Below are 144,179 nucleotides of genomic sequence, written 5' to 3'. Positions count from 1 at the left end.
TTTTGCCCCATCTTTCCGTTTATGTAAAATATAAGGCCGTCACCTAATCAGAATTCGAGATATAAAGTATGCGGTATTTTAGATTCTCTTCATTTTTTTGTTTTTGCTCAAAATTATGCCAATGCAAATTCTGCAATCGACAATTTTTAAAAGATGTTCAAATATTAAACAGCTATTAGTTTACAGATTTTTTAAAAGTATCTTTATATTTATGCAATTAATATTAAATTAATTTTTTTAATATCATCCAAGTCACTTTTCATCAATTTAAACTACAACAAAATTATATTTCAGAAAATCAAAAAACAGAGAAACGTGTAGTTTTGAATTACTTACTCAAAACTACAAATCGCATCATTTTATTGTCTTAAAGTTTTGAGGAAAAATTCATATAAGCTCTAAAATTTATGAAGCGCTTTTTCTCTTAATGCCACCCCTTTTTTTCTACCCTGTATCAAAGGTATTGTACTGTCTAATATTACTATATCATCAAGTTTGTGCAGTGAAAAAAAAAAGTATCGATAAAACACATATTAAAAATTCTATCTAGAAGCCAAGATGGCGATGATAGAGGCCCCTTAATTCACAGGTAACCCGACTATGAGTCCTCAAAAACGAATAGTCGGATCAGATCAACACCTTCGGATCAATTTATTAGTTCGACGTAACGAACATACTGCGCAGTGGAGGTTAAATAAGAAGGATGGCACTACGTTTGGGTTACTAAGCAGCGCAGTGAGGGAAAATACGAAAGATATCATTACGTTTGGACTACTGAGGGATCAAATTTCTTGTTTATGGTAACTCGTGCAGAGGCCTTCTCTCTTCTAGAAGGTATTAATCAGATTCGCCAATAGAAACCGCTGTTAATCTGCGGATTTTCGCAAGAGAATAAGACTAAACTCCTAGACTAAATCGTACCCATACAACTGGCGCTGGTGAATATAATGTAAATTATTTCTCCTGCTTACTGCAAGGACATAAAAAATACTGGCACTTTTCGGTTATCCGAAAGCGGAAAAATTTGACTAATTTTATTTAATTTTTTTTATTTTAATTAATTTTCAAGTATTTGAAAAATAAATAAAATAAATTAGAATAGTTGGCGAAGATTTTGGTGAGGTTTTGTTTTCGTCCGGCTAACCGAAAAGTATCTTTTCTTTAAATTAGAGGGTCACCATTTTGTAAACTTTTAATTAACAAATAAATAAAATTAAATATTAAAGTTAAATTTACTTGCGCATGTTTAACTGAAAAAAACCGATTGTTCAGATTAATTCTATAAAATATAAAGCTGTTATAGTTAAAATTGGGTTGAACTACCGTAGTACCTTTGGCGATAACTCGAAAAGTAACAAAATAAAAAATAAGAAAAAAATAGAAATCAATAATCTAATATTTACAATCTAAAAAAGTCAAAGATTATCTAAGAAAAATACGGTCAATAATCTAATAGGTTGAAATGAACCATTTTTATCATAATTACTTTTTTGATTTACCGCGAATTCGTTTCACCAAAAAGATTATGAAAGAGAATCAAAAATTGTAACTTTAAAAAAAATCCGTTGAATACTTCATGTATTCAAGAATAATATTTATTCTTTATGATATAATATTGATATATAGCACTATTATATATCAATATAATATTATTATGTATTATTATATGATATTATTATATAATATTACTGTACCAACAATATTTATACTTAAACGGTATTTACATATGTTTCACAAACCATTTTGGCCAAATCTGAAAAAAGTCACCAAAGCATCACATTGGTATCCATGTTATGGCGTATTGCAATACCAGCACAGTGCAAATCTATTCCACTCAGTCTATAAATCACTACGTGGAAATGAATTTGGAAGTCAACAAAATAAATTTAGCACGATGTTGGCGAAATTGGTAGATGGGATAATACGTGAATACTTATTAAAACTAATACGAATTAAGGCATCAGCTTAGCCTACTATTACGTACAAAGGAAACAGATTAGTTTTTTTCCTTCATTGTTATATTCAAGAAATCTGATTAGTTGAACACAGTAGGAATAGTTTCATTGCCTTTGAATAATGCAGTGGTGTATAAAACTTTCCTAAGACACTGAAAAACGAATGCATACATTCATAAATCTTTAATCGAGACGGACGACAAAACTCATCTTCCAAGAGTATTCGTTGTGCTCTGTTGTTGCATTAGAGAACGTTGCAATTGATTATTTTCTTTAAAAAAATAAAAAAAGTTTTAAAGGATTGCCTCGATGAAAGTGTAAATGCTTATCTTAACAGCAATTCTAAGGTAGTCTACACATATTATTACTTTAATTTATTAAACGAAGTACAGCAACTGTATAAAAAAATTCATTACGATGTGTTTTCATTCCTTTGCGTTGGCCAATGACTTTTGACTAAAGACGTTAGATTCTCGATGCGTTGTCCTAGCTCTTCCATCATACCATTTTGCTTGTCAAAACGAAATTTCAGATCTTGCATATCGGATGCCAAATTCTTCTTCAGGTAAAGATCAAGATTGTTCATACACATAACCAACTCGTCTACTTTAGAATTTTGATGATCAGGTGGCTGATATTTCTTCAGTTTCATGCGTTCTGAACAAGCGAATCTATTATCTTCTGCCTTGTGCTTTACGTTAACATTCGCCATCGTTTTCACAGACAATTCTCTAGTTTTTCTCCGTATAGAATTCAGGTATTCAGCTCTGTTTCTCAAAACCGCTTCTAATTTTTTATCGTATCTTTCTAGAATGTTCTTTTTGAAATTTTTCATGGTTCTCATTCGCTTTTTCCTTACTTCCTGTACATGATTTTGCCTCTCAAGCATTTTTCTCACCAATTTATATATTCTTGATTGGCGTCGTTTTTCGGCTGCATGCAGTCGGTTCTGAATGTCCGATAGGGACAAAACTTTTCTGGCAGGCGAGGAAAATCTTGGCGCTTTACTTGACAAATCAGACAGCACTAACTCAAATTTTATGCCTCCTTTTGATTGCTTATAGCTTTTTATAGAGACATCTAAAGAAGTGTCTTTCATTTTTTTTTTAATTTCAAACAGCAAATCTTTAAATTAACTGATTCATTAAAATTTAAATTTCGAAATATGACGGTAAAATTTCTCTCAGCTAATTATGAGAACGAGAGATTTTATAAAAATCTCCATCTCGAGGTATTGAAAAGTCTCGAGTCAAATATCATCCATTTAAATGGATGCGATCCCATCTGCATCCAGCTTACAACTTTACTTACAAGAACAAGGTGAACTCTGATTGGTCTAGTAAATTACGTCATCACAAAGGGAGGCAGCTTGGAATTGAAATTCCCGCACGGGTCCTTCAATTCTAAACAGCCTCCTTACCAACAGTGCAACTTATATTTTAGGTCCTGAGGAGGAATTTTTTCCTAAACAGGGACAGAAGATAAAATTTATTTGTGTTTTCTTTCTTTTTTTTATCTGGAAATTTTACAGGATTCACGGAAATTTCACAATGTGAAATATTTTAATTCGATGGTAAAAATAGTATTTAAATAAATGACTTCAGAAATGTTAGAATTTTGTGTATAATATATATTTATAATATTAATTATCCAATATTTATTTATCCAAATGCAGAAACATTTATTGATCCAAAAAGCAATTAGACATTCTTTTCTAAACTTTTATTAGAAAGAATGGATATCTAACAAATATAAAAAAATTCTACACGAAAACATTGATTTAAATATTTATTAAAATTAGTAAAAAAAAACATAAAAAATTTTATTTATCCAAATTGATATTTTTGCATTGTACAAATCCGATTAGTGAACTCTTAGTCAAACATAATTTTATAACGAACCAACAATTTTGTCTAATATCCCATTAAATAATTAGAATTACTCAATCAATGTTAATAATATCTATAAAAATTACATTATAAGCTTTGAATTATCCAGTGTAATATATTATTACCTTGCACAAATCCAGTTTTTAAGCCAATCCAAGAAAACGGACAAATCAATTGTGTTTCTTAACTTGAGTATGAAAGCACATTAATAACTATGTCCCACAATCCTCTAATCATTTCTCATATTAATAATCCAGCAACTTAATTACGAAAATAGTTTTAAATAATTCTGAGAGATATTTGTAATTTCAATAAAATTTCCCTTCTTTCTTTATATGTTCCTATTTGGCTTTTATTTTGCATATTTGTGATTTTTTTTACTTGATAAAATTCCGTTTACGAATCAGTATCTTTGCTTTTTCTTTCATGCTCTTCGCACTATTGAATTGATAATAATAATAATTGATAATAATAATAATTGAAAATAATAATATTTGATAATAATAATAATTGATAATAATAATTAATAATAATAATAATTGATAATAATAAGAATTGATAATAATAATAATTGAAGATAATAGGAATTGATAATTATAAGAATTGATAAAAAAATAATTGATCATAATAATAATTGATGATAATCTATAAATATTTTTGCATTCCTAATTTAAAGATAAACCTGTAATGTTATTAATTCGTTTTTGATTTTGTTTGTTTTCTAAATTAAGAGTTTAATAGGATTGTTGTGATTATTATTATTATTAGAATAACTTAATTCTACGTTGCATTTTAAGATATTATTTAAATCGGTGTCTGATCTTATTAACAGTTATACAATTGTTATTCTTTGGTTCAAATTAAGTTAATACACTATTATGAATTATGGTTTAAGAGATTCATTAAATGATTTAGAATTTACCTTTCAGCTTCATGCACAAAGTGATGAAAACAAAAAAAAAATTTAATATATGGGAGAGTCGGGTAGCCCTGCTCCCTCTTAAGGAGTATTGCTTATATTTCTGTATAATATTGAGTAATAATCAATATTTTTGTATGTTTCTATTGTTTTATCATCTAATTAAATAATGCAAAAGGAATAAACCATAGTTTAACTTAAAAAAATAGAAATTAAAAAAAAACATGTTTTTCAGCTCTTTTAAAAATGTGTCGGGTAGCCCCTCCTCGTTACAAAAATTAAGTGTCTTGACTGCTTTTTTTTTTTGCTGTAAATGAAAATGACCAATGTATTGACAATAGATAAACCTCATTTATTTTATTAATCCCCCTCCCAGTTACAAAAATTATGTTTTTTGACTGTTTTTTCAGCTGTAAATGAAAATGACCAATGTATTGACAATAGATAAACCTCATTTATCATTTTTAATAAAAAATTATTTTATTTATTTCATATTTATATACTTTTAGTAAATTCTATTATTTAATAACAATCATTTAATAACAACCATATTTGTTGTTAAAAATGCATATAGCATTCAAATTTGAAACAATAAAATAATAATCTTTGCAACCGTACATTTATCGACGAAATAAAATTGGGCGGTGATACCCGACATTCATGTGAGCGGGGCTACCCGAAATCCAATTTTTTTGTAAATTTTTAATTACTCGAACAATTGTTTACATATAAACTTCTTTCTTTGTGCAAATTAAACTTAAGACTACATACTTTAATGCTGCATGTATAGAAAAAATTATTTTTTTAGTATTAAAATGAAGTTTAATCGAAACATTCAATCAATTTTTCTTAATTTCATGACTACTGTATTCAGCATATTTTCAAAACTATTGTTTACCATGTTACCAGCTTCATAAATTCTTGAAACTTAGAAAATAAACTTTTTTTAATATAACAATTAATGTCCGATGGCCCATTGACTTGAAAAAATATTTTATACATATGAAATTGACAGTGGGCGTTGGTACCCGACACTCCCCTACATCCTTTAGTTTGGTAAGTAAAAATATTAAATTACAGTTGTATAGGCACCAAATTTGTTATAACAAAATACTTTTAATTTTAAATGTTAATTCAAATAATGATTGCTTAAAAAATGATTTATGTTCACTAATAGATCTTAATAGTATCATAAGGGAGGGAATTATTTGGATATGGGATGTCGCGGGACAAGTACTTTTTTAAGTAGGGGAGAGTGGGGTCTATTGTAACATTTTTTACTTAACTATTTTTAACTAGCAAAAATTCCAATATATTATTAGTATTAATTGACAGACGAGTAAAGTAGACTATCCTTTACTAGAAAAAAATACCTTATTTTAAATGTTATTATATTAGTTATTAACAATTTTTGACAGTCGTGCACTTGTTACAATCGTCCCCACTTACGGGGTCAATTGTAACAGTTCATAAATTCAACTAAAACATAGTTAATTATACATATTATCATAGTTGTGATATATTTTTTAATTGATCAAAATAGTAGTGATATTTTAGGAGTAAAAATAATAATGAGCAGAGACCTAAAGGGTTAAACTTTTAACTTTAAGGAATTAAAAATTTTAATTTATGCTGTGAAAGGTGACAAATAAAATAATGCACATGCAACATAATATAAAGGATGTAGGAAACTATTGGTGGTTCTTAAAGAGTTAAGTAATGGTTTGTAAACATAAGATTATTTATTTTCAGCTGTTACAATCGTCCCTTTACTTGTTGTCACAATCGTCCCCAAGACGCCATTTCAGCTTCATTTGTTAAAAACAATGCTAGTTAATTAACAAAACTAATCTTTTTATTTTGAAATGTTAATTAAGGTGTCCACTTACATATTCGATTAATAATTTTTATTTGTTTAAACAAAATTACTTTGTTACAATATAATATTCCAATACCAAATAAAGTACTTACGTAGCGTGAAAATATCTTTTGTGATGTAACTCATTCAAAAGTACATAAAAAAGGTCGCCAGCAGGGGTGTACATGTAGATTTATTAAATACACCTTCGCCACCTGGGAACCAAATCTAGAACCCGACACTCGAAAATTTTTGCTCTATTACAATTGACCCCACTCTCCCCTACATAAATTTTCAGTCGAATAATTTCAACTGTTTCATGCCAAGAAACACCAAATATGGTGAAACAATCAGAGGGGTTGGTGAGAGTCAGCGAACAGGAGACTAAGTCTCCTAGTATTTAAAAACGATTTAATTTTTTTAATATATTCAATAACTTTAAAAAAAAAACTTTTTAATGAATAATTAACGTAAAAAGCGTTGGTAAAAAATGGTATTGGTGTAATTATATGAAACAAAAACAGTTTATGAAAAAGTTGGTGGTAAAATATAAATGAAGTTTCATCTGAGAATTATTGCGTGTCTAAAAAGAAACAATTCATATCAGATACATATATTTTTTTTTATTTAGGTACAAGAAAACGAAAACAAAATGAATTTAAAAAAAAAGATAAAATGAACAATTCCTTTAATATTACGTAACTGGTGATGAATGACATTGCATGCTGGAGAAACGTAATTACAGCAATCCCTGCACCCTTTTTCTTTAAAAAAAAAATAATAAATAAATAATAACTGCAGAGCGGAATTTTCGATTTCAATGTTTAAGAGAATTCATGATAAATATCTTTATTTTAATTATAATGAGTTTTGCTTAAATTCAAACCGTTGGTCGTTGGGTTTTCTTTAAACATGTTTTGTATGTCTGCATGTAATAAAAGAACTTTCTAATATGAGTACTTATCACAATGCGTTGAATTACGTAATGCTTTGTGTCAGAATTCGTTGATCCTTTAACTGCTTCATTGTCTGCTTAAAACAGACATTTATTCAATCACTTCCAAGGGTGATGAAATTCTTGGAAATTCCCACACAACCTGATAATTTTCTTTTCCAGCTATTATTATTTTTCCCATTGTTAAAATTGATTAAGCAAATGGGGGTTGTATAAAAATGATAAAATTTACTCACATTATTATTTTTAATTTCATAAAATATTCATGATCGATATATCGAATAATTTATACAAAAATAATTGTCTTTACACTCATAACTTGCAAATTACAATTGTTATTTTTACTTTCAAATTAATATGTATAAAAAATTTTCTAAATAGAAAATTTTTTATACAGAAATTTAAATATTTAAAAACATGAATTTCAGCAGAAAAAAAAGTTGTAAGGAATAGCAAAATTTTTATTAATTCAGAGACAGCGAATGTCCTTGTAAGAATCACTTTTAAGGTTCTTAAAAAGGAAAATTACAAACGATTTATCGTTGCAGATCTAAAAGAGAAAATAAATTATCTTAAGAAATGTGTGTAAAAATCAGTTATGCGAGAATTTCGAAACTTATTGGAAAAAAATATATACTTTTTATTATAACTTTTAAGTTTAATTTTTTTTAATTTAAATCTTTTGAAACACAAATATTAAAGTCTTCCTTTTAAGGAGAAAAGAATCTTGAAGTAACTGTTAATCAAAAACATAACTAACTCTCAGTTTTGAGCTCCTATAAAAATTTCCGTGTTTTTTTTTCCTTAAAGTTAAGTATTTTTACGGTTATTCTCAGTCTAAAAAATGCTGTATCTGCTTATTAGACTTTTTATGCTTGAATTTTTTTTAATTTAAACTTTTTGAGACGCAAATATTGGTTTCCGATTCAGGAAGTTTATTAAACCCGACGTTTTGGGCTAGTATTTTTTATTTATTTTTTAAGCAAAATACTCATACAGTTATTTTCAGTCTCAAAATGATGTATCCGTTTAATAGACACTTTAAAAATTCTCATGTTTTTTTCATAATCAACACATATTTTATTTATTTTTTACTGAAATACATTTACGGCTACTTTCAGTCTAAAAAATACCATATCCGTTTAATAGACTTTTAGAATTTTTATGCTTTAATCTTTTAGTTAAAGCTTTTTGAAATGGAAATATTTGTTTTCGATTCAGGAAGCTTACTAAACTCGCAGTTTTGGGTTCGTATTTTTTCTTTAAGCTAAGTGTTTTTACAGTTATTTTCAGTCTAAAATAACCATCCGTTTAATCGACACTTAAAAATTGTCATGTTTTTTTCATATTCAACACGTAAAAAAGTTAATGCTCTTTTTTACTTAAATACTTTTACTGTTATTTTCAGTCTAAAAAAAATGCTATATATGTTCAATAGAATTTTTGAATTTTTATACTTCAATCTTCTAATTTAAACTTTTTGAAACGCAAACATTAGTTTCCGATTCAAAAGGCTTACAAAACTCGCAGCTTCGGGGTTTAATTTTTTTTTTGTTAAGTTAAATTGTTTTGCAGTTATTTTCAATCTAAAAAACTGCTATATATGCTTATTAGACTTTAAGAATTTTCATACTTCAATCTTTTAATTTAAGAATTTTGAAAAGCAAATATTAGTTTCCGTTTCAGGAATCTTTCAAAACTCTCTCAGTTTCAGGTTCGTTTTTAAAGCAAAATACTTGTGCAGTTATTTTTGATATAAAAATGATGTATCTGTTAATAGACTCATAAAAATATAATTTTTTCCCTTATTTTCTTTTTTAACATGTAGAAAAGTTCCTTTTTTTTAGTAGGTTTAAATACCGTTACAGCTGTTTTCCGTCAAAAGAAGGCGGCATCTGTTTATATATCTCATAAATACACAATTTTACAAAAGCATGTTCCAAATTTATGAAGTTGCAAATAAGAAATAATTTATTTAATTACCATCCGAATCGTCTATTATCATTTTCTAATACCTAATAAATATATATTTTTGCGTATTCGAATTAGTTAATTTCATTCTATCCAATAACTTCTATTCTCAGTATTTTCAAAGTTTTATTATCAACCTTACAAAACAATCATTATTTATTTACTTTTCTGAACATTAAGCAAAATTAATGAGAATCTAATAAAACCACCATATTTATAATTTTTTTTAACTCCAAACAAAAAACTAAAGCTCATATTTTCATTATTAATTCCATAAAACTTGGAAAGAAAGAACAATTCAATAAAATAATCGTTATCATTAAACTCGTTTTGTCAGTTTTTTTCTCTGACAACATAAGAGAATAATAACTTTTTTGGTTGCTATTGGATGTTCTTCACTAACTCTCAGTGTATCTGTCGCATTTAGATACTAATGTTTATGTTTATTGGAAAAGCACTTAGTTTTTTCCATTAATATCTCAAACAATGCACTGAACTATGCTTTGTTTGGTCATTGAAATTCATGACTTTAGTAATAATGATTATTTTTCTGTGACACGCCTAATTTTTTTTTTAGACGTTTTATTAAAACAAGCATAAATCACATAACGCAAAAGATGATGCTCTTAAAAATAGTTCGTATGGAATTAAATAAATATAAATTTAAATACTGTAAATTGAGGGTAGTTTGGCCTATTTTTTCGAATTTTTTTAAATGAAATTTAGGCTATTAAAGCAGGAGATATATGTGCTAGACTTTTAACATAGTTTTAAATGGTCTTTCCCAAAACAAAATATGTAAAAACAAACTCGAATGTCTTATGATTCTTAATGAGGTAACCCAGGTTCAAATCCCAGCGGTAGATGGTTGATACGAATTCTACTCCTGGCAGGCACTGTTCACAGTGATGACGTAAAATATCCTCGGTGGTAGACGGATCATGGATTAGAATTCCCTAGCCGTCGGGCTAACCGCGGGAGGTTATCGTGGTTTTTCTCTCCATGTAATGCAAATGCGAGTTACTTCCATCATAAAGTCCTTCATGAAGGTTACTGTCAGGATTCTGATTCCTCTCCCACGCATTTGATCGACCCCTGACCTGACGGTCAGAGGGAGAGGGTCATAAGAAGTGTCGTTCCCCTAGAGTGGGGGTGGACTAAGGAGAAGTGAAGGATAGTTTTTTGTAAGAAAAAGTATTTTTAAGAGAGATTGAATGCGGAGACCAGAGGGACTGAATGCAGTTAGGGAGTAGGGAGCAATAGAGCTCCGGAGTTGTTATATAGCTTATGTACTTGTTGATATGTGTAATTCTAAATAGTTAGATAATCCAGAATTTTAAATTAAATTAATATATATGGAAAAAAAGGTCTTGTCATCGTAAAGAGTGATTTAATAATTGAGCGAACCGAGGTAAAACATCTCACAAAGTAGAGAGTTGTCACAGTTAGTTTGTCCCAATGCTTGATGCAGGAGTTCCCTTTTCTTTTGTGTTTCTTTAGTAACTTTAAGCAAAATTTTTTGGAGAAAGGCGTGTTTCGTACCCGTAGGCTCAATAAATTTTTCAACCAGTCTGGTTTAAATTATCATATCTTTAAGCTTTCTATGAAAGGTTATTGTGGTTTGTTTTTTCATGTTTTGTCAAATACCCGTTAGTTTCACAGAAAAGGTTTTTCATTGAAACTAATTTTCCCCGTGTTTACTACTTGATATAGGAATTTCTTTATCTTTTGAAGGTAAAATCGTGTCATTAAACCACTATATTAATCTTTAGCACAATATTGATTATAAGATAAACTTTCTTCACCTGTCGCCTTAACCAAAACCACTATGTTAACTCTTTAAAGACCAAGTGGCCTGAAGAAGTCCGGACTACTTAACGACCGACTGGGGTCAGTGGGGAACTCTGAAGGGTGAATGGGTAGTAGTGATTGGGAGGGGATGAGCTGCTTGACAGTGATGTATAGGAACTCATCGAAAGTCAAAAGGAAGAGGTGTGCGAACTTCACGCTTTATTCAGAAACACTTCCCCCTGTGGTTTTAGGGAAACACAAAATCCTCTTAATTTGTAACAGATTTGTTTGTTGTTTGAACTGGACCATTTTATTCATTTATTAAAAATTCGGGAATGGCATTCTTTTGGGAATTTATTTTTGAAATATCAGAGTCCATTAAAACAAATATCTTTTTAATAAAATTGTAATGTGCTTACTGTTGACTACCAAACGTTAATTTTTTGTATAATTTCAAATACACTATCATAAATACCGAAATTACTGAAAAAAATTTGAATAAGGCCAACATTGTATAATGCTTTCTGTTAATCACTGATATTTTAATGATAATGTTATCATTAAAATAGTATCATTAAAATATCATTAAACCCGTTCATGGAAATTTTGATCCCTGAATAAAATAAAAAAAGGTTACTATTTTTATCATTTAATAAACTTTTTATAGGTATTTTTTTATCAAATATTTTATTTATTTCCATTTTGTTCTCCATTAACCTGTTTGGTATTTTTCAGTAATCAATTTTATTACAGTGTGCTTTTCATTAGTGAATGTTAGACGATAGATAAAATAATTTAAAATACATTAAATTAATAATATATCTTTTAAACTTGAGCTAGTGCAGATATTTTAGACTTTGTTTTACTTCAACAAAAAAATTTTTAAATCTTAAAATTCTTATTAAAATTTCTATTTAATGCTTTATTAAAGAAAACTAAATTCCATTATATCTAAATTTATGATTATACATAATTTTAAATACTATACAAATATTTAAAAAAAAATAATCCAGCTTTTTTTTTCTAAATTTTTTTACATTGTATTATATAATTTCGGTATAGTAATTTCGTTCTTTTTGGTATTAATTTCCTATCAATTAATATATAAATTATCTTTAAGGATAATAAGTTATATAAAATTATTGTTTAAAGGAAATTGCTTTCACACATAGAGGATTTTTATAAATGTCATCTCACTTATATGTAAGCAGTTTTGATAATGCAGTTTTTGTATATAAGTAATTCAATAGGTATAATCAAACAATGTCGCAGATCTTTCTGAATGAAATGGTTTTTCTGATTTCACCTGTAAGGTTTTTAGGTAATTGTTATGAAATAGCTTATTAAATTTGAATACATTTTCTTTACGCAGCAAGTTATATATTCTAATTGTAAACCAGAGCTTTTTAATCATTATTTACTTTTTCACTGCAATTACAATTTCCAAATCAGCTTAAAATTAAGTTTATTGTTTTGTTTATTGTTTTAATTTGGTCCTTTATAGCAAAACATGACTAATGCAAAGTTATTAAATGACATTGCTGATATGAATTTAATTTAATTGAATAATCCTATAGTAAGTCTTATAATAAATAAATAAATTTGTATTAAATAAATTTGTGTCCTGCATCAGATAGCAGCAAAAAACATCCCGATTAAAAATTTATCTTCAAGTCACGATACATAATAGTATCTGTTATCTGGATTTTTTTAATGGTGTAATTTTAATTGCTATTCACTCATTTAAATACTTAAGTCAGTTTGCTAGATACATTAGTTGACTTAAAAATTGAGCAAATTACATTAACTATTTTAATAATTATAATAATAATAATATATATATATACAGGGGAAAATGTCAAAATGAATAGATTTATAAGAGAAAAGTTTTATAGTGAACCTTTTAAATCATTTGTTGCTAAAAACGAGTTTAAATGCAACAAATTGAAGATTTTCAAAAAAAAAAAAAAATCATCAGTCAGTACAATTGCTGAAAGCGATTTTCCTTGATCACAGTACGGGGAAAGGATAGTAAATCCAGTTCTTTTCTGACAAAGCCGAAAAGGGGAGCTAATAGGTAGGCATTGACAATAGCAACTTATCTTCTTTGAAAAATACTTGGAATCTATTTCCATTCACTAAACGCCGCAACTATTTGCTGTACCATTTGGTAGTACTCTCATATGATTAGTAGGTAAAGTCTGTAAATGAGTGCAGGTGGTTAAATAGAATTGACAATACGCTCATTTGTAATGCTAAATCTAACCCCATCAATAGTTTATTCAAATAAATAAATTATTTAATTTAATAGTAATTTTAAAAGTTAATCTCTATTTAAAGAAAATAAAAATTAACCCACCAGCTAAAAAGAACCATACCTTATTTTAAACGTTAATTTTCGAGTTTGATTTGATACTCTTCTGAAAGCAGTATTATTATTGAATTCTAAGAACAGTATTATTATTGCTGAATTAATAGATATTTATTTGTTTATAAAAGGAATTTGTTTATAAAAGAAAATTTTATAAAGGAAGTTTTGTAGCTACATATGAATTTCATACTATAAGGAACTGTTTAAGTATTATTTTTTTTTCTTGTTTTAATATGTTTCAGACATTTTATGTTGAGCAAAATATAGCTTTGAAGGTGTAGCATATTTATTGATAAAACTAGACATCATTCAAAATAATTCAGACTGGTTCAGATTCATATATTTCATTTATCTGCATTTCAAGGAAAATATTTTATCCATACTATTAAATAATACCAAAGATACCATCGATTAATTTCTAAGAGAAATCTAGGCTTCTTAATTATTTAAAAATATATAGATTTTTACCCCTTTGATGAGTATGATATAAAGAGAAATAGCTAACATACTTCCATTTTCATTACGCGAAACGGATAAACTTCTAAATTAATATAAATGGAGGAACTCATTCTTTTTTAAATTAAATGCATATATTAAAATAATTGTGAAAAGAAATTTTTCTATTTAAGTAAATTTTTTTGTCTAACAATATTATTTGTTTCCGCTGCAGGCTTAATTTGCTTGATCAATGAATTAAAATATTTCATTTAAATAGTACTAACTCTGTATAGAATGACACAAAAATCTGTAATTAATAAAAAAAATTAATTTGAAAAGTAATCCATCTTTTTTAGTTAATTTCTTACTATTTCAAACAATCGATAAAAATTTAAATTACTACACAATATTTGGTTAACGTTACAATATTCCTCATTCAAAATTGCTGTCATAATCTCATTAGCTCTAATAATACGATGTAGAGTCGTTGTGGCCCAGGTTACAGATCATTCGCCTTCCAATGAGGTATACCAAGTTCGAATTCTATAGCGATGGCTAGTCGACGCGAATTTCGCATCCGGCTCGCATTGACCACAGTGCTGATAACCACAGTGGTAAACGGATCATGACTTAGAGTCCCCCGCAATCAGGCTAACCTTAGGATGTTTTCGCGGTTTCCCTTACCATGTGACGCACATAGGGATCAGTTCCCTTCAAATAGTTCTCCACAAAGGCAAACTTGATCCAGGAGTTCCCTTGTCTTCTGGATTGGATATAAAATTGTAAGGCTACGGAGCTGAGCATTACTTGCCGTCAGCCCAAAATTGGTCGGCTGTTCAACGACGGTAAGAAAATAACATGATGTGCAAGTTAAAATATTAAATTTAAAAAACTTATGGGGAAAGTACTGAATGCAAAGTCTTTGTGCTAATATTTGTTTTAAATTATTTGTAAATGAAATTTGTTATTTACCTTTATTAAATATTGAACTATGGAAGTAAATATTAAAGTTTCATTAAAAAATACTTAAAACTAGTGACTAACTTAACTTGTAAATTTTTTCTCGTTTATAGTTTTGCTTAGTTATTTTATACTATTTTCTTAATTTTGTTTACACTATGGTGCTAAAAGATAATTGCATTTAAATAATTGAATATTACACGTTGAAACGAGGAGATTTTGAGTTGAATTTAATGCAGGGTTTACTGACACAAGTTCAGAGAAAAGATATGCTGCGCCTAACAAACGGTTTTAAAACAAATCAAAAGGTAAAATGCGCGCTACAAATTTCTCTAACTAAAATGCATAGTAATTGATATAATAGTATAATACAAAATAGGTGCATCAAGAAGATTTCGAAAAATTTATTTACTATGAAATATCAAAATTTGTAAACAAAATCAATTTCACGGGAATTTATATAGTTCTTAAAAACTGGAAGAAAATTTAGTCAATAATTATTTTTGTAAGTCATTATATAACACATTTGCTAAATAATCAAGGATAGATTATCTTTGCATAGCACTCAATAATTAGGACTTAAGTTGGTGGGTTACTAAGGCTTCCTTTGTCCCTTTCAAAGAAACGCTTTCAGCTAAACAGGTGCAATGCATAGAAAGGATATTTTACTTTTCATTCTTCTTTTGAAAACACCAGAATTTTAAATTGTTTTGTACAGGGAGGTGTTAAAGAAATAGCTAACCTTTCCTTGTAGTGGGGAAAGAAAGCTTTTCTTATCTCAACTACAATAGTTCTGCTTCAGAAAAAGCTAAAAAAAAGAAGAAGAAAAAAAATATTTTCTTCGATAAATAGCCAATTTATCCTTTTAATTCTTTTTCCTTGATTATATGTTTATGTATAAATTCTTTTTCTTTGCATTTATATAAGGGTTTTCATAGGGATCGCTATTTCCCTGATTCTAGTACACAGTAAAAGGATTATGCATGATTTCTTAATTCAAACTTGCGTTAGCCTTTTGTTAAATAGTAAAATGGGTAATCATTGTGTAATCATGTTGCTTTTTTTCGGTATTTTGGGGTTTGCAGAAAAAAAAGGGGGGGGGGGATAACCAGCTGATAGTCGGCTGAAGAAAAAATATGCTAATTTTTATTAAGGATAAAAAGAAACCTAAGAATGTGATACCCTTTCAAATCATTAGGCAGGTGAAAAGGAGTCTGAATACAATAAATTGAAGATTTCAAAGGAGTATTCATTCAAAGATGAGCATAGATTATCTCCTGTTAAAAAGTGGGACTAATGCCCTTCCCTTTTGTGACTAAACTGAGAGGTTGAACTGAGATTGCCAATTGAATAATCGAACAAAACTATCTTGTTTGCGCAAAATTGTTTGTAATTCTTTTATTACTTAACTGCAAATCCAATGTTAACAAATTTAATTTGCACTCAGTTGCTAATATCCAATTTGGAAATGTAATTGTAATTTATTTCAACTGTTAAATTGTAATTCAAACTAAAAATAATTTTTTTCCCATGTCATTTTGATGCATTATTGCTCTTTTACTTATAGTTCAATGTGCAGAAATACCTTTTACGTGATATTTCTGCACATTGAACTAGGTATTATCCGAAATAAATATGAAAATAAAGTTTCACTGCAACAGAGAAACTTTTTGTTCATTAATAAATTTAGTTAAGCAAAGTTTCAATAAATAAAAATGTGCTTGTATGAATTTAAAAAGAAAGGATTTTTAAAGTGTTTAAAATTATGCTTGGAAGATGCATACTTTACTTTTACGATGGTTTATCTGCATCTTTCAATGTGAGAGAAAAAAAATTAAAAGAAAAAAAAATTAAAAAAAAAAATTAAAAATTAATGATAATAATAATAAAAATAAAAATTTTTTAAACTTATGACTTTGAAGATTTAAAAATATTTAATTATGCTTTCTTTTTATCCAACGAAATTAATTAATGAAATTATGTTATAATTAAAAAAAAAATATATCACTGCAATTGCAGCCTCTATTAATTTTAATAATAAAATAATTTCCTTTTAAAAAATTCATAGTTAAAAGGGAAAAAGATAATTTTCCACATTTTTTTTTGATAGAAAAGATTTTACAAATGAAATATTTTTTGTCCATCTGAACCAAACTGATCCCATTTTACTTACAGAGCTAAAGTGTGCCTACAAGACCACTAAAGTGTACGTTCAAATGAAAATAAATAAATACTGAATGAAGACAGGTACAGATAAATTGTAGAAACTTGATGTTGACAACCGACTTGATGTTGGAGAAAACAGATGAAGTTAAATAAATAAAATTAAAAAAAGATATCCGATAAGTCAGACATAAGATGTAATTTCCGTTGTTACTAAAGAAAACACATTTGTATATATGCTAAAAAATTTTCTTTACAATAAATTGAAAAGAAATGAATTAATTTTTTACCATATCCCATAAGCATTTGCTTTTTCCTTCAAAATTTACCTTAAAAAAATTCACTTTTTCCTAAAACTCAAATTCTTCAATTTGCAAGTTTTTAACAGTATTTTAAGAACCAGTTCCAGCTTCTCTTCTTGCAGTTACACCCAAATAACGTTTTGAAAGCAGCATTTGAAAGTTATCTGTTATTTTTCCAAGTATTCAATTAAATCAGAAAAATAGCTCAAGGAAATATTTCTCTAATAATTAATGCAAAAACATTTCCATGATCAAACTTCAATATTATTTGAACTTTATTTGACTCATAAAGTTAGAAAAAAAAAAAGCGTGAATTTAGTTAATATTAACTGAAACAAAAAATAACTAAAAAAATTGTTCTTGTTACTGAATTTTCGACACATTTTCAAGAGGATTTTTTTCTTCTATTTTTGCATGATATAGGCATTTGAAGATAATCTGTTTTAAGAAAAAATAACCCCAAATTAAAAAAATAAATAAAATAACAAAAAATTTATTTATTAAAAGGACGATATGGAAAAAAAAATCTCATTATTTACTTAATTCCTGCTTTTGAATATTTAACCAGAAAAACGCTCCAAGGGGAAAAAATAAGCAAGCCGATTGTCAGTTTGAATGCCATGAAGTTTCACTGACAAGTAGAGCACGCCTTTGATTTATTAGTGACGTGGGGGAGCAAATGACCTGCTGAGAAGCAAATGACTAAAGAGAACCCCCAACAAAGAGGGTGAGTTCATTTGTGAATTTTCTCTTCTGAAAAACTGAGGATGTTAACGGTGGTAAAATTTCCACTGCTTCGGTCTTTAAAGAGTTAATGGATAAAAACTAAAAGCATCAACCAAAACCACTATATTAATCGATAAAAACCGAAAGCCTTAACCAAAACCACTATGTTAACCGATAAAAACTAAAAGCCTTAAGCAAAACCACTATATTAATCGATAAAAACCGAAAGCCTTAACCAAAACCACTATGTTAATCTATAAAAACCAAAAGCATTAACGAAAACCACTATATTAATCTTTAATACAATATTGGTTATAAGAAAAAATTTCTCATAGATTAAAATTTAAGAGATTGTATTGAGACTCCACATAACGCTCTGCATAAATAGCGTTTATAGTTTAATGGATGATGACAAATTATATTCTGATAGTTAAAGCATTTTTTCAGTTTACCGCCATTTTAATAAAATATTTTTAAAGTATCCTAATACGTTTAACAAAAGCAATATTAATAAATGATTTTGATGTATATGGGTGAAGTTGAAATGATAACAGCATTAAATGATATGGTTTGAGTCACGGTGGCTCAAGGGATAGAGCACTGACCTCCCGATGAGCTGACCTGGCTCGTATCCTAGCGATGACTGGATTATACGAATTCCGCCCTCTGCTTGCACTGAACTATATATATATATATATATATATATATATATATATATATATATATATATATATATATATATATATATATATATATATATATATATATATATATATATATATATATATATATATATATATATATATATATATATTTTAAATGAAATAAGAAAACAAATAAGGAATATAAATATAGAAGAATATAGGAAGAAATAAAGAACATAAATATCGAGGAATATAAAGAAAATAAAGTGCTTCCTCAAAAATTTCATTCAGGCTACACCTATATTGGGCATCAACAGAAAGGTGTTTCAACGTTACAGTTACCGTTCGAATGTAAAGAAATCTTAGTGGTAAACGGGCCATAGATTCTAATTTCTTTGTCGTTGGGCTAACCATGGGAGATTTTAGAGGTTTCCATCTCCATGTCACTGAAAAGAGAGTTAGTTCCTCCAAAAAAGCCTCCAATTAGTACAGTTTGTCCCGATGTTTGATACAGGAATTCCCTTGTTTTTTGGCTTTAAAGTTAAAAGTTAGAAGGCTATGGAGTTGAACAATCATAGTCGTGAACCTAAAAATTAGGTTGACTGCTCGGCGCCAAATGTTAAGGTGTTAATATTAAAAATATTAAAAAAGTTAAGGTGTTAATATTATCCCAATAATATCGGGAACTAAATCTATGAAATCAAATGTGTATTGAAATAAATATTTTTAGGAACTATCAATCTAATATTTTTTTTAATTTTTGTGCAACACTATGTTTATCGTAAAAACAAGTTTTTGCGTAGCAATTATGAAGAGCTGGTGAGCAATGAGAACAGTGGCAGATTATCTTGTTTTTATTTATTTTTTAACTTGTCAATAATATTTTTTATATGTGCCATTTTACTAAAAATATTATATATATTATAAAAAAAATTTAAATTACTCGCTACTCTATTTGAATCCTGTCTTAATTTACGAAAAGTAATTTCATAAAATAATTAAAGACTTTTTTTTTTTGCTTTCATTGAAATTGATGAGTAAAACAAAAAAAATTAGGGTCACGTATAATTTTTCTACTCTCAACAGATAACATTTTCTCTTTTTTTCTCATTTTAATATCATTATCTCAAATTGTAAAGCACTTTAATTCATAAAAAATGAATCATCATCATTAAGCGCATTTATCATTTTTTGCATTTAATGAGTAAGTGAAAAAAAAAAGATTCTATTCAGAATTTTTTTGTGTTTTACTATGTTCTACTATCTGTGGATAAAAAGAGTAACTAAATCACTTTGACACTAATTTGAATGTTCATTAAAAAGAAATCGTGTTTGGTTATTAATAACTGCGACTGTTATAATATAATTGAATTTTTTGACGTAACTAACTTGAGTGCATTTTTTGAGTAGTTTACAAATATCTATTTAATCGATGACTTTCTCATTATTCTTAAGAATAGAATATTTACGAATAAATTATTATTTTATAAGTAAAATGGGATTTTTTAATTTAATACATAGAATAACAATAAAAAATTCCCTATGTTTTCATTAACTTATTCTAATCTCTTACAATCGAAATACGACAATGAAGTACTCATACTTTAACTGTAGGTCTGTGTAATAACTGCGACTGTTATAATATAATTGAATTTTTTGACGTAACTAACTTGTGAGTATTTTTTGAATAGTTTACCAAATATCTATTTAATTGATGACTTTCTCATTATTCTTAAGAATAAAATATTTACGAATAAATTATTATTTTATAAGTAAAATGTGATTTTTTAATTTAATACATAGAATAACAATAAAAAATTCCCTATTTTCATTAACTTATTCTAATCTCTTACAATCGAAATACGACAATGAAGTACTCATACTTTAACTGTAAGTCTGTGTAATAACTGCGACTGTTATAATATAATTAAATTTTTTGACGTAACTAACTTGTGAGTATTTTTTGAATAGTTTACCAAATATCTATTTAATTGATGACTTTCTCATTATTCTTAAGAATAGAATATTTACGAATAAATTATTATTTTATACGTAAAATGTGATTTTTTAATTTGATACATAGAATAACAATAAAAATTCCCTTTGTTTTCATTAACTCATTCTAATCATTTAACATCGAAATACGACAATGAAGTACTCATATTTTAACTGTGGGTCTGTGATGCATCATATGTTTTTTAACTTCAACTGACCAAAATAAATTTTTTCTACTTTTTCAATCTAATTGAAAAAAGTTATTTTCAAAATTTTATTACAATTAATTTAATTATTCCCTTTTATAATTATATGACATGTAAATCTATAACTGAAATAATTAATTAATTTATAGATCTATTAAACTACCTTTAAGTGAAGTTTTAAATTAAAAGAAAATAGCTAGGAATTAAGAATCAGAAATGTTCATTTATTTAACAAAGTACAAGACAGCTTAACCGTTACTATTTCTTAAGTTAAATTTAAAGTCAATACTATAACTTCGTTTATTTAAATTCTTAAAATAAATTTTCTTCCTACAATAGTTTATTGTAATGAAAGTGAACCTGGAACAATTTGTTCTATTACACAGTTCGAAATTGTTTTAAAAATGATGCTTAAGTATAAGTATAATCCGATTCAATTTTCAGACTGTAAAATAATGCATTTATAATTAGTATTATGTTTTATTCCGTGTTTAATTTCTCAGTTTTCATGCTCTTAAAAGTCTTATTTTATTTCTACTTTCAGACTTAAATGTCTGAATTTTCTAAGAATTCTAATTATTCAGCATGAATTATTATACAAACTATTCCGGTTTTAATTACTAAATAAACAAAAGTAACGTAGTTTTTATTATGAAAGCAGAAACAATTGCATGAAATTAGTAATAGTGAACTTAAATGCTAACTAGATTTTAAATTAAGAATTGCATTGTATTATGAAATAATTTATTTTATTATATAAATGGCGCTGAATAGTTGACAGATATTTATTTTTCTGTGACTAATGTTCGATTTTGAAACCTGTAATATTGAACACAACACGGAAGACATGGTAAGTCCTGGATCAAAAACAACTCTGCAAATTTACTTTAATTTGTGAATTTTTGAATAAAACTAACCACATTTTCGCTTCGTAGAAGGAAAAAAATCCCGAAAATCTTTCACGTATAAGACAGAATTATCGTTCGACTGAATATAAAATATGACGATAAAATTTTTTTTTTGTTAATCGTCACTTTTTTCGCCGAAAATGTACCCCGTGTTCTAAAACGCGTGCGGAGGGTAGCTTTAATCATCCCTGATGAATTTTACAACCGTCGTTGAACAGCCAACCCAATTTTATGGGTTTACGACAACTAATGTTCGATTCCATAGCCTTGTCTTTTTGAACCCCAATCCTAAAAGCAAGGGAACTCCTGCATCAAGTATTGGGAGAAACATTGCCTTGGTGGAAGAATTTTTGATGGAACAAATCCACATTTGCTTTACATGGTGAGAAAAACCATAAAAACCTCCCACGGTAAGCTCTTCGGCAAGGGGACTCTAACCCATGATCCGTATACCACTGAGAATATTTTACGTCAGCACTGTGGTCAGTGTCCCTGAAATATTTTTATATTTTATAACCGTAGTTGAACAGCTAACCTAATTTTATGGGTTTACCACTACTAATGTTCAACTCCGTAACCTTGTAATTTTGAACCCAATTCAGAAGAAAAGGGAACTCCTGGATCGAGTATAGGGAGAAATTTGCCTTCGTGGAGGACTTTTTGATGGAGCTAACCCGCATTTGCGTTACATGGAGAGGAAGAGCACGAAAACCTCCCACGATTAGCCTGACGGCAAGGGGACTCTAACCCATGATCTGTCTACCACTGAGGATATTTCACGTTAGCACTGTGGTCGGTGCAAGCCATGTGCGGAATTCGTATCGACTGGGATTCGAATCCAGTTCGCCTCATTGGAAGGCGAACGCTCTATCCCCTGAGCCATCGTTACTTTATGCTGATTTAAAATTTTATGGAGATGAATGCTGAATTTAGAGTATCTTCCAGCTCTCGCCAACAATTATTTTCGTCTGCAGATAATTTATGGAGTGGATGGTTGCGTATCTATTGAAAATCACACACCTGTGCAAGGAGGTCATTACTGACCAAATTTTTATGACACCAAGGACGATAAGAGACTCAAAATGGCAAACCAATTTACCGTATTCAAAGGTTTAATTCCAGATAAAATTCATTTTATATTGTTTTTTTTCAATTTATAATCGCTAAAATATTAAAGTAATTTAATTAATATTATTTCCTCATTAAGATTTCATTTATTCCAGATTAGTGTCGTGACTAATAAATTTTATATTTGTTTATAAGCATGAATTGTTGTTCAAAACTCGAATTCTAAATTTACAACTTAATTCAAACTAACTGGTTTGAAAACTTAAACCCTAAGTTTTAATTGCTAACAATTTCAGATACAAATCTTAAATTTTTATAAACCTACTTAGAGGGTTAAAGGAAATTTTCTTCTCTTTAGAAATAAACTCTGCAGTGTTTACCATATTTTAAGAAATGCTTTATCTTGATAATATAGAATAGTGGACCCCACCCCCTGCTCGCTGACGCTTTTCAACCCCCAAAGATTGCTAAGCTATATTTTGTAGCTTGCTTTGCTAGCCATGCTCACTCCACTTACTTCTAAGTTAAACCTATTTGAAATATCGTGCTCTAGCGTAAAATCTCAAGAATTTAAATCAATAATCAAAATCCTTAAAATTAAATTCTCCTTAAAACTTTAAAAGTTTTAGTCAACAATAAGCTATTAGAATAAAAAATTTTAAATTGTAACAAATGCAATGCAATAGAAAAACTTGCAGAAATAAAACTTTAATTATGCTTTTAAAAAGTATTTTATTATAAAAGATTAAGAATTTCCTTAAAAACAAAATTATATTAACACAAAAAAAAAACACAGAACAAACTGTATCAACTAATTAATCATGTATGATGGCACGTCTCATACGCATTCTTTCAATGTCACATCTCTTATAACTATCATCAATGCTTTCTTCTGCTCGTTTACATCCTTCTTTTATAATACTTAAGAGTAACAGAATAGGAAAAGATGGAAGGACGAAGTATTGACGACTTGGAAATAATGAAGATCCGTAGGTGAATGGAGAGGTCAAAACGGAATAAAATTGTGGAACAAGCCAGGGACCACAAGGGCTGTAGAGCTGTAGAGGAAAAATATACTGATTCGTTTAAGAATGTGTAAAAAATCCGCAAACTAATATCTTATTTTATTTTATAGACGTCGTTGAGCAGCCGACCCAATTTTTATGGGTTTACGACAACCAATGTTCAACTCCGTAGCCTTGTAATTTTGAACCTAATCCCGAAGACAAGAGAACTCCTGGATATTTAGAGAAATTTGCCTTCGTGCAGGACTTTTAGATGGAACTAACCCGCACCCGATCAGTAGGTCACTAGAGGTATTGATTTATTATGGGAACATGGACGACTTTGCGACTCGACAGATTTAACGTGCATCAGTCACCATTTACTACACGGGGAGTCTTCGGCAGGCGGGGATCGAACCCACGAACTCTTGGCACGCCTTCCAATGGGGTAAACCGAGGTTCGATCCCGGCGATGGCTGAGCGATACGAATTCCGCATCCGGCTTGCACCGACCACAGTGCTTACGTGAAATATCCTCATCAATAGACGGATCATGGGTTAGTGTCCCATTGCAGTCAGGCTAACCGTGGGAGGTCTTCGTGGTCTTCATCTCCATGTAACGCAAATGCGAATTAGTTCCATCAAAAAGTCCTCCACGAAGGCAAATTTCTCCCAATCCTTGATCCAGGAGTTCCCTTGTGTTCTGGATTGGGTTCAAAATTACAAGGCTACGGAGTTGAACATTGGAAGTCTTATACCCAAAAATTGGGTCGGCTGTTCAACGACGGTTATAAAATTAAAATAAATAAAATGATGATGAGGCTGGGATAGCCTGGTTAATAGGGAGCTGAACTCGTGTTCGTGAGAACTCTAATCGAGCCTGGCCAAATTGTCCCCGTGTATTAACTGTTGAGTGGTGCACGTCAAAATTGTCGGGGCCACAAAGCTCTCCGAGCTCTCATAACAAATCAATACCTCTGTGGGTACTGATCCAAGAGTTTCCTTGTCTTCTGGATTGGGTTCAAAATTTCAAGGCTACGGAAGGGAACATTGGTAGTCTTAAACTCAAATTTGAGTTTGCTGTTCAATGACGGTTTTAAAATAAATTTATAATTAATTAAACTTGGTAATTGGGACTAATTGAAATTTTAAAAAATATTAGTTATATACTAAAAAGCATAATTAATGGAGGTAATTTATTTATGATTTATCGTCATAATTACTAATGACACCCACGATGCTTAATTTTGGTAATATGCATTACTGGCATTATGGTAATTGCAGTTTCAATAGGTACCAAGGGCACAAAGTATTTTATGAGTCAATATAGTGCTCCATTAATGAGCATTTTTATAATAAATACTGCGGGAATAAGTTTTTACCGACCCTCGAAGATAAAGTACAAGAAAAGTTTGCTGATTGGGGTAAATTATAAATACCATGAGTTACCTCGAGCAACATTATTCCAGGTATTGCATTATTCCAGCTAATCATTATTTTGGAATAATGAAGAACGAAAACTTGTTTTGCTTAATATAATAACATAAAGCCACCAGAAAAGGCAACAAATAATAATGAATAAAAAAATGAAATTAGTTTAGCTCTATTAATTGAGGAGCTTAGTGGAAAAACCAGGTAAGTGACATTTTCAGCGAGGCTATAATCAGGGTAAAAAGAAAAAAAACGTGTTCTCCGATCTATTTTAAAACCGATTTATTAAAGGGCGGGACTTATAATTCTTTTCCTCATTTCATTTACCACTGCCAAATTTGCAAATAAAAATCATGCAAGCATATTAAAAACTATTGTGGATTAATTAGTTATGTTAAGTTTAAAGTTAAAGCAATTCTGCTACTTTAAACATACCTATATTGATACAACCATTTTATGTTATTTTCAATGATTCATAAATGCCCCTAAAAATGTCACTTACCTGGTTTTTCCACTAAGTTGTTCAATCATATATGGCTTTCAGTTTTGTGCACATTTCTTTCACATTTGTTCACTGCTGATTAATTGACTTTTATTCCTTCGCTCCATACGTATAACCGGTATTCAGTTTGTAAATTATAAAATAATTGAAAATTACCTAATATGTAGCTTTCATATTGAATATATTTATTCAGATCTAAAATAATAAAATAAATTTTCATTAATTCATGTGCCTTTGCTTTAGTCATCTACTTATAATTCAAGTTCTGAAAAGCTCTAACTTATTCTTGGAAATAAAAGCATAATTGTATAAATTAAGTTAATTAGATGCAGTTATTTGTTATAGTTAATTAAGTAAATTTGTCGACATCTTTTTTATTCTAATATATAAATAAATCTTGTTTTTCTTGCAATTTCTGATGAATAACTGAATATATTCCCAAAACAACCATTTTTGTTTGAATATTGCAATTTATCTTTACTATTCCTCGTTATATTCAATATACCCTTTTAACCCTACAAATTAGAATAATTTATGTTTTATCTACTGCTAAATGATATAAATTAATTGATGACTAAATAATTAGAATTAAAAAATTTAGTAATTCATTTACTTTAATGCACTGTTGATAATTAAAATAAATCAACTGATTTCTTTTGAATACTAATCTTTGTCCAAGTCTAGAAAAGGAATAATTAAATGTTTTGTAGACTAGTTAAGGCATTATGAATAAAAATATTAATAGTTTGTGCAATTAACGTGAAATTGTTCACGTTAGAGCCAAGTTTTTTTTTTAAATTAGTTATTTAAATTTATTCTTAATTTAGTTAATTAAATTTTTAAACGAAGCAATAAAATGGGAAATAAATAACAAGTCCTTCATTGTAAGTAGAAACTCAAAATACACTTCTTAAAATCCTATAATTACTAATGACTAAGTAAATAATATAAAAGAAAATTTATACTAGTTAAAACTAATCGAAACAAAGTGTATGTAATAAATTAATATTGATGAGCTGGTATTCTCTATTTGTAAGATTTATTACAAAATGTTTTTATTTTAAGTTCTAAACAACTCATACAAATTCCCTATTGACTCGTAATCTAATTTGCAAGATTTTCATCTAGATGAAAATATCTCGCTAAATCAATGAGTTTTTAAAAATAAATTATGCATTTTTTAAATATTTAAGGGAGAACAACATAGTAGAAGGCTTTAGAAAAGGGATTCTTTATTGAATTTTGCAATGATTGAGATTAACTTAATACATTTTTTTTATCATATTGCAAGCATAATTTTTTTATCATATTGCAAGCATCTTCACTTCCTTATTATAACAATAAATACTTAACAAATACAAAAATTTTAAAAAAATGAGCGTTTATATAAAACAGTGTTTATTGCTTAGTTTTTAAATTATCCATAACTTTCTGTACTCATAAGTTGAGAAACAATCATCCTAATTCGATTTCATTCTGATCTTTATAAACTACTTGATCGTTGGTAGAGTAGCGTAACTACCACTACGAAAATTAAACATCAATTTACTGGTATATAAGACATGCTAACTTGATTCAATCACGAGGTACCTTTTGACAGATGACGGTTGGCATGATCGTTAACTCCGCCCCCACATTGGTCACCTCCGGTCGTGATTTGTACACGCAGTAACGGGCACTTCGCAAAAAAACTTGACGGTAACGCCTACTTCGATGGATAGACCACATTGAACAGTTGACTTGCTACTTGTGACAGCGACATAATCCAATCCTCCTCACGCTGTTGCTACTCAGTCACGTCTCAATTAAACACAACGGTTGCCTGCATACACTCGACTGCTAATGGCAACACAGAAGCGACTACGACTGTGAAGTTAATACACCTCTCACATTCAGCACTCAACAAAGCTCTCCCGGTCTTTCACAAGTACAGCAACTAGTGTTTACAATTCATCGAATTCTATCCCTGATAAAATTCTAGTGGGGGAGTATTATAGCGTAGCAACCACTACGAAAATTAAACATCAATCCACTTGTATATAAGACATGCTAACTTGATTCAATCACGAGGTACCTTTTGATAGATGAAGGTTGGCATGATCGTTAACTCAGCCCCCACAGTAGCATTAATTTTGAAAAGAATTCAAAAAATGACATAAAATACGTTACATTTTCGGGGATTACTCAAAACCAGTCAAATCAATTAAAAAATCCATAAATGCAACGGAAACTAGGGATATTTCGCTAATTTATGTTAGCTTCCGTACGTGAGGAGCGCACTTCTAGTGCGTAATCGTCAGTTCTGGTGAAATGTGCATGTTCCCGTGAAAACGTGTGAAACTTACGTTACGGGAAAATAAGTGATTTTTCAAAAATCCGTAAGTTAAACTTGCTAATGTTGTGGAATATCATTTTAACTTTTACCACAAAATCAAAACGATCTTTTATAATGGACGTAGACGATCTCTACAAAGCTGGGGCATACGACTCAACATGCTTTTCTCTACGTAAAACTGCGGTTCTGTGAGCAGGAAAAAATGGTAGATTTTGATGAATTCAGCGATAAAGAATGCAATTTATTATTCAGATTTGTGGTCGAAGATTGAAGAAATTTAGTTTCTCCATGATGTCCGCAAATAACCATAACTTACAGAAGTTGGCTTTAAACTACACTAAGTTAGAAGTAATATTAGCACGATTCATTTCTAAATTCCATCAATACATTTCTTAAAATTCGCATTCCATGTTTATGCTTTTAGTTTGAGGGTCGGCTTAAACCGAAAACAACATTTACAGCTACAAACAGCGTGCTTGTAGCTTTGTCTTTGTAGCCTTAATTACGCCAACGGAACGTAAAGATACGTAGCATCAAAAATTTACGCGAGCATGCGCAATTGCTTCAAATCTTGCGTACGTAAGTTAACGTAAAATTGCGAAATCTTCCTAATGATTGTGAATACAGAGTTAAAATTTGAAGTTAATCTGTTGAAAATTATACTAGTTAGAGTTGCAGGAATTAAGGAAACATAGTTTTAAGTATATTACGTTTAAAATTTTGCGATCAATAATCCATCGATAAAATTTTGCAACTAGCTATTATGCATCAATTCCAGATTCATAAGATGCCTCCTCTCCATCATTTTTAGCAGTCTTAATGGCTAGTCTTGACTTTTTTTCTTCTTGATCTACTCTCGTGTAATGCCTGATATGTTTTTAGGGTATCAGCCGAAGTTCAGCAGCCATCTTCACTTTGAGTAAATTCATTGGCAGCTGGGGATCCACGTTTATTTCTAATGGTTCCAAAAGTGTTAATAATCCTTTGCAACCTTCATTAAAATTTATTACTGTTAAATAAGTTGCTATTTCAGCTATTTATAATAAAATCACCGTTAATTACTTTTTTTACATAATTTGAACAAATTATTTCAATAAAATATATAAAACTAGTGGGCTGCACTCCCTGCTAGCTAACGCTCGCCAACCCCCGAAAATAGCTACGCAATCTTATATGGTTTGCTTCGCAAACCCATTTATAAAATAAAAAAATTTATTTCATATTATAATACAATTCTTGCCGACCGGCCTGCGTAGGGGGCAGGGAACTGTCCTTGCATCAGAAAGGCCCTGGGTTCGAATCCCGGGCAAGGCATGGATGCTTCTTTCTCTGTGTGTGCGCTCCATGTCCTTTCTCCTTTGTGTTTGAATGTGACCCGCCCTATAAACGGGTTGTGTGAATGTCGTGGCAGAAGTCGAATTCCTGGCCATAGATAGCACCACTGAAAAACAGGAACAATCGCACCCCCACTGCCTAAACAGGCATACGACAGGCTCTGGGATCAAGCATTGAAGTAAACTAGCGTTCATGGAGAACATTTTGATGATCTAGCCGAACTTGCGTTACATGGAGAGGAAAAGCATGAAAACCTTTCGGATTATCCAGCGGCGAAGGGATTCTAACCAATTATCCGTCCACAACTTAAAGTATTTTATGTTAGCCGTGTGCGATGTTTAGTGGTGAGTGGGAGTCTGGAGCAAAATTCGTATCGATCTGCCAACTTTGGGATTCGAACTTGTTTCACCTCATTCGTAGATGAGAGCTTTATCCTCAGAGAAACCACTGCTTTACCCATAAAGCAGTAGTTTACCAAAATTTCTGCGATTCTTTTTTGCTCAATTCTACTTTTTATTCCATTTTTTAGACCACGTATATAAAAATATAGGCTTTAATTTTTATAAACATGGTTAATAAACGCATTTAAAAATATATACGTACATATTTTTATTGAAGTAGTAAGTTATTCTGTTATTTTTTCTTATATGACAGTATGGTCTTTGGTAATTCTCAGTTTTAATATTTTGTTAAACAATTTAGATAAATTTATAACAGAATAAATTCATGTCATATATTTCACTTATTTTCTGAAAGAAACAAAACGAGATTACTGTTAAACTAAACATCTGCAGTATTGCAGTACAACGTAAGGAAAAATAATTCGTGACAAAAGTTTTAAATATCATATCTGTTTTTAATAAGAATTCTGAAAACTATTTGCATAACTATTACAATCGAACTTTTCATAACATCAAGGTAATAGGAGACATTTGTGAGTGGAATTCTAATGGAATTCTATAAATGAAATTATGCAAAGCGTGTCTTTTTTTTTTCACGATTTTGGGCTTAAATATCACAACTTAAATATTAGGTTAAATTTAGGATATATAACTTAAAGATAGGATTAAATATTTACAACTTAATAAAACACTAAACTGACTAATGCATCTTTTTTTTATATAATTTTTATACCTGTGGTTGAACAACTAACCAAATGTTTCGGGTTTTCGACTACTAATGTTCAACTCCATACCCTTGTAATTTTGAACCCAATCCAGATGACAAGGGAACTCCTGGATATTTAGAGAAATTTGCCTTCATGCAGGACTTTTATATGGAACTAACCCACATTTGCGTTGCGTGGAGAGGAAGACCATGAGAACCTCCCATGGTTAGCTTGACGACAAGGGAACTCTAACCCATGATCTGTCTACCACTGAGGATATTTCACGTCAGCATTGTGGTCGGTACAGGCTGGATACGGAATTCGTATTGACCAGCCATCGCCGGGATTCGAACTGGGTTCACCTCATTGGAAGGCTAACGCTGTATTCCTTGAGCCATCTCTGCTCCATCTGAAATAATTGTTAAAAGTGGGCTCTATGCCATACTAGTTAACGTACGTACGCACACTTCTGGTGCGCATGCGTCAGTTCTGGTGAATTCCGCCCACGTAAAAATATCAATCTTACGTAAGGGAAAATAAGAGATTTTGCAAAATTCAGTAAGCTAACGCTAACATACTGGAATATCGTTTTAACTTTGTCCTCAAAATCAAAACAAACATTTACAATAGATGTAGACTTTTTCCATGTAGCTCTGGCATATGGTTCAAGATACTTTGCTCTAAGTTATACTGTGGATCTGTGAGCAGAAAATTTGTTAAATTACAGATTTTGATGAATTCAGCGATAAAGAATGCAGCTTATTATTATAATAATTAATAATATTTTTTCAAAAAATTATTGAACTTCTATTGATTATTTAACTTCTTTTAACTAAATTGTAAAGTTAAAATAAATATAAATTATCATTTAGAAATATCGAAAATATATCTAGTTTCGTATGGAACTAGAGAAACAGGAACTAATAAAATTATTTTTTTATTGAATAAACCAATGATCACACAATTATTTCTAAAATTTCGCCGATGCATTTCTTTACATTCGCATTCCATGTTCATGTTTTTAGTTCGAAGGTGGGCTTAACCAGAACATAACATTTAACAGCTATAAACAGCCTGCCTATAGCCTTGTCTTTGTAGCGTAAATAACGCCAACATAACGTAAAGATGCGTAGCAGAAGCGAGCATGCACAGTTGCTTCAATTTTACGTACAAGAATGTACGTAAGCTCACGTAAAAGTGCGAAATCTCCCTATTTTCTTGATGCTGTACTTCTAAAAATAAGTTTTTCTTAATGTGATAATGTAAATTCACTAGAAAAGGAAGCAAATAAAAAAAATTAATACTTTTTAACTATGTCAAGACATGTAGTTCAGTTTTGTGTATAATGGCGAATTAATTCATACCAATTAATTGATTAAGTGCAATTTTATTACCCTGTACGAAGCACTGGTATTCAGCTAGTAAATTCCTGAAACTAGTTTATAAAAAAGTTTTAAAATAATAATCTTTCAATTATGAACACATGAAAGTTACGCAAGACTTATAAGGAAACTACGCATCAAATTTCTTTATAAATTTATCGCTCTCTTCTTAACTAAAACGCATCGTATTTATTCATATATAAATAATTTTAAAGCGGAAGTGATTTCAATATATAATGCACTGAAGCTATAATATTTCTTTTTAATAACTAACTAGTAAAAGTTGGAAATATGCATATGCATTAGTGTATTTTTCTAATGAAAGGATTTATCGTAGCGTTTTCCTTTTGAAACATTCTTAAATCGAATGAATTGCCCTGTCATACTAACGTCTAAATTTAAACCAAGAGCTTTAGAAAAGTTTGAAAACAGAGTATTATTTAAAAATGTAAGTTGAATATTTAAAATGTATTTTCTTTGAACGTTTTAAGTTTAAGGAAAATTTGTTGAAGTGGAAATCCTTATTCATACTTCTGTATGTGAAACCTAAATTAAAAGGGAAATTATTTATTTTAATTTCTTCGCATAAACGGTTCCTATCCTACTTAAAGTAGCGTAAAACAGATCATCAAAGCGATTCGGATCACTTGTATATTTCGTATCAATTACTGATTCGAATCATTTGTTTTTCGAATCCTTTGCTTTTCGAATCATTTAGCTGATTCGGATCACTTATATATTCGTATCAATTACTGATATGAATCATTTGTTTTTCGAATCCTTTGCTTTTCGAAGCATTTAGTTGATTCGGATCACTTGTATATTCGAATCAATTACTGATTCGAATAATTTGTTTTTCGAACCATTCAGCTGATTCGGATCACTTGTATATTCGAATCAATTACTGATTCGAATAATTTGTTTTTTGAATCATTCAGCTGATTTGGATCACTTGTATATTCGAATCAATTACCGATTCGAATAATTTGTTTTTCGAATCCTTGCTTTTCGAATCATTTAGCTGATTCGGATCACTTGTATATTCGAATCAATTACTGATTCGAATCATTTGTTTTCAGAATGCTTTGTTTTACGAATCATTATTGATACGAATTGGTGAGTGATATGATAATAAAATTCATTAAAATTATGTAAATATCGATTTATCTCTGATAAAAGTGACTTTTAAATCCTTTTTTTTATTAAATTTTGGAATTATTTATAAGTTTAAATCTTTATTGTAATTTAAAAAAAAGCATAATTATAATCATTCCTCTCCTATTCCTCTCTGGTTAAGGGTTATATTCAAAATTATCTTTTTAATTTTGACATGAATAAGGAGCAAAAATATTAAGATTTGCTTGAGAATTACAAATATATTAATATTAGAGACAGCTCGTTGCGTTCACCAACCCCCGGAATTGCTTTTGTAGTTTCTTTCGAATCACTTCGCAGCTAGACTCGTAATTTATTAAAACGTTAAATTATTTCGACTAAATACACATACTTATTATGTCTTTCGTACATTTATATTATATCTGCTGCTAAATGCTTTGAATATACTTTTAATTGTGGCAATTTTTAAGAAACTGCAATTTAAATGCATTACTATTTATGTCTATTTTTTATTATTTTTTATTTATATTTTGTTTGTAAATTTATCGAATTATTCGAATAGAAAATCCTAATTCCTTAATAATTAATACGTAAGAAACTCTAAGGTTTTACGAGAAAATTGACATAGCATCACTGTGAAATAAAAGTAACTGAAATTTATGAAACAATAATTCATTATAATTTTAATCTGTTTTTATTTTTTCGAATCACTACTGTACTGTCTACTACTGAGAAAAACATTCTCAGTGGTAGGCAGACCATAGGTCAAAATCTCCATGCCATTAAACTATCCATAAGGATTTTTGTGGTTTTTCACTTCATGTAACACAAATACGGATTAGTTCCATGTGAAAGCCTAACCACGATGGATAGTTTATTTTAATGATTGATTCCAGAAATCTTTTATATTCTAATTAAAAATTTCAAGACTGCTGATTTGAATTCAGTTGCCGTAAACCGAAAAATAAGTCAGCTGTTTAATGTAGGTTTAAATATATAAAACAAAATAGCATTATAATGCATTCTTAACACGGGCCATGCACTTCGATTTTAATCAATCGATTTAAACCACGCATGAATTTTTGTTAACTTTATATTTAGCAGAAAAAAAAGACACTGCTCTCTTCAACACAAGGAAAGTGTACGATAGTCATGTCAACAGGAACAAAAAAAGTTTTGATCTTCATAAGATGATATTGGAGATCTATTTCATTTAGCATTTCCAGCAGAATGAGAAAAAAGCGTTTTACCAGGCCCACAGACTCCGAGAGTATACGTAATAAAGAGTACGTACGTACCAATACGACCGAGATCACGTCCATGTGATCTTGAACTGCTGGAGTCAGAAAGGAGCATTTTATATATGATAATAATAATCCAACAGATATACGTAATAACGAGTATGTATGCGTACTAATACAAAATTACCGAGATCACGTTCATGTGATCCTGGACTATTGGAGTCAGCTCGTTTTATAGATGATAATAATAATCCAGAAGATATACGTAATAACGAGTAATTATACGTAATAACGAGTACGTATACGTACTAGTACGAGATTACCGAGATCACGTCCATGTGATCTTGAACTGCTGGAGTCAGAAATTCGCATTTTATATATGATAATAATAATGCAGCAGATATACGTAATAACGAGTAATTATACGTAATAACGAGTGCGTATACGTACTGATACGAGATTACCTAGATCACGTCTGTGCGGGATCTTGGACTGCTGGAGTCAGAAAGGCTCATTTAATATAGTTCGTTCACCAGAAGTTGAGACTTGGCTCCACCGTCTGGGACGGAGAGTTCATTTCAGCGCGGGAGTTAGAAGAGAAACATCTCCGTTGTTGAAATTGAGACAACCCTTAATTTGCGCCAAACACAAAAAGTGAATTCTTTTTCAGTCACTTACTTTGCTTTATCATCTGTTATTATACCTTTTGTTACACTTGCTAATTAAATATAGTTTAAATTTAAAAACTGCTGTTCTCCCAGCGAAATGTCTCATAAAGGACAAACTATTCACTCAAAAGAAAGAAATATCATAAAAAAAGGGTGCAAAATATCATCAAATTTATTAAATATTTATTGTTAAAAAAATGCACATAAAGTTTGCGAAATAAATATTTTTGCCAAACGATCGCCAAATAAGCAACATTGTTCAGGATTGCTCACAACCTTCTCCCAAAAATAGCGAACTAGTATCGTCGCATACCACGTGATGAAGGCGGAGCCAAGTGCCAACTCCTGGTGAACGAGCTATATATGATAATAATAATACCGTAGAAAATGAAGGAAAAATCACGTGATCTCGGTCCCGAAAAGGTTAGGCAAGTTGCGACTTATAATTTTGTACTTGTAAAAAATATAGATGATTTCTTAAGCATTGAGATACAAATTGGTTTTTATGAAATATCCTAAATAAATTTTTCTAATGTCTCAAAATTCCGAAATGGGCATGCTACTAAACTTTCTATTTTTACCATACTGTCAAAAGATCCTTTAATTTACTATGAAGGCAAAAATAAACATGCAATAAGCATTTTCAAAAAGCACCTGGAAAATATTTTTCATTCTTTCCCGACCTAAGAACGCCTGGCATTTTCATTATTAATTTTTTTGCCTCTCTTTCTAAATTTTGAATAAACAAAGAATTCTTTTCAAGCAGTCAGACTAGATGAAAATAAGAATAGAAAATAGGAGCCTTTTTCTCCCATTTGTTTTGTAAAAAGAATGAGTGAAGTATTTGCTTTATATTGCAAAGTTTTTTCCCATTGTTGAAGAGGAAAATCCCTAAGCCTTCTTTTCAAATGAATTCCGATTTCTTCTAGAATCCAACTACACGATGTAGTTTCGTGGGATTTCATCAGTCGTTCTTAAATTACTTTTTTTTTAATGATTTTATCAAGAACATATTACTTTAACAATTTCAACTGAATAAATTTTTCTACTTTCTTTGAATTGTTTGCTTTTATTGAATTTAAATAATATTTTTATTAAGGATAAAAAACAGACGGAAAATAAGAAATTGGAAATATTTTAAGGAATTTGTTGAATGTATCTGTAAAACTGCAGAGAAATATTCTCCTGAAATTTAATGGTTGAAAATTCGATTTTTTTTTTCAAATTAAAACCATGTAGCTCAGAAGAAAAAATTTGTAAATGCAATAACTTTTTTTAAAAATAATAAACTAATTAAAATTAGTTAACAGTTTAGTTAACTTTTTTAATTATTGCATAAATAAATCTAAATTTTAATTTTAAGCATTTTTTTTTCTTTTTTTTTTTTTGCACAGTGTAGTAATTTTTGTACTGTATTTCTTCACAATTTTGTCATGAACAAAATCCACTAGAGTCATTTAATGAAATATTTATATACCATAAAATTTTCTAAAAGGTTACTTGAAACAAATTGTACATTTAAAATTCAATTTCTCACGCACTATTCGACCGAATTTCGTTCAAACTTTCCATTTTGCCTTGCAAAATTACATTCTATAAAATGACGTGAAACACTTACAACTCATAATTTTTCCGACTATTATGAAATAAAATAATAATAAAAAAAAATTATTACAAAATATTTTTTTGCATGAAATTATCTTTGGATAACGCAAAACTTTGTGCAAAAACTTTTTTATTCGCTTAAAAAATTCCCAAGATATACGAAAAAAAGAAAAGAAGAAAAAAAAAACTTTACATTAAAGTAATCTTAACTTTTGATCTTTGATTAAACTATTAGGAGTATATTTCTTAGATTGCTGCTGCCCCATATTTTTAGGATCAGAAATCCAAATCCGTCAAAAAATGTATATTTAGTTAGAGAAAGTACGTTTTTAAGTTTGATTTCGTAACGTAAGAAATCGATTGATCTAATCAAAGGTCATCCGTACCCCAACCACTAAGGCAAAATAAAATATACCTTAACTTTTGATCTAAGATTCAAGCCTTATTGATTTGAAGGTCTTACCTTAAAGATGCTAATAAACACTGCAGGCCCGTTGTGGCTAAGGGGATACAGCTCTGGCCTCCCAATGAGGTGACCCAGATTTGTATCCCAACGATGGCTGGTTGATACGAACGCCGCATCTGTCTCGCACTGACCACGACTGTAATATCCGCAGTGGTAGACGGATCATGGGTTCCCCTTTCCGGCAGGCTAACCATGAGAGGTTTAGTTTCATTGAGGTTATGCCCTCCGTGTAAAGCAAATGCGGGTTAGTTCCATCAAAAACTCCTCCACGAAGGCAAATTTTTTTCCACAGCTTGATTCAGAAGTTCATTTATCTTCTGGATTTGGTTTAAAATTACAAGGCTGTGAAGTTGAACATTGGTAGTCGTAATCTCAGTATTGGGTCTGCTGTTCAACGACGGTTATAAAATAAAATTAAATAGAACGGGAGATAGTTTGAATTAAAATTCATTTTCTCAGGATATGCGTACCATTCTCCCTCTGTGGATTTGGATTTGGGGGAGGGCGATCGAGATTTCGAAAAAATGGATCTCCTTAACATTAATCAATAAAAGTTATATTTCATTTTATCCTTTTTAAAAGATATATTGGTAAAATGAGTTTTTAATGTGCATCAAAATTGCGTAAAAAAAGAAAAAGGTTTGATTGAACATTTTTAAAACAACATTTGTTTGGTATTCTGCATTTTCTCAGAATATGCGTACCTTTCCATCCCCCCTGGTGGAATATGATTTGGGGGGGAAGATCGGGATTTCGAAAATATGGTTCCCCTTAGTAAATCACGAAAGTGGTGGAAAGTTTAAACTTCCAGCCCTTTTAAAGCTAACTTCCAATTTTGTGTATTTTGTCATATCTATTGAGTTTTTTTCAAATCGCAAATTTTTTCGTACAATTATGAACCATGATCCAGAAATGTACAATTATAAACCATGATTCCATGTAAAAAAGTATTTCATACGAATTATTTATTATTCTTTTATAATTTAATTTAATAATGATTTAAAAAAATTAAATCAAATCTATAAAATTTTTACTGCAATTTAATTTTCGTAATTTTAAATAACAAAATGAAAAATTTGGTGGAAATTGGTCAAATAGTTCTCGGAAAATAAAAAAATTTAAAAATTGCGAAATACGCAAAAAGTGAAAGTAGCACTAAGTTGTCAAAACTTATGCAACCGCCACTCCTAACCAAACTAGTGAGACCATTACTCTCATATTTCAAAGATCAGGAATCCAAATCCGAAACACGAATTATAAAAATTTTTATTCAAAGAAGAAAATTTTTTGTTCGTGATTTTTTTTTTCAAAATATCGTCTTCAAATAGGCATATTTAAGTTCAGGCTCTCGAACTATTAAAATCGATTACCTCTCAGTACTTGAAATTTTGAACACTGGAGCATAAGTTATTAAGGTATTCCATTTTTATTTTATGCACTGTACATCAAAGAACGTGAAATGATATTTAAACTATAAATAAATAAATAAATAAAAACTAGTGTCAAAATCCTACGAATCATTAACGAGAAAAGTATGATTAAGACAATCAAAATCTGTCTCAAAGTCGGATAAAACTTGAAAGTGTTTGTATTAAACATCTTTCATTTCGTTTAGTTGTCTTTGACAATAGTATTTCGAAATAGGTACTCAATAAGTTTCCCAAATTACTTCTAAATTAATGTACAGAGACATCTTATTGCCGAAAGGATGTCGTGGTGTTTGTTTCTAAAACCAGTTTTTTATTAAATGAAAAAAGGAGATCTACTGAATATTCTAAAAAGGCGGACCTTAAATGCGCATGGAAAAAAAAAAGACTATCGCAGAAAAATTGACAAAAATCATATTGGGCATTCGATTATTAATCAATAAAATTTATATTTAATTTCATTCTTTTTAAAAAGATACATTGGCTCAATGAATTTATAAAGTACATTAAAATTACTTTAAAAAAAAGTTAGGACATTTTTAAAACATCGTTTGATTGATTCTGCACGGAGCTTCGAATAAAGAAAAACATCAAAAATTATTCCAAATCTATTAATATCAGTTTTTTGAACTATGTTTTGGTTGAAAATTTTTATTGGATTTGTTTAAAAAAAGTGTAAGAGGTGAGATTTGTTCTAAGATAGCCACGGTGTATCTTAGAGCAATAGAATATGGTATCTTAAATACTTTATAAACAGTGAAATGTTAGAAAAAGATTTTTGTCTTTTTACGGTGAAATTTACAATTTTGATAAAAAGCAGTCAAAAAGAAAAGTTTGTCAAAGAAAATAATTAGTATTTAAAAAAAATATTTCTAACGAGGCTTAATAAATATTTTAGAGAATCATTAGAGTTTGAACTTTATTTAGAAGCAAAAATTGAAAGATTTGATTTTCAATCAAAAAATGTGAAATGATTCCCTTCATACAAATTTTATTAGAAACTTAAATCATTTGAGACTCAAATTCAAAATACAACAGTCCATGAAATACCTTTAAAATTATAATCATGTTAAAAACTGCATTAAGGTGTATTACTCCTGGTAGAGAAATTTTTACAATCAGATTCAAAATCGACTTATGAAAGCACAATTCGGGCAAAATTATTGATATTTTTTATTATTATTAATATTATTACTATTTTGGTACTTTTTAAACTTATTTTTTCTTGGTCATAAATATCTATGAAAATTACCAACCATCATCTATATATGAAAATTATCTACTACATAAGGAAATTATTATCAGTAAGGAGAATTACTATTAATTTAGTTGAATTACTTTTTATAGGAAAATTTTAACAATCTTAAGTAATAGTTTCCAGTTATACTTCAGGAATGATTGAAAATAACCAGGGAAAAACAATTTCAACAAAATTAATTTTCATTGTTTTTCTTTGTGGTGCTTTTCGAGTCATTAATCTACACTTTTCTTTCTTGGCGATAAAAAACAAGCAAATGTGAAACTGTTTCGACAAAAAGTACGCAATTACCCCTGTTTACATGACAGGTTGGCGAGAGCCAGAAGGCTATTTTTTATTCCACTGGGCACTTCGCTGACTAAGCATTTTTTTCTTCTCAAACTAGAAGCTTTTAGTAGAAGATTCTTTTCATTTTTTCATTCCCCCCAAAGCTATTTTTTCTCGCTTCACTTGAGTTTGCAAGCTTGCTGACGATCGCTGCTTAGTGCAGTCGTTCCTTCATCTTCCACAACACAAACGATAACGAAAACTGACAATATTGGATAAAGAAATCAGTGGAGTGAATTTGGATACCATTGCTTTCGAAAGAAGTTTTCTCTTTATCGTTTGTACTCAGATAAAAATGAAAAATGTTTCCACTTGAAACAATATTCTTAAAATTAAAAAGCAGTTCTTTCTGATATGATGATATCAATTAACAACAATTTTGTTTTTGATATGTTTTACAGCAGTAGGATTTTTTTTAACTTGTTACTTTCATTTAATTTAGAACATAGCTCTCAAAAGTTTTATTTTATCGTTTGCACGTTCGCAAAAATAAAAAAGTCCTCCACTTGTCACATTATTCTATAAATACTCTCAGTTCTCTCTCTCTCGTATTTTTTTATTATTTTTTTTTTTATCTTTTCATATAAGAAAATCGTAACGACTGCGATCACTGTTATGGGTGTTCAACTTAATTTTACTTTTTGTTTTGTTGCGCAAAAACGAAAAGACTTATCAACTGAAAATTGCGAAAGCTTGTAGAAAAACGTACAGTGTGTACAATGGGAAGAAAAACTTAACATAATTATTAGTTTGATAGGTTACTAGTTTGAGCATGATTAACTGTTAAACTTGTAAGAAAAATATCATATAAGAGCAGTGCTACAGACCGTAGGAATTCTACTACGCAGCTGAAATTCAGCTTACTGAAAGATCCATATTTGTTTGTGAACTTAACACTGAGTCCTTTTCGAATTTTTAATTTATTCGAAAGTTATTGCATTTTTAAGTGGTTTACCTGCCGCGAATTTTTTAGTACTTCTTTTGCCTGTAAGGCATTTTTTTTTTCTCTCAACAACTGTAAAACTTAGAAACATGGAATTATGAAGGTATGTGGGAAACTGCAGTGCGCAAAAATAAAAAGATAATGATAAATAAACGAAATACCCTGAGCAATTTCTGATTTAACAATCGAATTTTCGCGAAGGACCAGTGGCGGATCCAGCGGGGGGGGGGGGGGGGTCCTACTTGCGATTTAAAAACAAAATAAATATACACAGAAAGCTCATTTTTAAAAACAATAGTGAATAATACTGTTATTCACAATACCGACTATACCATATATACCGACCTAGTGAATAATATTGTTGAGTTGCAAACATTGCATGCAAAGAAAAATCTTGAAGCGTGAAATTGTTAAAACTAATGTCTCACACAAATTATAATTCTCATTTTATAAATTTAAGAAAATTCAACCATGTTGTCACAGATTTATTAGAATAAATTATATTAATGGATGTTTTTTTTTTCCAATGCCCGCCTGGGGAATGACTTACGTCATACAGGCATCTGAAGGGCAGATTTGTTGGCCACCATATTAGGTGGGCCGTGGGCCAACATTATCTCCTACAGTGAGGACAGATAGTACAGAGGAGGAAAGAACATCCATGCCTCGCCGGGATTCGAACCCAGAACCTTTCGGATGCAAGGTTAGTTCTCTGACCCTTACACAGGCCGATCGGCTATTAATGAATGTTAAACATTATTTATTTCCACTACTTATTGTTAATGTAGATATCAAAATGGTTATTTTCCAGATTTGTTGAAAGATTAAAAGTTTTATCCAAAACATTACTTTCTCTGATCATCTTGTGGCTCTTTATATACAGGGATTATTAGAAGAAAGGAAAGTGCACCAATGATCAAAATTACTCATATTAATCAGAGAATAAGGTACAAGGTATAAAAAACACTTTGGTTGCTTTGGCATGATTATAAAGCAAATTAAACAAATAGGAAAATTTTCTTGCCTCTGGATAACCACACACCATTCAGGAGATAATAAAAAACCTGAAATATCAGGCTGGTTTTATAAATTTCCTGGAATTTGCAAATGACGGCATAAACTTTATTGTTAATTCCACAGTTCTATCTTATCTATATACAGTGCACACAAAAAATTTTAAATTAAAAAAGGATTACTCTGAATAACTTTTAATTCAATGATCACATCTTCACATTCTAGAGCTCTAACTTAATAGTTTTGTGGGGGAAACTCAAATATGCTAATTAATTTGTGGAAACGATATTTTAAGTTACAAAATCAAACACAAAAACAGATAAACAAACCTTTTTTTTTCGATGGTTTCGGATTCCGAACATATAGGGGGTAACGACATTCTAGGAAATATGGTCCCACTAGTTTGGTCATGGATGACTTAGTATTAATTTTACTTCTTGCGTATTTCGACATATCTCGAGAACTTTTGAAGCGAATTGAAACATTTTTGCACACAATTATAAAGTTCGTTTATGCAAAGATAATTCTATACAAAAGATAACTTTCACTAAATATTTATTTAAATTTAATTATAGGCGAAAAAAATTTGAATAGAAAGGTGTACAATTTTTTTAAACAATGCAAAATTTGACAGAAATCATTCGAATAGTTTCCGAGAAATTGAGATTAAAATAGATAACACTAGAGATATAATGAATAATGCACTCATTTTACTTATGCTTTTTTCATTTGAGAAACACTTGTTAATAAGCGTTAAAGTGAAATGATGTTTTACAAAGGCTCTGCTGTAACTAAAGTTTTATTTTGGGAATAATACTATTTCTATAACTGCTGTAAGTTCACAAGCTATTCATAGCTGTTAGGCCAAGTTTAGGCAGCACCCTCTGTCAGGGCTAAAGAAAAGAAAGAAGGGTTTGTTCATTCCTCTCTTAGAGCTGACGTCACGCCGCACACAGATCTTGGAGATCGCAACCTAATATATTATAAAAACTTTGCATCATTCTCTCTGCAAAAATAAGTACGAACTTTTTTTTGATCTTAGCTTTCAAATTTTACACAGTTAACACATTATTTCTGTTCAAAAAATTTTTCTTGGCCACAATGTAAATAAAAATTACCATTTTAAACTAATAAAAATACTTTAGTAGTTGTCATAAATGACACTATAAATACTTTATTTTAAAATTTTCAGTTTTTGATTTCATTATTAAGAAAAATCAAAGAATATATCGACACTTTTTAGTTACATATTGCTTGCTAATAATAATTTGTAAAGTTGGCTTAAAGTTAGAATCATGATTTTAAAATATGCTGTTAATGACAATTTGTAGGAAACAACCTTAAAAGTCAATTACTGAAACAAAATAATAATTTAGGTTCATAATAATATTAGAAATTTTGCAATTACTTATTGATACTTAAATTTAAGAGGATATAATTTTAAAAAAATAAATCATAAATATTTAGAATAACTACATTAAAAAATATGGTATGAAATAAGGAAAATTTTAAATATTAATTCTTTATACTTTTCATTTCAGTTATTTCTTGAAGTAACAGGGCGGTTTCTATTTAGATAGAGAATTCTTAAAGGACAAGAAAGTATTGATGTTTTATTCACTGCGGGATATCGTCCCTTTAATTCATTTATAAGTTCTTTGATGACAATTTTTGATTTTCTGTAAGATGTCCCATGCTCACTTTGAAAAATATTCTCACATTCCTGACACACTTCCATCCATGCTGCTGACGGAAGAATTAATCCTCCCTTAGATAAGAGATTTATACTTTCCATATTGCTGAGAAGATGGTATTCCTAATTTTGAATCAATATTTTTAAGGCGAAATGCTTTATAACCAGCAAAACAATTGAGTCTTTCTTTTTCCTGTGAATTGATCATTTTATTTTCCAAATTAAGGCATTTATCTCAAGACATAGGAATGCAGTTATTTAAGTCATGCAAAAATTTACTCTCGGTATTGCAATAGGTTTTAAAATCATTCTAATCAGCAATCCAAGCAAATGATTTCTCATATCTTCTTTCAAGAAATACTTACTGCATATTTTATATTAACTCGGCCACTTCGTTTGCAACGTTGAATACATTTTTTACGTAGTTGTTCATTTACTTTAGGGAACACGTGGGAAATTATATATTTTCATTTTGTGTTTCTATCAGAATTTTTGCAAGTTGCAATCGCACAAACTGGGATTTTGTTAAAAATTTTAAACTTTGGTAAATCACTTAAAAAAACTGAGCAAAATCATTATAGAAAACAACGTATGTCTTGGAATATGTCACGAAAAGTAATACACCAATATTAGTTAGACCGACCGCTCCGTTCTTGAAGTAAAAGTTCAAGCTTTGGGCCGCCGTGATGTCACAGGAGAAAATCAGCTGTTTGGCGGGGGATAGTCTTTTCAAAGGAGTGGACTAGCCCTTCCATTCATTCTCTTCAGCCCTGACCTTCTAGACAAATTCGGAAAATGGTGCTTAACACCCATATGGAAAAAAAAGCCAGATTTGTGAGAAAGCAAACAGTTTGTGGTCAAAGTTAATATTTAAGAAGTTACTACAATGCTGCATTAAATGTTCATAAAAATTTTCAAATATTGAGATTCATTCATTTTGATATTTTTCATCTAGGGGGGAAAATCTTGCCAAATTGGTAAAAGATGTATAACATTTAAAATATTTATTTGTCAATTCTAAAGCCCAGTTTAACTTTTAAGACAAGACTGTTCATCCCTTTGATGCATGTGGGACACCGGTGTTCATATATATTTTTTTTCTCATGCTCTTATTAAAAGCAAAAATATATTTTGGTATTTATTAATTAGAAAAAAAACAGAAAGTTACTAAAAGAAATCTGTTAGATTTTTAGAATTATATTTGTACTAAAGAATAAAATCAAAAAAGAAAAAAAAATGAATTGTTTTTTTCCATTCATATTCAAGAATTTTTCAATAATTGATTTCGTAAATGAAAGAAATTTCAATGATGAATAATTGTTTCGCTTAAACCTAAATCTGACTTCGCATAGCATCCAGAGTCGTTCATCTCAAAACCGATTGGAATATGAAACAGAGGCAGACCTAGACAGGTGGGTTGACTAAAGGTGTAAAAGAGAGCAGAAAAGAAAAATATTCAGAAGAAGGCCTTGGCCCAGAAAAGATTGTCAAGATATTGAAGAAAACTATTTTGAAAAGCTGAAGAAAGAAAAAAATTCAATAACAAAAAAATAACTTCCAATTTTTTCTTTTTCTGAAAAAAAAAATACAAAATGAAAAACATTGGATTTGCCTTCCTCAAATTAATGCCTTTCTTTGATTTTCAAGTATTTTAATTAAAATCCCCAACTTTCTCTGTTCTGAGTGTAGAAAATCTAGCAGGTGAAACATTCATACAAAATACTCTCCATTTTTCCAGTGACAAAATCAAAAAAGGGCCCCAACCTTTAACACTCAATTTAAATGTAAATATCAAATGAAATTTGAACTCAAATTAAGTGTACAACAAAAATTTTAATGAAGGTTTAATGAGGATGATTTACACAAACATAACAGTAAGATCTTAAAAATAAATATATACAAACAAGGTAAATATATTTACATTCAAAACCCAAGCAACACACTTTACAAATCAATAACATTTTGAATTTTTTTTCTTTTCTTCACAGACTTTTCTGCCTTCTCGGCCATCTCTTCCTCAACAAGAGCCAAAGCAGCTTTCTCTATTGCACGTTTTCTTAATTTGCGAGCTGGACCCTGGTCAGCAAACAATCGATCCTCTTGTGAAATACCATTTTTATAGTCTTCAAACCTAGAGCAAAATGAATGAAAATATAACTCTAAACTAAATCAAGAACTGATATTTTATTTATATTTTTTTTAAAAATTAGTTAGTAACTATTAAACTTTTCATAAAAAAAAAACTATTGCTAAAAAATGCAAAATTAAATTTCTATTAGGGTACAAAAGGTCATTTTTTGTTAGGTTTCAAACTGCTGGTTTGGTTGCTGTAGTAAAGGACATGACTATAGTGAGGCGAGTTAATATTTTAAAAACAGTAAAGCAAAATTTATAAGAAAATTGCTTAACAAATCTATTAATTGAATCAAATCTAGCAAGAACTCTCCATCTTTTCATTCTGCTTTAGTTAAAAAAAAAAAAAAAAATGAAGAGAATATGTACAAACTTTTCTTTTCTCCATTCTTATCAGAACAGATTATTTGGAAATGTTTTTATCAAAAGGATAGGTATAAAAAATAAAATAAAAAATTGTGAAATTGTTTTGCACAAAAAGAAAACATTTCAATAATTTACAAACTTATTTGAAGTTTTTTTTTCTTTCTACTATGTGTGTACATTGACAGTTACAGAATGTGACTGTACTGTCATCCATACCGGTCAACATTCGAAAAATAAAATAACGAAGATTTTACAAGGGACATTTTTGGGCTATAGTAAAATTTTGATACATGCCTAATCATGTAAGTCAAAAAGAGAAATTCAAATTTGGAAATAATATAAGCATGTACATTTAGCGAAGTAAAATATATGTATATAAATTTTAATCTAAAGAAAAAAAATTTAAACCATTATTTATAATTACTTAAACTATAAACACTCAACATACTGTAGTACTGGCAATAGCATTGTCTTTTGAGGATTAAGAGAAGTATTTTTGCCATTAAGTGGATATTTTATCACCAAAAAAATTTTTTTTTTAATTTTTATTATTTTCTTTGACAACTATGGTGAAATTTAATAATATACAGGTAAAAAGGAGATAGTTGTAAAATATAGGAGTCTTTGTTAAAAAACAGGAGACTAGGCAGGTATATACACTGGTTATCATAAATTAAGGAAAAATCACAAAAATAGCGATAACTCTTTCAAAAGTAAGCCAAACCGTGCAAAATTTGCATATGTTGTCCACTAAGAGTAGCTGAGTAAAATTGCAATATGCAAATTAGTGGCGCTGCACTCGGCTTACGTCATCTGCCTGGAGCATAAAAGTCCAAGTTTGAGAGAAAGCACACAAATTTTACTGTGATTGCGACATTGAAAATCTGAGATAGCCAATTCGTAATAATGACCTCTAGGCATCATTTGCCTGAAGAACTACGATGGAGAGCCATCGGGAGACTAGAGGCAGGGCAGAGTCAATCAGAAGTGGCCAGATGGCTAAATGTGAGTCCATCTGTGGTTCATAGACTTTGGAGGCAATTTCAAACCACAGATTCGGCATCTAGGAGGTTCAGTCAAGGACGGCCAACTGTTACGACCAGTGCCGATGACCGATATTTGACATTAAGTGCACGCAGGAATAGAACCACTACTCCGACACATCTTAGATCCTCTCTTGCTGCAGCCACCGGAAGGTTGGTGTCAACGTCAACTGTGCGCAGAAGGCTCCACGAAGGTGGTCTGTATGCGAGACGACCAGCCATTTGCGTGCCGCTCACATCACGCCATAGGAGAGACCGTTTGCAGTGGGCCCGACAACATGTCCACTGGACGTCAGATCAATGGAGGCCTGTTCTCTTTACGGATGAGTCCAGGTTTAGTCTAGAAAGTGACAGTAGACGTTATTTGATATGGAGAGAACCTGGGACCCGTTATCATCCATCAAACATCCGTGAAAGAGATGCATACGGAAGAGGCAGTGTCTGTGTTTGGGGAGGCATATCCTTAGGAGGGCGCACATACCTCCATGTCTTTCCAAGGGGAACCGTGAATGCTCAGGTTTATCGAGACAACATCCTTGATGCTTATGTGCGCCCATATGCCGGGGCAATTGGTGATTGCTTCCTGTTACAGGACGATAATGCAAGACCACACAGAGCTCGCATTGTTGATGATTATCTTCAACAGGAAACAATTACTCGCATGGAGTGGCCAGCTCGATCCCCGGACTTGAATCCTATCGAGCACGTTTGGGATGCTCTAGGGAGGCGTGTATCTGCCATCAATCCGCCCCCTCAGACCCTTGCCACGCTTGCAACTGCTTTACAAGAGCAATGGCTCTCACTTCCTATTGAACTGATAGACCGCATAATTGAAAGCATCACACATCGCTGTTTGTGCTGTATTGCTTCTAGAGGCAATCATATTCCATATTAAAGGTACTTTTTCTATTGCAAACCGATACTTCCAATTTGTTTATTTTATACATGTGCTAATTTCTATACTACTATTAATGTCTGATAATTTCTTTTTATGTTGTTTAATACCTTACTATGTGTTGTATATTGTGGGTAAGTTTCATAAAATTCCATGTGTAATTTCTTGAGTTATCGCGATTTTTGTGAATTTTCCTTAATTTATGATAACCAGTGTATATCTAATTCATGTCAAAAGAGAAATAAATAAAGCAAAACAACAAAATAAGATAGAAATGTAAAAAACACATTTAACAGTCATAGCATTTTCTTTTCTAATTTTCTTTCTTCTTAAGTTTAGTGATTCAGATGAATCTGACTCTTGTAAGCGCAAACTAGGTGTGTGTCCCACAAACATTGATTGCTATGAGCCATGTAATATTTAGACAATGCTAATAAAAAACTGATTTGTAAAAAAAAATGGCACTATTCTAAGGATGTTTGAAGTTACACCAATTATTTTGTGTACGTTGTAACTTTTTGTCAATCGACATGAATTTCGATGATCAACAGTCGTTACTAGTCAAACACTGTTGGGATTTTTATTTACAGCTATCTGGGCGGACGCCACCATGAAGCAGATTTATCAAATGCTGAAGCATATCGCCTCTTTTTATGCCATGGCTCAAGATTTACAGACATATTTTTAAATCAGATGTAATTATAATAGTTTGCCTTCGGCAAGGTGTGTTTGCATGGACAGTGTGTAAATTATGTGCGAGTTTGAATAGAGTTATGAATAGTGTTTAAATAGAGCTATTCAAGTCTTTGGATAAAGCATATGAAAAGTCAAAAGCCTTATTAAAACAGATCTGTCGTAGTTATTACTAAAGTTAAAAGGCCATTGTAGGCATATTACTTAGTTAATCAGCAGATTAATAAAGGTAATCCATTAAAGTGTGAAAGAGTTTCATGCCTTTTAGTGCATATTAGCAGCTTCTTTATCAAAATTCAAAAGTCAGTTCCCCTCATTTATAAATAAATATTCAAAATATAAATAAATGCTTGATTTATTTCCTAAGTCAGGGGTGATTGTGAGCCCAAGTCAAAATTCCGGAAAATTTCTTGAGTTTAAAAAAAAAAAACAGTTTAAATTGAAAAATTAGAAAAAAATTTAAGCAAGTTTTTTTCCCCCTTTTTCTCAATATTTCTTGGTTTACTTAAAATATATTTAAAATTTTACACATACCTATACCATTTACATATACCTATGATGACCTGGAGAAGTAATTAAAATTTACAAATATGTCTTTCTTTCTTGAGTTTATGATTATAACAACTATTTACTGATAAAAAATGAATATTAATCATGAATATAAGCTTATAAAGTATCTGGCTCTCCCTTACAAACAAATAACTTGTGTTTTTAAGTTCCACCTTTGAAAATTTGATTTTCGGAAACTTCTGCGATCAATGATTTTTTGAAACGTCTGGACCTTCGATCTCCGGAAACTTCCGGATCACTGCTAGCGAAAAATCCGGATTTTTACCGGAGCACAATCAGCCCTGCTAAGTTGTAATAATTTTTTTGAAATGTTTCATACTATTGTATAATATATTGCTTACTGATTGATTCTATCAACTACAATTGAGATGATTGTATTAACTTATATTCTTTAGATATTGAAAAACAAATAAATAACGATATAAAAATTTAAGTGTAAAGAAATGTAAGGGAGCGTCGGGTAGCCTACTTAAGGAGTATTGCTTATATTTCTGTATAATATTGAGTATTAATCAATATTTTTGCATATTTCTATTGTTTTATCACCTAATTAAATAATGCAAAAAGAATAAACCAAAAAAGAATAGTTTAACTTAAAAAAATAGAAATTTAAAAAAACATGTTTTTCAGCTCTTTTTAAAATGTGTCAGGTAGCCCCGCCAAGTTACAAAAATTAGTTTTTTTTTACTGTTTTTTCAGGTGGAAAAGAAAATGACCAACGTATTGACAATAGATAAACCTCATTTATTCTGTATTCAACATGTATCCAACTGTGTTCAACATCAAACTTTGAAAATAATCTTTTTATAATATAACAATTAATGTCCGATGGTCCATTGACATGAAAAAATATTCTATACATATGAAATTGACAGTGGGCGGGGGTACCCGACACAACCCTAGTTGCTACCAGCAATAACCTTATTTATATTTCACTGAGTAATAAGCAATAAGCAGTAATTAATAAGCAGATTAATGATTGCCTAGGGGGAAATATTGAGCATATTATCAAGGATATTCACAGATTGCACACATAGGTAACACGAGAAATGATACTATTTTTTAGCACTTCAACATATTACCTTAATTATTCTTACATTATTTACATGATCTGCAGAATAACAGATTTCTGCACTTAGGAGCAACACATATATAAAAAATTTGCATCGTGTTTGCATCAAGAAAAAGTCTGTTGTATTTTAAAGTTGTATTTTTGTCTATAAAAATAATTCTGAAATCTTATTATTTTTTTTAACCATTTAAGCAGTTTTTACCATTTTAGAAGTTTCCCCACTTAATTAAAAAAAAAAAAAAAAACTCCTTGACTTTTCTAGATATATCAAGAAAATTTAAAAATGAAAATCCAAACCATATTTTATCTATACCATGCAATTTTTCATCAGACAACTTTGATTTTTTATTTGTAATGTCAAGTATTACATTTTGTGAACAAGAAATATCATTGAATGAGGATAGAAGCATGGAAGTTTCACTAAAATCAGGGTTGCAAAAAACCCACCTACCCAGTAAAACCCACACTAAAGTGGGTTTTACTGGGTTTCTCTAAAATTGATTTCTTTTTTATCATCTGTTATGTTAAAGAGCTATCATTCTATTGAAATATATATGTAGTCTAGCCTTAAAAAAAAAAAACCTATGGTGAAAAAACTGTGTTTTGTGTTGCTAACTAGATTTGACTGTATGGCCATTGATTAGACAGTGCCTTTGATTCACTTTCCATGCAAAAAAAATTATTTCCTCGGATATTTTTTAAGAATAAAATAGAAATAAAAAATAATTCTATGTTAAAAAAAATTTAAAATGTGTGATGTATGTGAGTACATATAACATTTTGTATCATGATGTCAGAAGAAACTTTTATGTACTTTACCAATTTATGTATTAATTACCTACATGTTAAGTCAATTCATAAAATTAAACTTAATTATTAATATAAGCTTTTTTAAAATAAGGTACTTATCCCTGCCCTCTCTTTTGAAAAAAAATGAAATAAAACATGAAAAACCCAATAGAACCCAGAAAAGCCCAATAAAACGTACCCGGGTCGGATTTTTCTGGAAAAACCCGGGTTTCTTGCAACCCTGACTAAAATGTTAGATGTTTATAACAAATAACTGTATAATAGATGTTAGAATTACTTAACTAAAATTTCAATAACTGATTACTGTTACTGACAATTCTGAGACTGGTTATTTCCTAGGAATAATGCAGGAATTTTTCAGGATTCATTTATTTATTTTTTTAAATTGCACATTTTCCTGACTATTTCCAGTTCCTTTAGAGACAAAATAAAATTTCCAGATAATTCCAGGGTCCTTCCTGTTTCTATACTTTATTTTCAACATCAGAAAAAATCAATAAAAAATCATTACATACTCTATGAAAATCTTTACTCACTCACTCTTCAGCAATGAGCTATTTAAATAAGTTTAGAAAAACATGGAACCATTTAAATTAATTAATTGTATTAAGCAAAATTAATTAATTAATTGCATTAATCAAAAATTTTTATACTTACTGCTTCACAACATCATAAATAACTTTCATGTTTTTTCTTTTCAGATCTGGTTTATTCGCATATTTCATCAATAAATTTTGAATCACATCCACATCAAACTACGAATAGCAAGAAATAGAATTTGAAATTAATTATATGTTAAAATGGATACATGTACGTTAAATAGCATGTTGATTATATAAAATGCTTTTCGTGAATTTAAATGCTTCATGATTCCTACTAAGAGTTATCTATATAGAACACAATATTATACTGAGATATTTTGCATTATATTTTTGATATGAAGGGAAATAAAAAAATAATGGGCTAGAATAACTGTTTACTCTAAATATTACCTCAAAAATAATATTAATAAACAAATAAAAATAATCAACAAACATCTCTGTAATTTCATATTAAAAAAATACATCAAAAAATCAAAATAAAATACTCAGTTTTAACAACTTTATATCTAATACATAAGCTAACTTTTGTTTGCATTTTCTTATCAAACAATTCTGTCAAAAAAGTCCATATAGATAGAATCTTATTCATACATACTGTTTAAAAAAAAGTTAAAAGAATTTTTTTTTTTTTGGCCAGGCTTATTCAGGGTGCGAAGCCAAATCTCTGAACAAAAAATAAGCACCTTTAAAGCACTATATGACAAAATGCAAAATAATTTTCAAAGACTTTACATAATCATGATAAAATAACTAGTTTCTGACAAAGAACTCTTTTCTTGATTATATTGGCCACCATAAGAAGACCGAGAGATTTTTCGGTTCGATTTCAGAGGGTGGAAAATGAAGCCTGACATTGAGAATATCTTGTGAAATGAAATAAAAATCTCATTTCGGAAATTGGAAAATTAAGCACTTTTTAAAGACGCCATGAAAAAAGCACATTTAAGGGCTTTTAAAAAACAAAAATCAAAAATAAGCACCTTTAAGCATTTTTTAAAAATGCTATGGACCATGTTATTTATTTAGAAGCATTTTCTTCTGAACTTTTTTCCGAAGCCAAGTTTTATACATACTTAAATCATTAAATATCAAGATTGTATTTACATATAAATCAATGACAAAAATCTAATTGAGAAAGTTTTGATTTTATTATATTCTTCTATTTAATTTTTTCACTGGTGCTTTCACTGGTCAAACGTTGGTGATAAATTTCTAACAGCAATTAGCAAGCACTGAGCTGCATATGAGATTTGAGCAAAGTCTGTTGAGAAAGGTAGTTAAAATTTCAGCTTTACTAAAATCTAATTGGATATAAAATGACGATAAATTTTAATTGTCACACTCTGTAAATTATTGAAGTTTTCACAGTCATCAGTCACTGATTTCATGAAAAATTTGAGAGTTCTATTTAGTTGGAAAGAAGTCAAAATTTGGAAAGCAAGATTTTGTAGCGAGTTAATATAAACATACGTAAAAATGCCATTAACTATTTAAGTGGTTAAAATATTAAATGTTGCAGTAAATGAAACTGGCAATATTAGTAATAAACACTGGCTTTCTAATTTAAAATATACTTGTTCAGCAACATAAACAAAACATTCGAGAGAAAAATAATTTTTAGTTTTAATCTGATAAATATAAATAAAGACAAAAAAAAAGGGACACTAAACTCTCTTAAAAATAATAAAAAGGCAGAGAAAAACACATTTAAGAAAGAATCAAGTGGTAAAACCTTTTCATCCATATAAATTGTGACTCATGTATTAAAAACTTATCAATTTATAATACATTCAAAATTACAAGTGCATTTATTAAGCATAAAACTCCAAAAAGACTACTAAGATATTGGTAGTAATCATCAGATTACTACGACTATATTCACAAATATGAGACAAAAATTGTTTTACTGCATAGGATTAATAAATAATCTATAAAAAAATAAAAGATAGAAAACATTATGACAGAGCTTAAGTTATCTAACAGTATAAATGCCAAACATTCCTATAATAAATAGATAATTATATAATAAGAATAATGTATTGAAGAATTTGTAAAATCATTGCAAAAATAATGACAGCATAAACTCTTAATTAAAATATTAATGGTACATTTGTAAATTAAACATGACTGAAACACTATATTTAAATAATTTTAATAAATTTATCACTAACTAAATACATATTATAATTGCAACAAATCAAATCAAATTTAATTTAATAATTATAACAAATCAAATTTACTGGTCATGTCTCTTTTAGATGATAGGAAGAAAATAGTTTATTCTGACTAGCTAGCAAATTGAAATGAATAATTGGAAAAATATAAAAGTATGAATCAAGCAATAAAAAATAATTAAAAATATACATAAAACATCTTTTGAACAGAAAATCATTGAAAAAATTTAATAACCAGTAAGTCCTCACATTGTAATTTGATATCGGTTTGTTAGTAAAATAGGTTTTTAATAATTATTACAATTTTTATTTCTGTTTGGAAACTACAGCATTGCAAATAAAATATGTATGTACTTTTGAAAAATTAAGTTTTCTAAGATTGGTTAACAAACACTTCCCAGTCATTTAATGAAATTTGGATAACCAGTAATTCATTACATTGGAAATTTTGGGTAAAAATAAATAAAATAGCTTATCACCCATGTTAAGTAACAGACAAGCAAAATTATAATAGTAGTTGAATAACACAGTCGCAAAAATTAAATAAAAAAATAGTAAAAATTACATTAGGGAAACTAAAATTTATATCTATTAAGTATGAAACATTCAGCATATTTACTGAATGGACAGTCACTAGATATACAATTTTGAGCCTTTAAAAAAAGAAAGAGAGAGAGAAAAAATGTTATGTGCTTTGATTTTAAAAATTAGGCTTTTATCTTTGAAAACAATTACAATGAAAGAACAATATATATTTCAATCACATTGTTAAACATTAATATCATATTTATCTTACTTTAAGAATGGGAAATTCTTCGAATTCATCTGTCTCAGCATCTTGATTAATAAAATAAATGAACACCTCCTTTGCAATTGTTTTAACTAAAGAAGGTCTATATGGAAAAAAAAAGTATGTCATAAATGTTAAAATCATGAATAATCAGCAAAACATAGTTAAGATATAAAGCAAATACCAGATTGTGGGCATACCATAAGTTCTAAAAATATAACATTCAATTTAAAGCTAAATAAGAACAATCGTTAACAAATGATGAAGCTCGATTTTTGATTTTTATTCAGAGATTTAAAAAAGGGAAGTTTCACATTGGTTTAACAGAAGTCATTGTTTTCAAGTAAACTATGAACTATTCAGTTTTTAAAATATTTTAACAATAACAACAATGATATTTTCTAGCTTACAGCTCTAATCAAAAAACATCTATTGTGCTTTCTGAAATACTTATTCATCAAGTCAGGTCATCTGAATGACCAGACCAACGTAGCATAGGCAAACTACAAGTTTAATTTGTTCATAATTATGATTTTCAAATGCAATATAAAATTATTCAAATCAACAGTAATTGAAATAAAAAGTTTTGTACAGAAAAGCAAAATTAGTGGAGAAATGGAACTAATTCTATGGAAAAAATGGAACTAATTTACAGGGGTGAACTCAACAGACCAAATCAAAAATCCTGAAAATTTCATGAGTAAAATAATTAATGACACATTCAAAAAATAAATGTATTTATAAATTTAAATCATTGATATTTTCAAAACATGAAATTCTAAATAAATTATATGCAGCAGAATTTAAATGGAATAATTGTGTATAAGTTTACTTTTATCTCAAATCAAATTTATAATTTTACCAGAAAAAATATTTACAAATGAAAGAGATGCCAAGTTTAAATTCTAGTTCTAATATTTTTAAATAAAATATACAAGAATTTTATACATAAATGTGATTGATGATTTCTTGAAACTTCAGGAACTTGGTTTTCCGGAAAGTACCGGACCGCACTTAGCGAAAAATCCGGATTGGATTTTTTTCAGGAGCACAATCATGTTTAAGATAAACATTTAAAAAAAAAAACAAAAACAATATTATTACTGATACCAATGATAATTATTATTGGTAATAGTTACTAATTGAAGTAAAATACTAAGTTATGGAATAAAAAGTAAAATTAATGAAGAAATATTATTACTAATTTAGGAGAACATAAAAATTGCCCAAATAAGATCTTCCTCAATGATGGTTAATTAATTTTGATAATAGTTACTCAGTGAAATAAAAAAATAAGCTATGAACTATAAAGCAAAATCAATGAAAAAAACGTATTTATTCTTTACAAAAAAACATTAAAGAATAGCTATACCATTATTGACATCAATGATGCTAAATTTTGGTAATAAGCACTATCGTAGTCAAAGTAATTGGTACAGTTTAAATAGGTAATATATTCTTAAACAGGTATAAAGTAGTTCATGAGTAAATTTTGAGCCAACTACAGCAGCACCAATACTGTACATTTTTATGACAGATTTTTTACTGCCTGTCGAAGATATAAGTACAGGAGAAAGTAGCTTGATAAGAGGTAAATTTAAAATATCACGAATATGAGTTGCCTCGAGCAACAGCCTTATGCCAGATGATACTGAAGACAACTTTTATTTTGATGGGATGATTTATTAAATTCGTTTCTTACTTTACCTGATAACGTAAATATACCAATAAAGGTAATAAATAAATAAAAAAACATTGGTATCATTTTAGTTTCATAAGTTCGGTATTCGTCGTGAAGTGTTTTGCAAGATTTTGTAGCGTTGTTCAACATTATGTGAATAAAAAATAAATTTGAACCATTTGAAGAAGCAATTATAAAATAAACGATGTATAAAAATTATATTCAGCTTAGCACACAACAAAAATTCGAAATACAGAAAAAATTTAACTTGGACATTTGTGCTTTAATTCTTGATGTAATATGAGTAAAAAAAAATAATAAAAGATATGCTTATATCATATTTAAATACATAACATTAAGGCATTAAATAACTTACTTTCCTTTCTGTTACAAATGTAAAAAATATTAGGGAGTTTTTAATTTCTATTAAATGCTTTTCTTAGAAAAAAAAAAACTTACAAAGTTTTAGTATTAATTCGTTTTACTTCACTATTCCACAATAACTTCTTATACATAATTAGAACAGGAAAAAAACAAGAATTTTTCTTGTAACTTTTAACAAAGATTTAAAATTTTTCAACAAAATAAAATAACATTTCCACCTTTTTATTATTTAAGAACATTAGGGAATTGAACATAACTTTAAGGCATTGAAAAAAAAAAAGGCAGTACACCCACTATCTGAATCAATTTCTCACCTTATAGTGTAACTAGTCATAGAAGTAAAATCAAATTGTGTTAGATAAAACTTAAAAGTTTCATTAAATTAAATTATATACATATAAGTATCTATAAAATTAAAAGATACTTACTCCTCTGAATTGCAGAGAATATTGCAAAAAGGAACAAGGAATGTTTTCACGGTTTCTGGTGACAGCTAAAATTAAATAAAAAAGACAATTGCAAGTAAAAAAATTATATAAATTTAAAAGTATCAGATAACAAAATTGATGGTGGAAATCTCAGTTTAATTGAAAAAACTTATAATTTAAAAAAATATTAGGGGTACCAAATTGTTACTTGTTCGTACCAAATACCACAACAGGGCACTTAAAAGGACACTATACTGAAGGGGAAACTTTTCATGGCTAATTCTGTTTCACTTCCATTGGTAATTCAAAGTTTTTTTTTTTTTTAAAAAGTTCAGACAACATAGCAGTTTTTCCTTTCTTTTTAAAATATAAAAATGCAAACAAATTATGACAGATTTACTCAGGAATGTACAGAAAGAAAGGAATACTGCAAAACTTTTGATACATTTCGGTAGTATTTGAAATTTTTTTTTTAGCATTTGAAACTTCATGGTTTATTCTAGGAAATTTAAAATTAAACTTATAGAAAGTGAGTTCAGACAAACGTAAAAGTTTTAAATGCCGAGATTTCTTTTTCCAAATATCAATGCAAACAAATTATGGCAGAATTACTCAGAACTCCACAGAATGAAAGTACTGCTGCAATAATTCAAAATTTTTTTTTCACATTTCGATATTTTAAAAACATTCTTTAGTATTTAAAACTTCATGGTTTCTTCTAGGTATTTTAAAATTAAACTTGTAGAAAGTGAGATATGTAAAGTGACAAATGTAAAAGTTTTGAAAGCTGAAATTTCTTTCTGTAAATATCAATGTAAACAAATTGTATTAGGATTACTGATGATTCCATAGAAATAAAGTAATGCCGTATCAATTTTAAGACCATGATATTTAGAAAACTTTTTCAGAATTCGAAACTTAGTGGGTTATTCCAGATATAACTGACAACAGATCTGAGTGAAAAGATTATCAAATTATATTTTTGTTAATCCTTAACAAAATAATAATAACAGCTAGTTGAACTATAATTTTTATTTTTTAATGATAGATAATGTTCCTACAATAACTAGGAAATATTATTAACTTGATTATTTAGATATCAAATAATGCATAACTGCTTTGTATAGAGAAACAAAAATTATTAACAGCATAAAACACGGTTTTTGATATTTATAAATAATCAATGAGTAATTATCAAAAAAAGACAAACCAGTCGCACTGGTCGAATTACTACTTTTTTGAATTACCAATATTATTTGAAAACTAAAAATAAGAACCTTAGTTATATAAATATTGAATAATGTATTACTGCATGTACGAAAAAACAAAAATTATTAATTGCATAAAACAAGGCTTTTTGTTATTCACAAAAAATTTTTAGAGTATTCATAAAATAAAATAAAAAAAAACACAATCAAGTTTTGCTAATTGAATTATTACTTTTTTGAATGACTGACAATTACTATTATTTTTTTTTTGAAAACTTAAACAAAGAGCCTTAATTTCTTAATTATATAAATATCAAATAATCTACCAATTGCAATACAATGAAACAAAATTTCTTACCAAATTATAAAAATTTCAGTGCAACTTGAGCATAACTTGTTTTGCAGTTTTACTTCAAAATAAATTAATTAAAATTGAAAAAATTATGCTTGCCCAACAAATTACTTGCAGTTACAACAATAATGGAATTTATTTGACGTACAAATTAAATGAAGGAATTATTATAACACAAAATTAATTACAAATGTAAACCTAAAGTTTTGTTTACCTCATCAGCACCAACTTTTGCTAATTCTTCAGTATAAATTTCGGCAACATGTATTTTTAATCCGAGTGGTGCACTTTCCGGAGCAGTATTAATAACAGTCTTCTTCATGACTTTCTTAAACTGCTTGATTAGTTCAACGTCCCATTTCTTATTTTTCAGAAATACAAATGATTCACTCAAAAACTTACGTACTAACTGCAAAAAAAAGCATACAATTATAATTGAATATCCAGAACCAGAGGACTGTTTAAAATTTTATGTAAACACCAAATGATTTACATATTACCATATTAAATGATTACCAAATGATTGAAATCATACTATGCTTTCGTAAAACATAGAAATCCCTTTATTTTCAGAATTATCTTAATAAGCCAAATAAAAAGTATAACAAAAAAATAAAACTGATTTTTTTTTTTTTTTTTTTTTTAATTTTTTCATTCAGGGAAAAGAAGAAAAAAATGGAAACAGATTTCTTTAAAAAGTTCAGAGGTGAACACTTTTAATCACAAAAGATTCCTTATGAATATTCTCTGAGGATTTTATAAAACGAATTAATACCTAAATTTTGTTTTATGTGAATTTATAGTTTTTTTTCTTCTTAAATTTTATCCGAAAATTTGATTAATACAGTAAAAGTCAAAAATAAAGACCAAGGAGGAAGAGGTTGCGACTTTTTGACGTAAGTAAAGGATTCGTGATCCGCTTATTTATGCAGACTGCCAAAAAGATGCTAATGTTATATTTGAATTAAGGCTGAGTGGCTGAAGTTAATCAGTTAAATACAAATTTTAATTCAATTGGTTGCTGCACTCTACCTGTCTTTGAAATAATAAATTAAAAATTAATTCTGAATATTCCTATAAATTCAGAAATGATAAAGCTGCTTCACTTAATCATTTACATTAACACAATCATTACACTATAAATTGGGAGTAAAATTTCATGAAAATTAAAAATCATAATGAATACTACTTAGTCTTATGAATAATAGTAGATGTTAAATTTGTTTATTTCGAAAATCATTAGCTTATTGCTACTGTTAATTTTAAAATTAGTTTTTTTTCTTCAGGTTTATTGAAAGATTTTTTTTTCAGGTTTTGGCAGAAATTGCTTGATTTCCTGGCTTATTTTTCCAAAAATTAAATTCTCAGACAATTCCAGGTCCATCAGACCCCATGGAAACCCAAAGTAATACTGGTTTAAAAAAATAATTACTATATTTAGGTGAAAGAGAAATTGAAAGAAAAATTCATACAAACCATCATGAATTTTTCAAGACGATAACGATCAATGGTGAACCATTCTCTTGCCATGGTTTGCAGAAATGTGTCAAGATACAAAAATGCACAATCTTCCGATTGAAACACATGGATATATTTTGACAATATATCAGCTCTCTCTTCCTGAAAGAATAATTCACTTGTGTATTATTTTCAAGTAAAATATAAAAGGATAAATATAAATGGTCAGATAAGGAAAGTAAAGCTAATATAAAGCTTTTATAAAGAAGGTTTCAAAATTAAACTATTTCCTTTTAAACTTTTGATGAACAATTAGATCCATATAGATTAAATATAAAACATAGTTATTCTAATTAATTTGTTCTCTAACAATAACCGTAGTAACACTTTACACCGTAGTTAGATATTTTTATAAACTGGGTGAGCAGCCAAATTATTCAACAAAAAATAAGCACCTTTTAAGCACTCAAATAATATTTTTAAGCACTTAAAAAAACACAATTAGGTAAGATTGGAAAATTTTTGACAACTGACGGTTTTATTTGGTTTTAACCGTCATGTCAAAAAATATTTTTAAAAACTTTCGGCATTGTTTTTGACTAATGGTCAAAATTTTTCATCATACAAATCGAATGGCGTTTTCATACCAGCACGATAAGCAGTAATAGATTAGGGTTGAAGAAATTGCTAAAACGTAAATAGAACAATGTGAACGGTGTCTTTCTGCATACTTTATAGCGAAAATCAACATGGTAAAGGAAAAATCTCACTTTGGAAAAGGGAAATTAAGCACTTTTTAAAAACACACAATGAAAAATGCACCTTTAACGGCTTTTAAAAAACGAAAATAAGCACCTTTAAACACTTTTTAAAAATGCTGCGCACCCTGACAAATATGTTATATTATAATTAAAAAACCACATTCTTAAAAATTTTTTTTTTTGATTAGTATATTTAAAAGCACAAATGCTCAAAAATAAATTCTTCTGATATCATTTAATTAAAGAGAAAATATACATTCATATGAAAATTAGATACACATAGCATATCTTTCTGATGTCTATACTATTTCCTTAATAATTGAAAGAAAAAGGTCTTTACTATTTAAAACAGACAAATATTTTTATTGAATTTTGTTATTTTTTTCCTGTAAAAAAACTGTTATCAGGAAAATCTATAATCCAACATTTTATAAAGGTATAGTTAAATATAAAGCCTTAATTGCACCATCATGATAGTAAAAAAACCTTTTTTTGCTTTTGTTGTGATTGAATCACTTTGCCATTTTTTATATTTTTCTCTTAAGAATATAAAATTTAAAAGTAAGAGTGTTTTAGCATTAAAATTTTAATATGTAGAATCATAAAAAAAGCTTTATATAATAAATTCATATTAAATAAATTCAGCTTTTTGTACTAAAATATAGAGCAACAGATAATTCAGACAAAGGTATTGTAAATATTATATATACCCCTATCACACAGCACTTAGCTAAGTCTAGCGGTACACCAAATTCACTCACCAACAGTTCATAAAAAATAAAATTTTAAAACTTATTGATAGTTTTCTATATAAACCTAAAACCCATTTTTTTTAATGTTTTTCAACAAGTTTAAACTAAAACGAATAGTTTTTGAAGGTTACAATAATATTAGAAGCAAGATCATTAACTTAAATTAACATATTGCATAGGTTGATTATAAACAGACAGTTTGTAAACATTTACATTGTGATAAGCTTCCAGGGATGTGATTGACAAAAACACAAAAAAGAGGAAGTTTATAACTGTACCATTAAACGTGCAAAAGAAAAAATGATATGAATTCAATAGCCAATCTGATAATGATTACATTATTATCTATTCAAATAAATATAAATAAATGGTAATTATGTTCTTAAATAAAATCGTGATTAAAATAATTTTTTTTTAAATAATTTAGATAACTTTGAGTAATTATGCACAAGCAGGATTTTATGTATCACATCATTTTAAAAAAAATTTCTTTATTGGTTAAAGGACCTTTATGGACTTTCTCATCAGTTCTTTGTTTTTTCGATGGTCTTTTATTAACATGACTGATCTGTAGACTGCGTTTTGCAGACTTTTGATCATCAGTGTTGATAGGACAAGAAAGTTCATTTGGATTTCAAAATCACGTGAATAAGAATCGCGATGCCGGATTTTAAAATCGCGTGAAAAAGAATCGCGATGCCGGATTTCAAAATCGCGTTAATAAGGCGATATCGGATTTTAAAATCGCGATGTTGGATTTTAAGAGTGCGTGAATAATAATCACGATGTTGGATTTTAGGAGTGCGTGAATAAGAATCGCGATGTTCGATTTTAAAATAGGGTGAATAAGAATCGCGATGTTGGATTTTAAGAGTGCGTGAATAAGAATCGCGATGTTCGATTTTAAAATAGGGTGAATAAGAATAGCGATGTTTGATTCTAAAATCGTGTGAAAAAGAATCGCGATGCCAGATTTTAAAATCGCGTGAATAAGGCGATATCGGATTTTAAAATCGCGATGTTTAATTTTAAGATTGTGTGAATAAGAATCGCGATGTTCGATTTTAAAATAGGGTGAATAAGAAATGCGATGTTGGATTTTAAAATCGCTTGAATAAGAATCACGATATTGAATTTTAAAAGCACGAAAATACAAATCGCGGTATTGAATTTTTAAATCGCGTAAATAAGATTCACGATGCATAATTTTTTAGAGTCCGTGAATACTTATCGCAACGAGTAATGTTTAAACCGCGTATAAATTCGAATATCGATGTTTGATATTACAACCGCATGATAATGATAACGAATCGCAATATTGAAATTTAAAAATATATATGAATACGAATCGCGACATTGGATTTTAAACTAGCGGGAATATGAATCGCGATATTGGGTTTTAAAAACGTTTAAATACAAATCGCAAAATTGGGTTTCAAAAACGCTTAAATACAAATCGCAATATTAAATTGCGTGAATGGGAATTGATTTTCAACAAAAGAAAAAAATTTTTCAACAAAATATCATTTACTGCATAAAAATTTTTTCCGCGCGGAAATTTATGAAAAAAAGAGCGGAAGATATGGAAAAATCTGAAAAAAGCGGAAATCAGCGGATCCACGGAAGAATCACATCCCTGAGCTTCTCAAATTAAAATATGGAAATGTTAGCCGGAATCTCAGTATATGTCTCTAAAAAAGAACAAAAACAAAATATCCTAATTTAAAAGGAGAAAGTAGGTGTTATTTGATTAACCCAATCTACTTTTCCTCACTTGATTTCAATCATTATGAGTAAAGTAAAATATATAGGAAGGTATCATGCCCTGAAAATTTAAGTCCAATTTATCCACAGCAATACTTATTAATGATACTTTTTATTTGATAAACATCTAAATTCAAATGGTAGAATAATGAAAGTAATTATTTTTGTTAAGGAATATATCATTCTGTATTTTCAGAGAAAAATACCAGATTATAAAATTTGAAGTGAGAATACTTTATTAAATGTTATAGAAACGGAATTAAAAGAACTCTTAAATAAAAATTAAAAGCGTAATATTTCATTATCCAGGTCCTTTTGCGATTTTATGCATTCATATATATTTCAATCTCATCATAAATATGTTCCGGTAAAGTCCATAATAATTATAATAAAAAAGACATGGGAAAAATATTATTTGTTTTGTTTTAAGTAAATACATAAGATAATTAAAAAATTTTACTTTCTGAATTTCAAACATCAGACAAAAATCAACAGTTTCATGCAATCAAACTCAGAAGTTAAAAAAAAAAAACTAGAATGTGAGCAATTTATAAATAAGTTCAAGACTTATTGCATGAGTCATAGAATCAAAATTATGAGTTAAAATAAAATTTTATTATCTTCAAATAATAATAAATACGCTAAGAGAAAATAAAACCTTTACATATTTGATCTGAAATCAATAAAACGCATAATACAAATCTATATACTTATAAATCACACATAAAAAATAAATAATACCTGAAATAGGGGTTTATCACAATTCCAAAAATAATAGAATATTCCTTTCCAAAGTTTCATCATGTTCTCTTCGGACATAGCTATAAAAAATAAAACTCATTAGATTCTAACTTACTTGAAAAAACACAAATTGTAGTATGCATTTACATGATAAAAATATTTCAACTTCCCCATGGTGATTACAGGGACCAAATTTTTGAGAGGGATAAAATTAAATTACAGAACAATAATTCTGTAGATTTCACCCATAACAAAAAAAAAAAAAAAAAATATTTAACGCGTAAAATACTTGAAAAATATTGATTATTTTTAACTTGAAGGAAATTAAATCAATAATAATTCATTAAATTTCTCTTCATCTGTCAGAAATATTGAGGCAGCCTTTAAGAGATTTCTAATTGCTGATGGGGATATTTGTGATCTTATATCAAAACTACAATGGTCCATCAATTTGATTTGCATAACCAAATAGCTAAAGTTGACGTATATTTACATTTGGTAATTACAAGACTAATGTTTAGATTTCTTATCTTTTTGCCCAGCTAATGCCTGAGGTGATGGGGCCCAAGTAAGACCTTTTGCAGTCATCTCCTTTCAACAGAAGCTGCCCCCCTTTTTTCCGGTTTTCTAGGCAGAACCAGACTGCCATCACCAGGCCTATCAATAGATATATGAGATCTGTCTTATTCCAAAGGAAAAAGGGTTTTCCCAACCGGTGTGACTGACCATTAGGCCTTATACTAGATTGCCTGGGGCTTTTCAGACAACATCTTTTTACAAAACCAATTCTAGTATAATCCTTTCTTAGAGTGACAAATTCCATAGACCTGATTTAGTGTTTCTAAACAACAGAGACATGCAACAATAACTTATCTTGGTTAATTTGTACTACAAATGTATAATGAGTGAGTGATTCACATAAAAATTTTGCTAAATTCAATTAATCGAATAATCAAATTTTAAGTATAATAAAATAAGGTAGAATTATTTGGAATATTTATAAAATAAATGCAATATGTGCAAAAAACAATTTAAAAAAATTCCAATGGGTTAAGTTTTACGAAAAATATTAAGTTGCATGAGGATAAAATTACCAAAAATTACTCAAATAAAAATTATGTTTTTCTTAATTTATAAAATCATTATTTCTTTTTTTATTTTATACATTCACTTAAATAACTACAGTGATTATACATTATGCCCTACAGCAAGTTGAATACACTAAAATAATAGAACCTTGATAAAAGAAGTAAATGGGTGTCAGCAGGGATGCCTAATTCTTACAATCGAGTTAAGTTATATTCATCACCTTTAGAAGAGACCAGTTATTAATAAAAAAATAATTTATAGGTTTAAATAATTGATTATAAAATGTTTTGATTATGAGCAATATAAAATCTATATGCCTATTAGTTGATAGTTACTTTTCTTATATTTTACAGCTATAAAAATATGGGATATAAAACTGAGAAAAATGCCTATCATATATACAAATAAAATAATGCAATTCAATAATTAATTTAAAATTTCATGTGAATTTTAATAGAATATAGTGAAACACTTCTTTATCCTAATAATTTAAATTATCTAAATGTATACTGATGTTAGCACCTTTAGACAAAAAAGTTCAATTCGAATGCTAACATTTTGAAAACTTAACGATTGTAATCAGACATTATAATGTTAAAAATAATGCTTAAAAGAATTATAACGTTATACTTTTCCCACTTAATAAAGTTAAAACTTTCTAGGTAAAATCAAAATAATACTGCACAGAAAGTTTGTTCACGTAAAAGAAATTAGAAAAATCAAGTATAACATGGTATTATATTAATCGGTATATTTTATCTTACAATCCTTAGATGTTGAAACTCGTTTAAAGTATTTTCCCAAACTTTTTACAGCTTTTTCTCGAACTTTTACTTGGTTTGAGCCAAGGCTCTGTGCAAATCTAATTTCATCAGATACAGCATTCATTGTAACTGTTTTATCAGAAAAAAATATTAATAAATTATTTATTATTAATATGCGTTTAAATTCAACAAAACTGTTGATCGAAATTTAGGTTTTTCATTGATTTTGATTCATATAACACATGCAGTACACGAATAATATTTGTTGTGCTCACGGTTATACTACTGTAATTTATCATTTCACTTCATGACAGATTGAAGTACATAATTATAAACCAATGGCACGTATTTAATTCGAATGAGAAATTCTTTTGGGTGTCTTTATTGGTTTTATAATTTAGTATTTTTTTGTGGCAGTATGCTTTGAATTAACTTGATAGCAATCAATCTATCAATATTTTAGCTTAGGTCTCTCAGTCAAACACCAATAAGTATGCAAAAAACTAGTTCGTAATGATGAAAAATAAAAGCATTTATTAAAACTATTTCAACTTTGGTGTATAACTTCAACTACTCTTGTATATACCAATCAGTTAATCAACTAGAAATCTAATTCCGTTTTTAGTGTTTTGATTTGAAACATCGAGCAAGTTATTAGAATAAATTTGTATCGTTAAATTATTTAAGGTTCTTCTACAAAATATCACTTAACCTTATTATTTGTGGATTTTCCCATCTAATTTTTCTGTCATGGTTACTGAAGCTGGTAAAGAATTACTTCGAAACAGCATAAATACGGCGAATTTCCACAACAAAGTAATTGTTCTTAGACAATAATTATTTTCACTTTTTACCTGCTTGTATTTAAAAGCGAGAAAACAGAAATTTTTCCAACAAATTTTTTTAATATTTTACATAAGTTTTCAATATTTAGGTGCCCATTTTACATCCGTGTTCGTATGTTTTATAGACAGTTCATGTTTTTTTTTCTTCTATTTTATCTATTTGCGTGGGAGTTATAAAATTTAATGAAAGTAGTTCTTAGCAGAATAGCATCTAAATTAATAAATTTATCAATTCTAAAGAATAATGCATAATAATATAATACATAGCAATTTTAGTGAACCTTAATATTCTTTTCAACCCGAATGTTAACTCTTTTGTTTTTTTTTTTATTATTATTATTACTATTTATTTTTAAAACTACGCTTACATTTTCCATATCTCATAGTATCGTAATGTAGCTTGAATAATTTTATGTTCTAATATGTTTCTTCATTTTATTTAAGAAAATGAAAATTTGCTATTTTTATATAGTGAAGTTCTTATGAAGTGAAGGTATTTTTTATTGCTTTAAAATAGTATTTTCTAAATTATTAACGTGTTAAATACCTAAATTCCGTGAGAAAAAGATAAGTTAAGAACAAAATTTGCAAGCTAATAAATTTTATTTAACAATATATTTTACCACTAAAATCTAAATTAGATTATTTGACCGATTTTAATTTATCAAAATGCTCGAAAGTAATCAAAGTAAACTAATATTTTAAGCACTACTAATTGCAATTTTTTTTGTATAAAGGTTAAAAGTACTATATTCTAATTTTTAATACTATGTGTCAAAAAAAGCTAAGATATTAAATGCAACTTTAACATGACACAGGGCATGACAATGCCCTGTTGTAGTGTGTTATAAAACGTTTTACTTCAACTTATTTGTTTTGATTTGTAATTAACTAAATCATATTTATTAATAAATGTAATTGTTTATATGTTATTTATTGTTACATTTATTCTTGTCTTACAAACTTAGTCTTGACCATACATTATCAGGGCTCCTACACGGTCAGGAAAACCCGCAGAAGTCAGGCTATTCTAAAATTAAGCTAAAAGGATTTTTCTTACATATTCATAAAGTTAGGAAAATAAGACTGACAGTCAAAAATAAAGTTTCAAGGAAAAATTCTGTAATTCAAAATATGTAATTTCCTCATAATAACATTCCTCTTTCCCTGGTAGAACCTGTCCTGTTAGCAATTTTCCTCCTGTTTATCCAATGATAAGGAATTTTTGATAGGGTTGCTAGGTTTATTGCTTTTTGTGTGAATAACTGGTTTACAAACAATAGTAGCTGAAACAACAGCAGAAAAGTCAAAAAAGGAATTTTTACTGTTTTGTGATGCTGCCAAAAAAAAAAAAAACAAAGAGCAAAAGAGTTTCTTGGAGTTTAATCCACAGCAAAAGAGATTAGATAATTTTTTTCGAAATATTTGCATGGAGAAAACAAAAATTTGAAAATTTGTGGGAGGTTATAAAAATTTTTCTTATCCTCTCTCATGGTAACGCAACAGTCGAAGGGGGGTTTTTCAATCAATAAAAGCTTATTGGTTGAATACCTCAATGGAGACTCTATTATTTCACAAAGGCGTGTGTATGAATATGTTTCATTTATAAATGTAATAAAAAACATAGACATTAATGAAAAAATGCTAGATGCTGTAAGAGGATCTAGAACAAGATGGAGACATGCATTAGAAGCCAAAATAAAAGAAAAACGAAGAGAATAAAAAAGCTGAAATTTCTAGAAAACGAATAAGAGAAAAGATAGATGATTTGAGGTTAAGAAAATCTAAATTGAGGAAAACTGCTGCAACAGAACTTGATGTTCTTGATTCAGAAATTGTCAAACAACAAAATATGTTGAGAAATATTATATAACATAAGAGCCCCTGAGTTTCTTCGGAAGCTTACAGTATTACAGAAATAAATTTAAAAGTACTGAAAAGAAAAGATATTTTTGATTTTATTTTTCTCACAAGTTACATAATTTTTCTATCTGAATTTTTATTTGTATATAATTAACTTTTATAATTTTCCCTTTATATTTCAATATTATCTTTTAAAAGAAAAGTCAGTTTTAAGTGAAATTGTGATTTTTAAAAATTAATATTTTAATGTAACAAATTTTCTAGTATGTTTTAAGAGTAAATATTGTTTGAGGATACTGATACATGTCTCGCAGATTTGATTTACCCTTTATATCCTGACGACACTCATGCATTTGGTTCCACTTAACATTAAATAAAATAATATTTTCATAATCCAACAGATTTTCTTGATCTTTTTATTTAAATAGTTTTCGTATCTAACTACAAAAACACACTAAAAGTTTAATCTAATCATGATAATTAAAAATATGTTTCACAAGTTTTCTGAAAAGATAATTTGGGATATAAAGTGCTATTACACAATTCCACTTTAATATATAAGTGTTTATCCTATTCAATCAATGATACTTATGACTAAGTAGCATATTATTACTAATTGAAACTGCAATGTTAAAAGTTTTGTTGGAGTGGGAAACGGTGGGTCAGGAATTTTATTGTGAAAGGTCAGGAAAAACCTGCAAAAGTCAGAATATTGTTTTCTCAAAATAGAGTAGAAACCCTGATTATGTTATATTGTGTATTTGCAATTTTAAGTGCCCTAATGATGCACTTCAGTGTTTTCACTACAGAACAAATCTCGCATATTTTTTTATTTTCTCGCATTAAAAAATTATTAGCGCAAGAAGTTTATGCACTCTCAATTTCAAAATGGCGAATCTCACAAATTTTGGAAAAAATTCCGTCTTCCGCCATTTTAAATAAAATCCATTTCACTTTTTTTCCTTGATCTTCTGTTATTTTCAACATTGATCCTTGTTATCTAGCTTCCCTCATCAGGCTGGCATATATATATATTGTCTTTAAAGTATTATTTTTAATAGGGACCTGCTTTTATTAAAAAACGGACCCAGAAATTCAAAAACCCTGACTGTGGTGATTCCTAGTTTTCAAAAACTAGCTGAATCACTGCGTAGAAGAGAGAAAAAATATTTAAATCAAGTTATTCGTCATTCAGGTATCAGTAGGACAGATTTGTTGGCCACTCTCTTAAGGGCACCATATTAAATGGGCTAACGTTGATCCCACAGTAAGGACAGGTGGTATAGAGAATTAAAGGACATCCGTTTCTTGTCCGTGATTCAAACCTAGAAGCTCAGCTCCCTAATCACAACGCAGTCTAGTCGGCAATGTTTTTTTTTGCATTATAAAACTAATATGTTGACATTATAAATCTATAATGTACTTCTTCATCATAGAATCTTCAGCTACAGGGCTTTGCGGCGAATATTTCTAGATGAAATTAAAATAGCTTTGGTGCCATCAGCTTGGGCTGGATCAAAAATATTTATAAATCAATGGAAACGTGTTTCATTCTTTGATATTTTTGATGAGTGCTATGTTCCTGAACTTGCATTATTTTTCTTTGTTGATTTATTAGATTATAGAACAAAATGAGATGTGGAAACAATGGGAAATCGAAAGAGGTCTCACTATGATGGTTTCAGATGATGATATTTTGAAAAAGATACGAAAGAATCATCGGTGCTCCAAGCATCAAAAAATGGCCGAATCACAAGAATGGTCTCGAAGCGGTATGAATATAGACACAGTAGCTGGAACCTCTTCAGCTGACAGGTAAGAAATAGGGTAATTTATAATACTTAAACCATGTGTCGGTGTCTGATTTTGCAAGTTGTCGCCAACACGAATAATGGTCTCTATAACTGTTAAGATCAAATTTTAGTAATGTGATGTATTGTTAAAAAAATCTATATCTAACAATATATCATAATACTTTTCCAAAATATAGGTTTATATTATTTTTACATTTATCAATATTTTTGTTACTCAAATAGAACGAGTGAGTGATTTGTGTAAACCAAAATTATGAGCTGTTCTTAGGTGTTGGTGAACATGTTCAAGGTTCTTATAACGAACAAGTACTTTATTATTTTGAAGTTTGCTTTCTCATTACTTGGTGGAATTGCTCATTGATAAGCCTTAAGTAGGACATTTTTATGCAGATTGATTTATCCTAATTTCATCATTTGGCGACTAACTGGACAAGCTCGCCAAATCATCATCTTACGATAAATCATCCATTCCTGACCCTATTTAATTGCAATTCACCATAATAATTTATCAAAAATATTAAAATAAGATATTTTAGTGATGTAAAAGTTCTAAGGCATAAGAACAAAATCTTCATAACATGGAAGCGCACCCAGCTATGTAGGATGACATTTCTGGTCTTGGGTTCCTGTGCAATTCTTAATCCTCCTGATATGCCCTACCTTCGTATAGAAGTTAGTCACAATGTGTGCGGGACATATTGTCAATATCAAGGCTACCAACTCTCTGGAATTTTTTTAACTTAAATTGTTTTAAAAATTACTGTAAGTACTAACATTACATTTTCATTTTTTTCAAATTTTGTCAATATTTTCACTTATTAAACTTAATTAATACATTTTCATTCAATTAAATTTTTGTAAGTATTTTCAAACGTGGAACGTAAATTTTTTATTGTGTCATACCTTAGTTTTATAAATACAAGGTATCCGTACACCTGGAAAGTTATGAAAAATCATGGAAAGTAATGAATTTCAGTATTGAACAAAATTTGTCATGAAAAGTCATGGATTTAGGTCGCCGAAAAATCTTATTTTTAAAATGGAATGTACCCCCTCCCCCCAATTTCATGGTGTTCTGAATATCTGAATTTGTAACAAAATCTGCACTCACAGTCACATTTGATTAAAATATAAAATGTTTTTATCGTGCTCTTTAAAAAAATGAAAGAAAAAACATTTCTAGAGCAAATTATCTTTTAAACTTCTGTGATTTCAGAATTTTTGTTTTTATTTTATCAGTTTAAAATTTTAGCTGAAGCAAGCCAGTCATTGGCGAATTTTTTTATTCTGAAATGAAAACAGAAAAATCAGGAGTATTTCATTCCTTTCCGATGAACAAGAAAAGTATCTTTAGAATGAAATTCTGCAGAAAAAAAAGAAAAAAGTATTATTTGCTGTTGTATTTTCATGAATTTGAAAATCTAAAATGTAGCAGATACCCTGTAAATACATTTTTTAAGCAACATAGCTAAAATGCTCAATTTACAATTCAGCCATTTTGGCTCTTGCAACTTACTAAAATGTTTAATTAGGATAAGTAAAATTGTGGTTTTCCTAGAGGTCTCTGTAAAGTAAATATATGTGTATATAATACAAATTTCATTGCAGTTAGAATTTAATATTATTCAAATTTAGTATACTATAATTTGTTATTTTTCTGGTTTAATTTTCAACTAAAAGGAAAATTTTCTTACTGCTTGATAATTTTTTAATTATGTTATAATTTAAAAATTTCTCTTTTTTTTCTTGTAATATTGGCAAGTTCTCGAATGCTGGTAGTTATAATGCTACAATAATATCAATTTTGAATAAATAGCAATTTTGCAAGCAATTTTGTCAGCAATTTTGTTCAAACATTAGAGTTTTCCCCAGGAATTAAAAAGGGCAGTGTGCTTCCTCATAGAAAAGGGCACTAACTTAACACTTAAAATTTATCAAAATGTGTTATGTCATGTAATAACTGAATTTGATCCTCAACAATTTTTAAGCTACCGTCCTATACTATTTTGTGTGTACATTTCAAAAAGTAATTTTCTCTCATTATCTAAATAAGAGAAACATTTGTAGTTTATGAATAATAATTAAAGGCGTGCTAGGAGATAATTTTTGTGCATATTTTTTTTTTTCAAATACAAGTAAATTTTAAGAAATTAATTAATTATCAGCTTGAAAGATTTCTATGATTTATACTGAAAATCATTAGAATTGTAAAGATGCCAGGGTTGGGTTTTTGACGTCAAAAAGTGGTTTTTGACATGACAAGGGTATAATACTGGTTTAAACCGTCAAAAATGTCAAAAACTAAAGTTTGCCAAAAAAATATATAAACTTCAAAACTACCAACAGTTGCCATGCATTATATTGAAATTTAATTATACTATAGGTAATCAGCAGGTTTTAAAATATTTTTTAATTAAAATTAAGGTAAAATAACAGATTTAAAATCTCAGAAATTTATATTCAAATGCATGTGCAGAAAAATTTTGCACAAAATTTTTTTAAATATTTATATTTTGAAGAAGAAGAAAAAATTTTTTTTTGATACTTAAGAAAATTAAAAGTTTATTACTATGCATTTTTGACATATAAGGAACATATAACTAATATTTATAAGGAACTTACAAGTTATGTTGTATAAATACAAACTTGATACAAGTGTATGAAAAATTTTTTTAATGTTATACCGAATATCTTTATTATCCAGTATGTCAATTTGAATTTAAAAGTAGTTATATTTGTGAATAATGATAAATATAATTCATATTGTTTATTATATTTATTTATAATTATTACACTTATCATTTTAAAACAATTTTTACCTCTTAATTTTTTCCCCCCACTTGTATTAAGAATACAAATAATGCATATCTTGAAAGCAAGAAGTAATTATTCAACAGCTTAATATTTAGACATTCAACAAAACTATGTATATAGTATTCAGCAAAATGAAATTCACAAGTATTTGGATAAACTAAATTTTCAGCATAGTAAATGAATAGGCTGAATATACTGTAAATCGACACTAACTACTCTGTGTATTGAACAGAAAGCACTTAAATTTGTATTGTCTTATGTTAAAAAGATTATTAAGACGATTTAAAAGAATATTAAAAAGATTTTTCTTTAAAAGATGTCTAATGTGCAAAACTGCTAATGTTTATCTTTAAAAATGTCTAATTTTTAGTATAATCTATACTATACACTAAATTTGGTTATAAATAAATTTCTTAATAATATCACTGCAGATTTTCAATAACACATGAAAATGAATACATAATATTACAAAAGATGTGAGCTTTCAAAAGTACAAGGTTTTGGTTACTATTCAAAATATAAGTGTTTCTTCAAAATTTTAAATTTATTTTTTCTAGAACATATTTAGAAACACTATCCTTTATAAAAAATATATAAATTTTATGTATTAATTAAATTTCACATATGAATATAGGTTTTTGACATTTTCGACATTTTTGACAGTGAGGTTTTTGACGTGACGGTTTAAACCATGGTTTAAACTGTCAAAAACTGTCACATGTCAAAAACCTGCCAACCCTGAAAGATGCAATTTTAAAAAAAAAAGCACATTAAGTTAAAGTATAATTTTAAAATTTAAAATCACTTGCAAAAAAGAAACTTATAAATATGTAACCAGTTGAGAATAATCTTAACAGAGCAAATATTTGTAAAAGTAATCAGAATGAAACCTATAAACACAGATAATTATTGTATGTAATTTATATTTTAACAGTTAATTAATTTTTCTTTGAAAAGGAATATAAATAAAAAAAGCAGTGTTTTTAGGGGGGGGGGGCTGCTTAGTTTTACAAAAAAAAGGCAAAGAGGGCTCATTTATGGGAATCAAAAGGCAAGCAGGGCAGGTTGCCCTTTTAAAAATGCTTAGAGAGAACACTGAAATATATTTCCTGAAATAAAAATTGTAAAATGTCCTTGTTTCTTCATACTGCAGGTGGGATCATAATGGATTTAAAGAGCTTTATCCAGATGAAACTGCTGAGAAAAGACCATTAAAATCAACAAAAGAACAATTCAAAAAGTGAGTAGTGAAAACATTTCACCTGCCATATATTTCCGTTTTAGTATGAACTTACCCCTAATTTTTAGTTTTTAAAATCAGAGATTTTGTTAACATTTATCTGAATACACTCTTGCTTTAGAAGACATTTAAACCAATTGTAAAATTATTTTTTCCAAAGCTTTAAATTAAATAAAAAGAATGATTTAATAAAAATTAAAACATCTCCCTGATTTTGCACTTAAAGACCTTTTATTATGAAATATAATTTTTTTATTGCACTTACATCAAAGTTCGTATATATATATATATATTGATAGATAGATATATAAATTTGCCTTCATTGAGGACTTTTTTGATGAAACTAACCCTTATTTGTGTTGCATGGAGAAGAAAACCTTGAAAATCTCCCACTGTTACCCTGAGGGCAAGGGAACTCTAACCCATGATCCATCTACCACTGAGGAAATTTGTGGCACTGTGGTCAGTGCAAGCTGGGTACGGGATTTGTATAGACCCGCGATAGCTGGTCGATACGAATTCCACTGATGGAGAAACCAAAGGTCTGCCTCTGCATTTAGTTCTTATAGGCTTGGCTAGAAATAATTCTTGACTGTTCTTACCTTTCTGCATTATTTTCACCAGATGTCCAGCCTATTTTATCCTTTGGATTTTCATGTGTTTCCCAACATAAAGCTTTCTAAAGATTTTATTCAATTCTAAGTGTGTTCACCTTCACCATAAGCCATCCACCTAAGTTCCACCACAAATACTTTGTAGGTTTCTCTCAATAATTGTCAACACCTCCTCATTTCTCAAAGTTAATGCCCATGTCTCAGATGCATATAATGAAACAGATCTTGTAAGAGTTTTATATTAAGGATGTTTACTTTTTAATATCAGAAAACTGGGCATTGTGTATTTTATGAAACTGAAAAACGCATTGTTTGCATTTGTGGTTCGTTTATGTATTTCTGAGGTTAGATCATTGTTGTTGTAAAATTTGGCTCCTAATTAAGTGAAATGAATTTTCATTTTTTTAATTATATTATTTTTCTTTAACTAATAATTTCCTAAATAAAAAAAATTTTTACTTTCTAAAATAAAATTTCATCAGCAGTTACTCCGCCTACGTGTTATAATGCATCAAATACACCAAAATGGTAGAGGGGGCATGAAAAATAAGTTATCACAGGATGTTCTGGAAAAAAGAATGACAGTAGATTTATGTAGGCAAAATTATAGAAGAAAAATATGTAACAAAACATTTTATATAAGTTTGTTTTCTTCTTACTTAATTATTGAAGTAGAAAGTTAGAATTATTCTAAGTGTCAAATTACACATGATTCAATGATTACTTTGATAGTTCATTAAATGATTGTCGTTATCATAGTTCATTTAATGAAATGATGAGTTGATGTGAAATTAAATTATTGCTTTGATAGTTCAATACAACTCTCCTTGTTTTTTAATTCTTTATTTTATCTATCTATAGATAGAATCTCTATGAATGTGAATATTAACAAATGGTTTAAGAGAGGGAAAATTCATTTTCTAAATAGGGACCCACGTTTAGTTTAATGGGACCCAGAAATTTGAAGTCCTCAGTATTAAGAACCCATCATTTTTTTAAAAATCAGATAGAAGCACTGACGTGATTGTGAAATAAATATATGCTTTAGGATAAGCTTCAATCAATAACAAAAATTGGATATTGGAGTGAACTAAAAATTTGTTTGTATGATTAGTTTAAAAAAATTTTACATTATTCTTCTAATTAAATTAATTAACATTTTATTTTGTTATTAGATGGGGTCATAGTGGATTCCACAAACTATATCCTGATGAATCACGGAAAGAAAGATCATCATCAGCATCATCAAGTTCTAAAAGTTTTTCCAAAAAGTATGCATATTTATTTTTTATTTGTTATATCATGCTTGTATAAAGTAACATATTTTACACAACTGTACTTTAAACTGGTTCCCAAAATCTTATTATTTAAAAAATAAAATTAGGATTGTTCAAATTCTCAAACAGAAAAAAATATGAAGTCACAGACACATATATATACATATTATATGTGTAGAGAATTACATCCTCTATTGATTCATTTTCTTCTGAAAAATGTTTGTTTTGAAAGAACAAAAAATGATTAATGTCTGATTTTTTAAGAATTTTTTTTAAAAAATGAAATAAAATTTCAGTCATTATAATGGAAGGTCCAATGTGGATCTTTAAATATGTGTTGAAATAATGTTGCATCTATAAAATAGCAAATGCAACTTTATGTATTTTTTTTATAATCAAAGGGGTATTGCAGTAATGGGAATCGTTCTAAAAAGGGTTGACTGTAATATTACTACTAGACAATAAAGTAATTGAATAAAATGATGCTCTTTTAATCTCGCTTATGCTAAAAAAAAAGAGCTTATACATATCTAGTGTTGTTATTGAAATATTTAATTGAGAACCAGAGCATTTTGGCAAATTTTTGTATCAAAATATTTGTTTTATAACTCATACAAACTTTTGGTTGTTGGTTGTCATTGGATGTAAGTGAACAAATTAGGTAAAAAATTGTGCCAAATTCATTATAAGTAAATGAAAAAACTTTTATGAATCTTTCTCTTTCTACATTGTAGGTGTGATAGAGACTTAAGTTCTGATGAAGATCAAGAAAGGCAACTAGCAGCTTCTAGTGGGAAAAAGTGCAAAAAAAAGTAACACTGATATTTCTTTAAATCAAACACCATATTAATTTTTTTTTTTCAAATAAAAAATTTACTTATTTCTGTATTATCTAGTTAAAGATATAAATTAAGTGTATCTCTTAACATGCATTGCCAGTTATCATTTGTACAGCTTCAAATTTTCATTCATTTATGTTGCTTTGAATTGAAGTTACATATGTATCTTAAATATGAAGAATACCTATTTGTATACTTTAAGAAATCATTTACTTTTCTATAGAATTATTTTCCTTTTTGAAACTAAAAGGAATTTTTTCATAGTTGTATAATCTTGTATGTTATATTCTTTTTATGCATTAATGAAGATGTTCAAAACTTGTATTTATGAGTTTTATTTTGCAAACAGAATAGCTCTAAGCATTTACTAACCCATTTATATTAATAAGATATTGTGTTTTTATTTTTTGATATTGTCATTAAAACTCATAAGAACTTAATAATTTAAATAGGATATTCTAAATAAGTGTATTTTCATTCACTGAGTTTATTTTTATTTGTTTTTATGTATGTTAGTCTGTAGGAATTCCAAATATCTGAAGTAATTCAGAACGGACTTACTATATAAGTGTAGTTTATAAATTTTTTAATATGTAAGTCAGTGGTAGATTTTTACCGAATAATCTTTTTTCGTAACTGTTTTTGTTCATTCTTGCTTGCTGTCAGTTTTTCTTTTACCATTTTCTTTGAATTATTTGAGTAGTCGGCAAAGTTGTTTTGTGTTTCCTGATCAGTACAAAATACATCCCCATATTGTCATTACGAGAAGTTAATCATCAATCAAAATATTGAGGAACTTCCAAATTTGAGTGCTCTAATTTCTACTGGAGATTAGTTTCTGATAATAATCCAAGTTTCAATCATTTTCTGACCACTACAAACAAAATTTACCATAATATTGTCCCTACACAATCTGACTTCTAAGTAAAGTGCTTTAATCACTACTGGAGTTTGGTATCTGATGACAATTTAAATTCTCATTGTTTCCTGACCACTGCAAATAAAATTTATTGTGCTAATATTTTTTCTGGAAATTAAACATTTATAAAAACTAATTACTTTCCTGCCATAATCTTATCTAAAACTCAGAGTCTAAACACAATAAAAGTTTTAATTTCCTGGTCATTAAAAATAGAATTTATTTTCGATCAAAATTTCATCAATCAACTTGCTAGTGTGTTCAAATCTGAACTTGAGATATGTCTGTGTGTACAATTACAAGTTTAAAGTGTTTTCAGTTGAGTCCTACAACCAAAATTTAATCCTAGTGTTTTCCTCAATCTGAATCCCAACCATTCTCTTATTAACTAGAATGCTCTATTCTCATCTGCTGCACTGTGTCTATAGAAAATACAAGTTTTAAACATTTCTTGGCCTCTTGTATTAAAATTTATTACCATATTGTTTTTGCAGGTATCATCAATCAAAGTGTTGACTACTTTTCACAAAATTAAGAGTGTTCTAATCTTCACATTAGTGTTATAACTTTAACATTTAAAAGATTGTAGTATTTATAGGAAATATACCATTATTTGAAACAATGACTACTTTCTGACAAGTAGAGTGCACTTATACCTACTGAAGCTCAGAGTCTTATAAAAATTAAAATTTGACATCTGCTACTAGCCGAATTTATCATTTATTAATTTTTAAAAGCTTTCTGACTAACTAGTATTTAAATCTAGATCAATGTGAAATAACTGTATAAGTTTCCTGATCGCTAGAAACAGAATTTTTATCGCCGAATAAAACTTTGAAATAAAACTGCAACTGTGTACCTGACGCCTATATCTAAATTGCAGTTGTTTTTTTTTTGTAGATGCTGAAAGCAAAATTTATTGGCTAAACAAAATTTTGTACTCATCATGAAAAATAAACAAACGCAAAACTGAGTAATATATGTGTTGATTCCATATGTTATTTTTTTATATAAGCTCAATTTAAAAATAAAACACTCCAAGTTACAGTGATGCTCAAGTATTTAAGTGTTGAGGATTAAAATTCTTTTGATTTCTAATTCTACAATACAGGTGTACTCGATGTGGAATACTCTTTTACAAAGACAATAAAGAAAAACAAACTGTGTTTTCTAATTCAAAAAAACATGATGAAAAGTAAGTGCATTTTCAAAATTTTGATTCTCATAACTGTCCATTTTTGAAATCTGCGACAGATGTATATTATTTTAGTAAAGGTGGCCAGTGTGCAATACTGACCACTTTAACATCATACCATTGTATCATGTGGGAATCATTTTGTTAGTTTTAAAATTTTAGAGTCTTAACCAGCAACTGTCAGATGGCTGTTGTAGGATTGCTGTGTTATCTAAATAATAAATTGAGTTAAAAATGCTGTCAATTTTAAAAATTGAAAAATGTTTTATGTTTATCTTTGTAAAGTTGTTTTATTTTCTGTGTTAACTTTTTTATTTTATAAAAGCATACTGTTTTTTGAGAATAAAGTAAATTTAGATATATTTGTGAGTCATTGACCCTGAGTCATTGAAAAAATGTAACCCTGTTTTTTAAGAAGTCTAGAATAATTTGATGAATTCTACTCTAAATATTTCATTCTAGAAACTAAAATTTGTAATAACTTATTGCAGTGACTTACAAATAATGTCAATTTGAAGAACAAATAAAAAAAAAAAGAATTCTTTTTTTTTTTCGTAAAGGTGTTTTATTTTTGTAAATTTTTTATTAAAAATCAAATCTGCAGCTATTTTTATGTAAGTTAATTTGTGAGTCTTCGTAAACATTAAATTTGTTTATAATTAACATTACCAAAGTAATTTGAAATAATTTGTTAAGTTTGTAATAATCTGTTAAGAAATGTAATTCTTCATCCTGGGAGCCTAGATTTGTCGCAAACCCCATCTGTCTAAGTATACTAAGTTAGTCAGTTTTGAAGTACTGAAAAAGAAAACTGTTATTCATTGTCCTATTCTCTGACACAGATCAAATCACTACAGTTATGAAGATCTATATCGCAAAGAATTATGTAAACAAGGAACATTATCACCTTGTCTAAATAAACATGCTAAAAGAGCATTTTTATCATCCTCCCCAAGAAGAAGTGTTCAAAGATCATTGTCACCTTCTCCAAGGGAAATTGCCTTGAAGTAAGTAATTTTCTATAGATACTATGACCTGGTTATACATTTAAATACAAAAAGAAGAAGAAAAGGAAGCTGGTTTTAAATGAATGTGCATGCTGCGTTTAAAAAGATATCTCATGTGAAATATTTTTTTAAGAGTTTAAAAAAAGTTGTTTAAGTCAATATTCCGTTCTATATGCTAATTAATCCATCTCTGTGCTATCCAAACTTTAACTTGACATAATTTGAGGGAATTACTCTTTGTAAGACTCAACTTTAAAAATTGACTATTGTTGACGTTTACAAGTGTATGTGAAATTGTAAAGTTTCATGCAAAAAAATTTGGATCTTCATCTGAATGTGGTTAGAAAATAATTATAGATAGGTTTTTTAGTCATGGTTTAAAATGTAAATTATTTAGAAAAAAAATTTGAATGGTTATTCACTTTTATGCAAGACATGTATATATTTATTTAATTCTGAAAACCAAAAATTGAACTGATTTATCTTATTGTGTTACAAATATATCTATATATAACAAAGTTACTTAATGGGGAAGCAATGTAAGGTGTATTTAGAAACCCCCATATGTAATTAATATTAATTACAAAGAAATTTGTTGAGTTTCATGCAAGACATGTAATTCTCCATACTTGAACTTGAAACCTCAATTTGTTACAAATCACCATCTGACTAAGTAATTTAGGTCAATTAATTTTGAAATATTGAAAGAGAACTATTTTTGATTTTCTTATTCTCCAATGCAGGTCAAATCACCATATTTATGAAGAACAATGTGTCAAAGATTTACATAAACGAACATCACTGTCACCATGTCTAAGTAAACGTGCTAAAAGACCGTCACTATCATTTTCTCCCAGAAGACTTGTTCAAAGATCATCTTCTCCGATAGAGCGCGTTATGAAGTAAGTAATTTCCAATGTGTTCTACAACCTGGTTATACAAATAAATAGAAGATGAAGAAAATGAACTGAAGATTGTTTATGCCTTATTTAATGAGATATCTTTTTTCAAACTATCTTTTAAGAGTTAAAATGGATTGTTTTAGTCTTTTGAAAATTATGTGATAATTTTTCCATTCCATGTGATAATTTTAATTCTTCTATATTATTTTAACTGTACGCGATAGAAGACATTATTCATTTTGTACATCTGTAAGTCTCAGTTTGTAATTATTTATTGTTGATATTTACTTACAATTATCTATGAAATTGTAAAATTTCGCACAAAAATTTTGTATCTTCACAGGAATTTCTTCACAAAATAATTCTAGATATATTTTTGAGTCATGATTTATTGGAAGTGTAGCAGTTATTTATATGAAGATTTGAATAATATGATGAGTTTTAAAGCAATTTTTTATTTTATTCTGCCAATCAACATTGATCCAATTGAACTACAAATGTTGTCAACATTGAGAAAAGAAGATAAATGCTGGTTTTTCTAGAATTATTTCATATGTCAAATATTTCATCAACGCTTCAGTTATTTTTAACGTTAATCAAAATTTTATATGAGAAATAGTTAAAGGTGTATTTATTAATAATAAATTTGACTGTTATTTTAATTTGCAAAGAAATTATATATAATTTGTTGAGTTTCATACATATGTATGATGTTTAATTCTACATTCTGGAAGCCTGGATTAGTCACAAATTACCATCTGAAAAGTAAATTGAGTCAATTTATAAATGGAGAAAAAAACTAGTATTTATTGTTTTATTCTCTGACACAGGTCTAATCACTACAGTTATGAAGAACAATATCACAAAGAAATGTATAAAAGAACAACATTATCTCCTTATATAAATAAGCATTCTAAAAGACCATCGCTCTCATTTTCCCCAAGAAGACGTACTCGAAGAAGACCATCTCCTAGAGAACGTGTTATAAAGTAAGTAATTTCCTATGAATTCTATGACCTGGTTGTTCATTTCAATACAAGAAGAAGAAATAAAACTGATTCTTAATTAATGTTAAGCTGTGTTTAAAGAAATATCTTTTAGGAACCATCTTTTAAGAATTATTGTTTAAGTCTTGATATGCTTTAATAATCCGTCTATATATTATAAAAACTTCAATACTCCATGAATTGAGATTATATTTATTCTTTCTTAATAATTATATATACATTTGTGAGTCATGATTTATAACAAAAGTTCAGACAACAAAACAAAAGTACACGAAGATTTAAATAATATGAAGAGTTTTATTAATTCACTCTGAAACTCTTAATTTATCGTATTGCATTTACAACTGTTGTCAACATTGTGAAAAGGAGATGCGTGTTGGTTTTTTTGTCGAGTTATTTTATTTCATGTGTCAATTCTTTTATCAGAGCTCCAGTTATTTATAAATTTTTATAGGATTTTGTGATGAAAATAATTAAAAATCCATTAGATAATAATACACGTGTCATTGTTATTTAAATTTATATGTGAAGAAATGTGATATTATTTGCTGAGTTTTGTGTAAGGTGTGTAATTCTACATTCTGGAAACCTGGATCTGTTTCAAATTACTATCTGAAAGAGTGATTCAAGTTAGTCAATTTTTAAATGAAAAAGGAAACTATTCTTGATTGTCTTGTTCTCTGACATAGGCCTAATGACTACAGTTATGAAGAACAATATCGCAAAGAATGCCTTAAAAGAGCGCCCTTATCCCCTTATCCAATTAAGCGAGCTAAAAGATCGTCAAAACGCATGCGAAGATCAGCACAAGATCTAAAGTGAGTAACTTTCTATACATTCTATGCCCTTGTGCAATTAACACATAAAAGAAAATTTCATTTTAATTTTTTTTATCTTCTGTGTGACAAGCAATTTATTTACAACTGCTAAAAATTTCCTATTTTCTTTATATTTTACTGTAAAGATGATATGACAGAGAATCTAGGATTTTGAGGATTCTAAAGTCATCTTGCAAGTGTATTTCTAGAAATGTGTTGGTTCTTGTATAATGGAAAATACAGAAAATCTTAAGGAAAATTAAGTAAAGCTGATAGAAAATTTTTAATAAAACATGTAGGATTTGTTGCTTTTTTTAACTTAAGTTGAAGAAAGAGAGTCTTCAAAATCCCACTTGTAATATCTGAACACTGAGTCTATTTCATACATAAATTGTTAACTATATTACTATGATGGCCTCATTTGCGAAGAATTTACTGTTAGCAGTGTTTTCATCATAGAAAAAAAATGGGTGAGAATTTCTCACCCTTTCCCAAAAACAGGGTGAGATTTCAGAAAGTTAAGTGAGATTTCTAAAAACTGAAAAAATACAAATAAACTTTAAAAAAAATTTCTTTCATTATAATGCATTTTTAACGTCTTCTATTTTTTAAAGCATTGAATATTCTTGCTGCATCATCATAGAAGATTTTGCCTTTACTAGGTATTTGTCCATCTTACATTAATGCATAAAAAATTTGAACGTCTTACATGAAAAAACCTTACCTGCGGTAAACACGCGGTTGCAGAGAAATGTGTTCTGAAAGGGGTTCATTATAATGCATTTTTAACGTCTTCTATTTTTTAAAGCATTGAATATTCTTGCTGCATCATCATAGAAGATTTTGCCTTTACTAGGTATTTGTCCATCTTACATTAATGCATAAAAAATTTGAACGTCTTACATGAAAAAACCTTACCTGCGGTAAACACGCGGTTGCAGAGAAATGTGTTCTGAAAGGGGTTCCGTGGTTCGGAGAGGTTGTGTTCTGTTGTTCGAAAAAGTTCTGAACAATACTGGTAAATAGGGAATCTAGATAACTGGGCAAATGTTGAAAATAATGAAAGATCCAGGAAGAAAAGTGAAATGGATTTTATTCTAATTGGCGTAATTCGAAGCTTTTTTCAAAATGTGAGAAATTCGCGAATTTTGAAATTGATTTATAGAATACGCGAATTTCTCGCGTTAATCATTTTTTAATGCGAGAAAAGAAAAAAATATGCGAGATTCTCGCGTTCTCGCGCTGTAGTGAAAACACTGCTGTTAGTGACATTTACAAACTATTAGTATCTCATTTTATAAGTTAAATAATTACCTATCTATATTGATGAACAGTTGTAAAAAATTTACTTTTTGTGACATTTTCAAATTTTAGGTATCAGATTTCATGTGTAACGGGGGAGGGAGTCACTTATTTATGAAGAAAGAAAAAATTCCACTAAAATACAGGATCTTAAGAGTCCAAATTATGAAATCAGCATGCAAGTAAATTTCTAGAAATATATTGATGTCTATTTGGAAGAAAAAATTATGTAAAATAAAAATAGAAGCTGATAAAATCTTTTTCTTAAAAAAATCTCCTTCAGAACTGTGTAATTTGTTAAAATAGTGGATATGTTGCTGTGTTTTAAAATTGAGAAAAATGGCGTGATAAAGTTCAACACTTCATATGTAATTCTGGGCTCTAAGGTCATCCAATTTCATATGTAATTATAGTTATTAATCGATATGTCATTCAAACTCCTCTGTTGTTTTTAAAATGTTTCGTGAAAAGGTTTTTGATGCAAGTCTTTAATAATAATAATAAAAGTATCGGTTATTTGTGACATTTTGAGCCATATGGGAAACTTTATAATATAATACAAGTAATGTTTTTTTTTCCACTGTGAAAATAATGGTCTGTTGTAATAAAAGTATTATAGTTAGAAATGGGAACCTATACAGTTTGGTGAAAAATTACTGTTCTACAATGAAGGCTGGATTGTATTCTAAGTGAAGTTCTACCAAGATACAAACTAATGAGGATTCTAAATCTGTTATCATGCAAGTTTATTTTGCAAAATAAGTTGTATCTGTTTAGTCGGAGAAAAAAGAAAGAGAAAATGAGAGATAATTTAGGAACTTTATAATTCTTCAAAGTAGTGGTTGTATTGTCATCCTTGTTTGAAACTGAAGATGGAGGTCTTAAGTTTGCCCAACTTCAAAATTCTATGCCTAATTATGGACTCTTGGACTTGCCTGTTAACTTTTAAATGAGCAAGTTATGACTTCTACATACTTGTTTTGTAAAACTGACTTCTACATACTTGTTTGTACCAAATTGAGATAACTTACAGAATTGTCTCAGTTGGCATGGATACCCAATTTAGACATCCTTGAGGTAGGTTCTTGATTTAAAGCTGAAAAATATTAACTTATCTTTTCTATAATACAGGTGGGATCACAATGGATTTCTAGAAATGTATCCTGAAGAACGTCTGAAGAAAAAATCCTCTAGATTAAAAAAAGTCTAAAGTAAGTATTAAATGATCATAATTAGGTTGGCACTATTCAGAAATCAACATCTGGAGACCATCTAGGCTACTCATCTTAGAATTAAATACATTAATATTGTTTGAAAACTAAGAAAATTGTAATATTTTATTGAAATTCTCAATGTAAATCTTTTTTTTCTGTTATGAAAAGAAAAATTGTATGATCAATTTAAATATTTATGTGTTGCTTTTGTGAAGAGACAGTGCATGGTTGTGACATGACTTTTAATCACTTGATTTTTTTTCTTTTTTAAGTCACTGATTTAAGTTAGCTTCTTCCTTTTATTATCTTTTCCAAGCTTTTTCCTCATCCCCTAATAATTGAACCTCGTTTTTTTTTATTATAACATGCTTGTCTCCTAATTTGTCCTGAGATTTTGAGTTTCGACACTGAGGAGGGTTTTTGTTTTTAAAACAAAAACTATAGTATGTCCATTTTTTGTGCTTTATTCATGTTGTTCTTTATTTATACCCATTTAGTTTTATATCCATTTAAATATAAGTACTTTTTAAATTGCTGATTGTATTTTTTTTATGGTATATCAATGAAAAAAAAGGCTTGTTTCATGTAGAGTAATTGATTTTTTCAATATCATATTTGTTGATCTAAAGCAGTGTTTCCCAAAGTGGGGTACAGGGACAGATTAGCAGGGGTACGCGTTCTTATGCGAAATATCTTGCAACAAACGAAATTTTCAAAAAAATTTATTTATAAACAAAGCTAGCCATGAAAATTTACGATTACGTATTTTTCTATTGGCTATTTTTTTCAGAGTTAACAGTTAATAATTAGTGGTGTCAACAGCTAGTTGTGATTTTTAACTTTTGTGCAATTTTTTCATAGTAAAAAATACATTAATTTTTTTATTAGTGGTGCACAGCGTTACGAAAAATTTAGAAAGGGTACACAAAAGTCATAAGTTTGGGAAACACTGAAAAAAAAAATATGATTTGTATCAATTCTAATATAAGGTGTGCACTAAAGTCTCTGGTAGAAACTGCGCCAAGACTGCTTTAAATGGTTATTGATGCTAAAGAAGTAATAACTTGCTGATTTATTTGTATAATGTTGCATAAAGATAAGACATCATAAAATGTATTTTATTTTCTAAGTTCTTCTTTTGTTCATTTAAATAAGCATTTTTTTAAAGTCTTAAATTTTTTGCTCTGTACTGTACCTTGTATTTATTGTTTACATAATAAATTAAGAATTGCTGACATATATTTAAATAATTGTGCTTATCTCACGTAGTTAATAAAAGAATTGATAAACTAAATGCATGTATAATCAATAAGCTCCTCTTGCCATAATGGGCTATGTAACTTTTTTCTTATTCATTCAAAAACTGTACATTAATGTTATTGTCATTGTTCAAAAGTTGTTTATTGTTATTATTATTTACAAAATGGCAACATAATGAATGAAAATGCCTTAAAATTCAAGGTGGTGCTGTACTTTAAGAACTAAATACTTTTTAAATATTTTATTTATTTAATAATATTAATGAAGCTATTTATTTAGGCACAAAGAGAAAAAGAAAAGGAAAAAGAGGCATCGATCTGAAGCTTCTACGTCTGATAATGAAATTTATGCTGAATTTAAAGAGTTTAAAAGAAAAAGAAAATCTGAAAAAGAAAAACTAAAACATTCAAAAATAAGATCCACAGGATTTGATAATCATGTCAAAGAGTGGAAGAAATACAAGGAAAAATTTCCTTAATACTTTGCTAGTAATTTACACTTGTAAGTACTTGTACATGATTGTAAATGGGGTTCATGTGTTTCATCTTTTGTTATCATGTGTTTATTTTTTCAAAACTTAAACAATTTCATTTAATTTTTGTACATGACTGTAACTGAGCTTTATATGATTAATATCTATTTAGCTCTGAATAAAAATTTGAAATATTTGTTACTTTAATCCTCTAAGCATTATTTTCATTATACTCTAAACTTGAAATTTTTATGGAACAGTTAGTTTTTTTTCTCATTATTTAATTAGAAACTAGTGTATAGTAATAGAGAAATTCTATAAACTTTTACACAGAATTACAATGCTTCAAGTTTTCAAAGGCTTATATATATGTCCAGGAACTTGATAAATTTATTACATTTTCATAACTGTGCTTTAAAAAATTAATACTTTATGCTCCAAGTGTAATAATTTTTTTTTTCTAAGGAGATAAAATTATAAAAAACTGTCTTATATACCTGTTATACATGACTGTTATAAAGCTATTTGTTGTACTTATCATTTTGTCATTAAGTTTAAGTGTTTCCCCCCCCCCTTTTTTTGTATGTTTTGATTTAAAATTCTTAAATGCACAGAATATACAACAATTTTTTATGTCGGTAATTAAGCTATATGCATTTTTTTTAAAATTATGTGCAAAATTTTTGTTTATTCTATCGTTTTTGAACTGAAGTTAAATATTTATATTTTCGGCCGCCATTTTAATAGAGAACTGTATGCATTAAAAATAGTTAATTATTCAAAGTTTTTATTTTCTTAAGGTATTTTCATACATTTTTAGTATTTTTTAACGTTTTAAAAAACATTTTTTTTACTGTTTTAGCAATTATTAACTAACATGTTTTGTAATAAAAAAATAATAACACATATATTGAAAATTAAGCTTCTTTAATTTCTTTGTTAGATCAATTCATTCCTAATTTTTTCTGTAATTTTTAGACGTCCTGGACATATAAAGTACTTTAGAGTAACTATTACATTTTTATAACTTGTACATTGAGGATATATTTGATAGTATTTTTTTCTTGTTTTAATAATTTTTTTATGCATTAAATATTTCAATGCTATGCATTTATTTTACTTTTTCCCTGAGAAAACTAGGAACTCGTATCTCATTTCATTATAAATAAATTTTGTTCTGGGGCTAATTTTTAACATCTAAAAAGTATTTTGTCAAACCATTCCATTATTTTATGTTTTTGAATTGTCAAAATATGAAGTATTTTCTTAGTCATTTTATTCCATAGTTATAGCTTTCTACTAGTGAATACTTAGGAAACATAATATTTTTGAAATCAAACACAAGCATTTAAAATAAATATATTTTATGATAATATTGCTATGAACCTACAAATGCTTCCGATTCCTTAAGTGATCCTTGTCATCAATGATTCATTTGAAATTCTGAAATTTAAAGTGAACGTATATATATAATAATGTATAATAAGCTAATAATAAGCTTTAAAAATAATGTATAATAAGCTAAACCCCAGATTTTTATGAGATTAAGTTTTTACTGTTTCGAGTATTTTAAGGATATTTTTTAAATTTAGGTTTATAGGCCATTTTTATTTGTAGTTTTTTTACCACTTTAATCTTTTCTTACTCTCTATATACTTTGTTTTTCCCATCTGTTACTTTTTTTTCTCCCCGTAATATTTATTTCAAACTTTAATGGAAACTGCATCTCCGAACATATAATTAAGTTATGTAAATTTTGGAAGGAAATAATTTTTGGGTTTCAATTTTTATTTTGTAAGGGTTTTTTTTTTCTTTCCTATTTTGTGTTAGTTTTAGCTTAAGGGTGCTTTTGCAGATTTTTTAGATTAGGTTAGGCTTATCAAAATCTGGGTTCTAGCTACAAGAGAAGTTTCATATTAATGCATATTCATGTACATTTGGCTTCATTGAAGTGATCTGAATCAAAGGAATATTTCATTACAATTCACGTTTTCAAAATAAATTCTTTTGTAATAATATTATTAAATTATTTTTAACAGATAATTACTTTGATGTATTCCATTTAAAATTTTATTGATCTGAACATGTGTTCTTTCAATTTTCTAATTTAGTTGTTAACAAAAAAAAAAAAGAAAAAAAAAATTTTAATCATTTTTAGGGTCAACTTGGTTGTTAGAAATGTGGTCAAGCCACTTTTTTTCTTTTAATTGGCTTCAGTGTTTTGTATATGAAAAGGAATATTTTATGTTTTACTGTTATAATTGCATACTTGATACAATTGCATACTTGATACAATTGAAAACTGAATGAAATAGTTTAATGTCATTGTTTGTTTGAATTTAGGATATGTAAAATAAACCTGTCTTTTGAGAAAAAGCTGTCAAATTCCAAATATGTTTTAATCCTTTTTTTATTACTTAAGATATAAACAAAATGTTCAAAAGTATTGCCCATAATAACAAAGAAATAATCTGGGATTTAGCAATATTTCATATCATTTTCAATTGTAAGTAAACTCAATTCATGATTCGTTAAATTTATTTAAATTGGAGGCTATTGTTATTTTACTCTAAATTGAGACAAATTAAAAATGTTTTCATTTACATAAGTAATGTTTTGACTCCCCTATTTGGAGCATGTCTTTTGATGCAAATCAAATTTGATTTGAGTGATCTGAATTGAAGATCTTTTGAGTTCGATATTGATCAGTCTTTAGAAGGGCAGTTCCTCAATTCATGTTTAGAATTATTTTTGTTGTTTGGGTACCACCCCTCTAGCTAAAAGGTGTAAAAGAATTTAGTGCCTAGAGATATACATAAAACAATATGTTTTTGCTAAAATATCTTATTAAAATTCAAATTATTAATTAAATTTAAACTTGTAAAAAAACATGTAATTTTCTTGAGTTGGTGTTTCAGTTGATTTAGAAAAGGGTGATCATGCTCTTTTTAAAATTATTTACTGTGCAATTTTGTTTTGAAGAACCAAATTTTTTTGTACCAAAAGTAATATGTGGTTTCTGTTATTTTTTGAATTTTTTATTGAATTGTGTACAGAAATTATTCATTTAATTGATATGTAATACATTGTATTTCATTAAACATCAAAAATTTGCATTTTGTTTGTTGTTTAAATATTTTGTGTTTACATTATTTATATAAAAAATATTTAGTCTATTCTTACAGCTCAAATTTTAAACATAAATTTTCTTAGAAAATTATAGTTTAATCCTTTCCTTTTCCCTCATCAAAATAATAGGGTGAAGTTTATTAATTTTATGCCTTCTATTTCTCGGGCCCATGATTTCTCTTGGATGAAATATTGAAAAGCGACACGCCAAAGAAATTAGAAAAAGAAAACAAACTATTTTTTTATACCCGAAATTAGTTATTTCTCAATCTCAAGGCAGATCACAGTACCTGAATGTTAATTATGTGTTTAGAGATACTTTATTTTGAACAGGATGTCAGCATTTATCATTATTTTAGGCTAAAAAGTAAACCAAAACTTAAATATGAGCATGTATATTGTTTATACACATAGTTTTATATACTTTTCTTGAGTGAAAATCAGTACTTTTATGACAATTTTCTTCAAAATTTTGCAATCATTAAGGAGTTAACTTAAAATCTATATTATTATATTTAAACTTATTTTCATAAGCTTTGTCAGGGTTCCCACGGTCCTTGAGAGTCCTTGATTTTTTTTTTTGCTAAATTTAGGTCCTTGAAAGTACTTGAAAAACGTCTTAGGTCCTTGAATTTGTCCAATACTGCCGGCGGCCCTTTTTATAAAACACCCGCGGATCTTTCTCGTTCTTTCTGTTTTGTTCCCGAGCTCACTCACGTGGTTTTTAACGCCACCGTTTCTAACCGGGCCTAGCGTCTTGGTGTCTGCCAAGCGCACGGAGCACAGCAGACAATCAATGCGTTCGGGGCGAGACTCCACTTCATCTTCTGTCGCATATGCTTAGATCTTCTTTTTTCTTATCGAAACTGGAATACTCTCGAATTTCGTAACAATATGTACCTTGTAGTTTTCAATAAATTTGCGTTTTACCATCTGCACTTGTCCTTACGTTTGCGTCATTTCAAAACTTTATTGTGAAGCGTATTCGCAAAGGCACGGCTTCGTATTTGTGTTATGTAGTTTAGACTAGTTATGCCTGGGAAGTGCTATTTTAATCCCCAATGGATGGATAATCTAGCTTATAAAGAATGGATTTTATCGATGCCCGAAAAGAAGTTCAGAGCCAAGTGCCGATTATGCATGAAGGAGATCGATATCGCGAAAATGGAAGAATCTGCTCTGAAATCACACATGAAAGAAAGGTAAAACAAAAAAGCAGTCTCATGCCTTGAGTTCTCTTTTTCCAAAGACATCAATGTCTAATTCATCTGGTGTAAATACTCCTTCAACATCGTGTACCCCATGTGAAACAGAAACTTTAGTGGCCGAGGTAACATTGTCTTCTTATCTGGTCAAAAGGAATGTGCTTGATGCTGAAATTCTCTGGAGTCTGAAGTGCATCACTAGTAATTATTCATGTAACTCCTGTGAAGGGATTAGTAAATTGTTCTCCAAAATGTTTGCTGATAGCTGTATAGCGAGACAATTGTTTTGTAGTGCCACAAAGTGAGACTATTTGGGCTCCTTTGGATTGGCACTATACTTCAAAGGGATTCTTATCAATGAGCTGAAGAATGTTGATTGCTACACTGTACTCTTTGATGAGACGTTAAATCAGTCTCTACAATCTAAGCAGATGGACATTATGGTAAGGAATTGATAATAAAGTTTGCACTAAGTATCTTACCTCCCAATTTATGGGTCATGGAACTGCAGAAAATATTTTGTCCTCTTTTTACAAATGCATGGATGATGGTTAAAAGCTCTCTAAAATACTTCAATTATCCATGGATGGACCCTATGTCAATTGGAAATTCTATTAGAAGCGTCAGTGTGAATTAAAAGAGAAATATTCCCACCAGGTCATATTCATTGGCAGTTGTGGATTACACATAACGAATAATACTTTTAAACATGGTGAAAATGGGATATGTTCCTTCTAATTTTTATTTTCAGAAAGAATTGTTGCTGCATAACATTCAGAGAAGGTTGTGTAAATTATGGATGAATAATTTCAGAAACGATGTTTAATAGAGGAGAGGAGGGGGTTATGGAATACCTAAGATTTAGCTCTGTCTTTCATGCAGCCTTCACATGGAAATACACAGGATTAAAGGATTTCACCATTAACACCTCATTACCATTAGTTATAGATTGTGCTGAAAATGATTTTGTGAATTAATATGTAAAACCAGTAGGGTTGTTTTTAAAAAAATATAAATTTTAGTCCATATACTCTCTTCTCTATATATAGGCAAAGCATTTAGGTATTATATTTGAAATTAATTATTGCCACAACAAGCATTGTTGCTTCTAGTAAAATAGAAGAGAATAATTTTTAAAATTGGTCTTAGATTAAGGTCCTTGAAAATTTTGTTGAGGTCCTGGAAAGTCCTTGAATTTCAATCTCATCATAGAGTGGGAACCCTGTTTGTTCAAATGGAAAGCGTTTTCTACTCTAGGGAGCACTCTTGACTCTCTATACTTCCGGGTAACTGTTTGCGGTGTGTTTTGAAGCCTTTTGGGTCACAACGTGATCATTGTATTTTCAAACTCTCTTGAGAAGTATTTCTTGTATTATTTGTTACCTGATATGTAATTTGTGTTTAAAAGAAGAATCATTATTAGTATAGTCATTTGAAGACCTGTCATTTCAGCACATAAGAATTGTCATTTTCAAAAAAATAATCGATGTAAAACACTTCTTACATTGTATAATAATACCAACTACAAAATATAAACCTGAATGATAATTTGAAAAAGGAACTTAATCTCGCTGCTCGAACAATATGCAACATTAACATATGATGGTGCACGGCTTGCACCAAAAACAAACAGTAATAAACAAGTAAAAAGAAGCCAAATAAGAACTTCCAAAAAAGCGAGTTCTTTCTAAATCTAGCAACCACGTCACCTTTTGTAACTATACATCTCTAAATATGCAAAACCAATTTTCACTTCAAACTCACCAGAATTACAGCAGATTTGAGATAATTTATTTCGTTTATTAAAAAAAAAATTATCTGTTTGAAAATATTGCCTAGCAGATTAATCTATAGTAAGCAGCTGCATACTTTCTAACTGGAAATGTAGCAGGTCAAGAGCTTGAGATTGTTGTTTTCATTTATATTGAAAACAACATCCATTCTGTTGTATAAGCAACAGAATTTGTAAACAAAAATGTTCTATCTAAAAAATTAAGTTGGATGCTTTTAATTTTTGGGTTAGGTGTTTTTCTCCCCCATCTACCTCTAAAAGTTTTTTTAATGGTAATGAATGACTTATCTTTCAAATCTTAAATTTGTACATGAAATTCTCAAGCATATTGATGTACTATTACTTTGTTCGATAAACAGTGTCATTTTACACAGTTAACAAAAACTCTGTTTTTTATTTATTTATTATATTAAAATTATATCAGGATTTACAAGAATCTTCTTCACAAAAGCCTTCCTCTTCATCCTACAAAAGAAAAATAAATGTATAATGAGATTAATGATAAAGCAAGTCTTCAGATAAGTTTTTAAATAAGGTTTAAGGATAAATGTTCATCTGCATATGTACATAATCTGAACTAGTTCAAAATGTTGTCCTTTGCAAGGTTTGTCACATGAATCATGTTTTGAAATACTCTAGTTTACAGAGAGATGGCCAAACAATTAACTTACAGATAAGATTTATTATTTCTGTTTGTTTTTATATGGCTCTTAGTACAAAAAATTGAGGAAATTTTTAATTAAAAGTTTAGTATTTTTGTTCCATTTGAAGGATATGTTATAATACATGTGCAAAATAAGGTAATTTTATTTTAATACCCAAAAAATCGTGGAAAACCAATAAACTTATATTTTGGCCTAAACTGATATTTTTTCAAAACAAATTTTAATGGCTAACATAAATGTTTTGTAATATCTTTTATAGTTCAGAATAATATATAACTAAAAAATTAGAAACAGAATTTATGCCACTAGCAACAAAAATGGAAGAATTTTCATAAAATCAATCTGAAAAAATCTGAATTTATTTTTCTCTGAATATTTACGCCTTTCTGAAAAAAACTATCCTAAAAGTTAGAATTTGACACTTAAATAAACATAAAAATTTAAACACCACTAATATTAAGCTACTTGCTATGTAGAATATATTCGTTAATGTATATGCGGGCTTTTAATGTTTGGAAATAAGTCGGGTGAAAATTGTGTTAGTCATTATTCAGCTCATATTTTTAAAAACAACTACTTTGAAAATATGCCTTTTAAATTTTAGTAATATTTATTTCTGGCGTATTAATGCTTAACCTCCTAAGAACCAGTGTCCAATATAGTGGATAAAATTTTGTACTATTTTATCACTTACAAAAATATTTTAATTTTTTTTTGTTTTGTTTTTTTGCTGTTGGTATGCCTGATATATTGGACAACATTCTGTACAATTTTATCATTTACAAAAATAATATTTTACGTTTCTTTTTTCTGCTTGTATGCCTGTAATTGGATTTGATTTACTCCCATCTGTTGGGGTTTTTTAATTACAGTGAAAAATTATAAGAAATTATAGAAATTCAGTTCAAATGACCTACTGAACAGTTTCATGACACACATAAATATCTAGTTATTCGAGATCAGTAGATTTAATTTCATGACCAAAATGTCAACAAAAAAAAACTATGAAAATGTATTAATCTTTCTAAAATATGCAAAAATTGCTAAAAAATTAAATTTGTAATTTTTGATATAACAAATAAGAATGTCTAAAAAAGGTTGAGTTTTTAATTAACTGAATTTTAAAAAAAAAGTTTTATCATGTTTATGTATTTACTTAAATGTAATAATTACATTTTCTGAATTATTTAAAGCTCGCATCTTAGCAGGATAATTTGCTTTTACTTCCTAATTTTTATGATTTTTCAATTTATACCCTTGAGGAAATTTTTTTAAATTTGAATATTGCTAAATTATGTAAATAACACCTTTTTTTAAATTGCAGTAGTGAGGTTTTACCTGTTTTTCTTGGTCTCTATTCGAATATAGTTCAGCATTGGTCTCTCGTAGGCTAACAAGTTTTAGGTCAATGGAATTTGAAATTTCTTTAAAATCCTAAAACGGACACAAAAGTAATTAAATTTAAATAAAATAAATATTAATGTAAAATAATTAAAATATTCTTAAAAAAAACATTGTTAATTTTATAAACATACTTTTATAAATATATGATGTTCAAATGCTAATTATCCCATACACAGTTATGAAATTAATAATTTCATGTCTGTTTAATTTGCAATAAATTATCTTTTCAACTTTGTTGCTCATAAGCAATTTTTTTTTGTAGAAATATTGCTTAAAAATTAAATATGCAATTGAACCATATATAAATAAATAATTTGCGGGATAACAAAACATATCAGTCTTATTTCAATCAATTGTTATGGGGTGTCAAAGCTACTAAGATAATTTAAGTTTTAATTACTGTTAACTGTCTACAGATGTCCAAATTAATCCTAGATAACAAAACAATAACACATGAAATAGAAACAAAATAGAACAAAAATAAATTGTAAAAAGAAAATTTATTTGTTGTTAGGATGTGCAAGTAATAGAACTTATCGTTTTTCTGTTGATCGTTATTGCACCTTAAAGTTTCAAAAATAATTTTAAAGCAGCTTATGATACATTTTGTAATATAAGCGTTCATTCAAAGAACATTAATTCCAGCTAGTACAAACTTAATATATCTGCTAATATTAATAACCTGATTTGGGCACTTCTTTTAACATAAGTGCCACAATAATTAAGATAACAGCTCACAAATAATGCAGATATAGTTATTCTTACTAAAATCATCTTTTGACATTATTTTAATTGTAAACTAAATTTTTTTTAAAAATATAAATTTTATAATCATATTATTTGAAAAAGAAAACGCATCGCAAATAGTGCAGTAATTTAGTTATACTTATTGAAATGACGCATAATTTAAAGTACTCACTTTTATTAGATTTTGAGGAATGTTTGATTTCGACAATATATCTTCTTTATAGCCAGATATTTTAGCTGTCACTTTTAAATCTCCTGTTTGTCCCGTCATTTTAAATTCTTGAAAATCTGCAAAATACATAGCCATCTATAAACATTTGGTCATAGTATAAAAAATGCGTTAACAGTTTCTTATGGTGAGACTGTTGCAGAAGTTCAGGTCAGAGTTGAAATGAAAACATTACACATTTTTTTTTTTTGTAAATGATAATATTCATTAATTACACATTCTTCATTTCTTTTTTATTCTACCAACATATTTCAATTTTTTGTTGCAGAGACTGAGCGGTTCTCAGTAGAACACTAAAGTGGCTGTAGTCAGTAAGCGGGTGGGTTACCACTTTGATCAGCCTGCGTAGGGACTGAGAGTGTGCGGTATCGGCCCTTGGTAAACTGTTCTACCTTAAAGTGCTAGACTTCTCGCGCAGGTCGTCGGACTGACAGAGCAGGAGAGCCATCCTCTCTGCAGAGGATCAAAATTGTGACGGTATGACTTCGGATTATCCTTAGGGATGTTTCCCACACCGTCGCCAATAGCCCATTGGGCAGTTCTAGTGCGACGTAAATAAAGTACGTACCGAGTACCAATTTTTTGTATCCCTTATTAGAAATTGTATTTTTTTTTAAATAAATCTTTTTAAAAAAATATACGCTTCTTCCCTTTTTCTATTCAAATTCTGATGGGAAAAGAATGCAAATCTAACAAATATTACCTTCTTTATTTCATTTATCGACAAAGTTATAGATCTGATTCCATCTTTTTTGACAACCTGACTAAAGTAGTTTGAGTTAACCATCATAAAATAAACTCAATTTACGTAAATATACTCTGAATTTTTATTTATTCTAACCTCAGTTGCATGTCCTCTGATCATTCTCGGGTGTGTTTTCAGATCGTCACCAATAGCCCATTATGCAGCTCTAGTGTGACATAAATAAAATACCTACCTCTTATGTAACCTCAGTTATGTATAGAATTACTAAAACTGTCATTTTATAGCTGTATCCTTGTTATTATTAATAGTTAAACATTCTAGAAATAAATAACTTTCTTTTAGCATTGCTGAAGTAAACGCCTAAGTAAAACCTTCATTCAAGGAAAACACTTTTTTCAAAAAAAGAAGAAGAAAAAAAGTTACTCAATTAGCAAAAATTATAATTTAATAATATATTAAACATAAACAAATTTTACTTTTCATTAGGAATTTAAACTTCAATGTATTACTTTAACTGATGGTAGTTTCTGTTTTTTTCAATATAAATAGGCTTAGAACTGATATGGGAGTTTTTCTGGAAATAACAGATTTGTTCGAAGTTATTATAATAAGCTTCGAACTGATTTTTTTTTTAAAGTTTATTTGAATATTAAGTTTCAAGTAAAATAATCAATTTTAGAATTCATATTTTTTCTAGAAATATCTGGCATTAGAATGGTATGTTTCAAAAATGTGAATAGACTTAAAACTGATAGATAAATTCTTCAAGAAATAACTGATATGTAAATTAGGAATTTTCCAGAAATAGAAGCTTTTCAGGTAATATGAATAAGCTTAGAACTGATAGATAAATTCTTCAAGTAATAACTTATTTGTGAATTAGGAATTTTCCAGAAATAACAAGTGTTTCAGGTAATATGAATTAGCTTAATACTGATGGATAAATTCGAAATAACGGATATGTTAATTAGGAATTTTCCAGAAATAACAAAAGTGTTTCAGGTAATATGAATTAACTTAGAACTGATGTGTAAATGAGTGTTTTGTGTTTCAAGTAATGTGAATAGGCTTTAAATTGATATATGGGTTTTAAAAAAAAACACATAAGTTTTTTGAATGACATTTAGTTGTGATTACCTCTTGAAACTTTCCGGTATCCTGATACAGCATTTTCATGAGTGGTCACGCCAGAATCACTTTTCGGACTGGCTATTGATTCATCGGACACCTCCCATTTAATATCAAATGTTGAGATGTTGGAGAACTTCCTACCAACAGAATCTTTCAACCAAATATCAACTGAGAACAGCTTATCCCCATAGAAAGGAACCTGAAACGCCGTCCAAAGTAATGAGTTTTCTTTGAAATATAATTAGCTTGTTAACTAAATAAATGGATTTGAGTATGACTGATTAAAGGATAATAATGATAGGCTCAGGGGTTAAAAAAAAATTCTTATGCAGTTGACTATAGCTAGTTAATTACAAAAATAGTTAACTACTACTATTTTTTATTCTTAATATCGCTATCACAAGCTACTTTCTAGCCACTATTTATCTACTTCTACGAGGCGGATTATGCTGGAGGATATAATTTATAATCTTGATAAAAATAAAAAAAAAAGCTGAAAATTATTAGAAAAAGTTTGTAATGTATTAATTAAGAATGAGAAATTTGATGGGAATTGGAATTTACATCGCTCTTAAAACACTTTGTTGACACAAAAATTTTGTCCTGTCACCGGCTATTATTTTACAATGGAATATGGAAATAAAGTAAAACATTCTTAATGTTGATCTCATGCCCAAACGTTGTTGACCGATGACGAGTTGACTAACCATGAAAGGACGAGCTTACTCATTATCAGTCTACAATATAAATTAGTGGAACCGAATCAATGATGTTTATATTTTATTTCTTGGGGTGTATGTTTGTATCCTGTTGATAGTATAAGGTTTAAAAATTGATCCAGCTGAAGGATGTGGTGAATTTTCAGCAAAGAAAATTCTTACAGTTCATGTTATATATATATATATATCAGGGGTCTGTTTAGAAGGAATTTGGGTCCGTTAACGGACCCTTCACAAAATATCTTTTCATAAAAACGGACCCTTCACAAAATATCTTTTCATAAAAACGGACCCTTCACAAAATATTTTAACTTAAAAACGGACCCTTCACAAAATGATTTTTCTTTTAATCAGACCCTTCACAAATTTGTTTATCTTCATTATTATTTTGTTAATCGAATAAACCCTTTCCAGGGCAGAAAACAAGAAAGATGGATGTAAACGAATTAAGTTTTGTCATCGGCAGACGATTCTTCCATTATTCGTCCGAAATGAATATTCTGTGTTCAGCAGTATAGGCTAAATACCAAATATTTGTATGTTGCATCTCTAATTTAGAAGCAGCAATAGTTGTTTATTTTTTAAAATTTAATTTTTTTAATTATAATTTTACAGTGTTGAGCATAATCTTGTATATCTTTGCAATTTAAAAACTCCTTAAAAAAGTTTTTTTTTGTGCAATAACGGACCCTATCTGCACAAATTCATAAAAGCGGACCCTGTTTGAAAGAATGTGAGTAATTTTTTCACAATTTTACGAAAAACGGACCTTTCACAAAATGTCTGGACAGACCCCTGTATATATATATATATATATATATATATATATATATATATATATATATATAGCATAATTATAGAGTAATCTTTATCTTAGAATAATTATTCTCTTTATTCATTTAGAAATATCGTATTTTTCGTAAAGGATTGTCCTGATGACGACCTTTGCGATTACCCATTAAAAGTGTTTCTATTTTTTTTATTTATTATTCTTTGTGTTTGTATTTATACATATTAAGAACGCACAAATATGTTATAGAAACTTCTGCTTCGAATCACATCATGTGTTAAAAATTCTATAAATTATAACGACTTTATAAAGTAAGATTTTTCCTTATATGGATTCTTGGCGATTGGCTAAGAGGAAATAATGTATCAAAAGTACCGAAGTAACAAAAAATGATGCGATACTAAAAAGTTCAACTTTTAACAATCTTTAAAAGAACAAAAAAAAAATTTACAGTGAATAAATGTATAGCAATTAATTAATTTTTACAAAAAAAAAATACATTTAATTAAAAACTGATGAAAATGGAGCTTTATCGAAAAACCAATGCTACGTGGAGGTACGCCGTTCCCCGCGTATCTTCACCACGATACTCCTGAGAGCCTGTTCAAAAATGATCGGAACCAACTAAAATGTTCGTGATTCTTATAAAGGACTATTAATGAAATGTCGGTTTACTTTTGAAGATTGATGATAGATTTAGATTGAAATGTAATATGAATATTATAGATATAGATTGAAACGCCTAAATTTCGTATATTTGAGTAACTGTTGAAAAATGAGCCCCTGCTCATTTTTCAGATTGCAGCTTTGCAGGTCAAAAAATAATAAATACAATTTTACACCTTTTATTGCAAAGAGAAAACGTTTTTTTTTAAATAACAATGCTTTGAACTAATATTTTTTTAAAAAAACTACTTATATATATTAAGATTAAAGTTATTATTAAAATTTTCTCATAATAATTCCATTTTTAAATATTCCAAATTGCTCTAATCCCAGTGCAAATTCTCAACTTTATAATGATTATTAATTAGGCTTTTTCCACACTTCCCTTACATGTTCAGGGACATGCATGTATATCATTCCCTTCCTACTATTGAAATGGGGACTTAACTTCAGCAATATAATGAAAAACAAAAGCGCAGTAACGCAAAATCTAAATAATGTGGTTAAAATATACTTTCAGAGGGTTCCATCTTGTCACTTCAGCATGGTTTCTATTATTTATGCACAATTAATATTGAAATATTGCTTTTTTTTAGTAGATGTATAAAATTACCTTCTAAACAGAAAGGTAGTTCAGTGACTGACCTTCACAATATTATTTTCCTCCTTTTTAGCTCTCTCATTTGTTTTGTGAACCTTTAGATGCAAGGACTGTGGAACACTGCATACAAGCCTAGAAGAATATTAGAATATATATATATATATATATATATATATATATATATATATATATATATATATATATATATATATATATATATATATATATGAAAAAGATAAGATTTTTAAAGGAGAAGAAAAAATTGTTAAAAGATGTCTTTAAAAAAATACTCACAAATTTAAAATATTTTAAATTTATAAGGAAAGTTAATAAATAAATAAAATCAAATAAGGAAAAGATAAACTCTCGTCATCAACTCACAATAATATATCCGAAAAAATAGTGCACTAATGATATGTTTTGTTTTTGCTATATTAATACATTATTAGAATGAACTATTCTTTTCGGATGTAATCAGGTGAATTGATGACAAGTTTACACATATTTTTATTTTATTTTTTGCGTTTTTTCTTTTTAAATTTAAAAATAATCTTAAATTTGTGAATATTTTTTTCTTCTCCTATAAATTTGTATATATATATAAAATCTGCTATATAAATAAAAACAATATATAATTTATATATATATTGTTGACTTAGATAAAATCTGATCTTTTTAAAAAAAACAAATCATTATTTACAATTGTTAACCGCCAGAAAAATTTGGCATAGTAAATAAATGTAAAGTACAAATCCTGCCTTAAAAGTCATAAGTTTCCAAAATGTCTGCTGACATTTCCTTAAACGTTTAAATTTCAATTTTTGAGAACATCACTTAAATGCTCTTCGTGAAAGTTCAAGATTTTCAAACCACGACTTAATATATTCAGCGCAAATTTTTGAGATTTTTAGCACAAATTTTCCATGTCTTTAAACTCATAAGTATGAAGTTTCTAAAACCTTACTTGCCTTAATCCTTTGAGTCATCCTTAAACCCGCAAATTTGAAGTTTTCGAAATGACGTCCAACTTTTTTTTCAATTGTTTTTAACAATTGAAAAAACAGTGTTTTAAACTTGAATCCAACTAAGAGATATAAGTAAGAATTTCGTGATTGTTTTTTTTAAACAATAAATTCAAAGGGAAAAAAATCGAGTGGATGATAATTTAAACATTAGGCGAAGTTTTCTTCAACCTAATGAAGCTTACAATTTGGACTTACTTGTAGCTCAGCCTTTAAATTATCCCTTTCCCCATGCGATTTTAATAGTTTTTCATCAAATCCAGAGAATTGCGACTACATATCAACATCTACATACAATGCGCACAAAAATAAACGGACTATCCCTGAATAACTTTTCATCCAACAATCGGATCTTCACGTCCTAGGACTCAATCATAATGGTTTGAGGAGTGACCTCAAACTCAAAAAAACGTACGTTCTCTGAATAAATATACCTTTATTTTCAATGGATTTGGATTTCTGATCCCCTAAATATAGGGGCTAGAGGCAATCTGGAAAGTATGGTCCAAATATTTTGACCGCGAGAGCTCTCCAATGTTTAGAACCCTTAATGTTAATTTTACTCTTTCCTTTTTTCGCCAATCTCGAGAAATTTAAAAGTGAATTGAAAACTTTTTACGCACATTAAAAAATTCATTTTATTCACATTATAAAATTCATTTATCCAAAGACAGTTCTGTACAAAGATGATTCTATACAAAAAAATAACTTGGAAAACTAACGAAATTGGAAACAATTAGTTGAAAATAAAATTACTGATAACAGTATGTCTAAATAAATGATACAGGGAACGATTAGAACTAGAAAAATTGACTGGTGAATATAATTGTATAAAAATTACTTATAATGATATCTCTAAAAATTGACCTATAACTATTTCCTTAACTCTTTAATTGTTTTATTCTTCTTAACCCAGTACAGTACACCGAAAAAAAAATTTCTATCCCCAAAATATAGGGGGTAGCAATAATTTGGGAAATATGGTCCTAATAGTTAGGTCAGGAGAGCGCTCCAAAGTTTGGAACCCTTAGCGCAGTCATGTCAAAGATACGGCCCGCTGGCCGCATCCGGCCCCCGGTTCGTATCAATACGGCCCGCGATATGTTACAGAAAGAAGAATCGTGTTTTTTTTTTTTGAGCTTTTAGACTTCACTCGATACCTCTATGGAAGTTTTAAAATGTGCACACTGCATTTATAAGTAATTTCAAGGGCAGTGCGTGCCTAGACAAGCGAGAGAGATAGACAGTAACGACATTTCTTAGCAACAAGCGAAATCTTCGACTGGAATATACTTAGCAGCACAACTACGGATGGCGCTCCTGCCATGGGTGGCAATCATTCGGGCGTTGTAACTAAATTAAAACAGAAAACATCAGGGAATTTTGTGGGATTTCCCTGTATAATTCATCAGGAATCATTGGCATCCAAGCATTTAAAAATGGACCATGTCATGCTACCTATAACTAAAATAGTAAATTTTATAAGGAGTAGAAGACTAAATCACCGACAGTTCAGGCAGTTTTTACAAGATTTGGACGAAAATTTTTTTTGATGTCCCTTATTTCCCTGAAGTTCGTTGGCTCAGTCGAGGAGTAGTTTTAGAAAGATTTTTTGCGTTCGTGACTCTATTCAAGCTTTCATGTAAGAAAAAGGCAACCCAATTGATTATGACAATGACTGGTGGATTGATTGTGTCTTTTTGGTAGATATGAATTAACACTTGACTGATCTGAATGTAAAGTTACAGGGTAAAAATCTGATTGTCACTCAAATGTATTCAAGCCTTTGAAACAAAGTTGAGGCTGTGGGAAAATCAGGTAAAAAATCAAACTTTGGACCATTTCCCTCATTTAAAATCATTTGGCACAGAGAACCAAAAAAACTTGGATCAGTATTCTCAACTTCTGCAAAATCTGATCACGGAATTCAACAATCGTTTTGAAGACTTCCACAAAATGAATGAAACGGAATTCCCAATTTTCAACAATCCATTCAATTTTGAAGCTTCACAGGCACCAGTTCATTTGCAAATGGAGTTGATAAATCTTCAATCGGACAGTATTTTGAAAGAAAAATTTAAGGAGGTTAACGCTCTTACATTTTATACACAATATTTCAAGAATTTGGATAACTTCCCGGAATTAAAAAAGCATGCAGCACGCATTCTGAGAACAAGAGAAGTCAGGTATCTGGATTCTCGAGCTCAAAATAATTACCATCTTTTATAACTTTGATATGATTTTTAACAACCGTATATTATATACCATATAATTAGATAAATAAAATGTTATAATAGTTCAGTACATATTTTTTTATTTGAATCTGGCCCGCCTACACATTCTAAATTTAATATATGGCCCTCTGCAAAATTGAGTTTGACCCTTAGCGTTAATTTTACTGCCTTAGCGTTAATTTTACTTTTTGCGTATTTCTCCATATCTCGAGAACTTTTTAAGCGAATTAAAAACTTTTTGCACAGAATTATAAAATTCCTTTATCCGAAGATAATTCCATGTAAAAAAAGTAACTTTTAGTAAATATTTATTATTTTTTATTAACATATTTAATATTAGTCTAAAAAATTTTAAATTGTAATGTATACAATTTTTTACTTACAATTTATCATTTAAAAAAATATAATTTTACATGCCAAAATACAAAATTTGAATTAAATTGGTTTATTAGTTCTTGAGAAATTGAAGTTTTAGAAATACGACTCTTTTAAAATTCAATTTCCAGGAGCTATTAAACCGATTTCACTCAAATTTTGTATTTTGGCATGTATTATGCTCTTCAAATCAATGTAAAAAATTATTTACCTTTCAATTCAAAATTTTTTCGCCAATTTTAAATAAAGTAATGGTAAATATTTGCTAAAAATTATTTGCCTGTAAAGAATTATCTTTGGATAAATGAATTTTATAACTGTGAGCAAAAATTTTCAATTCCCTTAAGTTCTAGAGATATAGCGAAATACGTAAAACGTAAAAATAACATTAATGGATCCAAATTTCTGACGGGTCTCCTGCCCAAACTATTAGGACAATATTTCCCAGATAGCGGTTGCCCTTATTTTTGGTGTCAGAAATCCGAATCCTTTGAAGAAAAGGTATGTTTATTCGGAGAAAGTAAGTATTTGCGTCTGATTTCGTAACTTAAAACATCATTCGCGCTAATTAATTAGCATATTTGAGGTCACCCTATCGAACAATTAAGAATGAGTTCTAGAACGTGAAAAGTTGATATTTAGATCGAAAGTTATTCAGGGTGGTCCGTTTTTATTTTGCGATCTGTACATGTACATATATATAAAAATATTCATCTCTTTGTATACATTAACTCATCTATTTAAACATTTACGCACATGATTGATGTTTCTGCTTTTGCTGGATGTGGAAGAGTAGCTGAGACACTGTTGCCTATCTTGAATAAAAGTACCTGAAAAAGAAACAGACACTTTCTGAATTCCATTCTAATTAACAATGTTTTTAAAAGATTTTTCGTTAACTTATTAAAAATTAATAAACACAATTTTGAATAACACTAACGAGAACCAATCTTATCCAAAGTACTGCTCAAGGCAAATATGAGGCTTTGACTCAGAAAATTTCCCATATCTCTACAATCCTAACACGGGGAAAAAAACTTCAGCAGTTTTTTCCATCTAATTATTTTGACTGAAATTTTTTATCATAAGATTTTTAAGAAATTTTGAAAACGAACAGTTGACTGTTATTTATTACAGTTAGAGTTTACTGGGCCGTGGTAACCCAGTGGCTGAGGAATCGGAGGGACTTTAGTTTGATTTTCGATTCCACTAAGACATAAGGTATATATTTTTTTCGCACTAATAATATTGATAATGAGCTATTAATTTAATATAAATAACTTACCGCTTCCCCTATTGATTTACAAAAAACTCTGAATACTGTCAAATCTCCTATATAAAAAAAATTAAAAACAGTTTTAATAATATGGCAAAATAATTCCCGTAGACTTTATATAAAATAATAGATAACTGAGTACTTACTATTATATCTTATTGGGTCTTTAACAAGCTCAATATCAAGAAGTCCATGATTGCTAGCTTCCACTGTAAATTTAAGAGAAAACAACTATAGTATTTAAAACCATAACTGTTGCCATGTAAGCATCATGCCAGTTTTACTTACTAAGTCCAATGGAGCATATAAACAATAGCTTTTAGAATAGAGAAAGCCTCAGCCTGGGTTAAACATGACATCGTTCTTATTTTTCTCCACTGTGCAGCTTAGTAGCCTTAACGTAGTGACACGTTTTTTTTTTCCTCCACTGCGCAGTTTATGTTCGTTACATTAGACTCACTACTAAATTCATCCGTGCTGAGGCCATCTTTCTTCTAAGAGGTGCTGATATAAGGTGGCATGAATAAACATTATTTTTTATCACTCTTATTGTTGTCATATTTATAAGTGATTTATTTAAAAAATACTTACACAATAATTATTATAATTGATCATACATATAATATAATAACTAATAATGATATATAAAATAATTTCGCTAAAATATAAATATTTCTTTTCTTTTTTTTAACTTGTTATAAAAATATCATAATTTCTGTTTGAATGAAGAATAGTTTGGATCTAGAGAGAAATGAACATTAAAAATACTTCCAAAACATTAGGACCGGGACCAAAAGCAACTACTGAGAATGTTTATTTTAAAGTGCAAAATGTTTGAAATAAATTAAAATTTGGAGAAAAAAAAAACTTCCCGTCATGCACGTGAGGAAATTCAGCAATTTCAACAAAGAGAATTTCAAATTCAAAGCTGTATTTTTCTGGTTTGCTAAAAGTTTCGTAACAGAAATTTTACAGCAACTTAAATAACAATTTTTCTTTTTCTATTACAAAAGATATTTTACCAGATGCTGGATATTTTCGTAAAGCTGATTTCAAATCTGCAAATGATTCTTCCTTCCAAGTTTCATTTTTTTTCTTCAAATGACATTTTCAGTCTACTTTACGTAGAAATGTACAGGTTTAAAAGCGTTATTGGTAAACAAGGGGTCAAATAAACGTTGCGACAAATTTCTACGGGAGTTAAGGCGCGACATTAGGATCGAAATTTCATAAGAATTCATTCAAGGAAATGTCACCATACGCCGCTAGGGGTAATTTGTCATTGAGACCTGTTTAGATATAGTATGCTGATTTCAAATTTGCAAACGGTTCTTCTTTCCAAGTTAAATTGCTGTCAAATGACATTTTTAATCTATTTCTTGTGGAAATGAACAAGTTTAAAAACATTATATGTAAACAGAGGGTCACATAAATGTTGCTACAAATTTCTAGGGGAGTTAGGGCACAGCATTAGGATCAAAATTGTATAGTAATCCATGCCCAGAAATGTCATCATACGCCGCTACGGCTGTTGTCCTATTGAAACCTGTTCTGAAGCACATGAAAAAGCAGTTCATATTAGGGAAGCTCCCTTTGCGGCGTATGACGACATTTCCGTCCAAGGATTCCGATGCAAATTTTGATCCCGATGATGTGCTCTAACTCCCCTAGAAATCTGTCTCAACGTTTAGGTGCTACCCTGTAATATATATCGCTTTTAAACTTGTACATTTAAACAAAAAATAGACTAAAATGACATTTAAAAAAAAAAATGTATCTTGAAAAAATGTATCTAAAAAAAAATGTATCATGTTGAACAGTTTGCAGAGTCAGCGTTGCGATGTGTAAACAGATCTCAATAGGAAAGCCCCCCCCCCTATGGGTAACAATTAGCCCAAAAAAATATACATAGACTAAAAGTGTTATTAAAAAAAAAACTGTAACTTCAGGAACAAAACTAGTTTCATATTTGAAATCCCAACATCCGAATAAGACAACTTTAAGTATTGGTATCAATTCAACAAAAAATTTGTTCCCCATTGTTACCAAATGAATTATCTAGCGCTAAATTTATGTAAAACATAATTTAGTTAACTCCAAAACCAAAAGCTACTTGATTTTAATATAGAGATGTGCGATTTTTTTTGTCGTCAGCCAAGCAAAGTTTTATTTCAGCTAAAAGGAAGAAAAAAGTGTGCTTACGTGTCGTGAGATGCCCCTCTTTAAACAAAGGCCATTTTCTTGGACCGCCATCAAAAGCGATTTCTTTGTTTGCTCCAAGAGCTACAACCGCAACTCGTATTGGATGCACAGCCTGTAATATTCAAATCATCATTTTAAAAAGAAGGATCAGAAAAAATGGGATGCACAGTAATACCAATTAGAAAAATTAATCTGTTTATATTATTTTCAGAAATGCTGATATAAACCCCCACATTTTTATTTCTGAAATATAGCCTAAAATGAAGTAAAAAAAGTATACATATTAGGGGTTGCAAGTATCAATAGAGCGATCATGAGCGCAAAAAAAAAATTACTTCTTCATCAAAATCTGACGAAAATAATGTACCAAGGAGGTAATGTATCGTAACAGCGCATGGGAATAATAGCTGGAGATCCTCGTTTAACTTCGAAATTTACTAAAAGTACAAGCAACCTGACATTGTTTGATGACTATGATGACTCGTACATATATTTCGATCTGATAATGCAAAATCCAGTAAAAAAGATCACTTTTACTAATCGCATGAGAAACAGAAAACGAGGAAGACCACCAATTAGGTGGCTTGACTCGGTGGAGAAGTACCTTCATATTGTGAATAAGGGAAACTGAAGAGCCTTTGTGACGGATAGGACCAGATGGCAAAAAGTACCTTGGCCTATAATAGGCTGTAGTGCTTTGAAAGAAGTACGGTCACAGGAGAAAACAAAGAGGAGTTTTTAAATAACAGAAAAGCGATTGTTAAAACCTTCTCCTAGTTTTACCGGGAAATCAAATTGGTTTTTGTATTCTTCATCTAGCCTATTACTAATGTTTTGACTGATTTTCCGTTTTCGTCAGACATTTTTTTTTTCGTGCTTACGTATTTTTTTGCAATTCACAGATGTATAATTTGACTTCATTTTTGATGAGGATTCTAAAAATAAACATTAATATTTTTAGCTAGTGATTAAGAAACACACTTTATAAATTTCAAAAGGGGATATTATTTGCCACAAAATTACTTGATTAAGCAGTATTAAAAGATTTTGATAGAGTTTGTCGTAATATACACAAATTACAAAGCATAATTTTCAGAATGTGTAGAAATTTTGTTAGTCTGTCTTGAGGAGAAATTATTATTTTGTCAAATATGGAAAGTCAATTACCAATCGGAAGAAAGCAAGGTAGAACTTCAGCAATTTTTCCATATTTATTTTTTAAAAAAATTTACAACAAGTCCCCTAATTGAAATCAATTTTTAAAAAATCAGACTGTTTAATCATGTAATAAAAAAAACAGAAAAAATACAGATTTTTTTTTAACCTTTTGAAGTTAAAAAATTTTTTCTTCGACAAATAACTTCGAACTTTGAAATAAAAAGCTAAGATCTTTTATCTTCAGATATAAGAGTAAAAAACTGCAAAATATAATAATTTTACTATTATTAATTAAATATAAAACTTTCCTTTACATTCCTTTAAAAATCAACTAAAGAAAAAAAAAACGAAAAATAGACTTGTTAATTACTAAAATTCGGACTTGTTAATTACTAAAAGTGAGACGTAGTATATCCCTGTAAATGTCACAAAATTCCATTTCATGTCACAATGTCACAAAATCCTGTTTCGTTTTACAACACCAAACTTTACTTTTTTTTTCTAAACATAAAAGTTATTTTAACGTGTATACTTTGTCGTAAACTCAGAATTGATTCGGCTGTTCAAGCTCGGTAATAAAATATAAAATAAAATATTTATGCTTAGAACCGTGGTGGCTCAGGGGATAGAGCACTCGCCTCCCAATGAGGTGATCCGTGCTTGAATCCCAGCGATGACTGGTCGATGCGGATTCCGCACCCAGCACGCACCTACTACTGTACTGACGCAAAATATCCTCAGTGGTAGGCGGATCCTGGGTTAGAGTCCCTTTGTTGTCAAGATAGCCGTGGGAGGTTTTCGTAGTTTTCTTCTCCATGAAACGCAATTGCTGGTTAGTTCTATCGAAAAGTCCTCCACGAAATCAGACTTCTCCCAATACTTGATCCAAGAGTTCCCTCGTTATCTGGATTGGGTTCAAAATTACAAGGTTAAGGAATTGAACATTGGTAGCCGTAATTGGGTCGGTTTGGTAATTGAGTTGACTGTTTAACGACGGTCATAAAATAAAATATTTATGCTATTTGAAAAAAAGTAGAGGGCGAGCTTAATTATCGAGAGATTTTTCAGATTCATTTTTATTCATTCATTTTATTTTATTTATTTATTCTTATTTTTTAAACATAATGAGAAGAATTTTAAAATGTCAGAAGTAAATCCATTGTGCTCTATTTTTGTATGGTATCATATAATCAATTATTAATTACAAAATTATGCTAAATAATATACTCATTTTGATCAGAGGAAAACAAAAGTTTAAAGTTTACTCACAGTTAGGGGCTTGAAGCAGGATAGAACGGTTGTAGTTTTGAGAACTTCGCCAGTTTTGTTACTGGAGTAAAAGATATTTATCCGAGAATGTCCTGGAGATTTGCAGCGAAATTGCAAAGTGAGGCAACCTTTCCCAAATGCAGGAACATATGGTTCTGAAAAAATATATATTACAGGGTTAAAAACTATATTACAAATATAAGTAACTAGTAATGTACTTTATTTCTAGTCTTCCTATTTTCATATTATGCATGTTCTCATATCAACGCTCATGTCTATTATAACTGGTCACAATAGTAATAATAATTGCTTTTTATCTAACTTGGTATTCTGAATCCATTGTTTTTCGTTACTGTTATGCATAACTCTGGAAATGAATGATCCATGATATAGCTAGTATATAAATGAAAGAAAGATAAAGTGTGAGAAAAAAGGAAGCTAGACGATTAATCATTGGCTGTTAAATCAGCTTGTAAAAAATATTAAATAAGAAAGTCCATAAATTTATAATTAGTAAAACGGCAGTTGATGGCAATATTTTTTGTGTGCTTTGCTCTTTAAATTTTATTAATGATACCCCTAGGACAGTGGTCGGCAAAGTGTGGCTCCAGAGCCGCATGTGGCTCTTCGGCACTTTAAGTGCGGCTCTGGCACAAATATCCAAGGAAGGTGCTGAAGCATCGCCTAGAAAAAAATTCCTCTATTGATAAAGACCATTTTAAAACAATAATTTTAAATATGAGGGAAGCATTTCTCAGCAGGTTTCAGGAATTTAAAAACAGCAGAGCAACTTTAGGATTTGTCAAAAATCCTCTTAATGCTACGATAACCGAGTTGAAATTTTCTCCTTTTGAAATTGACATTAGTAGCTTTGAAATAAAATTGCTGGATTTAAAAAACAAGGAGATATGGTGCTCTAAATTCAAACGTATTTGTGTTGAATTGGAAATATTGGAGAAGAAAAAATTTGATCTTATTTCACAACACAAGTGGTCAGCTTTAAATGACATGGAGAAGGAAGACATGATCATTTTCAATGCTTGGAATAGTATTCCTGACTCTTAACGATCAGCTGAAAAAGCTCGTGTTTGCTGTTCTTTCCCCTTTCGGTTCTACATATATATGCGAACAATCTTTTTCAAGCATGAACATTATCAAGAGTAAACTGAGAAGTCGTCTTATAGATGAGAACTAGGAATCATACCTAAAATTAAAAACAACAGCATACAAACCTGACTTACTCAAACTTTCCAAGGAGATGCAAGCACATTGTTCGCATTAATAAATATTTATTAAGTATGAAATTTAGTTTTATTTAGTGTACTACTTATTTAGCGTAATAAAAGTTTACTAAACAAGCAGATTTGGCTCGCAATTTTTTTTAAAATTGTTGTAATGTTCATATTTGGCTCTTTGGATAATAAGTTTGCCGACCATTGCCCTAGGACTATATAGGCCCGATTTTTTTTCAAGTTAGATGCAAATTTTACTTATTACTTTTTCGTACAAACCCATAGGAAAATTGTTTTCTTTTTAAATATTAGGAATAAGAGCGTTAGTATCTTTATTTATTAATTAAAATTACTTAAATAAATTTAATCATTAATATATCGTTCACCAAATATTCCAGTTAGAAAAACTTCTTTACTGATTTTAGTTTCTTTAGTAACTTTATTCCTTGAACGTCACTAAAATTTAAATGTTTTATAATTTATGATTTTCGCTTCACTTTTCTAATTTTTAGCAAACGTATCAGCTTAAAATTTTTAAGTAAAACAAGTAAAACCCTTTTTTTTTGCAATTTCCCAGTTTATTTAAATCATTCATTAACATCATTCATTTAATAAACGTGAACAAATACTATTGAAAATATGCGAAGTTGGCTTTAATGGGTAAGCGAAATACTTAGAAGTCGTGAAGTTATGTGTTAAAATTTGTTAATTTTTTTAAAGTCTGATGGGATGTTTAAAAAAGATAAAACGATCTTTTCTTTCTATATTTTTGATCGAAACAAATTGACAACTAATTTTTAAGTTAAAAATCTAAATTTCAATATCTAACGAAGTAGAAGTCTTAAATTTGAAATTATAACGAGATACAAGTAAGCATTACCGAATTTCAAAAACAAAATACGCATAAGTACATAGCACATAAGTACCAAGGATATTTGAAGAAAAAAACACAAATAAAATCATTAAATTTCAAAATTAACGTTCTAAATTTCAAAAGAAACAAAATACGAAGAAGTAATAAATTTTACAAATAACTTAGAGCAATTAACAGTTTTAAATTTCAAAATTACGAAAGCATATTTAAGAGTAGAAGTATTTTTACTTGTACAAAATTTAATACCACGTACAAAATTTAAGTCAAATTTCAACGTTTTAATGATTCACAGTACAGAAGTGAGTTTTTTTTAACGGCATATGATCCAAGAAATAATTTTTATTTGAAAAATTTGCAAATGAATCGTAATGAATATACATATATTGATGTTCACCTCTGAAAAAAAAAAGATTGATGAGTTTTACCTTCATCTTGAACCAAAATGTGCTTTTCAACTATTTCAACTGTCGGGTATATTTTTGAACAGTCATCAAACTTTCGGATAATTTTTCTTTCTAAAAGAAGAAAAAAAAACCATAAATTAGGAAGGTGATTAAAAAATCGCTCTATCACTGGAGAAACTTTTCATTGGGAATTCTATTTCATTTCCATTGGTGAATTAAAATTTATAGTTTGGAGGAAAGTGAATTCAGTGGAGAAGATCTTCCTCACAGCGTAATCATAAGTAGGGGAGAGTGGGGTCAATTGTAACATTTTTTGCTTAACTATTTTTAACTAACAAAAAATATAATATATTATTAGTATTAATTGACAGACGAGTAAAGTAGACTATCCTCTACTAGAAAAAAAAATACCGTATTTTAAATGTTATTATATTAGTGATTAACAATTTTTGACAGTCGCGCACTTGTTACAATTGTCCCCACTTACGGGGTCAATTGTAACAGTTCATAAATTCAACTAAAACATAGTTAATTATGCATATTATCATAGTTGTGATATATTTTTTTATTGATCAAAATAGTAATGATATTTTAGGAGTAAAAATAATAATGAGCAGAGACCTAAAGGGTTAAACTTTTAACTTTAAGGGGTTAAAAATTTTAATTTATGCTGTGAAAGGTGACAAATGAAATAATGCACATGCAACATAATATAAATGATATAGGAAACTATTGGTGGTTCTTAAAGAGTTAAGTAATGGTTTGTAAACATAAGATTATTTATTTTCAGCTGTTACAGTCGTCCCTTTACTTATTGTTACAATCGTCCCCAAGTCGCCATTTCAGCTTCATTTGTTAAAAACAATGCCTGTTAATTAACAAAACTAATCTTTTTTTTCTTAAAATGTTAATTAAGGTGTCCACTTACATAATCGGTTAATAATTTTTATTTGTTTAAACAAAATTACTATGTTACAATATAATATTCTAACACCAAAAAAAGTACTTACGTAGCGTGAAAATATCTTTTGTGATATAACTCTTTCAAAAGTACATAAAAATGGTTGCCAGCAGGGGTGTACATGTAGATTTATTAAATACACCTTGTGCGCCACGTAGGAACCGAATCCAGAACCCGACACTCGAAATATTTGCTCTGTTACAATCGTACCCTGTTACAATTGACCCCACTCTCCCCTACTCCTGCCATAATTTGCTTGCGTTTAGAATTTGTTTACTCAGCATTTGAAAATCTCTGACTTACTCTAGATTTAAGTGAACTCATTTTCTCAATACTTTAAATTTTAATTTACTTATGAATGCAAAAAAGAATTCGCTATGGCAGCTTAGTTTCTCCAGTGATCCTTAACAGGATTCTATAGCATCCTGTTAAAGATCAAAATATGTTTTCAGTTTCGCTTCTTCTGACCACTAACAATTTCTTTTTTCGATAACCGTTGTTGAACAGCCGACACAATTTTGAGTGTACGACTACCAATGTTGAACACCGTAGCCTTGTAATTTTGAAACCAATCCAGAAGATAAGGGAACTTCTAGATCAAGTATTGAAAAAAATTTGCCTTCGTTGAGGACTTTTTGAGGGAACTGACTCGCATTTGCACAGAGAGAAAAACCACGAAATCCTCCTACATTTAGCCTGACTGTAACCCATGATCCGTCTAGCACTGAGGATAATTTTTACAAGCACTGTATTCGGTGCGTACTGGATGCGAAATTCAAATCGATCAGCCATTGCTGGGAATCAAACCCGGGTCAATTCATTGGGAGGCGAGCGCTCTATCCCTTGAGCCACCACGGCTCCATTTTTTTAAATATCAATATTAATTGAAAATATCTGTCAATATTAAAATTCGTACTAAACAGTTATAGGGACCAGTGTGGGGGCTGCGAAAACTGAACATATGACTTCAAAGTAAAACAAAGAATTAATGAATTAATCGCAGAAAGGAGGATATTAATGATTACTAATTATAAGAAAGTCAATTTACTCACCCCTGCATTCGTATCCGAGAAGAGCAACGGGTAAGAGCAAAGTATTTCCTATTTCCGCTTCTACAACTGTTGGATATACCTCGATGTCAGCAACCGGTTGAACAGAAACCTTGAAAATGAAAATGCAATATTAGTCATTCTACAATAGCCACGAGAGACCCTGCGTCCAATATATTGGCAAAATTTTGTTTAAACATATGGCTTAAAAATAATGTTTTAAGATTTTCTTTCTGTTTGTATACCTAAACAAAACAATTTGTTCATGTAAAAATATAATTGGATTTATTAACGTTCGTCATCACAATGGCATAATATAAGGAAGGTATATGATTTAAGTAACCTGTTAGGTATTTTACGGTATATAAATTATGCAATTCCAATTAAAAATAATCAAGAAATCTTAATTAAGTTTAATTAATTGAACTTTATTTAAAATTTTTCGCATTTTAGGAGTATATTGTAAGAATCTTTGACAAAAAAGAAGTATAAAAAGGCAAACATTACGGGTTGCAAATGAATATTTCTATGGGGAAAGAATAAAACTGCCATTAACAATTGTTTTATATTTTATTTTTGAACAGCCGGCCCAATTTTCGGGTTTACGTGTGCTAATGTTCAACTCCGCAGCCTTGTATTTCTGAACCTAATCCAGAGGACAAGGGAACTCCTGAATCATGTATTGGGAGAAATTAGTCTTCGTTGAGGACTTTTTTGCCGGAACTAACCCGCATTTGCGTTACTTGGAGAAGAGGACCACGAGAACTTTCCACGGTTAGCCTGACGGCAAGGGGACTCTAACCCATGATCCGTTTACCACTGACGATATTTTACGTCAGCACTGTGGCCGGTACAAGCAGGATGCGGATTCGTATCGACCAGCCATCGCTGAGATACGAACCCGGTTCACCTCATTGAAAGACGAACGCTCTATCCCCTGAGCCATTGCGGGTTTATCAACGGTTATGAAATAAACAGTGAGGAAGGGGGAGATGAACTGCATCAGAGCGGCTTTGTTTGCCTGGGACAAACTTTAAGGAGTTTCAAATTACAGCCTTTCACCTCTTCTAAGTTTCGTTCGGTAGTTTAACATGTTATCTCATATTAGATCTCGTATTAACATGTTAAATTGCTCTTTAATGCGTATAAACTGGAGGATGCAGGCCTGGGGAAGCACTTTGTTCTCCTTCTGCTGGTTATGAAAGGGTTCAAATAACACTTATCTTCTGCTTCATATTCTTTATCTATTATAAGACGACAATTACTTTAAAATGTGTTCTTAATAGTAAATAAACATAAAAGTCGAAATGCGAAAAGCTAGCAGAATTGGTGTGTTATTAATAAAGTTTAGATTTTCTTACCGAAAAAGAATTAAGGAGAATTCAGCACGGTAGTGTAGCTTCAGAGGCAAAATTATGGTTGAAAAGTGTTAACATTTTACAACAAGATGCACATTGGAAAATATTTTTGAACACTGGATGAGACGAGCTATTGCTAAATAATTTTCGAAATCAACTTCTTCAACCGGGCGTTTTTAAAATCAAGACATCCGAGAGAATATTATTGAAGTAAACTTGAAATTTTGAGAGTACATGTAGAACGATTCTTTAGCTCAAACCTATAACACGAACGGCCAACAAAAATATAACAATTTTTTAATGTAAGTAAAAAGTAAATTTTCTCACGCTTTAAACAAAGTGAAAAGGAAATGATTTTTTTTAAACTTTTCTTCACCTTTCCAGACATTCTCTCTCCGGCAATAGTGTATATACTTGATAATACGTATATTCGCATACTAGTATACGTGTACTCTCTAACTCTGTACTATACTTACTAAAGGGAATGCATACGTTCCAATGCCAGTTGTAATATGATAGTACCAAAATAAGACTAATTCCATGTGATCTTGGGCCGTTGGAGTTAGAAATGCTCATTTCATATAGGATACTTAGGGCGGGAAAGTGAGAATCACGTGATCAAGTATAAAGTGATCAGTACACAGAAGAAGTCAATAACACTCTATTTTGAACGCCATTGCAAAGTAGTTTTTCTTAAAAGCTCCAATATTAAAAGTGATTTTAAAAAAAGTACTTAATATTTATGACTTGTTTTAGCGAGTATTAAAGTATCTGGCTGGTGCAAAAACATTATTTCGAAGAAAATTTATGAAATTGATTTTATTATAAATTTAGAATCTCTGCACTATTACTTTTCTAAAAAAAAACTCTTTACTTTTTGTTTGTATTAAAATTATTTACAAAGTTATAGCAGTTTTCGTGCAAGGTGATAACAGTTCATAGACTAATTGATTTTGAATTTTTAAATGCGTTTATCTCAAAATCGGATTTTTCTCCACCTTAATTACGATATCGCATGTTGTTTTTAAAATAATTGTCTACAATTTTTCGTGAGTGTTTATGATTACAGCATATACGTTTTAAACTACCAACTAAGAGAAAAATGTAGTTTAATTTTTTATGCATATTTTTTTCGCAATTTTTAAACATTTTACATTTTTAACTGCATTGACCCCTAACTCAGTAAAATATGCACTTGCTCTTAAGATAATAGTTCAAAACATGGTTGGTAGCCTTCTAAATAAAATTTTCAAAGGGTTTTTTGTTTTAGTCGATCGATGTTTTGATACAGAGTTTAGCGTATGAGCAAAAAAATGCCTTATTTTCACCTAAAAATGGCCGTTTAAAGAAATAATAATAATTAGTTTTTTAAATTTTTACACATAATAAAACAAATAAACTTGTTTTTTAAATTTTATATTAGTTATTAAAAAACAAATTGTCGAAACTAGTCGGATATCTTAAGAGCGGACATTTAACAAGAGATCTTACTTTTACTTCGTTACTAGTAATAAATCATACTTTTGCTGAAGCTAGAAGATTGACATTGTTGATATCCGCGGCTGAAACTGTGAAATCTGACTCCTTAAAGACGGTTACCATGGCTACATTGTTGTTTTCGCGATCAGTAGAAATGGATGCTGCAGATCTATCATCTAGACCCCAAGAGTAATTATGCGTTCCTCCAGAAACCTAACACAGAATAATTTTTTTACTATAAAATATAAAATGAAAGTACAAATAATAGTCATACATTTTAATGCTTCTAGTTAAACTCATTCAATAGATTGTTATAAAATGTACGGTAAAAAAAAATCCATATTTACGTGTAATTACTAGTAAAATTGGGTTCTTGCAACTCGAGACGAAGTAAAGTTATTATGCCTAACCCTGTGATTTAAATCAGATTTAATTGCATGCCTATTGGTTACTTACGATGACGTCACTTGCAGGTACCCAATTAACAAGAGTCTAGGAGTATCTGTAATTACATGTTTGTACCAATCATTTCAAGCTCTTAGGTAAGGAAAAACAAGAAAAACATTTTTTTTTGCTATTAACAGAATTTTCAGCTAAAATCCATTCGCACTACAGAATCAATAGTAAGCAACTGAAGTGCTCTAATAAATCTTAGAGCTAATCAGTGACTAAGAAAATCCATAAATCAGCGAAATAATGACATTGTTGGTTCAACGAATCAGTAAACTAGTAAATTAACGAATCAACAAACCAAAAAATCGGATACAGGGCAAATATATAAAATAAAAATACCACAACTTAAAAGCCTTACACTTGAGTCAAAGCTATAATTTAAAACTACATATAGCATTTCTCCGTTAAAACTATCCGTACTTTAGAATGCGCAAACAACTTAAAAATTTTAAAAGTTAAACCTTGTTTTTTTTTTCTTAAATGCCAATTTGGGCAAGATTTTTCCACATAAATGAAAATTAACCATATCATGAATAATTCTCAATTTTTGCAAATTCGTATGAGCCCAGATAATGCATTGTTGGAGTAACTTTTTTAATCTTCAACCACAAACGCTTTTCGTTTTTGCAAAACTGTAGTTTTTCCTCATACTAACGTTTTGAGCTATTTTCAAAAATACGGGCACTATCTAAACATATGTTAAACTTTATCTAATAGTCATGAATAACTGTTTCAAACTCACAGCAATATGAAAATTGCATATCATTCTTCGTGAAGAAAATTAAAAAAAAAATAAGAAGAAACTTTCTTTTATGTGACGGCAGAGACAGACTTTCGAAAAACAGCCATAGGAATGCAAAATGGCAAGTGAGGGACACAAATTATGACTGTTCGTCTTTAACTGACTGTTTTCCTCGGCATAAATAATTCATCAAAAATAATTACAGCATAAATAATTTTACTGCTTTTAACTTACTCGAAGTGAAATTTCGTGCAAAGGATTTCCAGCTGAATCTGAAGGCAAAAGACTGAATGGAGGGTAAATTTGCAGTTTGTGGCAAACTCGAACTTTCATTGATGTGCTGATGGAACGTTCTTTTGCCATTTTGCCGTCCTGTAAAAAATACAAAAAAAAAAAGAAATTATATCCATAATTTATCACTTTTTATATAATGTAATATAAGTACTTTATAAAATTTGCTCTGCAAACTGCCGTGTATCTCAGAAATCATCGAAGATTAACGAAATCAATTGAAGGATAATGAGAGAAGAGGAATGTGCGGTTAGAAGCGTTTTGTTGAGGAAACTAAATTTAATTTTCATTAAGTTTAAAAATTAGTTACTAAGTTCATCGATAGATGGAGGTACAGACAGGAAGAGAAATGTTTTCAGATCATTACAAATGAAATATATGCACGGTTGTTTATTAATTTTGTCTTTGTCCTCATACTGCTTTAAATGTCCTCATACTGCTTGCCTCATTCGGCAAAACAAGGGTTGGTTTAAAAATATTGTTCTACAGTTTCTCTCAAACAGGAGCCAATCTGTTGCCAAAATTTGCGTTTAATTTTGAGTAGAAAAGTTTCCTTGCTTCCTAAGCTCTGCCTCACGTTTATTTCTATATCCGTCAGTTCACTTTCTTTCTCTATTTATTATTATTTGTTCTAAAATCGTTGTCTACTTAAGGAATTTCTCGGTATGAAAATATGATTTTTCAGCTCTACATTTTAAATGGTTAACTGAAGAATAATAAATATTTATGCTGGCCAATATTCAACTGATAAAAGTAAATAAGCTGTTTTATACGCATAGATGCATAAAATGGTAGGATTCTTTTTCATTTATTTTATTCAAAACAATTTATATAAAAAAATTTAAACATTTATAGAAACGCAGCTACTGAAATAATATTTTTAAACTTCAAATGAAAAGAAAATCCCAACTTTTACTTTTCAGTACACTTCGCACATTCATTATAATTGAAAATTATAACAAATGTAGAGGTCCATATAAAATATTCTATACCTTACTTATAAAAAGTAACTTATTTTTTTTTTCTATTTAGACTTTAATTCGAAATTTTTTTCTTCGAAATTTCAACTTTTTATTTTGATTAATGAAAACGAAATATCTTTTTTTTTGTTCAACAGAAAAAACCTTATTTTTTGCGCTTTGGACTTGATACCTAACAAAACCGATTGGCTGGAATTGATACATTAATTGAAAATCAAACCAGCGCATTGGATGATAATTAGATGAACATCAATTCATGCAGTTTTTGCAAACCATGACATGAAATGTTTTTGCGTACATGAAAGTCTACCCAGATAAAAAAAAAGAACATTTGACCAACAGAAAACATGTTATGATCGCAATAATGCAATCACAACATGTTTTTTGCTGTTCAAATGTTCTTCTTTTTTTATCTTGGCAGACTTTAATAAACGAAGATTATAATATATACGACTTTTTAACATTATTTGTAACCCATTGAAATTTAAATACTTACTGATAAGACGTGGCCCTTGTATTCTACTTTAATAGTTCCAGAACCAGGTGCTAAAGTCTGGACATGAAAATATGTACCATTCTTTGTGGACGTCAGCACGTGAAAAAGTTTGCTTGGAAACAGAACTTTTATTCTCAGATTCTACAAAAACAGATTATTTTTATGTTTATAAAAATTATTAAGTTTCTTACATCATTCAAGAAATAGCTTAGAAACTAAAACAAAACTACTTACATCTGATGCAATCACACGCTTTCCTTCTGATGAAATGTGAACACAGATAATGTAGCTTTTCATTTCTTCCAAGTTCGTGAAACCACCACGAGAAATTTGAATCTCTATGGAGAATAAATATACATACATAATGTTCTCTTTTCTCCATCCTTAAACATATATAGGGTGACCAAAATGCACAAAAATGTTCATAACATTTTGCGATTTTCAAAATATCTATTTTTATGCTTATTTTATATGTGTTAAAATCTACTTTATGTCTATGTTTTTATTTCAATCTGACATGTATTTCTCAAGGTGCATTCATTTTAAAAAGTTTTTAATCCCATTTTCATGTGGACTTTACAGCACCATAGCTGTACCGAAAACTATAATCCCGCAAATCAGTTTGGAGTACTTTTTTCTGGAGAATCCAAATCTGCAGTATACATATATGCAATATCTTGAAATTGTTATCAACCAAACGCAATCTAGAAATTATGGAATTCGGTTGAAAATTAATTTCAATTTTTATGATTTCTCCTCTATATTAAAAACTCGTAATAGCCGCTGTTCGGATGTGTAACTTTACATTAAATTCTGTTTTTCTGTGCAAAAACTATAAAATTTGGAAACAAAAAAAATTACAAATAAGTGAAGTTAAATGTACAGCGATTAAAAGGAATAAAACAATTAAAGAGTTAAAGATATAGTTATAGGTCAATTTTTAGAGACACCATTAGAAGTAATTTTTATGCTTAAATTTATTCACCGGTCAATTTTTATAGTCCTAATCATTCTTTGTCACATTTATTTTGACAAACTGTTATCGGTAACTCTGACTTTCAACTAATCATTTCCAATATTCTTACAATTGTTTCAAAAGATTTTATTTTTGAAGCCGAAATCTGGAAATTATGGTGTCAATAGTTTCGGCAGGTTACTTTGGCCCTCTTAATATCAATTTCACTTTCTGCGTATTTACTAGCCACATTTCGGAAAATTATAAAATTCATTTATCCAAAGATATCCTGTGTAAAATATAATTTGCGATAACTACTAAATATTTTTTTTTTATTTAAGAAGTATCGGAAAAATATTAAATTGTTACGCATACAAATTTTTACACCATACAAAATGCTAAATTCATATCCAACCATGGGAAGTTGCGAAATTTGAGCGCAGTTAATTAAATAGTTCCTGGGCTGTAAAATTTAAGGAAAATGCATATTTTCAACATTCTATTTTTTAAGAATTTTTCTACCAATTTCGCTCAAATTTTATTTTTTTCTCTAAAAATTACTAAATTAGTTTAAAAGATGTAAAATACTGCGTACTTTACAATACAATATTTTTCGACCCTTATTAAAAGAATTAAAAAAGACTTCTAAACATTGGTTTTTACTTATTATTATCTTTTATAATTATACACAATTTTTAATTATTAATTTTATAATTGTGTATAAAAGTGCTCCATTCGCTTAAAAAATTTCTCAGTTATGGCGAAATACGATTAAAAGAAAACAAACATTAAGGAGCTTAAACTTTCAAACGTTCTTCAGACTAAACCAACAGGACCATATTTTCCAGATTTCGGCTACATCTGCGATTACTGCAAGAAGGGACCTCTGCGATTGTGATTGTCAAAAGTATGTCAGAAGCGTCTTTATGTCTGAAAACGTAAATTAAAATATCGTCTGTTTAAGATTAATTAGAATATTTATGGTCGATCTCTTGAACCCATAGGGAGCTTTGGTATAGCGTTTGATTTACAAGCGTATCGGAAATGTTCGCACATGCGCTTTGAAGCTGAAATATCGTTAACGTCGGAGTAAGGAGGAACCAGAACCTTATGCAAAATCTCTCTAACATCTATCGTTGACAATCCTATCGATGAATCAAACGTGTTTAAGATGCTCCGATTTTCATTTTGTACCTCATCAATGCTGCTGTTTTCATCCAATGAAATAACTTCGTTATGACAGTAATAAAGTAATATTGAAAATAGCAATATAACTTACCAATATTTTCAGGCTCCACAACATTCACAGTTACCGCAGTTCGAGGATATCTTTCACCTGATAGTTAAGAATTATTATCCAACAAAAAAAAAAGGAAATGCTAATTATTATTACCTACTAATAACAGCCGAGTGAAAAACACACGTATACTTTCAGGTGTCATTCTCTGTGCAAGAAATATATCTCTCATAATGATAGTTTTAAATTTAATTGCCTAATAGTGCAAAATGAGCAGTGATGACTCAGGGGATAGAGCGTTCGCCTTCCAATTAGATGAATCAGGTTCGAATCCCAGCGATGGCTGGTCGAAACGAATTTCGCACCCGGCTTGCACTAACCACAGTGCTGACGTAACATATCCTCAGTGGTAGACAGATCATGTGTTAGAGTTCGTTAAATATAAATTCGAAGCAACAAAATTAATCGGAGTTAGAAAAAAATGAAGTAAAAAGAAAAAATTGGGGCAACAACTAATGAAAACACTCTTTTCATTGTTCTCTTGTTTCAAAATCTACAAGAAAGCCAACAAAGAATCAATAAGGATGGATGAAGTAAGATTTTGGGGCTAAACTATTTGAGATTTTGGGAAATGCCATTAAACAATTATACCAAAATAACCTCTGTGTATCAGAATTATAATTATATAAGAATGCATCTAAGTTCATCTGTGGAAATTTCCGTGACGTAAATAACCATTAACTTAATCTTGGTGAATAGAATAAAGTTTATTATTTATATAGCTTTATGCACGATACACTCAAAGTGATCATACTTATCTTTCATGATACACTTAAAAGTTCAGGAACTATTGCCTTAATTTTTTTTTTCTCTTGTTCGTTGTTTTCGAATAAATAAATCTGAAATTTAATCTCAGTCCCATTAATTCTGGTTCTAAGCTTTTTTAGTGCCAAACTTTTTGTATAAAATGGACATAAAAATTTATATGATATTGATATAAAAAGGATACTTTTACTGTCGTAAATCAATTCTGTTTGACCCAGATTTTTACCTGTAACCGTTTTCAAATCCTCTGAAATTTCAACATCTTCGTTAGAAGAGGAAAAAATAGAATCATCCTTCTGATAAACTGGAAAATAAATAAAATATATTTTTCAAATTGATTCCACATTGCTAAGCAAACAATTAAACAATTATTAAAATTTGTCAAATAATTAAACTATAATAAAACAATAATAATTAAGTCTCAAGATAAATTTAAACAGGCAATTACTAAAATACTAAATGAACTAAATTACCGAATGTTTGCGTCAAAAATAGAAAACAAAGCTTCCACCACTTTTCGTCGTTGTGTTTTATTATTGTTTAATTTTTTATTTCGAAATCATTGAAATGAGCATTGACTGACTTCAAAATTAAAAATCTCAAAGGCAAAATGTGATGGAGCGATAAAACTAACGGTATGTCTATTATGAAAGCTGTAAAAATTTTAAGAAGGACTTACTGAATTTTTTTTTAGAAAAGATGACAACAGATGCCGCAATAAGCTATACAGAGCTCTTGAAAGAAATGCAAATTCCACAGAATTGTATTCCAACATGTTGTTGTTTCATATGACATTTGGGCAGGCCAAGCTCACCAGTGTTTGGCCTTGCGAATTAAATCAGAAGGAGAGCATTTCGATTGACACGAGAGCACCAATAGAGTAGTTATTCAGCTTAGCTCAGAGCCTTCCGGATAAATGGCAACATCACTGATTTTTGAGGTCACATTCACAAGAATCTGAAGGGGAAGGAAATTTCCACTAGATCCCAGTACTCAAGATTTTGTTTAGAGATCAATCATAGGACGTAGGATTCCTCAGATTTTATGAGCACATACATATCATGTACTCGGTAGGTCTTAGCGGTATTGAGGATCGAATCTCGGCCCATCCACACCGAAGTTCGATGCTCTAACCTCTGGTTTAACCTCTTAGCCCGTAAACTAACACGCAGTATTCCAATTTCAGATACACGCTTTGTTCCAATTGAGTACATGGTTTGAACCTCCTAGCTCTATTCGACAATTTTCTTTCCCATTTAAAGCTAGAACTGGTCACTCAGGATTTTAATGGAAGGTAGCACCATCTTTTGATAGCATTTGTAACCAAATTCCAAAATTTCTGCTTCTAAAATTTTTACAGATTTCACAATTTAAAAAAATTCTGTTTTTTCTTTTCAATCATCTATTAACCTTCGTTTCTGTGGTATTTAATTTTGAAATCGGTCACTTGTCCACTGGACACCCTGTTCAGATTAGGGAAAAACTTAAACATTAGAAATAAAAGGATTTTTTGATAATTCTTATTCTAAGAATAATTTTTTATAGATTAATATTTTTTACAGATAAATATTTTTTATAGATTAATATTTTTTTATTAATTATAAATTTTTTAATATTTTTTTATTAATTATTAATTTTCTAATATTTTTTTCTAAGTCATAGTATTAGAAATGAATAACCAACAAGTCTGCAAGTTGTTTGTAAGCCCTGAATTCATGCTATTTTATTACTTTGTGATGGGGTTTGCATCCGTTTTCGAACCCCTTTACGAAGATAGGACCACTAACTCTGGTGTTTTCTATCAAGGGAGCTGGAGGTAGCCGCATTTATAAATGCATAGCTATCCCAGTATACCAAAAAAAACTCTTTTCAACTGTTTAGTGGTTTCATAAAAGTTTCAACAATGAAGTTCATAAGATCAAACTTTCTCACTTTCAATCTCTTTTCCTTCTGTTGTTCTGAAACGAAGATCAACTGTTGAATGGCGTAACATGTATAATTCAGCTGAAGGAAACACTTGGATGTTTGGTGAAACAATTAACGTTGCTGGGGAAGTCGACAAAACCTGGAATGAAAATTTAATTGTAAATTTCGTTATTGGGCCATTTTATTGATAGGTTGCTAATTTCTAAGTACATACTCCTTTTTCCGTTTTAGATAAAAATTAAGTTTATATATGATAATATAATGAAATCATTTGCTTCAAAAAACTATGACGGTGGTATATGTCAAAATCTTTCGAGTACTCGAGAAGATAGAAAATAACGAGAAAATGGAAACGAGAAAAACGCAAAATGAGAAAATGGAAAAAAATTTGTACTTTTTCTTTTCCATTTTTTCGTCAACAACTTAACTGTTTCAGTTTTTGTTTCTTTTTTTATCTTTTCTTTTTTTTTTTAGAAAAAATCAGTAAGAAGGAGTTTTTCATTTTAGGCCGGACAAAAGTAAAATTATTATTTTTGCTTTCTTAAAAAAATAGTTTTTAAAATATTTATTTCATTTATTTTAGCTTTGTGTTTGTCGATGTTACATCGAAAAGTGCTTTAAATTTCGCTTGATGATAAAATAGTGATGAAAATTGCAGCACCATTCGGAAAGCAATCGAAATTTTTATCTTCACTAGGCACAGACTTTAGGTGAGATTTGAACACTCTAGTTAATGGGAAAGCGGTTGTCATTTTGATTGACGATAAATTCCTTCTGGCTATAAGAAAAACGGCAAATCCTGCTTACATCGGTTAATAAACGATGGAAACTAGCATTGTCGTGTGACACGGAACGATAGAGATTTGAGCACTCTAGCATGTTGGAAAATGGTTTAAAATTTTAATGCAAGATTATTTCTTTAACAGATGCGACAACAAGTAAACAATAACGTAGTAGTAAATTAAAATTCCTAGTAGTGCAAACTACATCTAAGAGGGTTTTCAGAAACTGAATGTTTTATGTAATAAAATAAGGAAACAATTTTAGTTTAACCTATATGGTATTTTCAACTACTAGTTTAACCGTTAATAATTTCCAAACTAATTGTCAAATCTTATTTTTTTAAAATTTCGTCGTACTCTTGTACTTTTTTTCTACTTATTTTCGTAATTTCACGTTTCTAAGTTCGATAGATTTTGTGCTGTTGAAGAAAAACTGTAATCGGATTTATTTGAAGCAGCTTTCTTCTACGTTCGCATACAATCAGAATGTCCTGATTGGACGTCGAGTTTGAGTCCAAGAAGGCTATAAATCTGTTACTCTGTTCTTTTCTATTAGTTCTTTCCCAGAACGTTTCAACTGTGTCACTCTCAGTCTGTGTAATATACTAATATATGTCATTCTCTAATACATTGATTTGTGAATTCCATTTCAGTAACTTGTGCAGCAAAGCAAAATGTAATGTGAAGCAAAAAAATGATAAAAAATTTCCAAAAAGAAATTTAAAATTGCATTAACTTTCGAACAAATTGGAATTTTGAAAAAATAAAAAACTCTGCCTTAAGTTCATAAACAAATATAGCCTTTTCAGCATACCAAATTTTAACTCTGTAGTTTTATTCCTGCTGCCTGTAGAGCGGCGATTATGGTATTTTTTCCTACAAGCTTAAGAATTAATAATTCTCGAACAAATTATTAAATGTTAAATATTTTTTTCACAGTGCACTCCTTGGACATTTTTCTACAATCCTGTGACATTTTAAGTTTCATAGTTTTTGAGTTATAAAACAAAGTGTAACGCTAAGTTGAACACTTAAAACAGCAACATCGACGGCCCTTACGAGTTTTTAATATCGAGAGAAAATTAAAAGTTACTGAAAAAGATTGATTTAAGTTTGATTTTCATTGAATTTGTTTTAAAAAAATATTTTATATATTTTATTGTATTCATTCTATTATATTTACGTTCTGCTAATAGCTACATATTTCTAAATAAAAATCTCATTCTCTGCTGTTATTCAAAGCTCAAAACAATAATTAAGTGCATTTTCCTTCAAACTGGCAATAAAAAATTATTCAGATATACCTTAATTTATGAGGTGTCCCGGGTTCGAAACCCAGCAATATCTGGTCGATACGAATTCCATACCCAGCTCGCACAGACTACAGTGCTGATGTGAAATAACCTCAGAGGTAGACGGATTATAGATTAGTATCCTCTTGCCATCATGCCAACCGTAGGTGGCTTTTCCTCTTTAATGAATGCAAATGCAGGTTAGTTCCATCAAAAAAAAGCCCACGAAGGCAATTTTTCCCAATACTTGATCCAGAGCCTCGATGGCTCAGGGGATAGAGCGGTCGCCTTCCAATGAGGAGAACCGGGTTCGAATCCCAGTCGATACGAATTCCACATCCGGCTTGCACCGACCACAGTGCTAACGTGAAATATCCTCAGTGGTAGGTGGATCATGGGTCCCCTTGCTGTCAGGCTTACCGTGGGAGGTTCTCGTGGTCTTCCTCTCCATGTAACGCAAATGCGGGTTAGCTCCATCAAAAAATCCTCCACGAAGGCAAATTTCTCCCTCTACTCGATTCAGGAGTTTCCTTGTCTTCTGGAATGGGTTCAAAATTACAAGGCTACGGAGTTGAATATTAGTAGTCGTAAACCCATAAAATTGGGCCGGCGGTTCAACGACGGTTATAAAATGAAATGAAATACTTGATCTAGTAGTTCCTTTGTCTTCTGGGTCAGATACAAAAATTGAGTCATCTGTTAAACTACGGTTATAAAATAATATTAAATTATACCTCAACTTGAGTTTTCCTGTCTTTGTAGTCTGCGGTGGATGCCGTTATGCTGCAACTTCCTTCACTGATTCCTTCCACAAATATAGAACTTGAGAAGAGTCCTCGAATTTCCCACGCATCGCTATCTTGTGCAGAAGTATAATTTGACTCAGAAATCATCCTTAACCTTAAAATCACAAAATTTCAATAAAAATATAACATAAACATATATAAAATTTGAATAAAAAATATAAAAAAATAAACATATAGTCTTAATATTATATTTTTACAGTCTCAAATATTTAAAACTAAAAACATCTAGATTTAATGGGCATTTATGAAGGCAACCCAAAAAGTAAAGTCTACTATATTGTAAGAAACAGAAAAATCTGTTTAGTTCCCTTACAGTATTTTAGAGAATGAACCTTTGTCTGTTTTCCTAAATAATCGCCAAATCGGTGAATGCATTTTTGTAGATGCTATGACAGTTTTCGTACGCCCACGTCATACTGACTCCCCGCTATGTCTGGATCTCATTTTATCATCTCGTCAAAGAGTTGAACCACCAACGAGTCAAATGTTTTTATCCAATTTAGGAACTGGTAGTATTCGTGAGATCCAATGAGTATTAATGTTCCATTGAAACTATTGCATGTGAGCAACGTTTTGATGGGTGATGTGTAAGGAACGTTCGTCTTCTCCGATTTAAAATGCCCATATGAGTTTAATCGGTGTTTCACAGAATCTGACACATTTTATTATGGTTCCAGTAAGCATAAAGTTGATTTACACCAAATTCGATTGATTCTATTCCGATAACAAGGTGAAAAGTGAAGCTCACAGCTTACTCGAGAACATGGCGGGGAGCTGGTATGACATGAGTTTACAGATACTAATACAACATTTAGAACAAAGCGGTGGAGGTTGTGTAGTAAAATGTTAAGAAATGAAACGTTCAACCAATAAAACAATGCATATATGTGATAAAGATAATAAAAAAAAAATTTAAAATTTTTCTAAAACCTATGAATTTTTTCAGATATTCTTTTTATGTTAAAAAAGTCAGGTCTTTTCATGTTTGAATAATACAGAGAGTATCACATAAAAATCAAGGTTGGGTCAGTAAATTAAAGGTAAAAGGCATCCAAAAAAGAATAGAGGGGCTATAACCTCTTCGATGCAGTTCTAAAATTTTTCGAATTTCGTAAACTAAGACAAGATATTCATCATGGGCCTTAATTACTGTAATAAATTCATTACAATCAATGAGAAGACTAGTAAATATTTTCTCGTTTATGCTAAAACTTTAACTTCAGCGATTAAACCAGGAAAGTTTAAGCATAGGGCAATTATATTTTATTTTATCACCGTCGTTGAACAGCCGACCCAATTTTGAGTTTGCGACGACCAATGTTCAACTCTGTAGCCTTGTAATTTTGAAACCAATCAAGAACACAAGGGAACTCCTGGATTAAGTACTGGAAGAAATTTTGGTTTGGTAGAGGACATTTTTATGAAACTATCCCGCATTTGTTTCGTTGAAGATAACGAAGATATTTTAAATCACTGTGGTCGGTGCAAGCCGGGTGCGCAATTCGTATCGCCCAGCCATCGCTGGGATTAGACTCCGGGTCACCTCATTGGGAGGCGAGCGCTCTCTCCCCTGAGCAACCACGGCTTTATGTCCAGATTTATATTTTATAACCAGAGTTGAACAACCGACCCAATTTTAAGTTTACGGCAATCAACGTTCAAATTCGTATCCTTGTAATTTTGAACCCGACCCAGAGACAAGAAAACTTTGAGCACTGGGACATACTACAGTTCATGGAGGACTTTTTGATAGAATGAACGCTCATTTGCGTTACATGGAGAGGAAAACTAAGAAAACTATCCACGGAACCCATGACCCGTTTACCACTGAGGATATTTTACGTCAGCACTGTGGTTGGTGCAAGCCGGATGCGGATTTCGTGTCGATCAGCCATTGATGAGATTCGAACCCGGCTTACCTCATATCAACTTTTAACTCCCGTGATACCACGTATATTTAGTACAAAGTAAAAATTATCATAGATAATTTGTAATTTTCTATTTGTTTATTTTCAAGATATTTAAAAACCTTTTTCAATGCCCATTCCGGAAATTGAAATAAAAAGAATACTGAAATTGTCTGTGCGACCTTGGCTACATCGGACAAACTAGATGAGCTTTAAAATTTAGACTTAAGGATCACAATAAAAATGTCCGTTATCAAGAAATTATCCATTTATGCACTATGTTAGAATCTTGGGCATAAATTCAATTTCAACAATGCTAAAATTATTTACGCCCAATACCGCAGCTTATCCTCAAGCCCAATTCATATGAATGTTGATTCTGTTAAGAACGACACTAGTTCCTCATCACTTTTCCATAGTACGTGGAGATGCATTTTACCCTGATGCATTTGCCCCTCTCGGCCACTGTGATTTTTTTTATTCCATTTCCTATCTTCTTTCGATCTGGGCTTCTGTGGTTTTTAAATTTTTGTTTCTCACATTTATTTCCTCATTTTTCATCGGCAACTTTACCTTTTTTATTTCAAATTACTTTTATTTCTTCTCATTCTCGTCTGGCAAGTCTTGAAAATGGGCACCTAATTTTAAAATGCTTGTTGTCAAATGCTATTTACTATTTATGTATTATTGAAGCGAATTAAGTTTTTAATTAGGTAAAAGAATATCTGGTTTTAAATTTACTCTTTTTCAGAATCAGCTCTTTATTTAAAAAATATATAAAATAAAAAAATAAAATAAAATTACTTCCAAAGAAAAATGAAACAATATTGCTATTTACATAACAATATTTATAACAAAATACTTCATAAACATTTAACTGTACAAATAATATTTAATATAAATACTGATTAAAATAATAATTCGCAATATTTATTTTAAATTAAAAAAAAGAATAAAAGAATACATAAAAAAATTAAACAAGTATGGTAACAAATAATTTCTTCAAGATAATAACGATAATTAAAAAAAATATTATTTTGATAGCAATTCAGGAGAAATTACCTTAATATTTCAGCGTCATCATTCGAGCAAGATGAATGCCATTGGAAACGAATGCCATTTATACTGTCAAACACATTTCCTGAAATATGATAAATAAACATTCAGGAAAATATTTTAAATATTCCTATCTCAATGGTTAGGAAATGATTGGGAGATAATTGTAAATTGTTTTAAAAATTGCGATTTTGGCAAAATATGATAACCTTAAGTTTCGGTAACCACTATCTTGAATTTATTGAGTGAAAAAAAAGTAAAAAGGGAAGAAATTTTAATTTACTTACTAGACAAGTGAGGTACTGTTTCGTTTTGACTGAACAGAATGAAACCACATATGTGTCAATTTAGAAATTTTAAGTTTTGTGTATACAAAGCATATTTTTTCTTCGGAAATATTTGAATATAAAACTCTCATAACTTCGTAACTATTAGAATAATTTCATAAGAATTAGAAATATTAAATGATTTTGATTAAACTTTTCAAGCGAAACAATATCTCACTTGTGTAGATAACAATGGATTAGTTTTTGCCGCTTTCGACTCCTTTTTTTTCAGTAAATTTTCGATAACGGCTAAAGTTAACTTCGGAAAAACTTCTAATGTCCATATTGGGCTTAAACCAAACGTTAACCCTTAACAGTTATCCACCCATTTATATTGTATACTCAGATCATTTTAACTCGTGGGTAGCTATTAAGAGGACACTATAACGCGCGAAAAAATGTCCTTGATAAATTCTGTTTCACCTCTATTAGTATTTAAAAATTTAAAGTTCAGAGAAAAGTGAGTTCAGGTAACCTTAGAGTAAACCATTAAGTTTCAAATGCTGAAAAAATGTTTTCAAAATATAAATGCAAACAAATCATAGCAGGAATAGTTCTCCACTGCCATAATTTGATAGCATTTTGGTTTTTTGAAAACATGTTTTCAGCATTTGAAACTTCGTGGTTTACTCTAAAGTTACCGGAATTCCCTTTTCTCTGAACTTTAATTTAAATTAAGATGAAAGAGAATTCGCTATGAAAATTTTCTCCCGTTGTATAGCATCCCCTTAGGGATTAAAAACAAATTACAGTTTACTCCTAATTTCTACAGTATTCAACTATTTGCATGATCGTAGTTGTCTTTACATTCATGATTGAAAATACTCTGTCCAGCTATTTAAAAACATGCCATTTCGATTGTTAGGAACATATTTTCGATTATTAAGAACATATCCAGGGGTCTGTCCAGACATTTTGTGAAAGGTCCGTTTTTCGTGAAATTGTGAAAAAAATTACTCACATTCTTTCAACCAGGGTCCGCTTTTATGAATTTGTGCAAATAGGGTCCGGTCCGGTTATTGCAAAAAACTTTTTCAATGAGTTTTTAAATTGTAAATAGATACAATATTATGCTCGGCACTGTAAAATTATAATTAATTTTACAACATAAACAGCAATTGCAGCTTCTAAACTAGAGATGCAACATACAAATATTTGGTATTTAGCCTATACTGCTGAACGCAGAATATTCATTTCGGACGAATAATGGAAGAATCGTCTGCCGAAGACAAAAACTTAATTCGTTTACATCCATCTTTTCTTGTTTTCAGCCCTGGGAAGGGTTTATTCGATTAACAAAACAATAATGAAGATAAACGAATTTGTGAAAGGTCCGATTAAAAGAAAAATCATTTTGTGAAGGGTCCGCTTTTAAGTTGAAATAATTAGTGAAGGGTCCGTTTTTAAGTTAAAATAATTTGTGAAGGGTCCGTTTTTATGAAAAGATATTTTGTGAAGGGTCCGTTAACGGACCTAAATTTCTTCTAAACAGACCCCTGATATCTTATTTGATAAGAGCATATCATACGCATAATTTTAAAAGAATTGATTGACTGTTAAAATAAATTTATTTATCAATAAAAGGAATAAGAAAAGCTAGGCTTAGGCATTTTAAAAACCAGTATGTTTTTATTTAAAAAGCGTAATCCGAAATGTGTTTCAAATTAAAGGATTTAAAGTGTAAATCATAACACTATCTTAATCTTCCCCTTTTTCTCAGATGAAGGAATTGTTGTTGAATCATTATTCGAATAAAAAATTTCTTAATTGATTCCATTCTTTTTACAGAATTGTTTTCTACTTCTGTCATTCTACACCTCTTTTCATCAGTTGTTCAATTGGATTAGCTTGTTTAACGCCGGTTTTAAAATTACAATAAACGCTTCTAACTGAAAAAAAGATATTCTCAAAATAGCCGACATCTGCCACAAGTGCATGGTGCATTCCTTTCTTTTGACAAACTTGGTAAACAAAAATTCGATAATTGGAGAGGGTAAATTCTCATTTCCTTAGCAGAACTCAGGAAGTAATACCTTTTAATCTCTTACCGTTTTTCTTTAATTAATCGTAGGGTTCTTCAGAACATTTAAATAGTACACATAGAGAAAATGTTAACATTAGTAAGAAAGTACTTACCGTTTGCGTTTCGAGCCTGGATAGAAATCTTCATCCATGGTCCATTAATGTGAACGTGCTCAAACATGTTTTGTAATTCGATTGCATGAAGTACGTCCGTAAACACATCGCAGTGTAAATGAACAGTTTCATCATCTTGAGAAAAATATATTTTATTAAAGGATTATTTTCTTTCTCAAATGTGAAGCATGCATTAAAACAAAAATAAATTAAAAACTTTATTGATTTTATTAATTTTACTATTCATGAGAAAGAGGTATGGAAGAAACACTGTCTTTTGACCAAGACATTTTTGTTTATAACTCGATTACGTATTATATCTCTCCTTGTTAAAAAAAATTTTTTTTTTTTTAAACTACATCTTCACCGTTTCTATTGCTTTCCTTAAAGTTAGATTTCTTTTATTGCTGTTCAGAAACTATAAGACTATGCCGCACAAAAACTATATCTAAAATTTTGAAAGTTGGTGGGAAAATGTACAATGCTCAAAAAAATAAACGGATCCCCCTAAATAACTTTTTGAGCTAATGATCGGATCTTCATATTAATCTTAATGGGTTGAACTGTGGACTTGTAAAAATGTAAATTTTAAAATATGTCTTTTTCCAAATCCGATTTCTCAAGAACTATTCGATTGATTTCGCTCAATTTTTCTATTTCGCAATTAGAATTGCATTTTTTAAAATGGTGTAAAATATTGCTATATACAATTCAAGTTTTTTTTTAGTAATATTAAATAAAACATTAAATAGTTACTAAAAGTCACATTTTGTATGGAATTATCTTTAGAGAAATGAATTTTACAATCGTGTTTAAACATTTTTCACTCCTCTTTAAAAGTTCTTGACATATGGGGAAATACGGAAAAAGTAAAATTAACATTAAGGGACTTAGGACCACTCTCCTGCCCAAGCTCTGGTGATCATTTTCCCAAATTGTGGATATCCCCTATATTTTTGGGGTCAGAAATCCATATCCGTCGAAAAATAGGTATGTTTATTCAGAGAAAGCAACTTAAAATATTGTCTGTGCTAATTAATTAGAATATTTGAGGTTACCCCTTTTAGCCGTGAAGATTGAGTCCCAGAACGTGAAGATCTGATCATAAGTTACTTAGAGTGGTCCGTTCTTTTTTTTTTTTTTTCTTCATCTTTTTTTTGCACACTGTACACCTATGATACTGTACCTCAATGATAACAAATATAGTAAAAATGCATCAAACATTTACTATATTTTTTTCATTTATAAAATTTTTGTCTCTTTAAATATAAATTTAAATAATTCTCAAGTATAAAAATTGTAATATAACTTTGCGAAGCAAATTTGGATCAAAAGTAATTCAGATTGTTGATTCTTTTCCCTTAAGTTTTAAAGTTGTACTTGAATGTATCAGATTCGTAAATTGCAGTAAATCAGAATAATGGATTGCAGTAGATTACCTTTATGAATTGCAGTAATTCTTGTTCTTCTAATAGAAGTATCGTTACCGATGACAGAAATTACAGCTTTTTGAGAGCATTGGTTAAGTGGTGAATCAAACAGAGGAGTTACCGTTACTAAACTGGAATCCGCTGATTGCCTGTAAAAAATCAAAGTGTATTAAAATATTGTAATCCAAAAATTCATCATACAAAATCAGAAGAAAGTCTGCATCTAAATTAAATTTATAGATTTACAATATAAAGGTAATTGTTTTTGTCTGGCTGTAAGCCAAAACTTATTTGAAGGAATTAAATTTATTTATTTAAATTTATTTTATTAAATTTATTGATTGAATTAAATTTATTTATAAGAGCGAGAAAACATTTCAAAAATAAACTATTTTTAGAAATATCGTCTGATGCTCATAACTTGACTTGCATGACGCACAAGCACCAACAGAGAAGTGACTTGAAGTTAATAATATGTGTCGAACAACTTTTTAAAAAAATCGTCTGCAAATTTAAATTTGAAAATAATGTCAGAAAAGTTTATTTGTCACTCAATATATATATATATATATATATATATATATATATATATATATATATATATATATATATATATATATATATATATATATATATATATATATATATATATATATATAAATTATTTTTTTAGTCAGAAAAATATTTTTAATAACATCTGCTCTACAATAAAAAGATCGTTTGTCAAAAAAACCGTCGAAAATAAATCCATGGAATTAGTTTACCCATCATAAAATAATTCCGAATAGTTTTCTGTAATATCGTCTGATTCTGTTTAGACCTGACCTCTCATGGTTAGACTCTGATCATGATCAATTTTTCCTCACTGCTTACAATATGGCTAGCAAGTACCCCTATTTTCTAAGGTGACTGAGGCAATTATGAATTTTTAGATCTAAATTGTAGTTAAAAAGTACTTGAAAAATATATTAATTTAAAGATGAAAAAAAACATTGAAATAATGTGCACCTATTCTATTGTATTATTAACAGTCCTATAAAAAATTTTGCAGAAAAGAATTTGAAGGAAATGGTTCTAGCAAAATAACAATGAAGAATATTAAAACATGTGTTCCATATAACATTTCGCAATAGCATTTAAAAAAAGAAACACAATAATTAAATATAAGTTAAATAATAAAAAAAATATGCTACCAATTAAGTGATTATTTTTTATTTCATCATGTTTAAAATTAAATCCCTTTTTTAACTTTCAAATTACTTAAGGATCTTTTCATTACAGTTAATAAAATATTTTTAATACTTTGTATCACGAATAATTTAATAAGATCACTGTGGAATTATTTAGTTGGAAATTAATAATAAAAGGCGCGAATGATGGCGATATAGATATAGCACTTGCATATGAAGGTATATAACACGAACGAAATTTTGAAATGACTTTAAAGTCTTTCTTCTTTCTTTACGGGTAGGTAGGTACTTTATTTACGTAGCACTGGAGCTGTACATTGGGCTATTGGCGTCAGTCTGGGAAACAACAGTACGGATGAACTGAAGACATGCCATCGCAATTTTGATCATCTGCTGAGGGGATGGCTTCCCTGCTTTAGTGGCCCGACGATCTCCTCGCGAATTCCAGCATTTTACGGTAGAACAGTTTAACGAAGTTCGATACTTCGCACCCTCGGTCACTACGCAGACTGATCAAAGTGATCACCCACCCACTTACTGACTGCAGCCAGCGATGCTTGACTTCGGTGTTTTACTGGGAACCGTGTCTTTACGATCAGTTCACTGCATTTGTTGAAGTTATTAATAAAGTTTTCTGTGCAATACTTATTTATCATTGGCTCTCTAGTTTCTTTTCTTTGTTATTACTTTTTTTTTAAAGTTCATGAGAGCCTCTTCTGGTATTGAAAGTGTTCATTCTCACGGCCTAAGATAAGAAGGAAAGGCCAAACAGACAATTGTTCGTGAATCCAGAGGGGTCTAGTTTTGCAGTGGAGTAGCTAACGGACCTAAAGGAGAGACATGTGTCCCAGGGCGATATTCATGATAAAAAAATAAGTAAAAATGAATTCTAGAATGTTTTTCTCTTTTCAAAGCCCCCCCCCCTACTGTTTCTTTTGCAAATTATGAGTCTAATTTTCACCCCATTTTTTTAAAAAATTAAAAAGGATGTCTATTATTTTAACTTTTTTTTAAATAAATTTTTTGTAAATTGGGGCGAAGCATTGAATGAAAAATGCGTTTAAAATAAACGCTTATTATTCAATAAAAAACAACAAAAGCTATAAAATTTTTTAAAGGTAATAGAAACTACAATAATAACGTACTTAGTTGAATTCTAAATCTAATCGAAATAACGTCTTTACGTTGTCGAGTTACGTTGACTAAAAAAAAACAATTTTTAATGTTGAAAAATTTTATTCAACGCGAAATTTTACGAATGAATTAATTTTTTTATAATCTGAAACTTAAAATGGTCCCGAAAAGCAAGCCGTTTTAAGTCTATCATTATATCATTTATATAAATATATATAATAAATATCAGAAGGCGCAAAATCTAAATTTGTCCCCCGGCGCTGAAAGCCCTAAGCTACGCCTCCACATGTATGATATATAAAACACGACATATCTCTGTTTTTAATTATAAGTTTTTGAAATAGAAAATTATTCAATGTAGTTAAATTATTAGTTTTTAATTTTTTAATATGACTATTTGGTGAAAGGACAAACTTTTCGAGCAAGCTCTTCTCAAACTTAGGTCACAATCTCAGATAAAAAATATGCAAACATTTCAATGTTGTGTTTATATCATTATATATATATGGCAAAAATTGCAGATAAAACATTTGTTGATGGTTGTAGATTTATTGCATTTAGAACACATTTTTTTTTATACATTATTCTTTGAAAATTTTGATAACAAATTATATTTTTTCAAATATTTCAGTGCTAATTGCATAAAGAAGTAAATAGTAGATACAGAATATAACATTTCTTTTTCCTTCTGAGCGCTTAATAATAGAAAAAATTGCAGTTTTTAAAGTAGTTTTAAAGATGAAACCGTTTTTGTCAGTGTTTAGGGTCCGTTAGTTCTGTTGCATTCAGTTGAAGCATAATAAAATTGCGTCATACATGTCTAGGAATAATTAAAAGGAGAAAAAAAGTAAGAAATAAAATAAAATAAACACACTCACCAATTAAAACAGTCTTTAGTATTAGTTTCACTGATCACTAAAGTAAAATTTGAAGGAAGATCATACATGTAATTAATCAGTATAGTCGGTGCATTTAGTTTAAATCCATGAACTGAATAAACAATGTGCACAAATAGAGAAATTGACAATATTTTCATAAACAACATGTCGGCCACGTGGAATTACAACGAATTGCATCCGTCTTTTTACAGAACTGCCTGACAGATAACCTAAAGCCGGTTGGGTGAATCTTGGAAAAGAAATGTGCCCGATCAGAAACAAAAAGAAAAACTAAATAAAGAAAAATAGAACCTGTTCCGCAGCGCACCGTTACGTGAACTCAGGCAATCAAGGTCAGTAGCATAAAAACGAAACTACATTTTCGTTCACTTTATGGGGGAGGGGAATTTATGCTTCTAAGTTTTGCTTTGCTGTTGTAATATTTCATTTTTTATTAATATAAACCGAGGCCGAACGAGTGGACATTGTTTTTTCTTTCTTTTCTTTTTCATTGTCATGGTCATTGTCAATGAAGAACGTTGAACTTATTATTTTGGGTTCTTCAACCATTGAGACACTGTAGTGGTTTAAGAACAGAGTCGTCGCAAACTAAATAAACTGAGGGGGCTGCTAGAAAATTTGGTTCCTAAAAGTTAACGCATTTTCGCGGCTCTGAACAATGACATAAAATATGTATTTATTTCGTTATGTAGCCTTTAACATATAGTTAGTGCTTTTAACTTCAGTTTTATGTACACTTCAGCCTAATTTTTTATTTATCTCTTAAAAAAAATCTTTTTTAGAAATAAAAACTTAAAAGGAAACTTTAGATATAAAACTTATATTCTTATAAATTAAATGAAATTTAATTTATAAAAATTACAAGCAAATTGTAAATAATTTATTTATAATATAATTTATTATATTATAATTTATAAGCACTTCAGCATCCAAATAGAGTCACGGTGCTGCCATCTAGAGTGTCAGAAACTAGACGTCCAAATTAACATGGCCAACGGTATCTCACCCATTGTGGTGGTCCTGAAAGAGTGCGTACCACTTCTGGAGAACGCACTAGGTCTGCTCATCGGGAAGACTGATTATACAGCTCATTGGAAATAAAAAAAAATATTATAATTTATTTATAATATTTTATTTTATAATTATATATTATAAAGTAAAATAGTTAAAATAAATAAGGCTATTGAAAACTATAATAAATGTTTAGTAATTAAAAATAATTATTAGCTACCTTTTGAAACGCTTGCAATACTAAACAAGAAAAAATATTAATAAAAATAATTAATAAATTAAATAATAAAATAAACTAATAATAAATGAAATACTTAAAAAATACTTAATACCTGCGAAAAAAAAATTATAAATTTTGACTCTTCTTCATGGGGAATATGAATAAATGTTAACACTGAACGAAAACTTTCTTTTTAGTTTATCATGCTTTTCAAAATTAAACAATAATTGATTTTTTTTTTGTTTCATTTGAATCTGAAAATTTTTTAAAGTTAAAGAAACCGTAACTAAGGCAGGTGGCGTATCTCCTTCTGTTTGTTAACAGAGGTGGCTATCAGAGAAAAATAACTCGTAAATTTTGAACTTGGTTGTTTTATTTTAAATTTGAAAGTTCAAGTAGAAATATACTTATACAATCATTTGTAAATACATTTCCTTTCAGTAATATCTTACTAAAACGTTTTATTGGAAGTAGTGTTGCAAGAAAAAATTATAAATGTGTGTCTTAAAATGCATTTCTTTTTTTTTAACATTTAACACAAATAATTTCACAATAATAATCAAATTATTCAATATTTTTCTTTTCGAATGCCCGCCTGTGTTAACATCCGTCAATTCAGGCATCTACAGGGCGATTTTGTTGACCTCTCTTACAGGGGCACCGTATGAAGTGGGCCAACGTCGCTCCCACAGTAAGGACAGAGAAGGAAAAAAAATCCATGCCTTGCCCGGGATTTGAACCCAAAACCTTTCTGATGCTGATATATAATGGATTATTAGTTGAATGCAAACCTGTTACTGGTTTCAAAAATCATTATCAATTAAAAGAAAAGTCTTAGAACTCACGGAGAAATAGGGTTCTGTGGAACACTTTTTGGGAACCGCTGTGCTAGGATATTGAATAATCGGGAAAGATTACTTAACAAGTAAGGAGAGACATTATTTATTCAAAAGTTTGTAAAATCAGATCATTAATTCTGTTCAAAGTATTTTAAGTTCTCTACTTATCTTAATGTAATATTATTTTCATTTTAAAAAATGCAACTTTCATATAACTAATAAAATTAATTTTATTTCTAATTCGTGAAGGATCCGTTCAAATGCTACGTAAACTCTTTTCAGTAGTTTTGGATTCCTTCAACCTTTGTTAGCAAGAAAAAATATGCAACTACCCCCCTTGTTTTTTCAACGAACTTGTACTTTTTTTTCCAGCAATCTAATTTTAAGATTAAACTTAAACGTTTTTTTTTTCAATTTTCTTCTTTTTCAAATATAAATTTCATTTTACATTTGAATTTATTTTTAAAGTATATTCTTTTTCAAATGTTTTGCTTTCTTTTATTGCATCTCTAAGAAAATTGAAATACGAAGATAACTGTAGTTTTGCGTAAGCATCGTTCATACAACTCTTCTCCCCCTGTCAGAAAAGATTAGAAAAATCGCAACCCCTTACCTTTTTTTGGCCACCCCTCACCCCCAGATTTTTTTGAGTGACCTCTAAATTTTTTACCCTTTGTCAGAAATTATTTGAAGTACCAATTCTTCCCGTTTCAATGGGCGTAAAAACCTGTAAAAAAGTCAATCGAAAGGTTATTTCATGAACTTATAATTAAATAATTTATATAAAGTAAGTTTTTCATTAATAATTATGGAAAAAGTTCATAAGTTTGAGGTAGTGCTTTCATAAAAGTTCGCAAATAATATATATTTCTTATTAAACATGGTGATTAGTAAAGATTGCCTTTAATTTATGATTTTAGATTCCTTTCTGAAACAAAGTAAAAATTATCTGACAATAATTGAGCAGGAAAAGAACTGAGGAATAATCACGTCTGAGGAAAGCGGGATGAAAAGTCCCAGACTCGTTTGATTGCAGGAGGAAATGGAAGGCAAATGCTGGAAACACCTTCAAGTCTTTCATCACAATCAAATGAGGTTTGAAATTTTCAACCTGCGTCCTCCACTATGTGTTGTTGTTTTGGGTCAACGTAGTCATAAGGAGTCCAGCCAGTGTAGTGGCACAGAATCTATTTAAATGTATGTTTCCGTCTATTTCAGTGAGAAAACATTTCAGACATATTTATGTGGTTTGGAAGTGTGTTATAGAGACTGGTTACTAACTACGAACATTTGCTTTCTGGACCATATTGCTTAAGTTTGTGTACACATGCGCTAGTATTTTTTTAGAATCATCAATAAGAATAAATCTCTTCGCATAAATAATGAGGAATTCATTCCGTAGTCAATAGCTCATCGGTTTTATCAACCAAATTGATTTAAACTCCATCGACTAAGGGACGAACCTAAGACTTTAATTGAAACAGTTCGCATTTCTTAATTTCTTGGCCACTCCTGATTTACCATTCTATTCTACATATATATTTTTCCTAAAACATATGCTTTTGTAGAAAAGTGTTTCGTATAAAATACGCCATTTTAGTCATGGTCAAGCTGAAAAACATATAACATAAATTAAAAACACATCCAAGGTTAAGTCAGGAATCGAACCCACTACCACCACTCTACAGATAGATCGAGTAGAGAGACCTCTTCTTTTTACTCTCGCTTATATCAAAATTATCTATATCGAACTTATAATTTTTTTATTAATTTTTTGGATGATCTTACGTATCTTGAGAGGTGTAGAATGAAGTAAAAACTAGTCGCATAAACTATTAAGGAAAACTATCATGGAAAATTATTTAAATTATTGCTATTTGGGACTCATGGTTTAAGACTATGCAGTCAGCGTGCTTGAAAAAAATGATGAATGGGTAGAATTGCAGGGTGTTCAGTATTCACCCCTTTTTATGCATAAATTTTGCATTACTCGTGAAAAATGAAGTAATCAATATTTAAACGTTATCGATATGAGTTAAATCACTATTGAGAAAATAGTAGTTATAATAGTACTTTATTTACGTAACACTAGAGCTACACAACACGCTTTGGGCGACGTCCTAGGAAACATCCCTCATCACAGTTTTGATTTTTTGACATGGGGATGGTTCCCCTGATTTGATAGCCCAACGACTACCACGCGAAGTCGATCACTTTACTGTAGAACATGATGTAACGAGGATGGATACCGTACAGTCTCGGTCCCTTCGCAATTTGATAAAAGTGGTTACACACTTACTTACGGATAGTTTCAAGCGATGGTTGACCTCCGTGATCTACTGGGAAACATGTCTTAAGATCAGTCTACGGTGGGACCAATTGAGGCAGGTGAAGTGAACTATGACACTAAAACTGGTTTGATTGACTGTTGAAAAGTGTAGTTGTTTCTTACAATCACTTTTCAACTCACAATCTTACAATCACTTTTCAGTTTGCACCGACAATCAAACAGATTTTCAGTTTTTAGTCCTCTTTTTTCTTAAATTCTGATTCGTTAGATCAGACTAGTGTGTTTTTTTTTTCTGCTTAAATTGTAATTGTTTTTATCATTACAGTTAATTATTATTTTTTTTTAAATTTCTCCTTAGATCAAGTCAAGATCA

At 29.3% G+C, this 144,179-nt stretch overlaps 3 protein-coding genes across 5 annotated transcripts; 1 reads left to right on the top strand and 2 right to left on the bottom strand.

Moving 5' to 3' along the window:
• Positions 1–45,787: 45,787 nt before the first annotated feature.
• Nnp-1 (Ribosomal RNA processing protein 1 homolog Nnp-1) lies at positions 45,788–66,949 on the bottom strand. Of its 2 annotated transcripts, none has more exons than XM_087152285.1 (8): positions 66,780–66,949; positions 64,652–64,731; positions 60,652–60,795; positions 59,390–59,584; positions 57,616–57,680; positions 55,129–55,225; positions 52,214–52,311; positions 45,788–46,105 (listed from the first exon to the last, which is right to left on the bottom strand). In XM_087152285.1, the coding sequence occupies exons 2-8, from the start codon at positions 64,727–64,729 to the stop codon at positions 45,919–45,921; spliced, it is 864 nt and encodes a 287-aa protein (XP_087008411.1). In that variant the 5' UTR covers positions 64,730–64,731; positions 66,780–66,949; the 3' UTR covers positions 45,788–45,918. The 2 variants fall into 2 exon arrangements, with proteins under 2 accessions (XP_087008411.1, XP_042899232.1); XM_043043298.3 differs by having other exon boundaries at positions 66,505–66,816.
• LOC107446442 (uncharacterized) lies at positions 66,916–88,113 on the top strand. 2 transcript variants are annotated; one of them, XM_016061090.4, is made up of 12 exons: positions 66,916–67,320; positions 70,831–71,027; positions 74,994–75,080; positions 76,870–76,965; positions 77,706–77,783; positions 79,841–79,924; positions 80,767–80,931; positions 81,675–81,833; positions 82,664–82,822; positions 83,530–83,658; positions 86,092–86,171; positions 87,714–88,113. In XM_016061090.4, the coding sequence occupies exons 1-11, from the start codon at positions 67,255–67,257 to the stop codon at positions 86,168–86,170; spliced, it is 1,299 nt and encodes a 432-aa protein (XP_015916576.2). In that variant the 5' UTR covers positions 66,916–67,254; the 3' UTR covers position 86,171; positions 87,714–88,113. The 2 variants fall into 2 exon arrangements, with proteins under 2 accessions (XP_015916576.2, XP_015916577.2); XM_016061091.4 differs by lacking the exon at positions 80,767–80,931 and having other exon boundaries at positions 87,714–87,883.
• Positions 88,114–94,417: 6,304 nt separating this feature from the next.
• LOC107446439 (nuclear pore membrane glycoprotein 210) lies at positions 94,418–139,703 on the bottom strand. Its single transcript, XM_087152284.1, has 24 exons — positions 139,426–139,703; positions 136,233–136,372; positions 134,794–134,928; positions 132,338–132,416; positions 129,297–129,462; positions 126,495–126,627; positions 124,747–124,866; positions 123,780–123,836; positions 121,780–121,883; positions 121,546–121,686; positions 120,013–120,150; positions 118,626–118,796; positions 115,750–115,858; positions 113,758–113,847; positions 111,227–111,381; positions 108,800–108,911; positions 106,744–106,806; positions 106,607–106,653; positions 106,078–106,151; positions 101,735–101,822; positions 98,921–99,113; positions 97,021–97,136; positions 96,036–96,131; positions 94,418–94,497 (listed from the first exon to the last, which is right to left on the bottom strand). Exons 1-24 carry the CDS (start codon positions 139,590–139,592, stop codon positions 94,453–94,455), a joined length of 2,739 nt encoding a protein of 912 aa, XP_087008410.1. The 5' UTR covers positions 139,593–139,703; the 3' UTR covers positions 94,418–94,452.
• Positions 139,704–144,179: the final 4,476 nt, after the last annotated feature.

Source organism: Parasteatoda tepidariorum, chromosome 9 (assembly GCF_982258835.1).
Source record: "Parasteatoda tepidariorum strain Cologne lab strain chromosome 9, Ptep-v5.0, whole genome shotgun sequence".
Lineage (NCBI taxonomy): Eukaryota > Metazoa > Arthropoda > Arachnida > Araneae > Theridiidae > Parasteatoda > Parasteatoda tepidariorum.
Note: the sequence above shows the minus strand (reverse complement) of the source record. Positions and strands in the feature narration are given on the sequence as shown.

Bases quoted from the DNA above. Each gene is read 5' to 3' on its own strand.
- Nnp-1 (XM_043043298.3), bottom strand. From the start codon at position 66,628: ATGAATGCTGTATCTGATGAAATTAGATTTGCACAGAGCCTTGGCTCA. The intron at 55,226-57,615 runs GTAAGTATCTTT...TTTTCCATATAG, and splicing joins ATTCTCTGCAATTCAGAGGA to ACCTTCTTTAGTTAAAACAA. The intron at 46,106-52,213 runs GTAAGTATAAAA...ATTTTGCTCTAG, and splicing joins ATTTATGATGTTGTGAAGCA to GTTTGAAGACTATAAAAATG.
- LOC107446442 (XM_016061090.4), top strand. From the start codon at position 67,255: ATGGTTACTGAAGCTGGTAAAGAATTACTTCGAAACAGCATAAATACG. The intron at 75,081-76,869 runs GTGAGTAGTGAA...TTTTGTTATTAG, and splicing joins ACAAAAGAACAATTCAAAAA to ATGGGGTCATAGTGGATTCC. The intron at 83,659-86,091 runs GTGAGTAACTTT...TCTATAATACAG, and splicing joins AGATCAGCACAAGATCTAAA to GTGGGATCACAATGGATTTC.
- LOC107446439 (XM_087152284.1), bottom strand. From the start codon at position 139,592: ATGTTGTTTATGAAAATATTGTCAATTTCTCTATTTGTGCACATTGTT. The intron at 132,417-134,793 runs GTAAGTACTTTC...ATCATATTTCAG, and splicing joins CCAGGCTCGAAACGCAAACG to GAAATGTGTTTGACAGTATA. The intron at 108,912-111,226 runs GTGAGTAAACTT...TGAATATTACAG, and splicing joins CCTGCTTCAAGCCCCTAACT to GCTGTGCATCCAATACGAGT.